Source organism: Myotis myotis, unplaced genomic scaffold (genome assembly GCF_014108235.1).
Source record: "Myotis myotis isolate mMyoMyo1 unplaced genomic scaffold, mMyoMyo1.p scaffold_m19_p_9, whole genome shotgun sequence".
Lineage (NCBI taxonomy): Eukaryota > Metazoa > Chordata > Mammalia > Chiroptera > Vespertilionidae > Myotis > Myotis myotis.
In genome coordinates, this window is record NW_023416401.1 from 64426602 (window position 1) to 64570780 (window position 144179).

At 41.8% G+C, this 144179-nt stretch overlaps 3 protein-coding genes across 6 annotated transcripts; 2 read left to right on the plus strand and 1 right to left on the minus strand.

Moving 5' to 3' along the window:
* The first annotated feature begins 10732 nt into the window (after positions 1 to 10732).
* Positions 10733 to 47390, plus strand: PANK2 (pantothenate kinase 2). Of its 4 annotated transcripts, XM_036321475.1 has the most exons (7): positions 16752 to 16794; positions 30326 to 30678; positions 36768 to 37021; positions 38300 to 38476; positions 42273 to 42396; positions 43929 to 44054; positions 46317 to 47390. In XM_036321475.1, exons 1-7 carry the CDS (start codon positions 16767 to 16769, stop codon positions 46365 to 46367), a joined length of 1113 nt encoding a protein of 370 aa, XP_036177368.1. In that variant the 5' UTR covers positions 16752 to 16766; the 3' UTR covers positions 46368 to 47390. The 4 variants fall into 4 exon arrangements, with proteins under 4 accessions (XP_036177367.1, XP_036177366.1, XP_036177369.1 ...); XM_036321474.1 differs by lacking the exons at positions 16752 to 16794; positions 43929 to 44054; positions 46317 to 47390 and adding exons at positions 10733 to 11085; positions 42982 to 43005; XM_036321473.1 differs by lacking the exons at positions 16752 to 16794; positions 43929 to 44054 and adding an exon at positions 10785 to 11085 and having other exon boundaries at positions 46317 to 47387.
* Positions 47391 to 54572: 7182 nt separating this feature from the next.
* RNF24 (ring finger protein 24) lies at positions 54573 to 116032 on the minus strand. Its single transcript, XM_036321478.1, has 6 exons — positions 115885 to 116032; positions 83269 to 83418; positions 70296 to 70338; positions 67800 to 67841; positions 56001 to 56080; positions 54573 to 55291 (listed from the first exon to the last, which is right to left on the minus strand). Exons 2-6 carry the CDS (start codon positions 83409 to 83411, stop codon positions 55153 to 55155), a joined length of 447 nt encoding a protein of 148 aa, XP_036177371.1. The 5' UTR covers positions 83412 to 83418; positions 115885 to 116032; the 3' UTR covers positions 54573 to 55152.
* A 25229-nt stretch (positions 116033 to 141261) lies between these two features.
* LOC118662463 (F-box only protein 31-like) lies at positions 141262 to 143190 on the plus strand. Its single transcript, XM_036320964.1, has 3 exons — positions 141262 to 142457; positions 142581 to 142706; positions 143163 to 143190. The coding sequence occupies exons 1-3, from the start codon at positions 141262 to 141264 to the stop codon at positions 143188 to 143190; spliced, it is 1350 nt and encodes a 449-aa protein (XP_036176857.1).
* Positions 143191 to 144179: the final 989 nt, after the last annotated feature.

Sequence of the window (144179 nt, forward strand, 5' to 3'; positions counted from 1 at the left end):
TCAATGGGAAAACATCCTTGGGGGAGGCTTAACAATAACAACAAAAAAGAACCCAAGGACCACCACCAAGAAAGCAGTTTATGCCCCCAAAATCCAAGATAGCAGCTAAAACCCCTCTAAGCAACCTTTTGATGAAATTTTCTTAATTAGCATACTAAAATTCACACTCAGGGGTGGAGATTTAACATTAAAATGAGACATGCAGTGTATGGCTAGGCATGTTCCAAGCATGTTTGAGGACTGTGCATACTCCCTTAGAAATTGAGAACCCTCCACCCTTCCTCAAAAATCCCCACCCTTAGACCCACCTATCTCCCCCCAGACTCTATTACTTTCCTAATTCCCCAGAATTAGGAACAAGAAATCACTAGAGCATTCAATATCCTTCTCTATTCCTTGGCCAAGGAATAGTTTCTGACTTGCCTTACCGAATACTGTCTCATCCTATTGATGAGACACAGTACAGAGCAACCACAATTTGGGACCCCTGACCAGCAGGGGTCAGTGACACTACACCTCCCAAAGGTGACCATTCTGACTTTCAATGCCATGGATCAGTTTTCCTTCTGTGTTTTTTATATGAATTGAATCATACAGTGAGCATTTGTTTGTGTATATTGACTTCTTTTGCTCAATGTCATTTCTGTGAGATGTGTCCATATGGTTGTGTATCATATGTTCATTCATACTCATGGCTGTATACTAGCAATCTATTGTGTGACTTTACTACAATTTACATGTCCATTCTACTATGAATAGACACTTGAGTTGATGCCAGTTTAAAGCTATCATGAACAGTGCCATTAGAAACATCCTTGCACAGGAAGACAAACAATCCCATTTAAAAATGGGCAAAGGACCTAAATAGATACTTTTCCAAAGTGGACATACAGATGTTCAAGAGACATACGAAAAAATGCTCAAAGTTACTGATCATCAGAAAGATGCAAATTAAAACGACACCTGTCAGAATGGCTACCATCTACAAATTAACAAATGACAAGCGCTAGTGAGAATGTGGAGAAAAGGGAACCCTAGTACAACACGGGTGGGAATGCAGACTGGTGCAGCCATTATGGAAAACAGTATGGAGTTTCCTCAAAAAATTAAATATGGGCCCTAGCCGGTTTGGCTCAGTGGATGAAGTGTCAGCCTGGGGAATGAAGGGTCCCGGGTTTGATTCCAGTCAAGGGCATATGCCAGGTTGTGGACTCGATCCCTAGTGGGGGACGTAGAGGAGGCAGCCGATCAGTGATTCTCTCTCATCATTGGTGTTCCTATCTTTCTCTCTCTTCCTTTCCCTTCCTCTCTGAAATCAATAAAAATATTTTTTTAAAAATTAAATATGGAACTGCCATTTGACCCAGTAATACCACTTCTAGGAATATATGCTAAGAAACCCAAAGCACCAATCAGAAAGAATATATGCACCCCTATGTTCATAGCAGCATTATTTACAATAGCTAAGATCTGGAAACAGCCCAAGTGCCCATCAGTAGATGAGCACTTTTATACCATGAAATACTATGCAGCAGTAAAAAGAAGAATCTCTTGCCCTTTGAGATAGCATGGAGGGACCTGGAGAATATATGTTAGTGAAATAAGTCAATCAGTATCACATGATCTCACTCATATGTGGAATCTAATTAACAAAATAAACTGATGAACAGAGTGGGTCCAGAGACATGGAAGCATGGAACAGAGTGTGGAATCTCGGAGAGAAGGAGGGTAGGAGGGAGGTAATCAACCAAAGACCTTTATGTATATATGCATAACCCATGGACACAGATAATAGGCCTGGGGCGGGGGACAGGCTAGAGGGGGGTCAATGGGGGGGGGGACATATGTAATACTTTCAACAGTAAAGATTTAAATTTAAAAAAAAAATACTTGCACATATTTTGGTAGACGTAAACCCTTGTTTCTGTTGTGTACAGACCCAGAAGTGGAATTGCTGGGTCATAGGTTACACATGTGTTCAGCTTTAGTAAGTACTGCCAGTTTTCCAAGAGGTTATATACCAACTTACATGCCCCCAGAAGTTCATGAGAGTTTGTTACTCTATAGTATTTTCATCAACAGTTGATCTTGTCAGACATTCTTGTTTTAGCCTTTCTGGTAGTGTCTTTGCAAATTTATACTTAATATATTTCTTATTCCCTATCAGCTCCAAGTGTTACTGTTTTCTTGGATTTCGGTATTACAATAATTTTTAAGAAGATTTTTAAATGATTTTTACAGAGAGAGAAAGAAACATTGATGTGAGAGGGACATATCAATCGGCCACCTTCCACACGCCCCTGCATGGGGGGGATTGAAACAAACAATACAAGCATGTGCCCCCACCAGGAATTGAATGGAGGTCACCATTGATATTTCTATCTCTCTCCCTTCTTCTCTGAAATCAATAAAAGTATACATAAAAAAGAGAAAGACTATGAACTCAATACAGTGGGGCCTTGACTTACGAGTGTCCCGACTAATGAGTTTTTTGAGATACCAGCTGTCTCTCCACCGATTTTTTGCATTGAGTTGACAGAGTAATTTGAGTTAATGAGCTCCTTAACGAGCTCGGTCTCTGAATGAATTAAACTCGTAAATCAAGGCCCCACTGTATTGTTGAAGTAGAGTGATCAGAATGTGAGGGTTCACGATATTTGACTTTTGTATGTTTTTTGTTAAAGAATTTTCTTTTAGCCCTGACCAGTTTGGCTCAGTGGATAGAACGTCGGCCTGCGGAGTGAAGGGTCCCGGGTTCGATTCCGGTCTGGGGCATGTGCCTTGGTTTCGGGCACATCCCCAGTGGGGGGTGCGGGAGGCAGCTGATCGATGTTTCTCTCTCATCGATGTTTCTAACTCTCTATCCCTCTCCCTTCCTCTCTGTAAAAAATCAATAAAATATATTTAAAAAAAATTTTCTTTTGCCCTAACCAGTTTGGCTCAGTGGATGGAGCGTCGGCCTGCGGGCTCAAGGGTCCCAGGTTCGATTCCGGTCAAGGGCATGTGCCTTGGTTGCGGGCACATCCCCAGTGGAGAGTGTGCAGGAGGCAGCTGATCGATGTTCCTCTCTTATCGCTGTTTCTAACTCTCTATCCCTCTCCCTTCCTCTCTGTAAAAAATCAATAAAATATATTTAAAAAAAAATTTTTTTCTTTTAAGTCCAGTTGCTCTTTTATTGATTTATTTTTTTACAGAGAGGAAGGGAGAGGGATAGAGAGTTAGAAACATTGATCAGCTGCCTCCTGCACACTCCCCACTGGGGATGTGCCCGCAACCAAGGTACACGCCCTTGATCGGAATCGAACCTGGGACCTTTCAGTCCACAGGCCAACACTCTATCCACTGAGCCAAACCAGTTAGGGCAACTTTTGTATGTTTTTGAAGTTTTCCATAATAAAAGGTTAAGAAGCCTACATTTTTCTTTTGTGTCCTGATGGCATGAGACTTCCCTAAGTACCTCATTAAAACCACAGAACCATAGCACCCACATCATTTCTCTGAGCTACCAGCTAGTAACTGCACCAACAGAGAAATAACAATAACAGATATTTGTTAAGCACTTACTATGTACAGAAACAATGCTAATTACTCTTTATATATTCTTTAATTTTCCCCCAAAGCCCATTTAAAATTTTTTCTATTAAAACAATTTATTTCTATATTTGTATCAGTTAAAATACTGCGTAAATAACTCCATAGTATCTAAAGATATTAAAATTCCTTTTGATGGCTGCATAGTGTTCCGTTGTGTGAATCTGTCATAGTTTATTCAACTGAGGTTTAGCTTGCCCACTATCACTGAGCTGGTGTAGCCACGATTAGAACCAAGATCCAGCTGACTGCAAAGCTGTATTCTACACTAGTACTTCCCAAACTTCAAGACAATATGGGTCATTTTTAGCTCTTGCTAAAAATACAGAAAGTGTGGGTGTGGGGTGGAGCCTGAAATTCTGTATTTCTTACAAACTACTAATTATGCTGAAGAAAGGCCAGCCTGGAACATTGGATCGTAACCCTAACTTCACATTGGAATCACCTGGGGGTTATTAAACACTACTGATGCCTGGTCCCAACTGCAGAAATGCCAACTTCATTTGTCTGGGTTGCATGCGGCCTGGCTATCTTTCCCCCCCACCCAAAGCTCCCCAAGTGATTACCATATGCAACCTGGGATACAAACTGTCCCAGAAGTCTGCTTGTTTTGAGGAATTCTTCCACCATCACTAACCTACTGATTACCCAGCTGGCTCCTAGGCAGGAGTTGATTGCCATCAAGTGACAGCTAATTTAGAGCAACCCGGTGCCACCTTACACCCTGCTCCAATTACCTACTGGAGTTAGTTCAACTTTCACAGATGATGGCCCACTGTGTGCTGTCACGTATCTATTAGGCTGGGGAAGAATATACAAAAAATAGCCGAAACTGGTTTGGCTCAGTGGATAGAGCGTCGGCCTGCGGACTGAAGGGTCCCGGGTTCGATTCCGGTCAAGGGCATGTACCTGGGTTGCGGGCACTTCCCCATTGGGGGATGTGCAGGAGGCAGCTGATCGATGTTTCTCGCTCATTGATGTTTCTGACTCTCTATCCCTCTCCCTTCCTCTCTGTAAAAAATCAATAAAATATATATATATAAAAAAAGAATATACAAAAAATAAAACAGCTTCTTCTTTCAAGGTGTTTATTACCCATAAGCCCCAGAAACAGTAAGAAGAATAGAGAGTGCTGGTTTATGGGCTGAAAGCACCCTTTTATTTTTCTGAGAGACAGAGTTAGGAATCAGATAGTAATCAAAATACCATCTTTTTAAACTTCTGAATATGGTTTTAGGCAGATGGCTGCGTGCTCAAGTCTTGAATTTGACAGTCTTCTCAGTGGTTCCGGATACTTCAGGCCTCCCCTGATTCCCACAGGGGGTGCCTCTTACCAGGTGACAGCTAGCAGACCAGACAACACACACTCCACAAGCCCCTCCCCGACAACCACAGGGAAGGGAGTTAGGGCCCAGCAAAACATGCCCAGTTCCTTCTCAAATTTATCAACCGTATAATTCATTCCTCCTCCTATGGTGAGGGAAGTTTCCTTACTCTGCACCACACAGGCAGCTGCCTCCTTTGGCACACACAGCGTCAGTCCCACTGCCTTGTGATAGCTGTGCACGTAACAGGAACTCAGTGCCTCTTTAGGTTTGTCAGGTTGATTTGTTAGCTTTCCAGAACCCTAGCTGCTCTAACTTTTGCAGTGTCCAGGACAGTTAGGCCACTATGCATACCTTATCCTTCAGTATTGGTAGGTGTTTTGGAGAGATTTTAATTTTTTTAAAAAATAATTTATTTTTATTGATTTTAGAGACGGAGGGAGGGAGAGAAAAACATCAATGTGAGAAATACATTATCAGTTGCCAACATATTTACTAGTAACCCAACCTGGACGGAACTGCAACCTAGGTATGTGCCCTCACCAGGAATTAAACCGGTGATCTTCCAGTGCATGGGATGATGCTCCAACTGAGCAACACCGGCCAGGACCCATGTATTTATTTTTACAAATTATTAGATTTGTTCGGAGTTTATGGTTAAGATCTCACTTATTTGAGCCTTTTTATTTTTTTAAATATATATTTTATTGTTTTTTTACAGAGAGGAAGGGAGAGGGATAGAGTTAGAAACATTGATGAGAGAGAAACATCAATCAGCTGCCTCCTGCACACTCCCCACTGGGGATGTGCCCGCAACCAAGGTACATGCCCTTGACCGGAATCAAACCTGGGACCCTTGAGTCCGTAGGCTGACGCTCTATCCACTCAGCCACACCGGTTAGGGCTATTTGAGCCTTTTAAAAGAAAGTTATTGATTTTAGAGAGAGAAAGGAAGGGGAGAGAAACATCGATTTGTTGTTTCATTTACTTATGCATTCATTGGTTGATTCTTATATGTGCCTTGACTGGGATGGGACCCACAACTTTGGCATATCAGGATGATACTCTAACCAACTGAACTACCAAGCCAGGGCCATTTGAACTTTTTAATTTCAAATTTAAGGTATTTCAGACAGGGACAATTTGACTTTTCTTTGATTCAGACACATAGCCAAAAATACTCATTAAACCCCTAGCCGGTTTGGCTCAGTGGAAAGAGAGTTGGCCTGCAGACCAAAGGGTCCTGGGTTTGATTCCGGTCAAGGGTATGTACCTCGGTTGCAGGATCCTCCCCAGCCTGGATCCTGGTCAAGGTAACCAGTCAATGTATTTCTCTCACATCAATATTTCTCCCTGTCTTTTCCTCTCTTTTCCACTCTAAGAAATCGATGGAAAAATATCCTTGGGTGAGGATTAAAATAAGTAAATACATTAAGAACCTGTGCGAGGCCTTCTGGGCACAGTGACAAACCAGTGATACAGGGTCCTTGCCTCATGGAATTGCAGTCTAGAGGAGAGATGGGCAAATGAGAAGGAAGAATCAAGTTACACAGGGCAATAGCAACGGTAATACTATTAAGAGAACTAAGGAAAGAGGAACTGTTTAAAGGAAAAGAGGACAAACCTGTTTTCAGAAAGCCGGTGCTTTTACAAAATGTTTATAGGGGAGTGAAATATTAGCTATCAAGCTTTCAAAATGGAAAGAATTATCATCTTCATTGCTGTTAATATAACAGAGATGCAAGTGATTTTTATACTGAGATGAATTTTGCGCAGTGTCTGAGGAACAAATTCTGTGAAAAAAGGGTTCCATGGTCAATTACATTTGGAGGATAGCTACATACCTGTTTCCTCTTGGAGATTCAGCATATTAAAAGCTTTAAAACACTGCTCTAGCCCTAGCTGGTTTGGCTTAGTGGATAGAGCATTGACCTACAGCCTGAAGGGTCCCGGGTTTGATTCTGATCAAGGGCACATGCCCTGATTGCTGGCTTGATCCCCAGTGGGGAACGTGCAGGAGGCAGCCAATCAATGATTCTCATCATTGATGTTTCTCTCTCTCCCTTCCTCTCTGAAATCAATAAAAATATACTAAAAAAAAATTTGCTCTAAACTTTATCTCATATCTCCCAAGCTTATTTGAGCACACATTGCTTTTCTAACAATTATTAAAGTGCAAAACTATTAGTGGTTACCTAGTAATAGTATTCAAGTCTGGGATATTTAGTCAAAGATAGGCTTTGTTCTTGAAAACTAAGAGGAAATTTCAGTCCTTTCAATACTTGGGAAGGAATAGCATTTTCCATATCTAGGAAACTCTGCGGTCTAAACTCATTGTTTTTTCATCTTGAATTTTCTTTCTTTGTTCTTCTGAGAAAAGTTGAGCCTTATTTGTGAAAGCAGGCAATAGTACTTTTATATTGCCTGTGAGCTCTGGTGAGGCCATCAGAAAGCCACATGCTAGTTACACACACACACACACCACCATCTCTACCCTTCTTCAGAAGTGAACTCTGGGTCAGGGGCCAGGTATTGGAAGAATGTTTAGAGGCTTGAGAACTTCATATTCTTCATTTCTTTGCCCTTTGGGAGACACAGTAGGCAAGGTTTTCCAAAATTCCCACCAATACACTCAGGAAAAAAAGGCCTTGTGTTTGAAAGGGGCCTGAGCTTCACCCTTCATTTTCCTGGCACCAATGGAACCCAATGAAAGAATTTGGTTAGTTCCTTTGAAGCACAACGCTTACCATAACTCTAGTGCTTCTTATTTTGGTTGTAGACCAGAAAATTAGCTTCTCCCCAAGGTTAAATAATTGAGAGAAGTAGTAAAGAACTTAATAATAATGCTCTCTTTGAAAAATAAAATATTATGCTTGGCCGGTGTGCTCAGTGGTCGAACATTGACCCATACACCAAGAGGATTCCTGGTCAGGGCACATGCCCAGGTTTTGGGCTTGATTCAGTATGTGGAGGAGGCAGCCGATCAATGTTTCTCATTGATGCTTCTATCTCTCTCTCCTCCTCCCTTCCTCTCTTTAAAAATCAATGAAAACATATTTTAAAAAACCTATTATAATAACCACAGAAAAGGAAAACTCTTAATTGCTACTTTCATTTAGAGGCTATGAAAACACACACACACACACACACACACACACAAAACACCTAAACTTAGTCATGGGTTTACTTTGCTCCAAGGCAAATCTTCAATTTCTCTTGTAAAAAAGTTTTATTTAAGCATAATACACATACAAGAAAACTGTACAAGTGAACATCTTAATGAAATACTACAAAGCGAACATACCCACGTAACTACCCCCATACCAAAGAAACTGAACATTACCAACGTCTATAAACCTACCTGCTATCCTCTCACCAGTTCTCTCTCCCCTTTCCCCAAGAGCAACCATTATCCTGACTTCTAATATCATTTATTTTTATTTTTTAAATATATTTTTATTGACTTCAGAGAGGGATAGAAACATTAATGATGAGAATCACTGCAATATCATTTATGAATATTGACCTTCATGTAGATGGAATCACATAGGATACATTCTTTTGTGTCTGGCTTCTTTTGCTCAATTTATTTGCCTTGAGAAAAAAACTTTATTGTTTATTAAAAAAATTTTTTTAAAATTGATTTCAGAGAGGAAGGAAGAGGGAGAGAGAGATAGAAACATCAATGATGAGAGAGAATCATTGATTGGGTGCCTTTTGCATGCTCCACACTGGGGATTGTACCTGAAACCTGGGCATGTGCCCTGACCAGGAATCGAACCATGACCTCCTAGTTCATAGGTCAATGCTCAACCACTAAGCAAAACTGGCCAGGCTTAAAAAACTAAAACACACACACACAAAACAATTGATTTGAGAGAAAGAAATGATCAATTTCACTTATTCATGCATTCATTGGTTGCTTCCTGTATGTGCTCTAAACCAGGGATCAATTTGCATTTTTGATTTAGGATTATATACATCTTGCCTAACTGCAAGTAGTATATGCTTCATTTGTTATTTTGGATAAACTTTAATGATAGCCACAGATTGTCAGCAAGTTTACAGACACATTAGAGAGTGAAGACACACATATGTATTTAAGAGGAGCAAAAGCCTTCCAGGAATGTATTGGACTTTCACTGAATCCATGCCTTCTTTTGATTATCATAAGGCAGAGTAGCTAACTTCTCAGAAGTCTGTCTAGGGTCTGTCATTTTTAAAAACTGTGTACCTCTGGGTAAACTGCCTCATCATCCAAATGTTGCTGGGAGGAATAAATGAGATGTAAAGGCACTCTGTAAACGGTAATAAACGTATTTCAGGTGTGGTTTTGAAATTCATCTTGACAGCCTCAGATGATGATGATTCTTTGATTCCTCAGGATGATCTATGGGAGCTCACAGACTTGGATAGGAGCTTCCTCAGGTCAGGAGGCTCATACATGTACTTTTTGTAGTGGTGGTGGTGGTGGTGGTGGGGGAGGAGGCAGAAAGATAGGCACTGCTGGGCACTGAGACTTGGAAGAGTAGTTACAGTTGTTCTTGGTTCCTGCGGATGAGAGAGAGTCATTGATTGGGTGCCTCTTGCATGCTCCACACTGGGGATTGAACCCCAAACCCGCGCTTCCTGCAGGAACTGGAATTTCCAGAGTTAGGAGACTGGGGTTCCAGAGTTATTCCTACAGTGAGGGGAGCAAGTTTGCAGTGAACATGGTAATTCTACTCAACCAGCAAGAGAAAAGCTCATCTTTCTGGTTCAGTCGGCTACTAGCAGTCATTACGGGGAAATAAGGGCTATCAACCAAGGGCCATTAAAATCCCCCAGGGGAGGTACTTAGGAAATAATTAGCAAACGAGATAACCCCATGGTCCTGTAACTGACGGAGTGAGGGAATGCCTTCAAAGTTGGGGGTGGGGGGCAGGATCCTAACGGGCTTGTGTAACCTCTGGGAGAGGGGGTGCTTGGCAGGGCCTTTGGTAGACGTGAGAGGTCGGGATCTCAGGACTGGAGGTGACCATGTTCTCGCCCCCAAAAGAGAAGGCAATTAAGATGTTAAAAAAGCACCCTCTTCCCCCCAGGCTCCAAGGCGGCCCCCAAATCTTTCTATGCCCCCTAGGGCACTACACAGAAAGGGGGGACCAGACTCTCCTTAAAAAAAGACAGCCATACTTCCCGGGTCCCACGCTCTCTCCACTACAGGAGAATGGCGAAGGATCTATAAACCCACCTCTTCCTTCCAGTTGTCATAGAGACCAACCCCAGTCCTAGCATTCCTTCTGGTCCCGGGAACATTTCTCCATCGCAGGCGGAATGAAGGGGGTTTAGCCCGAACAGTGGCGGTGCCGGGGGAGGAGGGTGGTAGTGAGAAACGGCGCAGAGGGGCTGGGGTCCTCCCTACACGGCAGCGGAGGGACCAGGCGAGGGACAAAGGCTCAAGCCAGCCGCAGCTGCAGCCCTTCCGTCCGCCAACAGACGCTGCGGGGCACGGCCTGGCGTGGGAGCGCGCGGCGGCATCCCGGGAGAATTCTGGGTTCCCGGGGCGCCGACCGCTCCGCCCAGGGTGGGGGCCACTCCACCCACGCGTCCATAGGGCGGCGCCGCCATCGCTTCCCCTGTCAGCCCACCGCCTTTTCCTCCTCCGCAGATCCCGGAGCCCCTCCCCCGCTCCCTGCACCGCCCCCCCCCGTCCTGAGAGTCTTTTATTGGACGAACTTGCAGTCACTCCACCTCGAGTCAGGGAGCCGATTGGACAGGAGGCCTGCGGGCTGCCCCCAGCCGGCTGGGATTGGCTTGCTGCGCGTTGTCGCAACGGAAGAGGCGGCCGGCCGAGGGTGCGCCTCTGCTCCGGCTGGACTCGCCGCGGAGGCAGCGAGGGGCTGGCTTGGGCGGCAGCAGCGGCTGCTGCGGATGGGAGCGGGCCGGCTGCGTGCGCCCATGGAGCGCCACGGCAGGGCCGCCGCTACCTCCGCCTCGTCGACCCGGGAACCGGCGCCCGAGGAGCCAGATGGGCGGGGGCAGGAGCCGCTGCGGCGCCGGGCGAACAGCACGTCGGTCCCCGCGGCCGGGACCTCGGCGGAGGGAGCCAGGCGGGACCGGCACGGCTCCTGCAGCGGCGGGACCTCGGTCTCCCGCCAGCGCGTGGAAAGCCTGCGGAAGAAGCGGCCGCGTAAGTGCCCGGCGGGGCGCCCTCGCGGCTCGCCCTGCCCCCTTCCGGCACGGCCGCCGTTTTTCCCGCGCGGTCGCGGGGGGACAGTGCCCCCGCACGGTGGTCCCGGGTTGGTGCGTGGGCTGGGCGGGTTGGAGGCCTGGGGCCCCCCGACACGCCGGGGCTTTGGGGTTCGGACCTCGGGCGCGGTACCTGCTGGTCGGCGTGGAGAGCTCCTTCCCAGACCCCTCCTCCCTCTTAGCTCCCTGCGCGTTCTTGCACCGCGAGTCGCAGGATTTCATCTTGGAGAAGGCTTCTTCTGACTCGTCTCCACTCCCCCCTCCCCCCAAATCCTTTGCATCCCCAATGTCTGTCTGCCGTGGATTTTCAAAGAGCTGCTCTCCAAGACGTTACATCTCTTTTTTTGTCTGGAAATTTCGGGCTTAATGGAACATGCTTAATTGACCCTTGAGTTGCTGCAAGGCTAAGACTGGATTCCGTGTTCTGTGCACCAAGCTTTGGCTGCCCCCCCCCCCGTGAGAATTCGGGTCATCTTTCACCCAGCTACCTCCTCTATATTCTTTACATCTATTTGCCAGAATTCACAGTTCAGGACTGGAGCATGCTGGGCATTAAGGCCTTTTATGTTGTTTGTTTGTTTGGAGGGATTCTCATCTTCCTGAAGCTCGCCCTGGGAGTTGGCACACGCTCTTCCCAGAGAATCGTTTTCTCCATTTTGTTATTAGTTTCTTTTCCCCGTGTTCAGATCTAGCCCAAATATTTCCTCCCCATTATACATCTTCAGTTCAGGCCGTCTGTCTAGCACCATTGATGCAGTTGAAAGTATCCGCTGCCCTGATACTCTAATCTGAGCATTACAGTATAGTAGCATTTTACTTACGGTTAGACTTTTTTCTTCCTGTTGTAGCCAAATTCCTATGTCAGGAAATCAGCTTGTTTTAAATGCAGATTATGAGAGTGAAAGTGGCAGGATGAGTGAGTTTTTTTTTTGTTTGTTTGTTTGTTTGTTTTTGGGATGATCTTGTACCTTTGTCTGGCCACCCAGTTGCTTTACTTTCAACTTACAGGATTTGGATGATTAAATAAATGCAGCCCTATTTTGCTATGAAGAGTTTGGGGAGTTTTCAGTTATATTGTCTTTTCCTGTCCTCTTAGAGAGCTGTGGAAAGCATCTGCTCTCAACCTATACCATTTTTAGGGCCAATTTACCTGGTTTGTGTTTTACTTGAGGAGCACCTGATTTTTAAGCAGTGCAAAACATTCGATCCTTGATGGTTTTGTGAATCATTGGATATGGATGCAAATTCCAGAGATTCAGCAAATAAGAATCACAGCCCTATAGCTAGTTGTCTGTGGCCATTGGCCACAAGGATTCTAAATAAGTATTTTTTGAGTGTTGCTAGGGCCAGGCTCTCTAAAAACTTTATTTATTAATTTAAAAATTTTCAGACACGTCTGAGAGATTTAATAACTCAGTAGTCCTTACAACTCTGAGGTAGGTGGTAGTATTCCATTTTACAGATGAGAAAACGGGGGCCCATTTACCTGGTGTCAAATGGCTAGTGAACAGAACTCTAAACTCAGGTGTTTTAGCTTCATAGCATCTTCTCTTGACCTCCATCATCTACAGTTTGTTCATGTTCTAGTAGATATTTCTTCATTACTCTAAGAGCAAGCATAATCATGATCTTTTGTGTTCAAGGTTTTCTTACTTGAGGTGAAAATTTCTAGTTATAGTGTACTTCCAAATTTTGAGCATAAAAAATGACCACGGGAATTAAAAATGCAGATTCCTTGGGTTCAGTTTTCTTTTTTTGTATCAAAATCTGGAGAGGGTTCTAAGAAGCTCCTCCTATCATTCAGAAACAGGTGACACCAAAGACCACTCTGAAAAACTGTGGTTTCGTGGGCAGTATAGGGGGTGGGGTAGCATTATATAAGGTGGTTTTGAAACTTCTTTTAGGAACTAAGACAAATATGTCGTAGGATTTATTTTGTTGTCGTCTGCTGTTTGGTGCCATCAGGTAGAGACCTGCTGAAGAAATAAGTAAAGTACTGTTCTTCCTCCCATTTGCTCTTTCTGTACTGTGCCAGGATGCACCTGTTGGAGGGAGAGGCAGCGTGTCACACTGCTGAATCCTCCAAGAATATACAGTTGATTCTGGAACAACACGGGCTTGAACTGCATGGGTCCGCTTACATGAGGATTTTTTTCAATAAATACTTGTACTGTTTTCCATCTGCAGATGCAGAGGGCTGAGTGTGTGCATTGATCTGTGCCATTTTATACTTGAGCATTCTCACATTTTGGTATCTGGAGCGGGAGGTCTTGGAACCACTCCCCCTTAGATATTGTGGGACAACTAAGTTTTTGGGGAGTCAAGTTATATGGATTTTTGACTGCATGGAGTTCAGCACCCCCCCCTCCCCCAGCTCCCCCATGTTGTTCAAGAGGCAACCTCGGCCTGGCTGGTGTGGCTCAGTTGGTTGAGTGTTGTCCTGTGCACCAAAAGGTCACCAGTTTGATTCCCGGTCAGGGCACATTTGGGATGTGGGTTTAATCCCCGGTTGGGGCGCATGTGGGAGGCAACTGGTCGATGTTTCTCATATCAGTGTCTTCTGTCTCTCACTTGTTTTTAGGTCTTTCTAAAATTAATAAAAACATTTTTTAAAAAGAGGCAACCTTACTTTGTTCTTAACTTTTGATAAAATAAAGACTAAATCTCTATTTACTATTGGGAGAGTTGGGTATGAGGGGATGCCACTTTTCTTTGGAGGTTAGCAAACATTGTTCTGACATTATTACAATAGTCTAAAGGTAGAATACTACTTGCCATTTGAAACTAGAATGAGCTATTCAGTTTATCTTAGGAGTTCTTGTGGGCTCTGGTTATAGTCATGTTCTGCCACACATGTTCCCTACAGGAGTGTGGTTCCCAAAACTGTCCTCATCCCAGACTTAACACATCACAGTCATTAGGGTGAGGCTAGGCATGTGTATGTCTAAGAAGTTCTTTATTTTATTTTTGAATAGTTGATTGTTGTTTTTTTTTGAGAGAGAGGAAGGGAGAGGGAGTGAGAAATACCAATGTGAGAGTGAAACATCCATTGGCTGCCTCCTGAACACCCCCTACCTGAGATTGAGCCTGAAACCTGGGCATGTGTCCTGACTAGGAATTGAACCAGCAACCTTTTGGCACAGGACGATGTCCAACTAACTGAGCCACACTGGCCAGGGCTCTAAGAAGTTCTTTAAAAGTTTTAGATTAGGTGGAATATGTATTTTAGGATTGAGAGAAATACCAAATAAAGATTGGTTTAAAATGATGGAAACAAAGATTCTAATGATGGTAACATAGTGCTTACTTGTTGATGTTAGAAACTATGCCAAATATTTTATAAACATCTCATTTAGGTCTCACAATTATCCTGTGAAGTAGATATTTTTTCTTTTCTTTTCTTTTTTTAAAAATATATTTCTTTATTGATTTCAGAGAGGAAGGGAGAAGGAGAGATAGAAACATCAATGATGAGAGAGAATCACTGATTGGCTGCCTCCTGCACACCCCCCAACCAGGGATTGAGCCCACAACCCAGGCATGTGCCCTTGGCCGGAATCGAACCCGGGACCCCTCAGTCCACAGGCCGACTCTCTATCCACTGAGCCAAGCCAACTAGGGCGATATTTTTTATTTCTAATGTCCAGATAAGGAAGTAGGCTCCGTAAAATTGTCCCTTTGTCCAAGGGCATGCAGTGAGTTAGTAAGGGAGATGTATTTTGGTTCTAGGTGTCTGAATTCAAACCCAGTATTCTTGACTTACCCCGTTTTGGAATGTGATTTAATCCAGAGCAGTGGTCTGATAGGAAATCACTCAGAAGTTTAAAGAAACTCTCAACATGCACCTTTTAATTTTTCAAATTTTAATGAGGTATGGTTACATACAGTAAAGTGCAATTTTGACAAATGTATATACTCATGTAATAGGAGAACATTTTAGTCAAAGGCCCCAGATATGCAGGAGATGTGAGACCCAGGATCAGAGTGTTGCATAGCAGTTGTGGGGATGAGCTGGCTCTTTCAAGGTGACTCCCAAGCAGGTTGTAGTTGCCTGGGAGATCTTTTGGACTTAACTGATTTTGGGCTCATCCCAATTATAGAATATCCTTAACCTCCATTAGTTTAGAAAATAAAGCTTTTGTTTGTAGCTTGATAATTTTAAACTAGAAAATGGATTGCTTTTCCTTGGCTTTGGGAGAGCATCAATGTTAGCAGAATGGAATTGGTGCTGGGTCCTGGGGAGACTGCCCTTTATCAGATGCAGTGTTCTGTTTTCAGTTGGGGAATTAGGAAGGGCTGCCCAATAGAAGCTAGGGAAAAGGTTAAATATGTTGCTTTGTAGCCCATTTTTGAGAGACAAATGGGAGAGGATGCCTCTTGGCTTACTAACTTTAAATGAAATCGAAGTAAACATGACCCCTCTTTTGGATATATAACATATAAAACATTAACTAGGTTCTAAAAATAGTCCCATTATGCAACTGTATAAAATAAAATGATACATTTTGTTATTTAAAGGGACCTTATGTATGAATCATGTATTTAGAAAATACGATAATACAGTTATTCAGTGTTGGCATCCCAAACTTCTGTTTATCTGGGGGAACCATAAGCAAGAAGAGATGTATGTTATTAAAAGTAATTGCTTACACCAATCAGAAAGGATATATGCACCCATATGTTCATAGCAGCACAATTCATAGCTAAGATCTGGAAACACCCTAAGTGCCCATCCGTAGATGAATGGATTAGAAAACTGTGGTACATCTACACGATGGAATACTATGCTGCTGTAAAAAAGAAGGAACTCTTACCATTTGCAACGGCATGGATGGAACTTTAGAGCATTATGCTAATTGAAATAAGCCAGTCAATGAAGGAAAAATACCACATGATCTCACTCATTCATAGATAATAGAGACCATTATAAACTTTTGAACAATAATAGATACAGAGGCAGAGCTGCCTCAAACAGATTGTCAAACTACAGCGGGAAGGCCGGGGAGGGTTAGGGGGCAGGAGGGAGGGGGATAAGAGATCAACCGAAGGACTTATATGCATGCATATAAGCATAACCAATGGACATAAGACACTGGGGGGTAGGGGAGGCCAGGGGATTGTTAAGGGCGGGGGGGGGGGGGGAAGGACACATATGTAATACCCTTTGTAATACTTTAAGCGATTAAAAAAAAAAAAAAAGAGTGAGGAATCTAGAACCACCAAACGTGGGTTCAAATCCTAACTCTATCATTTGCTAAAAAAAAAAAAAAAAAAAAAAAAGTAATTGCTTAGACCTGGCTGGTTTTTCTCAGTGGTTAGATCATGGGCTCTCGGACTGAAGGGTCTTTGGTTCGATTCTGGTCAAGGGCACGTACCTGGGTTGTTGGCTCAATCCCTGCTCCAGTGGGGCACCTGCAACCAATTGATGTGTCTGTCTCACACCCATGTTTCTCTCTGTCTCTCCTCCTCCCTTCCAGTCTCTCAAAATCAATGGAGAAAATATCCTTGGAAGAGGATTAACAACAACAAAAAGTACTTGCTTAAAAACATTGAAAGGAAAGACAAGGAAGAAGATAGTAGACTGTAGACTGTTGGAGAAGACCTTATCAAGTAGTAGAAAGAATGACTATCTTAACTTGTCATTTAAAAGGTCAATGATGTTCCTTGGGCTTAAGTTTATTTATAACTTAGCATTTTTTAGGTTCATAACTTGGGAAATCTTTTTGTTCAGGTACTTTTCTTTCTCAATTTATGTGAGTGAAAATGACTAGGAAGTGAAAATCCCCTGTTTAAAACAATGGCCTGAGTTTTGCTGTCTAAAAGGAAAAGTAATTGCCCTGGCTGGTGTGGTGTGGCACAGTTGGTTGAGCGTCCTCCCCTGTAACAGAAGGTCTCTGGTTAGATTCCTGGTTGGGGCACATGCCTGGGTTTCTGGCTCAATCCCCAGTTGGGGGCATATAGGAGGCAGCCAATTGATGTTTTTCTTTCTTTCTCTCCCTCTCTCACTAAAAAAAAAAAAATCAATTAAAAAACATTTAAAAATGAAAGTCATCTTGCAGTTTTTAGTTGTCTATATTAAGTTTTGTGTGTCTATATTTTCTGAATGTAAAGTTTATTATTGAGCCTGCTGATTTTATAGCATTGTATTTTCTTAAGTATCTAGCCCCTGAGTTAAAACTATTTTGTGAATAAGAATAATTGTTATATCTTTTTTATTAATTAATTTTATTGACTTAGAAAGGGAGAAAGAGAGAGACAGACAGACATCAGTGTGAGAGAGATACATCAATCGGTTGTCTCCTGTACGTGCCCTGACCGGGGATTGAACCTAGTTATGTGTCCTGACTGGGAATCGAACCTGTGACCTTCTGGTGTACGGGATGACCCTCCAAACAACTGAGCCATACCGGCCAGGACAAAATACAGTTGTTGTTTTTTTTAATTTATTGATTTTAGAGAGAAAATAGATTTGTTGTTTCGCCTATTTATGCATTCATTCATTGGTTGATTCTTTTTTTTTTAATATATTTTATTGATTTTTTACAGAGAGGGATAGAGTGTTAGAAACATCGATGGGAGAGAAACATCGATCAGCTGCCTCCTGCGCACCTCCTATTGGAGATGTGCCCGCAACCAAGGTACATGCACTTGACCGGAATCGAACCTGGGACCTTCTAGTCTGCAGGCCGATGCTCTATCCACTGAGCCAAACCAGTTAGGGCAATTGGTTGATTCTTGTACATGCCCTGACTAGGGATCGAACCTGCAAACAATGCTATAACCAACTGAGCTACCTGGCCAAGGGCCTAAGATAATACCTTTCAATGTGAGGACGAGGATTGCTGTGTAGACCAGCCTAGGGTTTGCGTTTACAATATCTTAACCACATGTTGGAGAATTAAGAACATTTTTATAGATCATATATTTCCCATTGGAAAGCATAGCAGTTGTTGGGACCTATTATGAGAGACATTGTACTAAAGATGGTTTTACATAATCTGTGAGGGATAGTTTAAATTCTTTCTAGAAATGTGTCCTGTGTCAAGTATAGATTGTCTAGACTGAGTATTTTGGAGGTCTTAATATCAAGAGGTCTTAATATGCAAAGGGCTGCAAACATACTAAAATATCAGTGAAAATTAATGGAAGGACTCACTAATTATATATAATAGGTGTTCTCTTGATGAGATATGAGGAATGTGATGGTATAGCAAGAATTGCTTTGATTTTTCCATTCAGGAGCGCACATTATTTTGAATAAGTACTCATTATATATAGTATATAGTATATAGTATATAGTATATAGTATATAGTATATAGTATATAGTATATAGTATACAGTATATAGTATATAGTATATGTGGTAGTCTCACAGTGAATGATAGGAATCTAAGCCCCTTTAGATAGGCTAGATGCCTATAAATAACAGAATTGTATGGCCTGAGACAACTCCCTTAGCCATTATCAGAGAGTATATGTCTAGTTGACCTCCCATGCCTCTCAGTGCCTTAGTTCTTGGATTAGAAAAAGGCTTTGATCAGTAGTTCAGAGAAAAATCCAGAAACCATTAAAGGCTATATACCAAGGAGATGAACTGAGTACTCTCGTTGCTTCTATTTTTTCCTTATATGTTGTTAATTTTTATTTAAAGTATGTGAGTTTTATTAAACTGCTTTTTAATTTTATTTTCTTATTAACCCAAGAATATGTATTCTGTGCTCTTAAGTTGGTACAGTTACCTTTGAGAAGATACTTGTTAAAGGATTTAGGAAATCTTGGTTTTTTGAGTCCCACCTCTATCTTTCCTTGACTGTGACCTTGGGCTCTTTTGCACTGTATTTATTTATTTATTAAAATATATTTTTATTGATTTCAGAGCCTAAGGGAGAGGGAGGGAGAGATAGAAACATCAATGATGAGACAATCATTGTTGGCTGCCTCCTGCACGCGCCCTGCTGGGGATAGAGCCCGCAACCCAGGCATGTGCCCTGACTGGGAATTCAACTGTGACCTCCTTGTTCAGAGGTCAGTGCTCAAATCACTGAACAACGCTGTCTGGGCTTGCACTTTAGGTCTTAAGCTATAAAGTGGGATGATTATAGTACTTAACTTGATAGTCATTGTAAACATTAAATGAGTTTATGTAATAAAGTCCTAATAGTGTTTGGCTGTTAATAGATGATTACTTAATGGCTATGTATTAATGTTTCATTAATCTAAGGAAACAGGCAGGAATAAGGCTTCATTTGCTTTAGGCATTACAAAATCTTCCATTGGTTTTAGATACATGTCCAAATCTTCAGATTCCATTCCTATTGATGTGAATGTTTGTTGGTGGAGTGCTGTGCCTCTTTACTATCCATTAGGTTGGCATTATCCTAAAGTTGTTGGTCAAAGAATAGCACTGCTAGTAGGAAAATGGGAATTTGAAACTTCTTGCTTCAGTTACAGTCAAACTTCAGTTCTGGAAGTCTCCTATCTCTCGATCAGTTCGGTTCTCGAGCAAGTTTCACTGAAAAAATATTTGTTGTGGAACAAAACTTCAGTTTTAGACCTGACAACCCTTTCATGCCGATACCTCACCAGGACAAAAAGCATCTCAGGCAACAAAGGAGAGAATGCGTTTGTTGCTGGTGAAACCATTAGCACAATTTAAAAACATACAGAGACCATCAAGAGTGCTAATGTTGCTAAGGGTGTGAAAGTACTCACAAGACAACAATCACAGGCAATTGAACAGGTAGAAAAATTGTTGATTTGGATAAACAAAAAGCAGCCTGTGACAGCATTTCGGAGGCAGTGATATATGAAAAATTCTTTAAGGCTAGTAGGGGGTGGTTTGATCAATTTTAAAAAAAGTATTTGTTTATAGATTACTAGAGACCTGCTGCACGAAGATTCATGCAAGAATGGGCCTTCCTTCCCCTGGCTGCTGGCCCCGCCTTCATTCTGGCCCAAAGCCGCCTTTCTGCCTTTGTTCTGGCCTGGAGCTGCCTTTCCGCCTTCCTACGCTGCCACTGGCCCGGAGAGGCTGGGGTGGTGTGGAAAGCCTGCGTTGTCGCCATGGCGACGCAAGCATCCCGCCCCACCCCCGGCCGCTCGCTGCCTGTGTATGCAAATCAACCCGCCATCTTTGTTGGGTTAATTTGCCTACTCACCCCTGATTGGCTGTTGGGTGTCACAAAGGTATGGTCATTTTGCATCTTTCTCTTTTATTAGTGTAGATAAACAGTACATTCGAGTTGTACTGTATATAAAAACAGTTAAAATGGAATCATTTGGGGGTCTGGAATGGATTAATTAAATTTACATTATTTTTAATGGGAAAAAAATGATTTGGTTTTCTAACAAACAACTTCTCAAACAGCCTTCTGGAATAAATTAAGTTCAAGAACTGAGGTTCCTTTTTTTTTTTAAATTCATTTTTATTGATGTCAGAGAGGAAGGGAGAGGGAGAGAGAAAGAGAGAGAGAGAGAAAAAAATCAATGATGAGAGATAATCATTGATAGACTGCTTCCTTCATGTCCCACACTGGGGATCAAGCCTGCAACCCAGGCATGTGCTCCGACCGGGAATTGAACCGTGACCTCCTGGTTCATAGGGTGACGGTCAACCACGCCGGCTGGGCACTGTTGCTTTTTTAAGAGTGAGAAAACTTTTTGTTCTGCTAGGTGCCAGGGATAGATAGACTTTGTGTGGTTCTTGCCAGGTTGAGTTAGTCTTGTTACTGGGAATAGAATTTCTGTTGGTATAAAAAAATTCAGGACTCCCCCTAGGATTGAGTTAGAATGGTTGCTGAGGAGTCAACCACAGTGTTCTCTTTAGAATTTCATTGACACAATTATTAGATTAATTTGGGGAAAATTGAATGATTAATAATGTTTAATTTTCCTTCCTGGAACAGGATACATCTTTTCACTACTGTGTCTTACAGCACACCATTTTAATAGCTATCATATATATTTAGTATTAAATTTATTTCTAAACATTTTATGACTTTGTTGTGCATGACATTTTTATGTCATTTTCTTGTGGTTTTTCTTATAGGGGAAAAGCTATTGGTATTTGTTTTTTGGTAACATACTAAAATTTTTTTTATTCTGTTGGTTTGATTTTCTTAATTTTTTTCTTTTGGAATATATTGAGAAATCAATGCTTTTTCTCCTTTAATTTATTAATGTAAGCAAGCCTCATTAATTGAATCTCTAATGTGAAAACTGTCCTTGCATTCCTGAGAAGAATCTCTTTTGGCTGTGGTTGTGTTACTCCTATTGCGTAACTCGATTCTATCCTATAGAATAAAAGCCTAATATGCTAAGTGTCTGGTCGTCCAGTCAGCCATTCAACCAGTCAAAGCGTAATATGCTAATGATGTGCTAAGGCTGCTCAACCACTCGCTATGATGTGCACTGAACACCATGGGGCAGACCCTCTGGCCGCTAGGTTAGCTTACTGCTAGGGTCCGGCTGATTGGGACTGAGTGAGATGGGCGGGACACGCTTTGGAGCCCTCCCTTCCATGGCCCCTCTCTGGCTGGCATCCTCCCTCCCCAGCCCTGATCGTGCACGGGTGGGGTCCCTTGGCCTGGCCTGTGCCCTCTTGCAATCCGGGCTGAGGGGACCCCTCCCCCCCAATGCATGAATTTCATGCACCAGGCCTCTATTTGTTTAATAATTTCATGCTTTTGCATTTGTGTTGTGTGTGTGATACTTTTACAGTTTCAATATGAGGTATGACTTAGGAATTTTTCTAGGTTTTTGTATGTGTGTGCATGCGCATGTGCGTGTGCCCCAGAAGCTCCTAAAGTTTTTCATGGAAACCACTAGGGCCTGGTGAGTTTTTATTGTTTTGTTTGGGTGTTATATCTTAGCAGTTCTTTTCTGTGTTTTCCACTTTATTTTAAGCCACATTTTGTACTCTGTTTTTTCTAGCTAATCCCCTGTTTCAGTTTACATTTTAAACTTATTGTTCTAAGGTTGTATATAAACTTATTTGGATAATCTGTTATGTATTCTTTCTTCTTTTTTTAAAAAATATTTTGTATTGATTTCAGAGATGAAGGGAGAGGGAAACATAGAAACATCAATGATGAGAATCATTGATCGGCTGCCTCCTGCATGCCCCCCTACTGGGGATCAAGCCTGCAACCTGGGCATGTGCCTTGACCGGAATCGAACCCGGGAACCTTCAGTCCTCAGGCTGATGTTCTATCCACTGAGCCAAACCAACTAGGGCTCATCTTTTTTTAAATTTTAAAAGGAAAAGCTATATCTTCTCTTTTTTCCTTGGTATATTTATCATAAAGTTGTCTGTTTTGATGGCTGTTTGAAAGCTTGATTTTATTGATCAATCCTTGGGTGGCTTTGTTCATGTTGAAGATATTTTTTCTAATCTCATTTACACCTTGCTTTTATCTTTACTACTGTTTATTTTGGCTCTGTTTAGTCTGTTTATTCTTTTTCTAGCATTTCAAATTTCATGTGACATTTCCTTTTCAAATTGTATGCGACATTTCCTTTTATTCAGGCTTTTCTTGTTTTTGAATACATTTGATACACATTTAAGGCTAGAAGTTTCCCTTTGAGTATCACCTTGGGTACATCATATTGTTTTTTATATAGAGTGATCTCATTGTTATTCATTTTAAAATGTCATGTGTTTTGATTTTCACTTTAATCTCAGAGTTAATAATAGTGGATTTTAAAATTTGTAGGTGGATACATTTCTTTGTTGGATTAATTTCTAATTTTGAGGTATTGTGGAAAGTAAGTGTGGTTTGTTTTTGTTCTTTAGAATTGAGGTTCTTAGTGCAGTTAACTTTTGTCAATGGTTTATGGGTATTTGAAAGGAAAGTATCTTTGGTTTTTTGATACAGAGTTATATTTGTGTTTAATAAATCATATCACCATATTAGCTGTGATAGTCAAATCCTCTGTACAGCTTTATTTGTATATGTGTGCAAATTTCTGAGACTTGTGTCATTTTCACACTGATTTTTAGATTTGTCTATTTCTTCTTGTTTTTAATAGATATACTTTTAAAATTTTATTTTTATTAATTTTCAGAGAGCAAGGGAGAGGGAGAGAGAGACAGAAACATCAATGATGAGAGAGAATCATTGATCGGCTGCCTTCTGCACACCCCACACTGGGGATCAAGCCCACAACCAGGGAATGTGCCCTTGACTGGAATCGAACCCGGACCCTTCAGTCTGCAGGCCAACGCTTTATCCATTGAGCCAAACCAGCTAGGGCACCCTTGTTTTTTTGAAGTATGGTAGGATAATTAGTTTTTTATACAATGACATAATTCCTTGTTGTCCCCTTTCAGTGCTTTTTGTTTGAATTCTGTTTAGTCTTCTAGTATTGTATTTGTTTTCTGTTAACATTTGCTTGATACAGTGGAGTAGCATTGTCCAAGCATTTATTTTGCTTATCCAAATTCAACTATATAAATGCGGCAGACCAATTAAATAAATGGTGCCAGTGATTTCTACCCACTGATTTAATTAATGAATATGTATCCTCCTATATAATAAAGAGGTAATATGCAAATTAACCCTCACACCCTCACAAGATGGCTGTCTACAACCAGGCTGGCAGGGGGTTAGTGAGGGATGACCAAACGACTGAACAAGCAGGCTGCGTGGGGCAACCAGGACGGCAGTGGGGTTAGTGAGGGACGACCAAACAACTGAACAAGCAGGCTGTGTGAGGCAACCAGGCTGGCAGGGGTGCAGTTGGGGGCGATTAGGCTGGCAGGGGGGACAGTTAGGGGCGATCAGGCCAGCGGGGGGGGGGGGGGGGCAGTTAGAGGCGACCAGTCAGGCAGGCAGGTGAGCGATTATGAGCCAGCGGTCCAGGATTGTGAGAGGGATGTCGCATTGGAGAGGGTGCAGGCTGGGCTGAGGGTACCCCTACTCCCCGTGCACAAATTTTGTGCACCGGGCCTCTAGTGTGTGTGTATATATATATATATATATATATATATATATATATATAATTCCTAGTGAACATAGGGATGAAAGTTGTGAATCTTTTTTTTTTTTTTTTTAAATATATTTTATTGATTTTTTACAGAGAGGAAGGGAGAGAGACAGAGAGTCAGAAACATCGATGAGAGAGAAACATTGACCAGCTGCCTCCTGCACACCTCCCACTGGAGATGTGCCCGCAACCCAGGCACATGCCCCTGACCGGAATCGAACCCGGGACCCTCCAGTCCGCAGGCCGACGCTCCATCCACTGAGCCAAACCGGCCTCGGCGAGAGTTGTGAATCTTATTCTCTTGGTAGGTCACCTTTCATCTTGGAGGTGTACCTTTCATCTTGTGAGCGTAGCCCCTGTTAAATGCAGTGCTGGTCTTGAAACATAGGTTTGACTTTGACAGTACCATGGTTTCTATATGTACTAGTAAGTCAAGTACTCTGTCAGTCTTCAGTGAGGTGCTTAAGATTTTTTCTATTTAACTTATTATTTTTTTTTAATTAAATCTTTATTGTTCAGATTATTACAGTTGTTCCTCTTTTTTCCCCCCATAGCTACCCTCCACCTGGTTCCCAACCCACCCTCTGCCCTTACCTGCCCATCCACTGTCCTCATCCATAGGTGTACGATTTTTTTCCAGTCTCTTCCCGCACCCCTACACCGCTTTCCCCCTGAGAATAGTCAGTCCACTCCCTTTCTATGCCCCTGATTCTATTATATTCACCAGTTTATTCTGTTCATCAGATTTTTTATTCACTTGATTTTTAGATTCATTTGTTGATAGATATGTATTTGTTGTTCATAATTTTTATCTTTACCTTTTTCTTCTTGTTCCTCTTCTTAAAGGATACCTTTCAGCATTTCATATAATAATGGTTTGGTGGTGATGAACTCCTTTAGCTTTTTCTTGTCTGTGAAGCTCTTTATCTGGCTTTCACTTCTGAATGATAGCTTTGCTGGATAAAGTAGTCTTGGTTGTAGGTTCTTGATATTCATCACTTTGAATATTTCTTGCCACTCCCTTCTGGCCTGCATAGTTTCTGTTGAGAAATCAGCTGACAATCATATGGGTACTCCGTTGTAGGTAACTGACTGTCTTTCTCTTGCTGCTTTTAAGATTCTCTCTTTGTCTTTCGCTCTTGGCATTTTAATTATGATGTGTCTTGGTGTGGTCCTCTTTGGATTCCTTTTGTTTGGGATTCTCTGCGCTTCCTGGAGTTGTAAGTCTATTTCTTTCACCAGGTAGGGGAAGTTTTCTGTCATTATTTCTTCAAATAGGTTTTCAATATCTTGCTCTCTCTCTTCTTCTGGCACCCCCATAATTTGGGTGTTGGTACGCTTGAAGTTGTCCCAGAGGCTCCTTACACTATCTTCATATTTTTGGATTCTTTTTTCTTTTTGTTTTTCTGTTTGTGTGTTTTTTACTTCTTCGTATTTCAAATCTTTGACTTGATTCTTGGGATCCTCTAGTCTGCTGTTGGACCTCTGTATAATATTCTTTATTTCAGTCAGTGTATGCTTAATTTCTAGTTGGTCCTTTTTCATATCCTCGAGGGTATCACTAGATTTAACGAGGGTCTCACTAAATTTATTGGCGGTTTCTAGAAAATTCTTGAAAAACCTGATAACCGTGGTTTTGAACTCTATATCCAGTAGTTTGCCTTCCTCCATTTCTGTCATTTGTGACCTGCTTCTTTGTCTCCGCATTTTGGCTGCTTCCATGTGTTGATAGAGTGGCTTTCTGTGCTAGGTGTCCTATAGGGCCAGTGTCTCAGCCTCCCCAATTACCTGAGGTGGACACTCTTGGTGCACCCCTTTGTGGGCGTTGCGCCCAGTCTTGTTGTAGTTAAGCCTTGATAGTTGTAGTTATCACTGGGAGGAATTGACCTCCAGGCCAATTGGCTGTGAGAATCAGCTGCAGTGGGAGAACTTCTGTGCTGGAGCCACCCTTATGGGGCAAGACTTGCTTCAGTGGGGCTTTGGTGCTCCCTGAGTCTGCCCCCTGAGTGTGTCCCTTATGGATCTGAGGAGTTGTAATCTGGATGGTCCCACTCTGACCACTGGGTACACTGGCTCTTGGATCGCTAAGGAGATGCTAATTTAGCCTCTGCCTGAGGCTACCCAGCAGGAGCTATGGAGAGATCTGCAGATTACTCTTCTTTGTTTGGGGTTTGGAGGTGCCCAGATGAGGCCCAGCTGTGAAGCATTGCAAGCTGATGTGGGGCCTTGGGCCTTCTCTTGGAAGTTCTGGGTCTCTCTGACCCAGCTGCAGTTTGTTAGGTAATTTTAGATTGCAAAGGGCCAGGCCATTCATATGCAAAAGCCTCTGCGCACAGCTTGGGTGGGGCGGGGTCTCAAGGAATCAACAGGGCAGAGCAAACAGCTATGGCTGATCCTCAGTCCCACCCTAAGAGGCCCTGCGTCTCAGTGTCCTGGTAATCGCTGCCAGCACCTCTGAGAGAAAGCCGCCCTCGAGGTCCACCCGATGCCAGACAGTCCAGTTTCTCCCTGTATGAGTCTGGGTCCCCAGAGACTCGCCCAGAACTGCAGTTCAGTTCAGTCGGGAGCTTGTGACTCCCTCCCAATTGAAAAAGACAACTGTGTCCTCAGTTTCCAGCCCTTTCCGCGTGCGCCTCTGTACCTCTGCACTTTACTTCCGCACCTCCTCTGAGTCTCAGTGTGCTTTTCTCTTTCCTTCTGGTTGTAGAATTTCCACTCAGCCAGCCTTCCTGTGGTTCTGGGTGATGTCCGTTTTGTCTTTTAGTTGTATTTTTGAAGTGGTTGTGCGAGGCAGCAATTTCAGGTGTTTACCTATGTCACCATCTTGGTTTCTCCCCTAAGATTTTGATATGACTACTTTTATGCTTTAAGATAAAAACAGCTTAAAGCATCCATCCAACTCTTCCTTATTATAGGACTCCAGTGTGGGTATTTTACCATTTATTCATCTTCACTCTACTTGTATAATCTTGTTTTAGATGTATCTTTTAAAGTAAGCATATAATTGAATTCCCTTTTCAATCTGAAAGAGAAATGTGACTTATTTGTGATTACTGACATGTTTACATTCATTCTCATCATTCAAATTTTTGTGTTTATTATATTTTTATTATTTCTTTATTTTTGAACTGATTTTTTCCTACGTATTTGAAGATCATTTGTTCATTTTTCTTCTTCTGGATGGTTTAATGCATTTAAGCCATCACTTCTTCATTGTTTAAAATTAATGAGAATCTATATCTTCCTTTCCCTAAAAAGATAGAACTGCTGCTTGCTTTCACTTCACTCTATTTCTCTTCCCTCTTCTACTTCCTGTGTTGAAATCATGTAAGTATTTTAGTTCCAGATTACTTATTTTTCTAAAAGTTAGCATGTATTGCTTCTTATTTTATTTTATTGATTTCAGAGAGGAAAGGAGAGGGAGAGAGAAACATCAACGATGAGAGAGAATCATTGATCAGCTGCCTCCTGAATGCCTCCTACTGGGGTTGGAGCCTGCAACCTGGGCATGTGCCCTGACCAGGAATCGAACTGTGATCAGTGTTCACCCATTGAGCCAAGCTGGCTGGGCTTTATTACTTCTTTTGCTTATCATTGCACTTTATAGATCGTAGATGCTTTTAAGATTATATTGGAGTGTATTTTCCTAATTATTTCAGAAAAGGTCTTAGGGTAGCAAATGTTGAGCTCCTTTATGTGTGAAAGTGTGTTTTGCACTGCCACTTGAAAGCTGATTTGTCTGGATATGAGTTCCAAAAATCTTTTTCCTTATCATTTTGAAGCTATTGCTCCGTTGTTTTCTAGCATCTGTGTTGCTGATGAAATCTGATTTCATCCTTATGTGATTTATGTATCTTTGTAGGAATTCACTTTCTTTCCTTTGGAAAATTTTAGGATTTTCTGAAATTTCAGTACGTGTCTAAGTCTTTCCTTTCTCCACTAATTGATTCTGTTTAACACTTAGTGGATCTTTCAACCTCATGATTAGTGTCCTTCCTCCCCTATCTTCCCCTGAAAATTTCTAGAACTCATATAAAATAGGTGTTGGACTCTGGTTCTATATTCTGTATATCTGTCTTACCTTCATACGTAAGAGGCATTTTGGAAGAATTTCTGTTTTCCTATGCCTATTTTGTTGCTGAATGTACTTGTTCAGCTTTATTTTGGAAATCAATTTTTCTCCTTTTTTGTAAACATGTCTTTATTGAGGTATTATAATCTACTTAAAGTAAACTACATTCATTACAAGTGTACAGTTCCATGCATTTTGACAGATATATACACCCATGAAGCTGCCTCCTGCACACCCCATGCTGGGGATCGAGCCTGCAACCTGGGCATGTGCTCTGATCGGGAATGGAACTGTGACCTGGTTCATAGGTCAGTGCTTAACCACTGAACACGCTGGCCAAGCAATTTGTCATTTTTTTAAATGGTGTCTTATTCAGTTTTCATGGATGAGATCTCATTTACCACGGTGATATTTATGATTCTTTTTTTTTTTTAAATATATTTTATTGATTGTTTTACAGAAAGGGAGGGAGAGAGATAGAGAGTTAGAAACATCGATGAGAGAGAAACATCGATCAGCTGCCTCCTGCACATCTCCCACTGGGGATATGCCCGCAACCCAGGTACATGCCCTTGACTGGAACCGAACCTGGGACTCTTCAGTCCGCAGGCCGATGCTCTATCCACTGAGCCAAACCAGTTTCGGCGATATTTATGATTCTTAAGTCTCCTGTTTATTCTTGCAACTCTTTCTTCAGCTGTTTAGCTTCTTGTTATTTGTGGTGTTGATTTCCCTTTTGGTGATTCTAGTTTGTAAAGTGTTTTCTCTGGGGTGAGGATTGCTGTTTTCCTGTCAGAGGATGCAGTGTCTGTTTACCACTCTGTCAGATTGGACTGTAGGGGAGAGATGGGTCATATGGCCAGAACTGGACACCTATTTTTTCTGGGTAATAGCAGCTACTTGGATGCTGTCCTAAATCTTGGGTTCAAGTGCCTGTGCTCATCGCCTCTGTTGGCTAGAAGAAGGGGGAGAAGGGGAGTGGTTCTCAGTAGACGGAAGTAGAGAGCCTGTCCACATTTCCCCACCAGGTCACGCATGACTGCACCAGAGCTCCTGTTTTCCCATGACAGTCACCCCATCTATAGCTTGGGGTAACTGTCATGGGGTAACACCACATGTTCTCCCACCTTCATAGCTGCTGCCAATTATTGTAGCATTCCTCTGTTTTTAAAAATATATATATTTCAGTTGATTTTAGAGAGAAAGGAAGGGGGAGGGAGAGAGAGATAGAAATATCAATATCAACATCGATTGGCTGCCTCCTGCATGTCTCCTGCTGGGGATTGAGTTTGCAGCCTGGGCATGAGCCCTGTCAGGGAATCGAACCTGGATCTTCTGGTACATGGGTTGACGCTCATCCACTGAGCCACACAGCCTTCCTCTTTTGAGGTTTCTGGACAGTTATTGCCGTTATCAACCTTGTTCTAATGATAGTATCTCTTCTTGTTTCCAGAGTTACTTTAGAAAAATATATCAATAAGTCTATATCTTCAGTTACTTCTGGGGTTTAAGGTGGGAGGGGAAGTCATGTATATCTGCAGTCCATCTTGATCCAATCAATCTCTTGAGGCCATTATTTTTGGACAGTTTTTTTGGTAACAGATACTAATTTTGAAACATCTGTTTCACTGAAGTCCATTGAAACCTCTTAAGGACATTAGGTTTTGAGAGAAATTGAACAATGGAGCTTATTAGTTTGAGTACTAACAGAGCTCCGAAAACTTCCAACTTTTCTTCTCTGAGCCAAGGGCAAGGGTGAAGATTTTTATTCTCAATCTTTTAAAAAAATATGTTTTTTATTGATTTCAGAGAAGGGAGAGGGAGAGAGAAATAGAAACATCAATGATGAGAGAGAATCATTGATCAACTGCCTCCTGCACACCCCCACCAGGGAATGAGTCTGCAACCCGGGCATGTGCCCCGACCAGGAATTGAACCGTGACCTCCTGGTTCATAGGTCAACGCTCAACCACTGAGCCACACCAGCCGGGCTCCCCCAAAGCTTTTTTGTTTATATATTCCTGGGAAACCTCAGGATATGAAATAAGTTTTGAATCTAGTAAGTGTAAATTTAGTTTTCATGAAAAAGCTGTTCTGACTTTTTTTTTTCTTTCCCACTTAGTTTTTCCATGGTTTGGCTTGGATATTGGTGGAACCCTAGTCAAGCTGGTTTATTTTGAACCCAAAGATATCACTGCCGAAGAAGAAGAGGAAGAAGTGGAAAGTCTTAAAAGCATTCGGAAGTACCTGACCTCCAATGTGGCTTATGGGTCCACGGGTATTCGGGATGTGCACCTGGAGCTGAAGGACCTGACTCTGTGTGGACGCAAAGGCAATCTGCACTTTATACGCTTTCCCACTCATGACATGCCTGCTTTTATTCAAATGGGCAGAGATAAAAACTTCTCAAGTCTCCACACTGTCTTTTGTGCCACTGGAGGTGGAGCGTACAAATTTGAGCAGGATTTTCTCACAGTATGCATTTTTTTAGCTTATATACAATTTATGGGAATCTGATTGTTTAAAATAATACCAGTAGCAAGGGGTGGAATCATTTCCATCCCTAATGGAATGTGAATATTCTTTTCAAATTAAGATTAAATACAAATTAGCGATAGGAGTTAGCCATCTAGAGATTTTGTTGTATAATTTACTTTTTGCACAATTCAGATGAAATGATGAGAACCAGACTACTAAAAACATAGTATTTTTTAATTCTTTTAGTATGAAAAAAATAGTGACACTGTGATAAGCAGAGTAGGCGATTAAATAGAAACAACATCATAAAATATTTTCTCTTTTTTTTAAAGATCTTTTTGATTTTTGGAGAGAGAGAAACATCGGCTGCCTCCTGCATACCCCCTTCTGGGAATCGAGCCCGCAACCCAGGCATGTGCCCTAACCAGGCATTGAACTGGCAACCTTTCAGTGCGTGGAATGACACCAACTAACTGAGCCACACCAGCCAAGACAAGGCCATTAAATCTTGAACATTGAGCCTCGCTGGTGTGGCCCAGTGGTTGAGCATCAGCCTATGAACCTGGAGATTGTAGTCTGGATCCCCAGTAGGGGGTGTGCAGGAGGCAGCTGTTTTTCTTCCTCCCTCCCTCCCTCCCTCCCTCCCTCCCTCCCTCCCTCCCTCCCTCCCTTTCTCTCTCTCTTTTATTTCTTTTCTTTTTTCTCTCCCTCTCCCTCTCTCCGCCTCCCTCCCTCCCTTCCTCTCTCTCTCTTTTTCTTTTATTTCTTTTCTCTCTCTTTCCCTCTCCCTCTCCCTCTCTCCGCCTCCCTTCCTCCCTCCCTCCCTCCCTCCCTCCCTCCCTCCCTCTCTCTCCTTCTCTCTCTCCCCCTCTGAAATAAAAAATATTTTTTTACAAAGAAAATCTTGGACACTGAGATGGGAAGAATAATTTAAAAAAAGTAATGTCATTTCATGTCATAAAATTGTTTCCAATCTTTTTCCCCTCTAGTTTTTCTTGTCCTCTTAATTGTTTCTTGGCAAGTTTACTTAAAAAAAACCCCAAACACCCAGGAATTTACAAATAAGAACAGAAAAAGAAAAAAGCCAAGGAACTCTGTTTCAAAGTGGTGGTTTTCAGGTCTCAAAACTCATTGGAGATGGTTCACAGCATAGCCTTCTCTCTCCTCAAATGCCTTCTGTTGGGTTCTGTGCAGCACCCTTGTTAACAGGAACCTCTGGACACTAGGGGCGTGGAATTGGGCACTTGATTTTGTTTTCATTCAGTGAACATTGTGTGCAAAACTTTGGGGCTAGGTCCTTTGAAAGTGGGTGTGGTTGTAGGTAAGAGAATTGATAAGTGAACTGACTAAGACTCTGATCTTTAGCTTTAACATATCTTCAGTGACCATGTTTTTAATGCCACTGATGAGAATATTATTCTGGAGATTCTGCCTTTACTTATGTCAGTGTACATTTCTTTTTCCCTCTGTGTGTCACTGTATGATTTATGACCTTGTTTTCTTTCTTTGTCCTCTATCTCCTGACTTTCTCCCATAACTGATCATAATCATATAGAATTGAATTTAAAAAATGAATTTTTAAACAAGGTTTTATATTCTTTGTTTGAATTTCCCTTGGTTGTTGGTTTTCAGTGGTTTTCGTTTTCACCTGTGAGTAGGGGAAAGTAGCAGGAGGAGAGAAGGTTCCCCTTCTTTGTGGAAGGATCATAACTGATGGGTAAAGGAGAAAACTTCTCTATTTCCGGACCCTGCAGAGATGCCCTTTGGAACATATTTAAATAGCATTCAGGCTGTTAACCAGAGGTTCAGTGTTGTATGGTAACTCCAAGGAGAGCGTGCACAGTAGACTTTATTGTTGTTTGTTTGTTAATCCTCACCTGAGTATATTTTTTCCATTATTCTTTAGAGAGAGTGGAAGGGAGGGAGGGAGGGAGGGAGAGGGAGAGGGAGAAAAAGAAACCTTGATGTGAAAGAGACACATCGATTGGTTGCCTCAAACATGTGTCCCAACCAATGCTGGGGATAGAACCTGCAACCCAAGGTATGTGCCCTTGATGGGGAATTGAACCTCTGACCCTTCAGTGCATGGGCTGATGCTCTAAAACCACTGAGCAATACTGGCCAGGGCAAAGTAGATATTAGATCTTAGGAATTCTTAGGCTGTTGGGGTTTCTCATTTGTATGTACCAGCACTGTCCTTGAAAAGTATGAAAATGAAATGCTTATACAATTCTTTTGTTAGGACTGACTAATTATTAGGATTGACTAATACTAGTATTTCATAAGCCACAGTAAAATAGTTTAAAAAAATTTTAGATAGTTTTTTAATTTTTCAATTACAGTTGACATACATTATATTAGTTTCAGGTGTACACCTGAAATGATTAGACATTGCATAACTTACTAAGTGACCATCCTGATAAATCTCATGCCCATCTGACACTGCACACAGTTATTAGAATATTAATGACTGTGTTCCCTATGCTGTATGTCACAGCCCACAGCTGCTAGTATTCTAGAACTACCAATCTGTACTTCTTAATCCTTTCACTCTTTTCACCCAGCCCCCACCCATCCGGCACCCATCCAGATGTTCTCTGTATCTAAGTGTGAGTCTGTTTCTGTTCTGCTTGTTCATTTGTTTTGTCTTTCAGATTCAGTTGTTGATTGTTATGTATTTATTGCCATTCTGTTGTTCATATTTTTAATCTTTTTCTTTTTCTTCTTATTCTTAAAGAATACCCTTTAACATTTCATGTAATACTGGTTTGGTGGTGATGAACTCCTTTGGCCTTTTTTTGTCAGGGAAGCTCTTTGTCCTTCAATTCTAAATGATAGCTTTGCTGAGTAGAGTAATCTTGGTTGTAGGTCCTTGCTTTTTATCACTTTGAATATTTCTTGCTAATCCCTCTGGCCTGCGAAGTTTTTGTTGAGAAATCAGCTGCCAGTATTACGGGAGCTCCTTTGTAGACAGTGTAGGCAACTAATTGCTTTTCTCTTGCTGCTTTTTTTTGAAAATATATTTTTATTGATTTCAGAGAAGAAGGGATGGGGAGAGGAAGAGAAACATCAGTGATGAGACAGAATCATTGATTGGCTGCCTCCTGTGTGACCCACACTGGGGATCGAGCCTGCAACCCAGGCATGTGCCCTGACCTGGTTCATAGTCTGACACCCAACTGCTGAGCCATACTGGGTGGGCTCTTGCTGCTTTTAAGAGTCTGTCTCTATTTGTCTTCAATCCCCGCTGGTTTTTACAGCCTGAAGTTATGGGGACTTACCTTCCTTGTAATGAAACTTTGGGCAGGGGGAATGGTGTGGGGCTGGGATCCCTTGCGCCATGGGGGTGGGGGTGGGGGTGAGGGTGGGAGGGAACTTCTGCCGTGGAGATAGCTGTCCCAGTTTTTATCTGTTACACATGGGTGTGGGACCAGCCAATTCTGAGTCTCTGCCTTTCCATCCAGTCTCTCTGTGGCTTCTTCTTTAATTCCCTAGTTGTATGACTTCCATTCAGCCTGATTTCAGGTAGTTCTGAATGATGGTTGCTCTGTAGTTTAATTGTAATTTTGATATGCTTGTGGGAGGAGGCGAGTACTGCATTTACCTACACCACTATCTTGACAGGTTGTCAAAGCTTAATCTCTGAAATAGTTTTAAAATATTGAGTTTACCCTTTAAAAAAAAAAAGTGAATCAGATTTCCTCACATTGAGTTTGCATGTTGGTGCAAAACTTACAATTAGTAACTTTAGTTAATGAAATGACTTATTCATTGTCATCTATCAGGGTGGGATTCATTGGGAATAATAGCACAGTGGGTACTTCAGGATTCTAATAGGTCACCAGTGTAAAATGGCAGTGTAAGCCCAGCTGGTGTGGTTTAGTTGGTTGAATGCCCTCCCATGCACCAGGGGGTCACTGGTTTGATTCTCGGGCAGGGCTCATGCCTGGGATTCGGGCTCGATCCCCAGTATGGATTGTGTATGAGGCAGCGGATGGATGTTTCTTTCTCCCTCTCTCCCTCTCTCCCTTTCCCTCTCTCCCTCTCTCCCTCTCTCCCTTTCTCCTTCTCTCCCTCTCCCCCTCTCCTTTCATCTGTCTGAAATCAATAAAAACAGTAAAAAAATTGACTTACCTAAGAAATGAAGATGCTAGCGCTTGAGATTCAGTTGTTAGGAAGTCGATATTTAAATTTGTCTTGGCAGGGAGGGCTTGAGCAGATGAAATAAGGATAGTGATGAACAATTCAAGGGCCTGGGTTTGGTTAGAGGAGTACCTTAATATATATTTTTTCCTTTTAATCTTCACCTGGGTATATGCTTATTGGTTATATTTATTTTTTTAAAATGTGTCTTTATTGAGTTTATTTTAAATATATATATATTTGTATTGATTTCAGCGAGGAAGGGAGAGGGAGAGATAGAAATATCAGTGATGAGAGAGAATCATTGATTGGCTGCCTCCTGTATGCCCCACACTGGGAATTGAGCACACAACCTGGGTATGTTCCCCGACCGGTAATCAAACTGTGACCTGGTTCATAGGTTGATGCTCAACCACTGAGCCATGCAGGTTGGGCGTCTTTATGGATTTTAGAGAGAGAGAGAGAGAGAGAGAGAGAGAGAGGAAGTGGGGGAGAGAGAGAGAAATAACATTGAGCCCTAGCTGGTTTGGCTCAGTGGATAGAACCTTGGCCTGTGGACTGAAGGCTCCTGGCCCTGGTTGGGGGCATGTGGAAGGCAACCAATCAATGTGTCTCTCACATCGGTGTTTCTCTCTGTCTCTCCCTCTCCCTTTCCACTCTTTCTAAAAAATTAATGGAAAAAATATCCTTGAGTGAGGATTAAAAAAAGAAAAAGAAAAAGAAAAAGAAAAGAAATAACATTGATCGGCTGCCTCCTGTATACACTCCAACTGGGAACCAAACTGCAACCTGGGCCTGTGCCCGGATTGGGAATCCAACCAGTGATCTTCTGGTGCGTGGGATGACACTCAACCAATGAGCTACACTGGCTAGGGCTGCTAGTGATTATAGAGAGAGAGGAAGGGAGGGAGAGAGAAAAAACATTGATGTGAGAGAGAAACATCCATTGGCTGCCTCCCATAAGTGCCCAACCAAGTAATCAAACCACAAACTAGGTATCATGCCCTGACCAGGAATTGAACCCATAACCTTTTTTTTAAACATATATATTTTAATTGATTTTAGAGAGGAAGGGAGGGAAGGAGGGAGGGAGGGAGGGAGAGAGAGAGAGAGAGGGAGAGAGAGAGAGAGAGAGAGAGAGAGAGAGAGAGAGAGAGAGAGAAAGAGAGAAAAAGAGAAAGAAAGAAACATCAGTGATGAAAGAGAATCATTGATTGGCTGCCCCCTGCAAGCCCCACAATCCGGGCATGTGCCCTGACTGGGTATCGAACTGTGACCTCCTGGTTCATAGGTCGACGCTCAACCACTGAGCCATGCCTGCTGGGCTTAATCATTTATTTATTAATTATTTAAGTGAAATGAAGTTGTTAATAAAGTTTTAAATTCTGATTCTGCTAAAATTTCCATATCCTCCAGAGTCTAACTCATTTAGTGAAAAATCTTAACCTTCTAATTGGCCACTTGCAGCCTTTTGGCTTTAGGTTATTGATAATAAAGTGTGGCCTACTTTGTTACTGCTCCATAGCTTTGAAGATGGCCTTTTGGAAGGCAGATGTCAGTCTTTGTGTCTCCCGCCAAGTGTCACCAGGTGCTTGCATCACTTAGATTTTGGGAGCCTGCTTTCCGATAGGGCTGTGACCTTGGCTATGCTGCTTCATGCCTGTGAGCAGACATCTTGTTTTCTGCTTGGGTGTGGGCACCTTGCTCCAGCTGCCGCAGTGGTTTGTAGGTAGAGTGTATTTGGGTCTGTGGGAGCAGGAGTCTGTCTTATCAGTCCATTCCTATTTGTTGTCTCCAGATACGTTCTGTAAAGCATGCACAGATACTACACATCCTTGAGTGCTTTTATGATTTGTTTAATATGGATGGGATGCCTTATTAAATGGAGTTTTTATTTCTGTTTGGCTTGTTAAAAAGTCTGAAAACATTTTATTTTATTACAGATAGGTGAGCTTCAGCTTTGCAAACTTGATGAACTAGATTGCTTAATAAAAGGAATTTTATACATTGATTCAGTTGGATTCAATGGACGGTCACAGTGCTATTACTTTGAAAACCCTGCTGATTCTGAAAAATGTCAGAAGTTACCGTTTGATTTGAAAAATCCATACCCTCTGCTTCTGGTGAACATTGGCTCTGGGGTTAGCATCTTAGCAGTATATTCCAAAGATAATTACAAGCGCGTCACTGGTACCAGGTAGGTCTTTTATATTCTTGATATCATATGGTTTAACACTGAGTTTTTAGGTATTGCATGTAAGTATACCTTTAAGAATCTGTTTAAAATTATGTAAAAAATAAAACTTTCTCTGGGATTATGCAAACAAATGTTATTTCTGTTTGAAATTTCTGATTTCATGACCTACTTTTCTTTAATCTGTATTGCTCCACGTTTCTTAGAATGTCTCATCAGCAGACTCATTAAGCCCATAGTCCCTGCCCTCAGACAGTGTACGATGTGCATATACCATAAAGCAAGCAAAGCTCAGTGGAGTGTATAAGGAGAAGGCAAGGCAAGGTCCTAGATTTTGTACAAGCGTATAAACACATGTGCCCAGGTGCGCGGCCCGAGGATGATGTGAAATTTAGAAGTTGAGATATTGAGCAATAGAAAAATGATTGGGGGAGGGTGGTCTGAAAGGGAGAATTAGGTGGCAGATGAGAAAGGAATGCACTTTAAGGATCAGAGATCATTGAAGAAAAACTAGGAGGTGGGAATGGGGTAAACAAGTTTTTTAACTGTTGTGAGTTAAGGAGTGAAAGAAATAATTTTTGGGGGGAAAACAAATTCATGGAAGAGTTCTTGTTGGGTAGGGGGCTGATGAGCCAGGTGACAAGATGCTTGAATGAGAAGGGAAAAAAAAGATGCTTGAATGAGGATGGCTTAGGGTAGGGGTGGGCAAACTTTTTGACTCGAGGGCCACAATGGGTTCTTAAACTGGACCGGAGGGCCGGAACAAAAGCATGGATGGAGTGTTTGTGTGAACTAATAATACATGTTAACACTGCTGCTGGTGAAGGAGTGGAGGGGAGAGCAAGAGAACCCTCCGCTCTTTCGGCTCCGCCGAACGGGCCGGCTAGAACAGCCGAACGGGCCGTAGTTTGCCCACGGCTGGCTTAGGGCATGCACTTGGAGAGAGAAAGGGAGGAGGCCCCAACGTGGTCTTAGGTGTGAGGGGCTGGTACTACATACTTGAGGTTTCTCGAACTCAGCAGATGCCCAGACTGAACTGGAGACATGGGTGGAGAGGTGGGCCCTGTATTTTGCCATGTTGCTTGTTGGTGCACATGAATGCATACCTTCAAGGTGTCTATTAGGGACCTGTTTTTATCTTTTTACAGACTTCTCACTGGTGGCTTCTGCACGATTGGGTTGAGGCAAGAGTAGATTGACATGTGAATATGGTTTTATGGTTCATAAATATTACCTTCCTATTGTAAAAAATGTTATAACCATATTTGTTTTCAATCACAGTCTTGGAGGAGGAACTTTTTTTGGTCTCTGCTGTCTGCTTACTGGCTGTACCACTTTTGAAGAAGCTCTTGAAATGGCATCTCGTGGAGATAGCACCAAAGTGGATAAACTAGTCCGGGACATTTATGGAGGGGACTATGAGAGGTTTGGACTGCCAGGCTGGGCTGTGGCTTCAAGGTAAGGGGACATGTGTTCTCTAAGAGATGCAGAAATAAAATACTAAATATTGGGTTGCCCTTGCCAGTGTGGCTCAGTTGGTTGGAGCGTCATCTGTACACCAAAAGGCAGGTTTGATCCTTGCTAGGGCACATATCCAGATTGCAGGTTCCATCCCTGGTCAGGGCACACGCGGGAGTCAACCCATTGATGTTTCTCACATTGATGTTTTTTTCTCTCTCTCTCTCTCAAAATTTTAAAAAAATTGGGTATATCTTTTTCCTTTTAAGCAGCTTTACATATTATAAAGTCAACTGTTAAATGTGCCCAATTTATTGGTTTCTGGTATATTTACAGAATTGCGCAGTAATCACCACAATCCAATTTCAGAACATTTTTATCATCCCAGAAAAAAACCTGTATTCATTAGCTGTCACTCCACATTCCCTACCCTACAGTCCCTCGTAAACACTAATCTATTTTCTGTCTCTATAGATTTGCCTGTTCTGGACACTTCATATAAATGATATCATACAATATGTGATTTTTGTGACTGACTTATTTAGTTTAATGTTTTCAAGATTCATCCATGTTGTAGCATGAATCAGTATTTTGTTTTTATTGATGGATAATATTTCATTGTATGGATATATAACACTTTATTTATCCATATATCAGTTGATAAACATTTGGGTTATTTAAACTTTTTGGTTATGAATAATGCTGCTAGGAACATTCATGTACAAGTCTATGTGGACATATTGTTTTGCATTCTCTTGGGAATATACCTAGGACTGGAATTGCTGGATCATGTGGTAACTCTTATGTTTAATCTTTTGAGGAACTGCCAGACAGTTTTCCACAGTGGCTGCACCATTTTACAACCCCACCTGTAATATATAAGGATTTAAATTTATCCACATCCTTGCTGACACTTCTTAGTGTCTTTTTGGCTTAAACTGCCTTAAAGATGTCAAGTGATCTCTCCTGGTTTTGATTTGTATTTCCCTAAGGGTGACTAAGGATGTTGAACATCTATCTATGTACTTATTGACTATTTGTCTACCTTTGGAGAAATGTCTGTTCAAGTCTTTAGCTCATTTTGTAGTTGAATTATTTGTCTTTTATTATTGAGTTGTAAGAATTCTTAATATGTTCTAGAAACAAGTACTTTATCAAATACAATTTTGTATTTGCACATTTGTCATTTGCAAATATATTTTCCCATTCTGTTAGTTGTCTTCACTTCCTTGATGGTGTCCTTTACAGCATAGATGTTTTAAATTTAAATAGATAAAAAGAAGTACATCTTATCTATGTTCTCTTTCCTTGCTTTTATTTATTTATTTATTTATTTATTTAATATATTTTTATTGATTTCAGAGAGGAAGGGAGAGGGAGATAGAGATAGAAACATCAATGATGAGAGAGGATCATGGATCAGCTGCCTCCTGCACACCCCCTACTGGGGATTGAACCTGCAACCCAGGCATGTGCCCTTGTCAGAATCGAACCTGGGACCCTTTGGTCCCAGGCCAACGCTCTATCCACTGATCCAAACCAGCCAGGGCTCCTTGCTTTTATTTTTGGTGTTACATATAATAAATTATTGCCTAACCTTAGAATATGAAGATTTATTACTTTTGTATTTTCTTTTAAAAGTTTTATAGGGTTTAAAAATATATATATATATATATATATTTTAAAAATATATTTTTTATTGATTTCAGAGAGGAAGGGAGAGAGAAACATCAATGATGAGAGAGAATCATTGATTGGCTGTCTCCTGCATGTCCCCGCTGCGGGGGATCAAGCCCGCAACCCGGGCATGCGCCCCTGGCTGGAATCGAACCCGGGACCCTTCAGTCCGCAGGCTATCACTCTATCCACTGAGCCAAACCGGCCAGGGCTAAAAAAAATACATTTTTATTGATTTCATAGAGGAAGGGAGAGGGAGAGAGAGATAGAAATATCAATGATGAGAGAGAGTCATGAATCAGCTGCCTCCTGCACGCCTCACACTGGGGATCGAGCCCTCAACCTGGGCATGTGCTCTGACCAGGATTCAAACTGTGACCTCCTGGTTCATAGGTCAACACTCAACCACTGAGTCACGCTGGCTGGATGAGTTTTATAGTTTTAACCCTTATATTAGGTCTATGATCCATTTTGAGTTACTTTTTGTGTATGGTGTGAGGTAGTGGTCCAAATTCATTCCTTTGTGTATGGATGTACAGTTGTCCCAGCACTATTTGTTGAATAGATCATTCTTTCCCTATTGACTTCTCTTGGTCCCTTTGTTGAAAATAGTTGTTCATAAATGTATAATTTATTTCTGAACTCAGTTCTGTTCCATTGATGTTTATCATTATGCCTTGATTACTGCAGCTTTGTATTACATTTTAAAATTGGGAAGTGTGAGTCCTGCAATTTTTTTTTCCAAGATTGTTTTGGCTCGTCTGGGTCCCTTAACTTTCTGTCTAAATTTTAGGATCAGCTTGTCAATATCTGCAAAAAAGGGCAGCTAGGATTTTGATAGGGATTGTGTTGAATCTGTAGATCAATTTGGAGACTATTGCAGCTTGACTATAGTCTTCTGATTCAAGAAGATGGCATGTCTTTCTGCTTAGTTAGGTCTTTTCTTTCACCATTGTTTTTGTAGTTTTCAGTGTAGAAGTGTTATACTTTTGTTAAATATATCTCTAAGTATTTTGTTCTCTTTGATGCTATTGTAAGTTGAATTGTTTTCTTAATTTTATATTTTGATTGTTTGGAAATAAAATTTTTGTGTGCGCATTGGGGCACATGGTTTTTAATAATAGAAAAGGCAGTCATACACATGCTTGTTTACTAATTTTAGGTACTTTGTAAATGCTGTAGATTTCATTTTCTGTGTTTGCAGCATTTGCTTATTGGTAATTACTTCATTTTCTGTTTGGTTGGGTTTGTTTTCTGGTCACAGTTATTAATGTAGCAGTTCTGCAGGTCGGGTGCTTTGAAGCTCTTAATCTTCTAAAGCAGTGGTTCTCAACCTTCCTAATGCCGCGACCCTTTAATGCAGTTCCTCATGTTGTGGTGACCCCCAACCATAAAGTTATTTTCGTTGCTACTTCATAACTGTAATTTTGCTACTGTTATGAATCATAATGTAAATATCTGATATGCAGGATGTATTTTCATTGTTACAAATTGAACATAATTAAAGCATAGTGATTAATCACAAAAACAATATGTAATTATATATGTGTTTTCCGATGGTCTTAGGCGACCCCTGTGAAAGGGTCGCTCAGCCCCCAAAGAGGTCACGACCCACAGGTTGAGAACCGCTGTTCTAGAGAAATCTGAAACTGTTCGATTACTCTGGGACTGGTTGGCTATAGTTTGCTTTGTTAAGATAAAGCAGTTTACCAGATTTGAATGTGACCCTTTAACTGAATGGAACAGCTGGGCAGTTGGGAGGAATTGATTGCTAATAGAGGTATCTTTCTGGAACTTTCCCTGGTTGCAGAAGGAGCAATGGTGCATTACAGTGCATCTGATGAGATCTAACAGTATGTGCATATCTGGTATCAAAGCTCAATATATTTCAGTGGAAACCACAAGGAAAGCCATTTGCTCATTCAGAATGCTTGAGGGTTCTCTTTGAAGTGGTATTTCTCTTTGAGCAGATGCTCCTTTTTTTTTTTTTAATGAAAAGTTTGAAGTTTTGAGTAACATTGCTCTAAAAGTCACTTTTATCTTAGTAAAGTAACATTCGAGTTCTGTTGGGCTGTGTTGCCTTTGGTTTATCAAAGGGATTTTTTTCTCCCCATCACAGCTTTGGAAACATGATGAGCAAGGAGAAGCGAGAGGCTGTCAGTAAAGAGGACCTCGCCAGAGCAACTTTGATCACCATCACCAACAACATTGGCTCGATAGCAAGAATGTGTGCCCTTAATGAAGTAAGGGGACGTGCATTTCTGTAGTTGCTCTGACAACATCCTAAGTGGGCCCCACCATGTATACAACATCTGTTTTGCCCAAATGGGTCTAATTGTAGTCATATGTAGTGGAGTTAGTTTCATTGGAGAAGTTAAAACTCTTCACATGTAGATTAATCTTAATTGACTTTTTCCCCCCCTTACTGAAAATAAACACTGCTACTATCTAGAAGGCAGGAAGGTGGCCAGTATGCCAGATGGTGGGGGGACTACTATTGGGTGGTGATGATGGCTAGTGATGCTGAATCTAGTCTCCATGCTCATTGTGGAGCTCTAGAATTCTGGAAGGAATCCAGAGGAAGTCATTGAAGCTGGGAGAAGATTGAGCAGGCCAAGCGCTGCCCACCCTGCTCCCCCTCCACCGCAGCAGAGCTGTCTTTGTGCTTTCAGCTTCTTTACAGTGCTGCCTTGTAGCATTCAGGTCAAGCAGCATTGTACAGGGCTATGAAAGAACCAAGAATGGCCTTCCCTTGGGGATCCAGTTGGTGCAGTTTCATAGCTTGTCCCTATTTATATATTTTTGTTTAAAATTATTCTTTTAAACAGATAAGATAGACATGTGGCTTTAAAAAGGAAATCTTAAAAGGTACAAAAGAATTGTTTCATTTTAAATTAAAAGTCTGTATCAGCAAGTAATTAAAAAAAATTCTTCATTTGACTATGTTAACACTATTTTCTTTATTGCATGTTCCCTTTCCTGTGCTTATGTATTTAAGATTTTAGTTGGTGTACATTTTCTATTTTTTACATAAATATAAATTTCATGGCTGTATAATTTGATTCCTTTTTATAACCATTGGCATTTGGTTGCTTGCCAATGACAGCTCTGTGGTAAAGCATTGTAAACGTGAAACTTTTCCTTGGTGAATTTTATTCTTGATAAGGGACTTAATCAGGAGTGAGGTTTTTCATCTAAAGACTATGACCGTGTTATGAATCTTGATAGGTATTGCCAAGGTGTTTTATTTGCGCTAGGGCTATACCAATTTAGATCATTTTCGGCAATAAATAAAAGGGTCAGTTTTACCACAACTTGACTAATACTGGGGGTAGAATTTCAGTTAGTTGTTTTGCTAATTTATAGGTCTAAATTTTTTACTTTTTATCACTGGTGAGGTTGAATTTCTTTTCCGTTATATTTATTGTATAATTTTGCCTATTTGGGTCATTTCCCTTCTTTGAATTGGGTCTTTTTCTTTTACTTATCTGTATAAAACCTTAATAGTAGTTATTGTTTGTCATATTTAATACACACGTTTTTCCTATCTGTTTTCTCCTGTGATATTTTCTGTCATGCTTTCAAGTGGGTCCAGAGTTGTGTGGGCATCAAATTAAGTAGTCCTGGATCAATTGGATTAAATATAAATACTTTTTTAAAATCAGAAGTCAATTTGCTTCTAAAAACTATATGCACATGGTCTCTGTTTGGAGTAGATTTTATGAGAGAACTGAAATTAAGATGAAAACTAATTGCCTTCTTTTGATGTGCTCAGAATATTAACCAGGTGGTATTTGTTGGAAATTTCTTGAGAATTAATACGATCGCCATGCGGCTTTTGGCATATGCTTTGGATTACTGGTCCAAGGGACAGTTGAAAGCACTTTTTTCGGAACACGAGGTAAGCAGACTTATTTCCTGCAGTATGTTACAGGGCATGCGGTTCACATTGTGCTGGAATTTGAAGTAGAGGTGAAATAGTACTTACATATTTTTGTAATTATATGATATTGGGTTTAACTTTGATTGTAATGTTTAAAAGCTCTTTCTTACCCAATTCAGTGCAAGGTAGAGTTTTGGTTAATCTCATTGTGAGCTTCAGCAATATTAAAGAAGTCTTCAAAACAACAACAACATATATTATTGATTTCAGAGACAAAGGGAGAGGGAGAAAGAGATAGAAACATCAATGATGAGAGAATCATTGGTCGGCTGCCTCCTGCATGCCCCCCACCGGCGATCGAGCTGGCAAACCGGGCGTGTCCCTTGACTGGAATTGAATGTTGGGACCCTTCGGTTTGCAGGCTGATGCTCTATCCACTGAGCCAAACCAGCTAGGGCAAGAAAGAAGTCTTAACATTCAACCATATTCTGAGCCATCATATTTTTCCCATTGTACTTTATAAATGCACTTACTCTGGGTTCTGCTCTTTTCCATTTTTTGATGTCAGTTTTTATGTATTGATATTTTCACATGCCATTTATTTAAGATGTCTGTTCTGAAAAATCAGTAAAAAACATTCCAGGACTAGAACCACAATATCATAAAAACTTAATATGTAGACAGGCTAGAAATGACACAATAGAAAAGAATCATTGAGTTGCTCAACCTGATGTCTTCTTTTGGAAAATGCCTTTTTGTTTCTTCAGTTTTGGGAAAAAATAGAACCAGAACTATGGAAGGGGCTCCCTCTTTCCTCCCCTTGGTTGTGGGGCAGTTGAACGATTTTAAGTGTTGTTGGATTTTAGATAGTGGTGTTATCATGAACATCTTTCAAAATTATATGTGCACTTTTAACAGTTTATATGAATCAACAGAAATCAAAGTAGGATGTAAAGTGCTATAGATTGCTTTTCCTTTAAACTAGCTTTAAATTTGTCATATATATATATATATATATATATATATATTTTATTGATTTTATACAGAGAAGAAGGGAGATAGTTAGAAACATCGATGAGAGAGAAACATCGATCAGCTGCCTCCTCCACATCTCCTACTGGGGATGTGCCCGCAAACCAAGGTACATGCCCTTGACCGGAATCGAACCTGGGACCTTTCAGTCTGCAGGCCAACACTCTATCCACTGAGCCAAACCACTCAGGACTAAATTTGTCTTTTAAGTTGATTAAGTTCATAGTTAAAACCCAAAGTGCCCAACTTCCCCATATCAAAAGCTTAAAGTTCAAGACATCTAACTTATTACTTCTAATGTTATATTAGTAAATCAGTACTGAGTTATTGTTTTTTTATACCTTTACATCTGCTTTTTGTGAACTTTTACTTGTTTTGTTTTGCTTCATATTAGAATAAAAAAGTCATGTGTAATAGAACTTTTCTCCTGAATTTCTACCTCTTTTTGAACCTTTTCCTAGGTAGATCCTGGAGATTAATTTCTTATTTATTTTTTATGTTTTTAATCCTCACCCAAGGGTACGTTTATTATTGATTTTAGAGAGAGAGGAAAAGAGAGAGAAAAAGAGTATCAATGTGAGAGAAACATCTGTTGGTCGCTTCCTGTATGTGCCCTGACTGGGGATTGAACTTGTAACCTTTTTGGTGTATGGGATGATGCTCCAACCAACTGAGCCACCTGGCCAAGGAGATTAATTTCTTAGAGTAACTTTGTAAAATTTTTTAAACTTATATCTTCATATCACAGTTATAATATGAACCCTTTATGAAATTTTGATTTTTATATTGTCATTTTTATTGCCTGCTGATTTAATTTTCCTCTCTGGTTAGTATTGCTGGTCCATTCGTCTCTGTTTTCTATTTGCATTCAGGCTTCTGACTCTCATGTTGATTTCTGTACATATGGAACTTAGATTATTTTAGGCTCTCTGAAGTCTTGAAATACAATTGACCCTTGAACAATATGAGTTTAAACTGTGCAGGTCCATGCATGCGTGCATCTTTTTTCAGTAAATACAGTGGCCCTTTGTACCCATCAGTTTCGTATTCGTGGATTTAACGAATTGTGAATCAAAAACAGTATTTTTAAATTCCCAAACATGGATCAAAAATATTGGGCTCCGCAAAATGGGTGCTCAGAACAGGGTGTCAGGAATTAAGGGCAGTGTTGGCTTTAACATAATCATATTTATGGCAATTTAAATAATTCTAAGGAGAGTTGTTCTTTTTTGTGTATTTTTCTTTCAGGGTTATTTTGGAGCCGTTGGAGCACTCCTTGAGCTGTTGAAGATCCCCTGATCATTACCTGGGGAAGGGGTTCCTGGAACCTTCCACAATGGGATCTGTGAACTTCTTTTTTAAGAGACTGACTTAATTTTATGATTGTGTATTACCTGAATCAAAGCAAGAAAGGACAAATGGATTTTTCTAAGTCATCAAGACAAACCCTTAAAAATTCAGCCTAAACTAGTAACCAGTAAGGAATGACATATATGTATATGTGTATATATATAAAGTGGACCATGTCCATGGCAGTGAGGATTGGCTATAATACCTGCTATATATTTTTGAAACTCAGTGTCACTCACTGGAGCCACTTCAGGGGAGATATTCTGTGTTCAGCATACTGTGTTTTGGGATCCTGTTGAACTTGCTAAATGTAAGGAAAGCTACTATGTGTTATATAATCTAATCACAGTTTTGACAGTATGGCCTTGGAGATCATCTCCTGTGCATTAACTCCGGTGAGCATTTAGCCTTTGTGTGAACATATTGAAAATGTTTTATTTCAAGGTTCTGCAAACTTAATTGGGCAGGTTAGTTCAATACCTGTAACTTGGACAATTCAGCAACTTTTAGAAGGACAATTGCAGGTTACTTTATACCATAAATCCTAGGGAGGTCTCTCTGGAAAGACAGGATTTCCTCCGTGAACGGAATTACCTTGAGTATTGGGCTGACGGAAGTAAGCTACTACAAAAGACATAATCTGGAAAACTAAAACCAGATAAAAGGGACTGCTTTTTTTTTCTTTCCCAGGGAACTGGGGAGAGAATCTGGTTACACTTTTAGGCAAGTAGAAATCAAGGAATTGAGGTGTCCATTAACTTATGGGGAGCAGGGCGGGGTTCTTCCCACCTTTCTCACCCACTCCTGGTCTTGGCACTTAGCAGCCCCCAGGCGCAGCCCTGATTTCTCTGGTAGGCTGGCCCAAAAGGCAGCTTGAGAGACAGGTTTTGAGCTGAGTATTAATATAGATTGACTTTGGACCTTTTCTTTCTGCTGTGCAGAATAATTTTTAAAAACCTTTCCTTTAGAGATTGAGCTATGTTTGTGTCTTATTTTGTGTCTTATTTGGTGCCTGCATCGCTGTTGAAGGCAATGAAGGTTTGTAGAAAGTGGTTTTTGAACTAGAAAGAAGCTCCAAGGCTCTGGGGCCGCCTTGCGCTTTCGCCCCTGTGGTCTCAGGCCAGGAGGCTGGCCTGGGAGGGTTCTGGGAAAAAGGAGGGGTGCAGAGGGCGGGGCTGGGTCGTTCAGGTAGGAAGTGCTTGGGCTGGTGCTCCTCCCTGGTCGGCTGGGATCCTTAGGCCGCCTGTATTGGCCGCGTGGGGGCAGCAGAGGCCCGTGCCCATGTTTGTGAGGGCATGGTCATTTCTCCGATGGTGGCCACTTTTGCGCACGGTTCTGGCACCCTTGGGTTGAGGGTGCTGCTCCCTGATGCAGGCCGCAGAGCTGGAGGGACACTGCGGGAGGTGGAAATTGTAGCCCTTGGGTGGCATTTGGGTCTCCCTGCTGCTGCCCCTTCCTGGCCTCAGCCTGAGCCCCCACCCCTCACCCCCTATCCTGTCCTTTGTTCTCTGTCACCTGCAGATATTCACTTGGTGGCCCCACCTTTCCCTCACAGCCACCACCGACAGAGCTAGTACTCTTTCGCTGGAACATAGTCGTGTTTCTCAAGCCCCTCTTGTCCGAGCCCGGCTCTGCTTACTTGGGCGGAGAAGGTAGAGAAGGGGAGGGAGCATGAGCCATTTCTAGTGGAGACCCAGGCCCCACCCCACCTCCTGTGTTGTGGGTTCCGCCTGTTTTAGAGGCTGTGCCAGTGCTTTACATGGGTTGTTTCATGCAGCTGTTGTGATCTCCACGACTCAGCAAACCCGCCTGAGCGCACACAGGCAGAGTCCCCTCTCCTTTCTGCATTTGCCTTCTACCTCCGAGGGCCCAGTTGCCACTCACTTTGTGGGTGGTTCTTAGCTCACACTGTCACTCCATGAGAGGGTCTTGATAGGTCCACTGAGTCTCCTTACTAAATCTAACAGACATTTATGTCCTCGCTTTCCTCAGTTCTAACACAGTGGATCTCTTGCTTTTCCTTCTGCCTTCCAGACCCCTTTGTCTCTGCCAGCTCCAGGCACAGTCCTGATTCCCCTAAGCAGTCATCAGCACTCACCTTGACTCTGACTTCCAAGGTACTATGCCCAGCACCTCCTCTGAGCTCCAGTCCTAAGGCACTGACTGCCTTCCCTTATTTCTACTTGTGTATCTCCAAGGCCATCCCTACACAGAAGTATCCACATCCTTTCCCCTGCACTCCCCCTCATCTTCTTCACTCCCTCCAGCTTGAGATGCACGTAAACTCAATCTCCACTCACCATTGCCACACCCTAGTTTAAACCACTGCCATCTTATCTCAGCAGTTGTCCTTTGCAATCTGCCCTCCAGATGGTAGCCTGAGGGCCCTACCCCACGCTCCCCACTAGAGGCCCACACGAAAATGGGAGCAGTAGATGGCCCAGTGGGGACAGGTGGATGGTTAGAAGGTTGAGTATTGGGATGTGATGATAGGATATGGGGGAGGAAGTTTCTATAAGGGCATAAGCTTATTGGGGAGGCTTGGTTTTGAGCTGTAATTGATACCAAATAGCAACTGGATATTTGGGTTGTAGATAACATACTTAAGAATGATGGTGTATGTAGATGGGCAGAGAAGGGAAAGGCTGCGAAGAAAACTGAAGCGAGGTCAGAGGGGGCTGCTAGGGGTCTATTGCTCAGGAGACTGGAGAAGAGCCCTCCAGACACCTGCATTGAGGTTTAAGAGGAGGCCCAGAGATGGCCTCGAGGGGAACAGTTTCCCCAAAGCTATGGGGCAGAAGCCGATCGATCTGCGGAAGTCCTAGCGAGGGTTGGTGAGGAGAAATAGCAGCTACCACAGGGTGACTTTGGACCAAGAGATGTTTTTTTCCTTCCTAATAGAAGTTTATTTGCAGGTCTGGGGTGTAGTGAGAGGTGTGAGGAATGGCCTCGTTCTGACACTTTACTCCCCTGAGACTAGTGCCTGTATTTTGGAAACTGCCTGTGTCCAGTCGCATCTGCAGAGCTGAGGCCAGTGGCAGGTCAGGCCTTGGCTCCTTTGCTTTCTCCCTCCCTGTGGCCTAGTGCTTTACTCGTCACCTCTGACCTGCACTCCACACGTGGGGGGACAGGCCAGGAGCTCCTTCATCACAGTCACCTGTTGCTGTGTCCTACTCACCTTGACTTTCCCACTCTTGCTACACAAGCTTACGTGGGGCGTGAGTGTCCACCAGTGGGTACATGATTAACATTAAGTAGTTTTCAAAATCTGCTCTTTATTTACATTTAAGTCAATTACATGCATGTTTTATTTTTTTAAACAAGAGTAATTAGCAAAAAATGCATTAAAACTTTAAAATAGCAATTAAATATACAAAAATATAGCTTACAAAAAACTGCGAATGTTTAAAAATATTCTGCTGCAGAATTCTTAGTGTACAAACACGTCTATGAAACCTGAGGCTCAGCATTTCATAAACCTTTTATTGAGGGAGTTACATTATGTCTAGTGAACGAACCCCAGTGGGCTAGACTACATGGCTGAACTACCTTCCTTCCTGGCAGTGATCTGTTACCAGAGACAATGATCAGGAACACTATCTGGGAAGACGGTGTCACCAGGAGGGACTTCAACACTGGTCCCATCTGCCTCCTTTTTCTCTCGGAACCTGGGAGGGAAGGAGCAGACAGGGACGGTGTGCAGCTGGCCCAAGGTGCTGATCCACCAGGCTTGTACTGGCACAGGAGCTACATCAAAGTACAGACAAGTCCCTTAATATTGGCAGGCTCCCTTTCTGAGTACATGCCCCTAGAGCAGGCAGGATGTTCTCCTTGTCCCTGTAGCCACAGAAGTGAGCCCTGGATTGGTAAGCAAAGAATGCTGTTTGGTCTAAAACGGAGAAAACAATTAGCATCTTGGAACAAGTGGGCTCTAAAACAACTGGAAAACTGACCAACCCTTTCTATGTTCCTCTTGATACTCTCAAATGGAAGCACATTAATCTTATCTACTAAAGAACCATGACCCAGCATATTCTAGTTATCAACTGCAAATTTCACCTAAATTTATACACTGTTAATTTAGACATGTCCTTTACTCAAGTTCTTAACAGCTAACGTGAAAGACTAACCCAGGGCCAGAGATTCATCACATGACAGAAGGGTGGAGGTTCCCTGCAATTCCTTTTCAAGTTTCGGGTCAGGGGCGCAAAAGCGCTGTGAATCCTGAGGAAACAGGGTGGCAGGACACTGGGAGGTGGGTGAGGACCAAGAGGCACCAGTCCATGACCCCATGGCTACCTAAAGGAAGCTTTAATTTCCATATCCTCTAGGGGCAAAAATGAACTTAAAAATATTTCTTAAAAGGTGGGGAATGTCATTGAGTGAAAAGTGTTGGGCTAGGAAGAAACTAGGGGAAGCATTTTTTAGAGCGGGGAGGGAAAAGGAGCCTGACCCATGTACCCGAACATCTATGACTGACCACCTACTTGTTCAGCAACATCTGAGACAACTGCCTCACAAGAGAAAGGTGCCTCAGCCTTCAGTTGCTGCTGCTGCTTGAACTCCTGCCTCAAAAATGGGTGCTCGCCTAAGAAAGCAAGAGAGTTGTTAAGAGACATCACTGCTGCACTCAGGCTTCCCGTGCAACTAGCCAAGATGGTGTGGGGCAGCTTGTCCAGGTGGCTGCAAAATTGCTGGGCCTGCACTGCTGCTCTTGGCTACAGAGCCTGCTCTTGTGTGTCCTGTCACAGATCAGCAAGTCTGGAAACTGGTTGTGCTCCCGTCATCTGGACGTGTGATAGGAGTCAGGGAGGAACTGCAGTTTCTGATTTGTTTAGAAAACTAGAATTCCAGTGTGCTGCAATCAATAATAAAAAAGCCACTTTCAAAAGGAATGTGATTGTAAAAGGATCATCCCCCATTCTGGGCTCACCTTTTACAGATATTCTGACTTCCGGTACAGCTCTTCCCATATGAATAGGAATGCTCCTGAATGTACTTCAGTATCACATGAGCAAAAGAGAACACCCCCCCCCCCTTCCACCCACACATATATACATACACGTGTGTGCACTTGTATATACATAAATGACCTCTGGGAGGATACATAAGGAGCAAAACTAGATGCTCAAGGGGTGAGAAGCTGGGCTTGCTGGGTCAGGGATACAAGGAAGACTGATTGATGAACCATGGGAAGGGATTACCTATTCAGAGTTAAATTTAAAAAGATATCCACAGTGAGCAACCAATTAGTGAGCACTGTGCAAAGGCAGATGGAGGTGAGGGAAAGAGGAAGGGAGCCAGCAGACCTAGGACAACAGGAGCCCCACATGACCTGCGTGACAAACGTTGCCCATTATCAGCTCCCATGACTCAGATCTGTCACCTGCCAGGCTCTGGACACAGCTAATCCTTGCAAGGGCCAGTAGATAGATACCAGTATAGTCCCTGGGTGATGGATAAGATAACTGACAGAAAGGCACCTGGCTGGTGAGTGACAAAGATGGTTCAAATCAGTCTGATCACTTTCTCTGTCCAGAGCTCTGGGGATGCCTCCCAGTAATTTCTACAGTCATTAAGAATAGCTTAACAGAGTGGGATGAGGCTGTGGAGATGACAGACTTTGGAGTTGGTCTGTGGAAAGGGCCTGAGGTTAGGATCCAAGGGGCTTGGCATTGGGGAAAAGACTCATTTGTCAAGACATGTGAAGAACTGGCTATATGACAATGGTGGGAGGTCCCTGGTATCCCTCAGCCCAGATGCCCTCACCCATGGGCCACCTGTTCCAATCTGGTCATTTCTGTCTTGTCCTGCTCCCTTCCAGGAATAGGCCTAACCAACTCACAGTCTCAAAGTAAATATAACCAAGAACCAAGTCCGGCTGGTTTCGTTTCATTTCTAAAACTAGGTGAACTCCGGGCTGAGTTCTATTCCACTAACCCATGGCACACAAGTAACGTCTAATCTTGGAGCTGCTTAAGATGTGTTAAGTAAAAAAAAAAAAAAATGTTATTAGCCAGTGGCCCAAAAGCAGATCAGAGTCTCCACGTGTCTACAGATTATCAAAAGGTCACCTACTCAGACAAATGTGGACAGCAGCCTCACTGTGAGGTGTGAGCCTGAGCCGAATGTATTGAGGGATCCTTGCCTCATTCTTTAAAGTCCAGATGGAAATTTACCTTTGTCACACAGTGCTGTGGCTAACCGCTGCTAGCCACGTGCAGTACAGGGAAGTGCTGGAGGAGGGCCCAAATGTGGGTGGCAAATGCATTCAGGTTGTGTTGCTAACTGCCAGGTGACAATGGCTGTGCTGCAAAAGGACACCACACCAAGAAAGGGGAGACGACTGAGCAGAGCGGGCACTCAGCACTTCAATGTCCAGCCCCATCGGAGTGGAAATGCTGCATTTTTAAAAGCCTCCCCACATTCACAAGTGTTGAGGTCATATTAGTGGCACCTCCTGGGACAAAGCAGACCCACTATGGTGCCAAGTGGAGAGGGCACAGCCTTCTCAAGCTTTCCTCTAAACTGGCTTTGCACCTCTGGTCCAGTGCATACCAATGACCTCTGCTTTTAGCTGTGACACAGTGGAATGAATTAATGAGCCTCCCTATAAACACAGGGACTTGGTGAAGCTGCCTCCTTGTTATTGTCACAGGGACAGAAAAAGGCTGCAACTGGAAGGCTATAATCCTACAGAACTGAGTGGAAGAAATCTGCAGTATAGAGCACAAGCATTCCTCTGAGGGGAAAAAATTCTCTTCCTTATTCGAAGCCCATAATGACAAGATGACATTTGTCTCAACGCCATTCCAGGGAAAATGATGGGTTGGTGGTCATTAACTAGGCTAGTCCAGAAGCAAGCCTACTTGGTCACTAACAATATTTCACTGTAAACTGGGTGCTTTGCAGCATTCAACTCTATTATGCTACAGAGAACGCAGAAACGGGGTGAAAGTCCAAGTGTACAAATAGTTCTTTTCATGGGTGCCAAACAGGCTAAGGCTTTCATATAAAAATATTCCACACTTTACTTGCCCTGTTTAAGAAACAGTCCAGTTGGCATACCATAGGAATACCATACACTAGGTCACACGGAAACAGCCAATTCTGACCAAGTGGACTTGTAATTTTCCAAACTGGATTCTGCCCAGCACTTTCCTAGGCTAATAGGAATTTTCCTTATCCTTTGACTGTAGCTACCTGAGCCACGGACAGGTTCCCTTTCCCATTCTAAGACGGTAGAGGCTGGATTCCAGAAGAAGTTCTTGGATAAGTGCCATCATCAGAATTGCAAAGCTTCCTCCATTTCTCCATACCATGCAGACAGCATTTCCAGTGAGAAACCGTCCCCCTCACACCTGAGGGAGCAGAGGCAAAGCTGATGACAAGGAACCCATCCCTAGAATGGAAGGAGATTGAGAACGGCTGTGGAAAAGAACTACAAAGTTCTTAGCTAATTTATACAATATTCATGAATCTAAAGGACTCTGAGTCACTTCTAGAAAAGTTGGACAGAAAGAGCCAAAGAGTAACATGCATTTCTCTCCTATAAAGATACTTGCAATAGCAATTAGTTTTCGCAAGTCTGAATACTGAGGCACACACCAGTGAGTGAACAGCCCTGCAGGAGCTTCCTGAAACTATTTACAATTTCAAGTGGGTCCCTGGCTAAAGAATTACAGAGGGATCTTATTTGGGATGTTTTAAGTCGTTAAAAAGTCAATGCCAGCATTTTCTCTGAAGTAGGAAGAGAGAGGGCAAGAAGGGGAAAGAGGGCCAGCATCCTCCTGTCTCAGCAGGGCCAGGAGGACTAGCCATTCTCAGCTGTCTGAGGGCTCCCAGGTGCTCCCTCCCAAGACAGTGAGCCAAGACCAGCAGCTATGCTGGAACCACACTGAATGGGGGAATGTGGACAGCTCTCCGAGGCCCCTGGGGCACACAGGGACAGCAAGGGCTCAGAGGCCCAGGCCCACTGGGGCCCCTGATGGGCAGCTTGGCTGTGCCTCACTGGTGAGGTGGGTGTGGAATAAGAGGAAATGGCTTCTGACCAGGCCTTTCCAAGCGCATCTAATGTTTTTAGCTTAGGTAACTTGATAAGCAGATGTAAAACTGAGGGAGAAGTGATGGTGAGGGGCACTGTAACCAAAGTCCTTGGGTTCCAAGATGATTTTATCAAAGGAATATAAGGTGAAAAGCCTTTGTTGGCACTGTCTCACCAACCAGGCAACCGGTCGTGCTTCGGCTGAGGTAACCACTGGTTTTGCTTGGCTCAGGGGCTGCCGGGAAGGTTTGCTGCTGCTCAGACATGCAGTCTGCATAGAAGCTCATCTGTCCACGGGGCGGGGTGTGGGTGGCTTTAAAGACCTGCCCTCAGTTCCTTTCTCTAGCACTTGTGTTTATCTTCCCTTCTGCTTGACAAAAGTCACCTGACATGGAGAGAAGTGTCTGGATGACAGCATATAATTGAGTTGGCAAGAGACTCTCATGAAGCTCCTTGAACCAAACCTGCAGGCTCATTTAACTTCTCTTCTCTTGGCGTGGGACGTGGGTACTGTCAGCTTTGGTTGTCACATGACCCAGAAGTCTGGGTCTTAGCTTAGCTGGCCCAGGAGTTTTTCATGAGGCAAAGGAAGTGGCAGCTGGTGCCTGGGTAGAACAGCCAACACAGAGCATGTGTGTTCCGCCTGCCTCTGTGAGCGTGGGTCCTGCAACAGTTTGATCCTGTGGTGAGCTATACAATGTTCTCTGCCCCTGGCAGGGGCCCCTGTGGGGGTCCACGGTCCTGCTTACTGTGCAGCTGGGCCAGCTGCAGAACTGGCATGTTGCACAGTGGACACACTTTCCGAACCTCCAGCCACTTAATAAGGCACCTGCAGAACGAGACACCACAGGAGGGAAGACATCAGTCCCCTGCCCACGGCACACCAGCCCGCCCACCCGCCCACACATTCTGCATGTTGAACACATCTGTTGCCCAGGACAGCCAGGTCCTAACGAGCTCCACCCTCCACGGAGAACCCACTTTATCCTCTGGAGGAGCCAGAGCTCCAAGCATGCTACCCCCTCAGTCATCATGGTTTCTTAAAGGAGGAAGTACAGTGAGGGTGGTGCAAAGTAGGAGAAATGACACTTTCTAATAGACATGCAAAATGCATAAAATTGCAAGAGAAGAGGAATATGAATATGTTTGCAAGAAGAGGGAGGAGAGAGCCCGACACTACCATTTACATTCAGACTCATCTATCTTGATTTAAAATAATTACAGTTTTGATTAACGTAAGTTTTTTGGAGTGGAATTTCTCATTAGAGCATTCCATTAAATAATGGTTTTATAACCTGGGCTCCCAGGAGGTGTGGGCTTTCTGGCATTCTGCCCAAAGTCCTGCCGCGGTGCTCATGTTCCACAACCCCAATTCCTCCAGTGCCATGTACACATACCCCGCCCTGTAGGGTGCTTTCTGCACTGTAGACCAATCGTGAAGCCTTCAAGCTTGTCTGGCACTGTTCCAAGCCCACAAGTAGGTTGGTTGATGTGCCTCAAACTCAGGTTCCCTTAAACAGTTCCATGCCAATACTTACTTTCTGTGGAAGGCATGCTTACACGGACAAATCCCCAACTCATCTCGAGGCTTGAAGTCTTCTAGACACACTGCACAGAGCTGAAAGATAAATTCACAGATGAGGAAAAGTGTCTTGCTAAGCACTCTCCCAGGTCACAAAGTAAAGTGCAGGCCCCTGAGGCCCAGCCATTTGAAGGGGTTTACAATGTCCCACAGTTTAAGTGAAAGAAAGGCTGACTGGGCAAGGTCTTCTGAAGAAGAGCCTCCTTGCTCTTCCTGTCACATGTCTTCAAAGATGAAGGGCAGGTGGCAGAAGAAAGAAAGCAAAAGGCAGTTTCCTTTGCTTTAGTGAATCAGAAGGGTCTGACTTAGGTTAGTCCTCACTAGCTAGGCTGGACATGATGGAATCTGCCTGTGGTGTGCCCAGGGGCTGACTTTCTGCAGGGGTGCTCTGCCTGCTCAGCCGCATAGCTTCTGACAGGGACTGCTCATGCCCCGGGGCAGGCCCTGGGGCTCTCCTTTCTCTGGTAACATGCCCTCACTCTGGCACTGTCCTTCTGTCAGTATCTGTCTTTGTCATATAAAATGTTATGCAAGCCTGGCTGGTGTGGCTCAGTGTTTGAGCACTGACCATAAACCAGGAGGTCTCAGTTTGATTCCTGATCAGGGCACATGCCTGGGTTGCAGCCTCAATCCTCAGTAGGGGGAGTGCAGGAGGCAGCTGATAGATGATTCTCATCATTGATGTTTCTATCTCTTTCTCCCTCTCTCTGAAATCAATAAAAACGTATTTTAAAAAACGTATTCAAGAGTCTCTGAATTAAACTGGAGAAAATGTGCAAATGGGGCCAGGACAGCTGACAGGTGGCCAGGCTCCACAGCTTGAACAGGCTTCTCCTTCACACCCAGAAGCTGGGGTTCAGCCACCACTTCTTGAGCACTTACCAGTGCGCAGGGACACCAACTATCACCACTTTTACCCATTTTACAGATGAAACAGAAGCTCAGAGCAAACACCATGTTTCCTGAGGCCAGGCAGTTGGTGAGTGTGGCTGGGCTGGGTCCCAGGTCTCCTGCACTGATGTGCTGTATTCCTTCTCTCTTGCTTCCCTGTCCTGGTTCAACCATGAACACTTCTTGCCCAGACCGATGACATGGCCTCTCTTTCACTTGTTTATAACCTATGACATGTAACCCAGTCTTCTTAGGTTACGTGACAGGACATGTGGCTCTTGGTGCCCCATGGCTGGTGCCATGAATGTTGGCCTTCCAACATTCTTCCCTCAGGGCCTTGTGTATATAGCAGACAGGATCTTCAGGAAGGGGAGAAAGAATAACTATCTTATCAGACTTGGCATTACTGCCAAGACAGTAGGAGAGCAGGGAGGAAGGCAGGACCACTAGCCTTGGCTTGGACACCCACTAGGCTGCGTCATCTCTGCCATTCTGATGCCTCTCCAGCTCTGTTCCTTCATCTATGTAACGTGAGGACACTACCTGTCCACCTCCTTCTTAGGACTGTTACCAACTCAGGCTGGTGGGACCAGAGCTGAGGAGGCAGTACGGCAGTCTACCAATATCAGTGGCTTTTATCCCAAAGCTGCAATGGGAGCACTATTTTCAAGCCCATTTTATTCTGGAGGAAGTCTGAGAACACGCTGTTGGTAAAGATGAGACTCTAGCAGCTCTAGCTTTGGGGTGACCTTTTGGGACCTCAGCTTCCCACCTGTAAAGGGGGAATGATGTTCCCATCTCCTAGGTGTGGAATAGGCCTTACGGCCCTAAACACCCAGCTTCCCTCCCGGCACAGCCTCCGAAACATGGCCGGGACTGCTGACTCCGATCCAGCACGGATCCTACCAAAGGACAAGAACTTGACAAGTCACTCATTTTTATTTGCTTATTTTTCCAGGATCCCTCATTCTAAAACCACAGTCACCTGAAAAAAAAGATCCCACAAGATAAATTCTGACATGTTAAGTGCTAAAGGGACCAAAAGTCAAGGACAATCACAAAGAGAAAAGCCTCGTGTCTGACTTCTTAGGAGCTCCCTGAAGGGTCAAACTAATTTTATAACTAAAAAATATTTTTTTAAATTGAGTTTTTACCGAGAGAAGAAGTAAGAGGGAGAGAGAGAAAGAGAGCGAAACATCAATGTGAGAGAGAGAATCCAGTTGCCTCCTGTATGCACTCTGACTGGACAGGTGCCCTGACTGGGAATCAAAATGATGACCTTTGGGTGTAAGTGATAATGCTCAATCAACTGAGCCACACCGGCCGGGGCCTAATTTTACAACTTTAAAGATCACATTTTGCAAATGAGCTTTACTTTCCAATATGGTGTCAGAGCAACTAGACATCCATAGGCACAGAAGCATGACATGATCCCTAAAGCACAGGCAATCAAAGGGGAAAAAAAACTGACAAATTGGACTTCATCAAATCAAAACTTATTTTGCAAAAGACCCTTTTAGGGTAAAAGATTGGGATAAATATTTGCAGATATTTTATTTTGTAGGCTTTTTATTACTGAGCTGTAAGAGTTATTATATATTCTGAATACTAGACTCTTATCAGACATAAGATTTGCAAATATTTTTTCCCTGTGGGTTTTCTTATCAGAAAACCATAAAAAAAAACAAAAAAAACAGAAGTGGCACATTTTAAAAGTGGTAAGAGAAAAGAACTGTCAACCCAGAGTTCTATATCCAACAAAAACAACCTTCAGGAATGAAGGTAAAATAAAGATATTCTCAGATAAAGGCAAACTAATAGAATTCATAGCCAGCAGATCTGCTCTATGAGAATTGTTAAAGGAAGGTCACTGGACAGAAGAAATATGACAAAAGTAGTAAACTTGGAACACTGGGAATAAAGAGCAACGGAAATGATAATTATCTAGATAAATATAACAGACTATTCTTCCTGTCTTAAATTCTCTAAAATATATCTAGTGGTTAAAAGTAAAAATATTTAACAATGTCTGATGGGATTTTCAATGTATATAGATATGCTATAACAGCTATTGCATAAAGGGGAAAGCATAAAAGGATCTATATGGATATAAGATTTCTACATTCCAATTGAAGTGTGAAAATATTGATTCTTTTTATAATCTCTAAGAAATCACTAAAAAATTATACAAAAAATAGTCAAAATCACAATAAATAAAGAATACTAAAAATGTTCAAGTAACTGAAAAGAAGGTAGGAAAAGGAAAACAAAGGAATAAAGAGAGGAAAAAGTGGAAGACGAATAATAAAATGGTAGACCTAATTCTAAATATATCAACAATTGCATTGAAGGAGAAACCAAGATGGTGGCATAGGTAAACACCGGAGTTTGCTGCCTCGAACAACCACGTCAAAAATACAACTAAAAGACGGAACGGACATCATCCAGAACCACAGGAAGGCTGGCTAAGTGGAAGTTCTACAACTAGGAGGAAAGAGAAAAGCATACCTAGACTCAGAGGAGGCACAGTGCTGAAGTAAAATACTAAGGTGCGGAGGTGCATGCGGAGCGGGCTGGCAGCTGAGGGCGTGGTGGTTGTTTTCAATCGGGAGGGAGTCTCAGGCTCTGAGCTCCAGTTCCGGGCGAGTCTCTAGGGACCCAGACTCATATGGGAGAAGCGGGACTGTCTGGTATCGCTCAGAGCCCTAGGGCAGCTTTCTCTCCAAGGGGCTTGCAGCGATTACTGGGACACTGAGAAGCAGAGCCTCTGAGGGCAAGACTGAAAAGCAGCCATAATTGCTAACCCCGCCCCTGTTGATCCCGTGGGACCCGCCCCGCCCAAGCCCTGAAGGGAGACTTTTACTGGATAGCCTCAGGCAAAGGCTAGATCAGCACCTCCCTAGAGATCCAGGAGCCAGGAAGCCCAGAGGTCAGAGTGGAACCATAATAGACACACTCAGGGGGCAGACTCAGTGAGCACCAAAGCCCCATCGAAGCAAGTCTAGCCCCAGAGGGGTGTCTCCAGCACAGTTCTCCCACTGCAGACACAGCTGATTCTCACAGCCAATTGGCCTGGAGGGCAATTCCTCACAGTGATAACTACAACAATCAAGGCTTAATTACAACAAGTCTGTGCACAAAGCCCACAAGGGGGTGCACCAAGAGTGTCTACCTCAGGTAACTGGGACACTTAGCACAGAAAGGCACTCTTTCGACACAGCGAAGCATAAAAAATGCTGAGATAAAGAAACAGGACACAAATGACAGAAATGGAGGAAAGCAAACTGCTGGATATAGAATTCAAAACCACACTTTTAAGGTCTTTAAAGAACTGTCTAGAAGCCGCCGATAAATTTAATAAGGCCCTCGAAAAGACTGGTGAGACCGCCGATAAATGTAGTGAGATCCTCAAGAAGACTGGTGAAACCCTCGATGTTGTGATAAAGAACCAACTAGAAATTAAGGATACACTGACTGAAATAAAGAATATTATAGAGACACCCAACAGCAGACCAGAGGATCGCAAGAATCAAGTCAAAGATTTGAAATACGAAGAAGTAAAAAACACCCAACCGGAAAAGCAAAATGAAAAAAGAATCCAAAAATACGAAGATAGTGTAAGGAGCCTCTGGGACAGCTTCAAGCGTACCAACATCCGAATTATAGGGGTGCCAGAAGATGAGAGAGAGCAAGATATTGAAAACCTATTTGAAGAAATAATGACAGAAAACTTCCCCTACCTGGTGAAAGAAATAGACTTACAACTCCAGGAAGTGCAGAGAAACCCAAACAAAAGGAATCCAAAGAGGACCACACCAAGACACATCATAATTAAAATGCCAAGAGCAAAAGACAAAGAGAGAATCCTAAAAGCAGCAAGAGAAAGAAACTCAGTTACCTACAAGGCAATACCCATACGACTGTCAGCTGATTTCTCAACAGAAACTTTGCAGGCCAGAAGGGAGTGGCAAGAAATATTCAAAGTGATGAATACCAAGAACCTACAACCAAGACTACTTTATCCAGCAAAGCTATCATTCAGAAGTGAAAGCCAGATAAAGAGCTTCACAGATCAGAAAAAGCTAAAGGAGTTCATCACCACCAAACCAGCATTATATGAAATGCTGAAAGGTATCCTTTAAGAAGAGGAAGAAAAAGAAAAAGGTAAAGATACAAATTATGAACAACAAATACACATCTATCAACAAGTGAATCTAAAAATCAAGTGAATAAATAATCTGATGAACTGTATGAACTGGTGATTATAATAGAATCAGGGACATAGAAAGGGAATGGACTGACTATTCTTGGGCGGGGGAAGGGGTGTGGGGGTGAGGGAAGAGATTGGACAATAATCGTGCACCTATGGATGAGGACAGTGGGTGGGGAGTGAGGGCGGAGGGTCGGGTGGGAACTGGGTGGAGGGGAGTTATGGTGGAAAAAAGAGTAACTAATGTAATAATCTGAACAATAAAGATTTAATTTAAAAAAAACCAAAACAATTGCATTGAATGTAAATGCTCTACACACACCGATTAAAAGATAGATTTGCAGAGTAGATCAAAAAACATTTCTCAACTATGTGCTGCATATAAGAAAACTCAGTTCAAATATAATTATACTAGAGGCCTGGTGCATGAAATTTGTGCATTGGAGAGGGGGTGTCCCTCAGCCCAGCCTGCGCCCTCTTGCAGTCCGGGAACTTTTGGGGGATGTGAAATAAGCCAGTCAGAGAAAGACAAGTATCACATGATCTCACTCATATATGGAATCTAGTGAACAAAATAAACGGGTGAACAAAATAAATATAGAGAGATAGAAGCATGGAACAGACTATCAAATCTCAGAGGGAAGGAGGAGGTGGGTGGGTGGGTGGGAAGAGATCAACCAAAGAACTTGTATGTATATATGCATAACCCATGGACACAGATAATAGAGGGGTGAAGGCTTGGGGTGGGGGGCAGGTGTGGACTAGAAGGGGACAATGAGGGAAAAAAGGGAATATCTGTAATACTTTCAACAATAAAGATTAAAAAAAGAAATAAATGAGAAGACATAATATGTTAATAAATTAGAAGACTTGACATGGTTAAAGATGCCAATTTCTCCCCAAGTGATTTATAGATTTAAAGCAATACTAACCAAAATCCCAGCAGGATTTATTTTTAAGATATAGGCAAGCTGATGCTAAAATTTACTTGGAAGAGCAAAGGAACTAGTTAAAACAGTATTGGAAAAGAAGAATAAAGTTAAAGGAATTACACTACTTGATTTTAAGACTTACTATAAAGCTATAGTAATTACGGCTAAAGAGACAGACAATAAATCAATGGAACAGAATAGAGAATCCAGAAACAGACTCACAGAAATATAGCCATCTGATTTTTGACAAAGGTGCAAAAGAAATTTAATGGAGAAAACAACTACTCATCATAACCAGAGCTGGGGACATTGTGGTGAACAAATTAAAGAATAAATGCAAACAGCAAGTAGATGATAGACTAATGCCAAGACTCTCAGGCTTCACCTGAACAGCCCCAGATCTGACAACTGTTGTCCCCATTGGCAACAATTAGCTAGAATTGAGTGCTAGCAACTCCCCTCACAGTACGTGCATGTCCCAGTGTGTCACAGCTTCCATGGCACCTGTTTCTCTTGACCCCAAGATCCATCAGATGCCATTTATTATCTCACTTGCATGGTTAGAACTAGAAACATGTTTTTGTTTTTTTTTAGAAATGTGTTCCTCTATATTTATGTTTCTGTTAAAAGGTGGAGGAAGAAAAAAAAAGGGTAAACTATGAGTTTTAAGAGAGGATATTTTTCTTTATAGAAAGACAATATATTATCACTAGAGGCCCAGAGCACAAATGGGTCCCTGGGTGTGGCCTGCGGGAATAAGGCTGAAATCAGCATCCAACGTCCCCCAGAGATGTGGTAGTGCGTGAAGTAGCAGGCGGCTGGGAAGGAGCTGCTCCTGCTCATCCCGGCCCCACTCAACCCGGTCAGCTGAGCATCTGGCCCCCCGTCTTCCACTGCAGCCCCTCGCATCTCCTGGTCTGCCACACCCAGCTATGGAGAAGTGTGTTCCTAGGGTGGAGCTCCCGTGGCCTCGCTGGGGGTGCAGACTGAGGCTCAGAGAAGTGGGGTGAGTGCCAAAGGGTAGCCCAGGGCAGACTGGGGAGTCGCGGTAGCTGCATGGCCAGGCTGCCCACTTTGTGTGCCTTCCTGCAAGTCCTGGGGTGGCTCCAGTCTGATAGGAGGAGGTGGGTGCTAGGGATGGAGTTCGCAGTCTCTATATTTAAAAAAAAAAAAAAAAGAGACCATGAACTCCATGTTTTATTGATTTTTTAGAGAGAGAGAGGGATAGAGAGTTAGAAACATCGATGAGAAGCATCGACCAGCTGCCTCATGCACACCTCCTATTGGGGATGTGCCCACAACCATGCCCTTGACCGGAATCGAACCTGGGACCCTTCATTCCGCAGGCCGATGCTCTATCCCAGGGGTGGGCAAACTTTTTGACTCGAGGGCCACAATGGGTTCTTAAACTGGACCGGAGGGCCGGAACAAAAGCATGGATGGAGTGTTTGTGTGAACTAATATAAATTCAAAGTAAACATCATTACATAAAAGGGTACGGTCTTTTTGTTTTTTTAGTTTTATTCATTTCAAATGGGCCGGATCCGGCCTGCGGGCCGTAGTTTGCCCACGGCTGCTCTATCCACTGAGCCAAATCAGTTTGGCAATTTGCGGTCTCTTTTTTCCCTCCCTCCATCCCATGGTCCCAGCTACCTGGGGAGGACGCGGCTGGAGGGGTTGATGGGGTCAGGGTGCCGCGCCTCCCTGGGGAGCAGTGAAATTTGGGCAGATAGCCTGCCCTCTCAATGAGAACTGCAGCTTAGCCCCACCTCCTTGCAATCTTTCATAGACTAATCGCCTGTTTCTCTTTTCGTCTGTCCAAGTTGACTGCCCCCTGGTGGTCAATGCACATTACAGCGACCAGCTGACCAGTCGCTTAAGCTTTTATATATATATACTAAAGGCCTGGTGCATGAAATTCATGCACGGGAGTGGGGGGATCTCTCAGCCTGGCCTGCACCCTCTCGCAATCCGGGACCCCTCGGGGTATGTCCAACTGCCGGTTTAGGCCTGATCCCTGCAGGAATGGGCCTAAACCGGCAGTTGGACATCCCTCTGGCAATCCGGGACTGCTGACTCCTAACTGCTTGCCTGCCTGCCTGATCGCCCCTAACCACTTGCCTGCCTGCCTGATCGCCCCTAACTGCTCACCTGCCTCCCTGATCACTCCTAACCACCTCTGCCTTGGCCCCCGCCGCAGCGGCTTTGTCTGGAAGTACGTCTGGAATGACATCTGGAAGGTCGTTCGGCTGTCCGGTCTAATTAGCATATTATGCTTTTATTATTATAGATAGACTAGAGGCCCGGTGCACAAAATTTGTGAAGGGGGGGTCCCCTCAGCCCAGCCTGCACCCTCTCATAATCTGGGACCACTGGCTCCTAACTGCTCACCTGCCTGCCTGCCTGATGCCCCTAACTGCCCCCCCTGCCAGCCTGATCACCCCTAACCGCCTCTGCCTGCTGGCCTGATTGCCCCAAACTGTCCCCCCTGCTGGCCTGGTCGCCCCCAACTGCCCCCCCACCAGCCTGGTCGCCCCCAACTGCCCCCCCTTCTGGCCTGGTTGCCCCACGCAGCCTGCTGTTCAGTCATTACTGTTACTGTGACGGCGCCCCAGACAATTTGCATGTTCCTCTATTATTAGTATAGATGCTCAAATATGTATATATCACCCTTTAGCTTCACTTACAAGTGTTGCCTAACTCCTAGACTGGTAGGAAAAACATAAACAAAAAATGACATAAATAGTCACAGATATAGAGCTAACTGTCTAGGACACTGTGGGAGGTAGGCTGGAGTGGGGTGGTGCCTGGGCATCTGAGTCTGAAAGGTCCCAGGAAGGTTCCCTTATGGGAGCAAAAGCCAAAAAGATCATGGATCATGTGATACCAGACCTCTCAGTGTATATACCAGGTAATAGCACCCTCTGAACATTCCATGACTTTCTCATTTACACGCTCTTCTGTGAGACTTCTTGAGAGCATAAATTAGTATGTATTTTATGCTTCTTTGTGTCTCTATGATTTAGTACAATGCCTGACATGTTTTATGTATTCAATAATTTAAAAATTATTTTTAAAATTTAATGTTAACTTATTTTCCTTCTTTAAAATCAAGATCATTGCATATAAAACTGACTTCCATTCGACCAATTTCCCCTAGTCTTTTTCTTCTTTTCTCCTCCTCTGTGTGATCATTATGTGTCCTTCTCAAACAGTAAAACACTTTGCAGTTTGCATACAAAACCCATGAAAAACCTAGTGTTTATTTCATTTTACATATACGATATAAACATTTATATCATCTTGCAACTTGCTTTTATCAAGATCCCATTAGAGATTTTTCCAGGTTGATTGCTATACTTCTAGATAGAACTTGTTCCTTAATTTTGCCTGCTTTATAGTACCTCATTGTATGAGTCACTGTATCAGGTTTCCTTTCTTTCCTCTCTCCCTCTCTTAGTGGGTGATCTTCCAGTGTATCATGCTTTATTTATTCATTATGCTACTGATGGACACTTAGCTTGTCTCTGATTTTTCACTATTGTAATTATTCAATAACAGTATTCATACTGAAATCACTGTATAATTAGGCTACCCACACACAAAAGTTTGACAAAAAATAGTTTCATTACCAAAAAATGCAGCTGGAAAGAACCAAATGAATTGTGAAAAATGCATAATGCCTCTAAACACAAGCTGTAGAGCAAGGTTAGGTTTTCCAAGCCATAGTTTTAAATAGCAGGGGAAGGGTAAATCAGTAGCTTGGTCAGACCCAACAGAATTGAAATTGGTGGGTACAGCTGGGGTACTAACTCTGATAGACAATGCTGCCACACAGTGCACTTAGGATAAAGACTCTAAACCAATGGGTCAGACCAATAAGGAAGACTTCTATTCCTGACAAACCTGGTTATTCAATATTGCTAATGTATGTCAGAAGAGACCCTAAACAGAAAAGGGATCACCCTCTATTACTTCATGTTAATTTTGGCCATGTGCCAAAGTTAACTTCTGGGAAATTTAAAAAATCAAACAGTAATTGATGCTTGAGTTTAATTCAAGGTTAGGCCTAAAGTGCTGTAACATATCAATTCTGATTAAAAATATGCAGAAAGAGCAAAGGATTTCAAGGTGTTCAACAATATAAATCATTTTTATTATTATTCAAATAATTTCACAATCTATCTTTAAAGAAGAGATGGGCAATGTAGCTTCACCACAGTTCATCTAAGAAAACAGATATTACACGTGCAACTTTCCAAGTCCTTGTTTTAAACACCAACTCAAAAACTCAGAAAGAGAGAAAGAGAAAGGGCCCTAAAATTAAAAATAAATTCTGAACATTTGTAATTAGAGGCAACACAAGGAATAAAATTAGAATTCTTATAGACTATGTGTCTTAAGGTATACATCAGGACACACACACACACACAAACACACACACTTTTGTATTTAAGTTACAAAGCATAATTACATAGGGAACCCCTATGGACCACACCATGCAACCTCAACACGAGATAATCCCAAGGATATACCTCTCCCTGTGTGTTCTTCCCTATTCCACTACTCTGCCTCATCTCCCCAAACTCCTACCTCCAAGAAATAATCACTGCCATTTTTGTGACATTGGTAAGAAGGAACTACTGGGAACATTTTTAAGAGTGAAATTACTGCAAATTCACCTTGAGTAGAAAAACCAACATATCTATCTCCTAGTCATAGAGCACTGACAGACAGCAGCATCCCTGCTGCTATGCGATCTTACATGGGCACCATCCCTATTAAAAATATGAGTTATGTTATTCTCTTAAAGTCTTCACACAATTGATTTTTATGACCTCATCCTCAAGTATTCTATTAAGCTGATCAAAATAAACCAAATTTTATTTATTTAGATAGTAATCCTCACCTGAGGATATTTTTCCATTGACTTTGAGAGAGAGTGGAAGAGAGAGGAGAAGACAGAGAGAGAAATATCGATGTGAGAGAAACACATCGATTGGTTGCCTTTGCATACACCTCGACCAGGACCAGGGCCCGGGAGAAGCCTGCAATCAAAGTGTGTGACCTTGACCAGAATCGAACCCGGGACCCTTTGGTCTGCAGTCTGATACTCTATCCACTGAGCCAAACTGGCTAGGGCTTTCCACTGATTTCTAGAGAGAGTGGAAGGGAGGTGGAGGGAAACAGAGAGAGAGAAACATGGATGTGAGAGAGACCGACATAAATTGATTGCCTCCTGCATGCACCCTGGGCTCCAACCTGGGCTGGGGATTGAGCCTGCAACTGAAGTATGTGCCCTTGACTGGAATTGAACCCATGACCCTTCAGTCCAAGGGCCGATGCTTTATCCATCGAGCCAAACCATATACGACAAAATAAACCTAATTTTAAAAAATCCTCACCTGAGGACATGCTTAGAGAGAGGACAGGAGAGAGAGAGAGAGACATCAATGTGAGAGAGAAACATCGATTGGCTGCCTTCTGTAAATGCCCCAACCGCGGATGGAACCCACAACCTGGGAACGTGCCCTGTCCAGGAATGGAATCTGCAACATTTTGGTGCACAGGGCAATGCTCAACCAACTGAGCTACTCTGACCAGGCTAAATAAACTTAATATTTTTCAACTTCTGAAATAAAGATGTTTAAGCATACCACAGCATACCACTTTATTAGAAAACAGTTCAAGAAAAGATTAAAATACTTATTAGGCAACTTACTTCATGTAAATTCAGTTCTTTTACTTTCTCTTTTAATATAACCTGTAAGACAAAAAGTATGTTTTTATGCCCATTTAAGTCTGTAATTTAAAAAATTTCTCATACTTACAGTTTTCTTTGTATATATAGCTAATTTCCCCTCTTATTCAGTATTGAAGAGAATTTCTTTTACAGTTTTAGAACATTTTATCAACATTCTTTGAAATTGAACAATGATGCAATATTCTTCTGGAAAGCAATTTTATAGTCTCTTTGACAATAGATTAAATTTTGGGAAAAGACATTAACACATGCCCATATAGACTAAGTACAAACACAGGGTAGGAAATTTACTGCCTTATGGTTCAGTAAAGCATAGCACTGACTGATGGGATTAATTAGTAATTATTGAAGATTAAAAAGTAAAATCAATCTTAATTTTAAAAGTTTTGCTCATTATTATACATCACTATCCTCAGAAAACTTTATCTCTAGAGTTATGTAAAGAGGCTTAAAACTTATCCAGGTGCTGTTTCTAATCTGACTTTGCAGTGACTGGATATCAGTTAAAAGGAATGCTAAATGACAAGAGGGCAAATGACTACTTAAATTGAAAAGTTCTGAGAATAAACTTAGCTTATTAGAATTATATGTCATCTTCAAGTGAAAAAACAGACAAGTGAAATTTGGGAAAAATCTCTATTTTGAGTATCTTATATACCTGAATCAAAAATAGTTTTGAGGGCAAATCACATTTTCAGAAATCACAACCAAAAGCTACCATCTAGCTATGCAGGAATGCATTACATTTCAAAGTCAGTATTTTTTAAGGATAATTTTTACCACATCTTGTGACTTTAATAGTTCTATCAGTCAATTTCACCTTTTAAATGACCAGCAAGGCCAATTTTACTTTTTTAAAAAATATATTTTATTGATTTTTTTTTTTACAGAGAGGAAGGGAGAGGGATAGAGAGTTAGAAACATCGATGAGAGAGAAACATTGATCAGCTGTCTCCTGCACACCCCCTACTGGGGATGTGCCCGCAACCAAGGTACATTCCTTGACTGGAATCAAACCTGGAACCCTTCAGTCCACAGGTTGATGCTCTATCCACTGAGCCAAACCGGTTAGGGCCAATTTTACTTTCTAGTTAGCTTTTTTTACATACAAATATCTTGTAGGTTGTCAAGATCGTGAAAGAACTGAGACAAAAAGATTCAATTATTTAGAAAACTAAAACATTCCAGTCTGGGTATGAATCCCACATGAGACCTATAGGGAAGAGTGTGGGGTTACCTATGACATCAATGTCAACATCTAAGAAACTCGCCCATGAGCTCATATTTCAGAGACACAGACAAAAGATGGACAAAATGATATATAATCCTAAACTGGTGAGATGGTTCTATAACATCATGTCATAAAGGTTAAAGACTAAAATAAGCTGCAGCTTGCCCCACAAAAGCTGAAGCTTTTCCCCCAAAAAGCTAAGAACAACAAAATAATTTCACGCTTTGGTTCAAAAGAAAGGAACAACTAGGCCCACTGTTTGGTATCAGTGGTAAAATGTTAATGGATGACACATGTAAGAAAAAAAAAATTTTTACTTTGCTTTCAAGTAAAGCTAAGTTTATTACTTTAAAGAACAAATCAGTAAAGGGACAGTACAAAGGGGCAAGGGTTACTAGTGATGATCCAAGTAGACTTCTAGTGGTATGACATTAGCTAACATTTAAAGTACAAAAGGGGAGGAGATGAGATCACTAGAACAGAGCTGGTCATCTCTGAGGAAGTTGTATGTTTTTAATGAGGGAGGTAAAAAAAATTAATGTAATCTTATCTATATATATAAAAGGCTAAGTGACTGATCATACGTCCATCTGACCAACTGGCCAGTACACATGATGCACTGGCAATTTAAAAATAAATGTTGACTAGCACATATGTGATACATATAAAGCTCTTGCTAGCGCCAATCACACACGTGTGTTTCTGTCATCGTCGATCGTGAATTTGGTTTGTTTTTGTGGACATTCTGAAGCTAAAGGAAAGTGGCTATTATGTCTTTGTTGTTATTATATCATGTTGTTATTTATTAATTTATATATTATTTTCATATACACTTTACTAATTTCTTTCATCTCTGATAGTTCTATTATAAAGGGAGAATAGCGATATTAAAATATTTCTTCTAATTAATTTCCTTTCAATGTGCATGAATCCATGCACTGAGCCACTAGTTTAATATAACCTTTAAGAATTATAAGCTACATTTCTCTTTAGCAAAATGTTAGCTTAAGTTTCCTGTTAAACTATATTATTGTATCATGTGAACTTTCTATAACTTCAAATAATTAGAAAGAAGAGTACTTAAAGTTGATCTATTTTTACTGTAAACTGGCAAATAAAATGCTAAAATGAACACAAGTCCTAGTTTAAAATGAGTGCAAATCTGAGTTCTCATTTTTTGGGTACAAAACACTATCAAAGTCAATCTGAAGTAAATTTCTCACCTGTTTATAGGCATAAAATTCTTTGTGTGCTTGATGTCTTAGCCTAAAAGACAAATGAACAATGTGATATTGAGATTTCCAAGACAACAATTTGAAAAAAATACGGAAACTGCTAATTTCAGTATCAGTTTATATCATTTATAGTTTAAAATCCAGAGTCTTTATCCTGGAATACACCCAAATGACACATCTGTTACATGTCATGAGTAAGTGAACAGTGAACCATAGAATGATATCTAAATGTAAATTCAAGTAAAATCTCATTAAAACCAAATCTCATTAACACAACAAATATTTTAATGAAGGCTCAATTTTTTTTATGTTGATGATAGTCCACTTGTTTCAGTATTTAATATACATTTTTTATTTAAAATTTTAAGTAAATATACATCTAATAATTACAAAAACCTTAAGAATTCAGTGAATTAAAAAATACACATACACATTTATATACACCAGTGTAACTATCACCTAGTCAAGATACACAACATTTACAGCACCCCTTCAATGACTTCTCCCAATCAATATCCACCCAGAGGTCGCCACTATCCTGATTTCTCTCATAGATTAACTAGGGGCCCAGTGCATGAATACGTGCACCTTGAAAGGAACTGTGGGCTGCGAGGCTGCAGTAGGCACAGGGTTGGGTCTCAGCCCATCCTCTGCGACCCCGCCCAACCCCTCCCCCTGTCCCGTCTGCAGGCAGCCCTACTTCTGCCGCCACTGCTCCCACATGCTGACAGTGCAGAGCAATTGGGGCCAGCACTGTCAGTGGGTGCGAGTGGTGGCTGCTGCCCCGATTGCCCCTCAGGAGCAGCAGGAGCAGGGGGAGGTGGAGAAGCCCTCGGGCAATCAGGGCCAGCAGCTGCTGCTCACACCCACTGATGGAGCCGAATGATCGGGACTGGCGCCGGGCACCAGCAGCGGGTGCGAGTGGTGGTCTGGCACTAGCTGTGGGTGTGAGCAGGCCCAGCGCTGGCAGCAGGTGTGAGTGCCGGGCAGGACTGCAGCACACAGGAGCAAAGTATTTTCAGTAACCACCAGAGGCTCATCCCAATGACAGCAACCGGCGCCCCGCCTTGGTCTGGTTCCCCCACTCACCCGCTCCACCATCCCGTCGCAGCCAACACCTGCCATGTTCCGCACATGCCCCCTGGTGGTCAGCGCATGTCATAGTGACCAATTGTTCGGTTGTTCCGCCGTTTGGTCTATTTGCATATTAGCCTTTTATCATATAGGATGATGCTTGTTTTTGAACTCCACATAAATGGATCATTTGGTATACACTCTTTTGCATTGGCTTCTTTCAGCCAACAGTTACTTTTGAAATTTATCTATGTTGTTGCAGTAATTCTCTTTTTGACTGACATATAGTGTTCCATTGTATGAACACTATAAATATAATTTATTTATCCATTCTACTGTGGATACTTAGATTACTTCCAATTTAGGCTACTATGAATAAAGCTGCTACACAAATTCTTCTACGTGTCATTTAGTGGACATATAGACTTATTTCTGTGGAGTATACACCTAAGAGTAGAACTGTTGGTCCAAAGTGCTTGCACCAATTTCTACTCCTGTGGGTAAAACATGAGAGTTATAGTTGTTCCACATCTTTGCCACTGCTTTGTAAGGTCGGTTCAAAAATTTTAAGCCAATCTAGTGGGTATTTAGTGGTATCTCATTTTGGTTTAAATTTGCATTTCCCAAATGGTGTGCAGAACCCTTCCATATGCTTATTCCCAATTGGATATCTTCTTTTATGAAATGCCTGTTTGATTTTTTTGCCCATTAAGAAAAATGAGTTGTTTGCCTTTTTCTTATTGATTTATAGGAATTCCTTATATACATTAGATGTGAGTCCTCTGTCTGGTCTATGTGCTGGAATTATCCACTCCTACGCTGGGGCTTTTGCCTTTTCATTCTCCTAATGGTCTCTTCTGATGAACAGAAGCTTTCATTTTAAATTAAGTCCAATTTATCAACTAGTCCCAATCATGTCAGTTCTTTTTGTGTCCAATTAAAAAAACCTTTGCCTACCCCCAGATCATGAAGATATTCTCTTGAAAACAATTTATTTTACCTATTACATTTAGATACATATATGATCTGAAATTAGTCTTTATGTATGATTTGAGGTAGAAGTCAAGATTCTTTTCATCCACATGCAGATTTTTGTTTGACTCATTTATTACAAAGATCCTCCTCCCCCACTGCATTGCAGTGGCACATCTGTTGTAAGTCAGACACAATATGTGAGTCTGTTTCAAGAGTTTTTATTCTGTTCCATTGGTCTATTTGCCCATATTTGTATACTAGGTTGAACAGTGTCCCCTTAAAAATTATATCTAACTGGAACCTTAGGATATAACCTTATTTGGAAATAGTATTTGCAGATTATTTAATTAAAATAAGGTTATAGTGGATGTAGGGTGCATATTGGATTTAGGGTGGAAATACAGACACAGGGAAGAAAGCCAGGTGAAGACAGACAGAAGTGATGCAGCTATAAGAGGCAAGGAAGGATCCTACCCTAGAGTCTTCAGAGGGAGCATAGCCCTGCTGATGACACCTTGATTTTGAAATTCTAGCCTCCAGAATGTGAGATTAAGTTTCTGTTGTTTCAGGCCACCCAGTTTGTAGTATGTGGTTACAGCAGCCCTGGGAAACCGATGCACCTTGTTTTCAATACCATGCTAGTTTTTTTTAAAAAACTTGTATTTTGAAATAATTTTAGATTTACAGAAAAGTTGCAAAAAATGAGTTCACATATACCTTAGTCCCAGTTTTGCCAATGTTCATATCTCACACAACCATAGTACAAAAATCAAAGCAAGTAAATTAACATTGATATGTTGATTTAATGTTGATATATCAACAAAGTAAGAGACTTTATTTGAATTTCACCAGTTTTTTCACCAATATCCTTTTCCTGTTCTATGACCCAATCCATGTCTCCTTAGCCTCTTCCAATCTGTGGCAGGAGCCTTAGTTTTTCTTTTCTTTCAAGATTTTGACATATTAACCATGATCACTTGTTCATGGAGTGTCTACTGGGCCTCTCCACTGTAGTTACTATTTTCCTTTTTGAAACTGACCAACATCTTGGGGGAGAGATGTTGAAAATATGTAAAATCCTATTTATTCTCAAGCTTTTGCCCAGTGATTTAGCACTCATCTTGCTTGCAACAATTACTGTAGTGTTTGCCTGGTGGTGGCTTTGTAGTTTCCTAATTCCTTGCATAATTATTAACTGGAATTCTTCTGTAAGGAACATAAGTCCCTTCTCCCTCATTTGCTTATATCACTATGACTCATGGATATTTGTTTTACTCTATGGGTAAGAATTCAATATGATCATTATTTATTTTATTGCTCACATTGATTTAGGTTTGGCCTTTAGGAGCTTCATCGGGCTGACTTCTGTGCCCTTTTAATGTGCCCTCATCTTTTTCCATGAATTTCCTTGCTTATTAGCACTGAAAGATGTTTCTGGCTCATCTTGTATTTTCCATGCCCCATTTGTGGAATTAGCCACTTCTTCCAAAGAACCTTGGTTCCTTTTACTGGAGAATAGTATTTAGAAAGCAGGATCTGGGTGCTAGGTAAATAGCACTCTTAAGTACTGGAGCTCTGTAACAAGTCTTGGGATCTGGTATTAGAAGTCCTCAAGCTTTGTTCCTAATGATTGTCTTGGCTACTCTCGGTCCTCTGCATTTCCATACCAATTTCATGAGCTTGTCAGTTTCCACAAAAAATCTATTGGGATTTTGACTGAGATTGTATGGAAGTTATAGATCAATTGGGGAAGAACTGACATCTTCACAAGATTGAGTTTTCAATCTATGATCCTACTTATTATATCTTAATTTCTCTTTATACATTTCTTGGTAGAACGCTTATATATCTTTCATTAGATTTATTCCTAGATTTTAGTAAGTTTTGATCTACTATAAATTATAATTTTTTTTTCATTTTTTAATTCATTATTGCTACTACATAGAAAAAACAATTTTTGTACATTGGTCCTGTATCTAATGACTTGCTAAGTTCACTTATTATTTTTAAATAGCTTATCTGTAGAATATTTTGGATTTTTTAATATATACAATCTTCCTGTCTACAAATAATGACAGTTTAAACTCTGCCTTTATAATCTTTAGATATTTTACTTCTTTATTTTTTATTTCATTTCTTTTATTACTCCTTTTTTTCTGCATTGGCTAAGATCTCTAATACAATGGCAAATAAAAGTGGTGACATCACTACTGGAGGTCAATGGAGGGGAACAGGGGACATATGAGATAAAGATAAAGATTTAAAAAAAATTTAAATGCATAAAATTATATAACTAAAAATAAAAACCCATCGCTATTGAGTATGTTTTCTCTAGATTTTTTGTGCATAACTTTGATTCAAATAAACAAAGTTCCCTTGTATCCTAGTTTTTGATTTTTAAAAATCATGAATAGGTATTAGTTTTTGGCTTTTAAAAAATATGTTACTGATTTGAGAAAGGGAGAGAGAAACATCAACGAGAAACTTCAACCCATAGCCTCCTGTATACCCCCTACTGGGTATTGAGCCTGGAACCCATGTATGTGCTCCGACCAGGAATTGAACTGGTGACCTTCTGGTACATGGGTTGATGCTAACCACTGAGCCCACCAGTGGGACTTTATAAATTTTTTCCCCCCGTCACTCTCCCTACCATTTTTTTTTTTTACTGTTAATGTGGTATATTGTGTTGATACCTTCATTCCTTGAATAATGTCCACTTGAATATAATGTACTACCATTTTTGCATATCCCTGAATTTGATTTACTAATATTTTGTTCATGAGAGACATAAGTCTATAAGTTGCTTTTTTGTAATGTCCTTGTGAGGCTTTGTATAATTTTAATCAAAATTATGCTGTCCCCATTATATGAGTTGAGTATTTCTTCTATTCTTTGGAAGTCATTTAAGAAGTATTGTTTTCTTTACTGTTTGAAGGAATTCACTGGTGCAATTACCTGGCTTGTAGTCTCTTTGTAGGAATGTTTAATAACACATTCAATTTACTAGGTATATAGTTATTAATATTTTCTATTTCTTGAGTCAGTTTTCTTATTCCTTTAATAAAAATTTTTAATATTCCTTTATTTGTATTCACATAAAATTAACCATTTTAAATTGTATAATTCAGTGGTGTTTAGTGTGGTCACAATGTTGTGCAACCACTAGTTCTCTCTAGTTTCAAAATTTTTCATCACCCTCCAAAAAACATGAGATCTCACTAAGTGGTCTCATTAGGTCAGTGATGGTGAACCTTTTGAGCTCGGCATGTCAGCATTTTGAAAAACCCTAACTTAACTCTGGTGCCCTGTCACATATAGAAATTTTTTGATCTTTGCAACCACAGTAAAACAAAGATTTATATTTTTTATATTTATTTTATATATTTAAATGTCATTTAACAAAGAAAAACCAAAAAAATGAGTTTGCGTGTCACCTCTGACATGCGTGTCATAGGTTCGCCATCACTGCATTAGGTAGTCCCCCTTCTCCTATCTCCTGGTAACCTCTAATCTGCATTCTGTCTTTATGGATTTGCCTATTATGGATAGAAATATGTATGTCTATATAACAAATCATACAATACGTGATCTTTTGTGCTTGGCTTTTCACTTAGCAAAATGTTTTCAAGGCTCATTCTAATTGTAGTATGCATCAGTTCTTCACTCTTTTTTATGGCTGAATATATGCTACAATTTGTTTATCCATTCATCTGTTGATGGACATTTGGGTTTTATACATGTTTGGACTATTATGAATAATGCTGTTATAAGTATTCCCGTATAAGTTTCTGTGTAGGCATAGCTCTTCATTTGTCCTGGGTATTCACCTAGAAGTGAAATGTCTGGGTCATATAGTAATTCTATGCTTAACTTTTTGAGAAGCTGCTGAGCTCTTTTCCACAGTGGCTGCACCATTTTACACTCCCACAGGCAACATGTGTGGGTTTCTATTTCTTCGCATCCTCACCAACACTTGTAATTTTCCATATTTTTGAGTATAGCATCTTAGGTGTGAAGTGGTATCTCACTGTGGTTTTAATTTCCATTTCCTTAATGACCAATAATGTTGAACATCTTTTCATGTGTTTATTGGCCATTTGTACAGGGTAGGGCAGCCGTGGGCAAACTACAGCCTGCGGGCCGGATCCGGCCCGTTTGAAATGAATAAAACTAAAAAAAAAAAAGACCGTACCCTTTTATGTAATGATGTTTACTTTGAATTTATATTAGTTCACACAAACACTCCATCCATGCTTTTGTTCCGGCCCTCCGGTCCAGTTTAAGAACCCATTATGGCTCTCGAGTCAAAAAGTTTGCCCACCCCTGGGGTAGGGCAAAACTGGGTTAATAGTTGTGAGTATGCAAAAGTTTATTCTTTTATTAATTATTGTATTATCTTCCATATGAATAACTGTACACCTACTTTTGCCCCACCCTGTATATCTTCTTTGGAAAAGTGACTATTTAAGTCATTTGCCTATTTTCAATTCAGTTGTCTTTTTATTTTATTTTTTTAAAATATATTTTATTGATATTTTACAGAGAGGAAGGGAGAGGGATAGAGAGTTAGAAACATCGATGAGAGAGAAGCATCGATCAGCTGCCTCCTGCACACCCCGCACTGGGTATGTGCCTGCAACCAAGGTACATGCCCTTGACTGGAATTGAACCTGGGACTCTTCAGTCCCCAGGCCGACGCTCTATCCAGTGAGCCAAACTGGCCTAGGCTCAGTTGTCTTTTTAAAAAAATATATATTTTTATTGATTTCAGGGAGGAAGGGAGAGGGATAGAAACATCAATGATGAGAGAATCACTGATTAGCTCCCTCCTGCACACCCCCTACTGGGGATCAAGCCCGCAAGCTGGGTATGTGCCCTGACTGGGAATAGAATCGTGACCTCCTGGTTCATAGATTGACACTCAACCACTGACCCACTGGGTGAGTATGCAAAAGTTTACCAGCTGGGCAATTCAGTTGTCTTTTTGTTGTTGAGCTGTAAGAGTTTTTAAAGCATATATTAATATCTTATCAGATATGATTGGCAAGTATTTTTCTCCCATTCTAAAGGTTGTCTTTAGACATTTCACTTTCTTGATAATGTTCTTTAATGCAAAAATATTTTTAATTTTTTTAAGTCCAATTTATCTATTTTTTTTTTGTTGCTTGGGCTTCAGGGGGTGTGCAGGAGGCAGCTGATCAATGATTCTCATTATTGATGTTTCTATCACTCTCCCTCTCCTTTTCTCTCTGAAGTCAATAAAATATATTTTTTTAAAAAGGAAAACAGGTACAGTCTTCATTTAAAAATTTCAGGTTCAAAATTAAAATAATGGTTTTAGAATAGCCTCAATATGCAAATCTGTCTTTTGAAAATGATTATGAAAACCTGAAATGGTTATTTTTGAATGAAGCCTGAAAAATACAATTTATTATTATTTTTTAAGTGATTATGAGGACATGCTCTGGGGTCAGATACAACTGAATTTCAGTCTCAACTCTAACCAACTTCTGTGTATGTGTGGCTGTTGGAAAATTATTTAACTTCTGTAAAATAAAGATATTAAAATTACCTATTTAACTGCAGTGCACAGCACAGAGTCTGACATATATTAAGTGTTTAATAAATATTAATTCCTAAAAAATATCTAAGAGAGTATGATTAGCAATGCTGAACAGTGCTAAAAATGATAAAACCATGTAGCTTACAGCTGCTACAAATCTGTGGTCTCCATTCTCAATGAAACCCTCCACATTGTTCTCTAATTCTACATATTCAAGCTCAGTATTCTAAGCTTCTATTTTAAAAGCTTGCCACTGTTCTCAAATTTTATCCGATCACCTCCCTCCCCAACATTTTCAACTACTTCATAAAGAGGTTGCCATGTATGCAGTTCTTTCACTCCCAGCCCCACATTCCTACATATGTATTGTTTTCTGAAGTTACCTTCATCCCTGTCTTAAGAAGGTATTCTCCTGCTTACGAATAATAGTGCTATAACTTTTAGGTATGTCTCTTTTCATCTCCACGATTCATTATTTCTCACAAATCTTCCGTAACTAGCTCATTCTCCTTAATACCTATAAATATAATATCTATCTATATAAAACCTTAATATGCACATTGACCGAACAGCGGAACGACCTGTGGAACAACTGTTTGGTGGGGGGCGGGGCCTGTGAGTCGGCAGCACCAGGCCAGCCAAGGCGGGTGCCAACAGGCAGAGGGAGGTGACCAAGTGGCAAGGGGTGGGGCCAGCGACTGGGTGGCGCCAGGCCGGCCAAGGTGGGTGCCAGCAGGGCCCCCCCCCATCACCCTGCCGGTCTCCCCACAGATCAGCCCTGATTGCTGGCCAAGCCTAGGGACCCTACCCATGCATGAATTTCATGCACTGGGCCTCTAGTTTATATTATAAATCTCTAGCTTAAAAACATAATCAAGCACCAAAATACTTCCTTGATTTCTAGAGCAACCCCCCCCCATCTTTTCTCAGCCAAGATTCTTCAAAAACGTTATATTTATTACCTGCTGCTGAAGCTTTGTCCCATTATAGCTTACCTTTTGTCACCCCTGTACCCATGCTACTGAAACTTTTACAAGATTTTGGATGCAAACCTAATTGTCAAATGTAAAGCTGACCCTTGAACAATGCAGGGGTTAGGGATGCTGATTTCCTGCACAATTAAAAAGCCACAGAAAACTTTTGACTCCCCCAAAACTTAATTACTAATAACCTACTGTTGACCAGAAGCCTTACTGATAATGTAAACAATCGATTAACAAATATTTTGTTTATTAGACCTTCCTGGGAGCAGCTGACACAACTGACTCAATCCACTGAAACCCTACTTGTGGAGCACCTCTCTCATGATTTTCTTCTTTCTCCTATCCCTTCCCAGTCTCTTTTATGGGATCTTCTTCTTTTTTTAAAAATTGATGAGCCCTAACCGGTTTGGCTCAGTGGATAAAGCATCAGCCTGCAGACTGAAGGGTCCCAGGTTCGATTCCAGACAAGGGCATGTACCTTGGTTGTGGGCACATCCCCAGTAGGGGTGTGCAGGAAGCAGCTGATCAATGTTTCTAACTCTCTATCTCTCTCCCTTCTTCTCTGTAAAAAAATCAATAGTATATATATATATTTTTAAAAATTGACTTGAGAGAAAAAAAACACATTGATTTGTTGTTCTACACATTTATACATTCATTGGTTGCTTCTTGTATGTGGGGATCAAACCCACAACCTTAGCGTATTGGGATGATGTTCCAACCTACTGAGCTACCCGGCCAGGTCAAGGGCTCTTCTTAAATATTAATGTTTCCCTAGGATTTTGTCCTGCATCCATTTTATTTCACTATACACATTATTTCTAGGGGACATTCTTGGCTTCAACTTCCACCTATTATTACATGACCCTCTATTTTTAGACCAGACTTCTCACAAGCTTTAGACCTATATATCCAACTATATACTAAACATCTTGACTGTTACACAGGGAATACAGTTCTCCCATGTGTGAAACAGAAACTTTATCCTTTCACTCAATTTGGCCATCCATTTTCTATCTCTGTGAAGGGATTGCTATCCAACCAATAGCTAAGCTAAAATTCCAGGAAAAATTCTAAGCTCATAATTTTCTTGTCCTTAATGCCCAGTCACCAAATTTTGTTCATTTTTACCTCCCCAGTATTTTTCACAACCATCCATAACACACTCACACTCTCTAGCTCTACTGTCATTGTCTTGGTTCAAGACTTTATAGTATCTATTAGGTAACTTGATATTTTCCTTCCATTTTTAGTTTTTAATTTTACCCTTGTTTTTCAGTGTGTAACTAATGACTTCCTACTAGAAACACCATACTTTCATTTACTCAACAAAATTTATTGAGTACCAATACTGTGCCAGGTATTGTTCAGTTTTGGGTGTTTGGGATACAGCAAACAGAACAGACAAGACTCTATCCAGGGAGAGAGATAAATAACAAACATAAATTAGAATATTATATGATTCATTATAATATAGGATAACTCCTAGCAAGGTAAGAGTCCTTTTGTGTTCCAGTAGTGATCTATTCATAGCCCTGTCATGGGCAACAGACTCTATACTAAAATGTTGTGTAAGACTGTGGTTGGTAGAGGGTGTCTAGTTTAGATCTAAGCTGTGTTCCTCCAATGGTTCTGATGAGTCTAGCTATGACTGGAGGGATCTCTCTGCATGAGAACAAAAGAGCTCCCTAGGAAGGTGCTGAAGAACTTAAGTTATATTTAAAAACTAGAGGCTCAGTGCACAAAATTTGTGCACGGGTAGGGTCCCTAGGCCTGGCTGGCAATCAGGGCCTATAGGTGGGGCGACCGGCAGCGTGATCCGGGGGGGGGGGGGGGGGGGGGGGAGGGGCCACTGCCACCTGCCTTGGCCAGCCTGGCACTGCCCACTTGCCAGCCCCACCCCCTGCTGCCGCCAGTTGCTTCCCTCTGCGGAGCGACCAGCAGGGTGATCATAGTATGAAATCATAGCATAAAAACAACTGCTATGATTTTTTTTCTTTATCCCTTTGCTTGCTTGATTACTGAAAGAAATACAATGAGGTAAAATAGGGTTTCATAAATTATTTCTCAAAAAATTTACCCAGAATCACAATTGGTATATGAGTATTTTTCCTAAAGCAAACAAAAATCTAAGGCTTAATTAATTCTTTGACATAGTAATAAAAACTGTACTATGAGCTATCTACATTTCAGAATATTTTATATAAGCTCTTCCCTTAATGAATCTTTTAAAATATTTTTATCTTCTTTTAAAAAATAATTTGGTTTCAAATATTAAATTCACAAATTTGAATTAAGCCAGTATTTGTAGAGAAATTTCCAAAAAAAATGTACTAGGTTTGGAAAAAAGGAATATTTTAATGCTATGAGGTCCTGTTTAATTATGGCTAGTTCCCTAATTTTTTAAAAAAGCTGAATATTTACATAACATTTATCAAACAATTATTAAAGAAACGTTAGGAAAAGTAAATTTCTAGTAATAAACAGATTTTTTAAAGTGTTTCCTAAATCCTATAATTATATTAGCTAAGTATTTATTTCTCTAAGCAAGACCAAAAAGTCATAGGCAGCCAGCATATCTATAAGATACAAGGAGTGATTACATTTTGTGAGAACTTCAGAGGAGATTCACCTTCTGTGAAGAATATAAATTCACTTGTCAGAAAATTAGAAACTACACACTAAATTCACTCAGATTTGACTTTCAGTAAATAAGTACCATGGAACACTGGGGCAATAATGAACTATTGCTGAAAGATATCTGATGATTGTATTTATCTTAACCTGAATAATATACTGTACAAACACTAAAAACTATCAGATGTACTAGTATAGCTGTATAATAACATTTAATTTTCTATTATTTTATTTCATAAAGCTCTTTGAACAATACACTAAAAAATTTTTTATAGTCTGAGGTTTGGCTTTGAAAATTAGGCCCTATTTTAAATACTTAAAAAGAGAAAAATGCTTGCTTAAACAATTATGAATTAGTCAACTGTGAATCTTTACTGGCCAAATCCATTAATCCGTTAAGTGACCCTTCATTACTTGTCAGTAGATGTGCTGCAGAGCTTGTGGAATACTTTGTGATTTATGCAGATAATCAATCACCTGAACACCTGATCAGTTCAACACAAACGGGAGCTTAAAATACTCTTCTTTTTTTTTTAATTTTTAAAAAAATATATTTTATTTATTTTTTACAGAGAAGAAGGGAGAGGAATAGAGAGTTAGAAACATCGATCAGCTGCCTCCTGCACACTCCCTACTGGGGATGTGCCTGCAACCAAGGTATATGCCCTTTGACCGGAATCAAACCTGGGACCCTTGAGTCCACAGGCCGATACTCTATCCACTGAGCCAAACCAGCCAGGGCTTAAAATACTCTTGAGAGACAACAAGAATTTGTTTAAAGGTTTGGATCTTATTTGGAGATTGCTTTCTAATTCTTAACGACTTTAGCTAACAATGATGTAGCACTCTTCTGAAAAGCAATCTTGAAATCTTTGTGAAAGTAGATTAAATCTTGGAGACAGACAATGACAGAAGTGTATCCAGTTCAGATGCTAATATGTTGGAAAAACAAATGAGAACAATTTTCTCCTACAATAAAACACCCTATCAGCAAATAGGATTGAAGACTGTATAAAGGTGTTTTATTGGCCAGTAACTCATAGAATGTTAAAGTGTTAAGCCACTTTAAGTTTTAAAAATTTGCTAATTAAAAGAAAAAGAAAGAAAAAAATAAAAATTTGCTAATTATCATTTTGAAGTGGTTCAGAACAGGCCTCCCTAAGATGTGCTACTTTGACTTGTAGATTATTTTGAGCTGAAGGCAACTGAGGCTCTGTGGGTCAAGAGAAATCTTTATCTCTTCCTTAAAGAATCTAACTTAGGTGCTTTGTCTATAATAACAGTTATTACCATAAATAACGTTTTATGACCTACAGGGCAGGACAAACATGTAATTATGTACTGAACATCTGCTCATCTTATCTTCCTTCAAATGACCTTCCTCCCCTCTGAAGCTCCAAGGCATTTTATCTCATCCTTAGCTCAGAAGGCCACATATACCTCATTTTAACTTTCTGTCTCTGAATCTTCTCATGTATGTGGGGTCTCTGACTCTCCCATGTATGTGGGGTTTCCATATGTATGTATGTAATTAAATTTGGTTATTTTTCTCTTATTAATCTATCTTGTGGCAGTTTGATTATTAGACCAGCTGAAAGAGCCTAGAAGAGGAAATTTTCTTCCTCCCCTACAATACTTATAACATTTTTTAACCTAAGGGGAGAAAGTTAATTTATTAGTGATTGTTTAACATATTCTAAAGTAACACAGAATGAAAATTGATTACCTAATCAAGTAGCAACAGAAGAGTAAACTAAGGATGAAGACAAATATAGCAGTGCCAAAAACCACAATATATATGTTGAGAGGCAGATTCTGGAATCCAATATTAGGCATCCTGAAGTTGTAATGTGGGAAATCCGAGCTCATGGATGAACTGTGGGGGGAAAAAGAATTTTAAAAATTAGGTTATAAAGACTAAGAACCAAGACAGCATCATCTTTGTACATGCACAGTAGTACCTCTTTATCCTTGGGGAATACTATTCATTCCAAGACCCTCAGTTGGATTCCTGAAGAGTACCAAACCCTATATATTTATATAAACTCTGGTTTTTTTGGATACATACATACCCATGATAAAGTTACCAAAACTGGCTCAAGAAAAAATCCGGAAATATAAAACTCTTGTCTTCACAAAAAGGTCCCTGACCCTGAGGGCAATGGATGTGGAAGTCAAACTAAACTTCTATAGATAATTCCTCTGTTATCCAGAGAATTACAGATCTAGAGAGGGAGGTGTGGGGAGGAGGAGGAAGGAAGTGTCTCAACTCATTTAAAGTGGTAAGCATAATCTGGAAACCAAAAGCAAAACTATACAGCCAGAGTTCATTAACTTTGAGGCCTTATGAATATGTTTTGTTTTGCCTACACAATTTTTTTTTAAAAAAATATGTTTTTTGGGGGAAGGAGGGAGGTCAATTGGGGGAAAATATTTTAAACAATTAAAAAAAAAAAAGGAAACACAGCTGAGGGGGGAAAATATATATATATATACACACACACACACACACACACACACACACACACATATATATGTATATAAATGTTTTTATTGATTTTAGAGAGAGAGGAAGGGAGAGAGAGATAGAAACATCCATGAGGGACATCGATCAGCTAGCTCCTACTGGGGATAGAGCCTGGGCATGTGCCTGACTGGGAATTGAAACGGTGAACTCTTTTACTTTATTTTTTTGTTAATCTTCACCCGAGGATATTTTTCCATTAATTTTTAGAGAGTGAAAGGGAGGGAAGAAGGGAGGCAGAGAGAGAAACATCGGACGGACCAGAGCTAGGGATTGAGCCTGCAACTGAGGTATGTGCCCTTTACCTGAATTAAACCCGGGACCCTTCAGTCTGCGGGCTGACACGCTATCCACTGAACCAAACTGGTTAGGGCTGAACCAGCGAACTCTTGGTTCATGGCTGGATGCTCAACCACTTAGCCACACTGGCCCGGCACCTATACAAATTTTAACAACTGAGAACAGTGTAAATTTGGGAGGTTTAACATAAAATTTGCAATTTTCAGCTTTACATGAGAAAAGGTCATATGATCTGATAATTCTGAGGCTGCATTCTTGCATGGCAACAATTGCTTAGAACTGAGTGGCTTTGGGGCCTCTAAACTGCCATGTTGTTGCACAATTGGGAGGGGAGGAGGGGCATGTCTGGGATGAGATCAGTATGCTCTCATTTGTCACAATTTCCACTACCCCCTATTACTCCCTAACCAAATATTGGGGGTCACTTATTGTTGTGCTTATGCTGTTATTTTTCTTAAATGAGACAAATATTTCTAACTCTATTAAAAAAACAATTTTATACACCAATAATGAACTACCAGAAAACAATCCCATTCACAACTGCTTCAAAAAGAATAAAATACTGAGGAATAAATTTAACCAAGGATGTAAAAGACCCGTGTTCACGAAATTATAAGACACTATAGAAAGAAATTGAAGAAGATACAAAGTGGAAGCCTATACAGTGTTCATGGATAGGAAGAATTAACATCATTAAAATGTCCATACTACCCAAAGCAATCTATAGATTTAATGCAATTCCTATTACGATACCAATGGTGTATTTCATTGAACTAGAATAAATATTCCAAAAATATGTATGAAATCATGGAAGACCATGAATGGCAACAGTGATCTTGAGAAAGAAGAACAAAGTTGGAGGACTCACACTACCTTATATCAAATGATACTTTAAGCCAGCGGTTCTCAATCTGTGGGTCGCGACCCCTTTGGCGGTCGAACGACCCTTTCACAGGGCTCGCCTAAGACCATCCTGCATATCAGATATTTACATTACAATTCATAACAGTAGCAACATTACAGTTATGAAGTAGCAACGAAAATAATTTTATGGTTGGGTCACAACATGAGGAACTGTATTTAAAGGGCCAGAGGTTGAGAACCACTGCTTTAAGCCATAGTAATCAAAACAGCATGGTACTGACATAAAAACAGACATATGGATCAATGGAACAGAATAGAGAGCCCAGAAGTAAACCCAGGCCTTTGTAGTCAGTTAATGTTTGACGAAAAGGAGGCAAAAAACATAGAGTGGGGTAAAGATACAGTCTCTTCAATAAACAGTGTTGGAAATATTGGGCAGATACATGCAAAAAAAAAAAAAAAAAAAAAAAGAAAGTAGACCACCTTCTTACAGCATACACAAGAATAAACTCAAAATGGATTAAATGTTAGCCTGGCCAGTGTGCTCAGTGGTTGAGCGTCGACCTCTGAACCAGGAGGTCATGGTTCCATTCCTGGTCAGGGCACATGGTCAGGTTGCAGGCTTGATCCCCAGTAGAGGGCGTGCAAGAGGCAGCTGATAGATGATTCTCTCTCATCATTGATGTTTCTCTCTTTCCCTCTCCCTTCCTCTCTAAAATCAATAAAAAAATTTTAAAAGGCCACGATTAAAAAAAAAAAAGACATGTGTTAGACATAAAAACCATAAAAATCCTAGAAGAAAACAGGCAGTAAAGTCTCTGACATTTCTCTTAGTAATATTTTTCTGATATACCTTTCTCGGGCAAAGGAAACAAACAAAAAAATAAACAAATGGAACTACATGAAACTAAACAGTTTTTGCACAGCAAAGGAAAACCATCAATAAAATGAAAAGATAATCCACTGAATGGAATAACATATTCACCAATGATACATCTGATAAGGGGTTAATATCCAAATTTTATAAAGAACTTAGAAAACTCAACACCAAAAAACCCCAAAAACCAACAACACCAATCTAATTTAAAAATGGGCAAAAGATGTGAATATACACTTCTCCAAGGAAGACATACAGATGACCAAAAGACATACGAAAAGATGTTCAAGTCACTAATCATCAGAGAAATGCAAATTAAAACCACAATGAGATATCACCTCACACCTGTCAGAATGGCTATCATCAATAAATCAACAAACAAGTGTTGCTGAGGATGTGGAGCAAAGGGAACCCTCCCTGCACTGTTGGTGTGAATGCAGATTGTGCTGCAGCCATTGTGGAAAGCAGTGGGCCTGGCTAGCATGGCTCAGCAGTTGAGCGTTGATCTATGAACCAGGTCACGATTCGATTGCCAGTCAGGGCATATGCCTGGGTTGTGGGCTTGATCCCTAGTGTGGGGTGTACAGGAGGCAGCCGATCAATGATTCTCTCTCATCTTGATGTTTTTCTCTCTCTCCCTTCCTCCCTGAAATCAATAAAAATATATATTTTTAAGAATAAAAAATGAAACTGCCTTATGACCCACATATTCCACTTCTGGGAATTTATCCAAAGAAATCCGAAACACTAATTTGAAAGAATATACACACTCCTATGTTCACTGAAGCATTATTTACAATAGCCAAGATCTGGAAGCAGCCAAGTGTCCATCAGTATACTAGTGGATAAAAAAGCTGTGGTACATTTACACAGTGGAATACTACTCAGCAGTGAAAAAGGAAATCTTAGCCTTTGAGACAGCATGGATGGACCTGGAGAGCATTGTGCTAAGTGAAATAAGCCACAGAGAAGTAACATATGATTTCACTCATATGTGAAATCCAATGAACAAAATGAACTAACAAGCAAAATAGTGACAGATTCATAGATAGAGAGCAGGTTGACAGCTGTGGGGATTGGGGGATGGTGAGTGCGGGCCAGGTGGGTCAGATGACAGGGTTAAGCAAAAAAGAAGAAAAAAAAGAGCGAAAACTCATTGACGCGGACACAGTGTGGTAACTGTCGGGGAGTGGTGGGGAGAAAGGAGTGGAGGGAGGTGGAGGATATAGGGGCGATAAATGGTGATGGATGGAGACTTGACTTGGGGTGGTAAACATATAATACAGCGTATAGATGATGTGTTATAGAACTGTGAACCTGGTTTCTATCTTTGATTTCCTCATACCAGATTATAGAAATATGCACTTGTATTCTCTTTTAATACTTACATGGTTTTCCATGTTAAATTAAAATATTTAAATGTAACTGGTTCTATGGCATGGAAAAAAGACCTAAAATTGTTTTCTAAATGGTCATTTCTTTTTATAGCATTTATAAAATTCTTTCTCCACTGCCTTAAACTGTACCTTTTTCAGAATCACATTTTACACATGCCTGATCTGTTACTGGATTTTGTAGTCTGTTCCCTTTTTTCTGTCTATGATGTCCTGCTTCAGCACTCAATGTTTTGTTTTAATATAACTTTAGCATAACAACAATTCATACACAAAATAGGTCAATATTTTCATCATTACTCTTCCTTTTTAATATTTTCAAGGTGATTTCTTTTTTGAGATAAACAAATTTTTAAAAATCCTGTTGGGAAGTTAACCAACAGTATGTTACATTTATAGCTTTCTTTAGGGAGAATGGGTCTTTATATCCAAACACATGATATGTCTTTTCATTTATTCTAGATTTTATGCTTCTCAGATTTGCATAGCTTTATTCACATAGGTTTTACACTTTTTTTTTTAGTTTATTCCCAATTATTATATATATTATTTTGTTCCTATTATGAATGGGATTTTTTTCCCTTACATTTTCTAAGTTGGTTATTCCCAGCATAGAGAAAATCAACTTCTTTTTGTATATAGATGGTCCCCAATTTATGATGGTTCCACTTTACAATGTTGCAAAAGTGATATGCATTCAGTAGAAACTGTACTTTTCAATTTTTATCTTTTCCCAGGCTAGCGATATTCGGTATGATACTTGTGACGCTGGGCAGTGGCAGCAAGCTGCAGCTCCCAGTCAGCCACGATCACTGGGGTAAAAACTGATACTCCACAGTGTGCTGTGTTGCCAGTGTTTTTTGGATGTGCTTTGTGTTTGTTTTTTTAAAATATATTTTTATTGATTTCAGAGAGGAAGGGAGGAGAGAAATAGAAACATCAATGATGAGAGAGAATCATTGATCAGCTACCTCCTGCACACCCCACACTGGGGATCAAGCCTACCACCCAGGCCTGTACCCTGATCGGAATCGAACCATGCATGACCTCTGGTTCTTAGCTCGATGCTCAACCACTGAGCCATGCTGACTGGGCATGTTTTGTGTTTTTACACCCCATGATGTCTACAAAATGCCTATCTGTGTCTCTGCTTCTGGTAAAAGGAAGACAATTACTCTTGAGATGAAACTCAAGATAATTACCCAACTGAAGGTTAATGTAAATGTTATGAGCAGGTTTGAGGTAGGGTAGGCTTAGCTATGATGTTCAGTGAGTTAGGTGTATTAAATTCATTTTTTACTTATGATATTTTCAACTTATGAAGGGTTTATTGGGATGTAAGTCCATTATAAGTCAAGGGGCATCTGTATTTATTTTGGATCTGAACCTAGAAAATTTTTTTAGGGAAGATACAACAAGCTGCCTGCATGCAAATAAATCTTAATAAAGACCTCACAGAACACTCAGCTCTGAGCAGTGAGAACTCTGAGAAAAACTAGCTGTAAAATATACACTAAGGCAACTAAACATAGTAACTTTCTTTTTTTAAAATTCTCACCTGAGGATATGTTTTTATTGATTTTTAGAGAGAGAGGAATGGAGAAACATAGATGTGAGAGAGAAACCTTGATTGGTTGCCTTCTGTATGTGCCCCGACTGGGATCAAACCCAAAACCTAGGTATGTGCCCTGACCAGGAATTGAACTCACAACCTTTTGTACGGAATGGTGCTCCAAGTGACTGGCCCACCCAGCCAGGACTACAGTGACTTTCTACATGGGTTTTTAACTTATACAGAGCCTAAAATAATTATAAAGAATACAAATCACCAAATATAACTTTTGTTTTGGACCTCTAGCTCATCTTTCTGACAACAAAATAGCAAACTGGTAAGTTGACTCTCAAGACCCTGCCCAAATGGGTCAGTGCCCAAACACTGCACTTCAGAAAGTGCAATCTTTTTGTTTTCTAACATAATCTAAGGTGATCTCAGGAACGAATTATAAATACAAGTAACCAGGATACATCCCTGTTCTATTCAGCTAGAGTATAGGAACCAATGGCAGAAGAGATTATTCTCTCAGGCCTGTGACTAAAGTTCAGCTGATGAGCCAGTGTGGTCTCACTGCACTGGCCAGTGCCTGGCCCTACTGCTATAACCTGAGCCTGAGAGAATTAGATAGAAGGTTATATGTTATATGTTGGTATTAACAATCAGGGGTAGCCCTAACCGGTTTGGCTCAGTGGATGGAGTGTCAGCCTGCGGACTGAAGGGTCTCGGGTTCGGTTCCAGTCAGGGGCATGTACCTTGGTTTCGGGCGCATCCCCAGTGGGGGGTGTGCAGGAAGTGGCTGGTCGATGTTTTTCTCATTGATGTTTCTAGCTTTCTATCTCCCTCCCTTACTCTCTATGGAAGGTCAATAAAATATATTTAAAAAACAAAACAAACAAAAAAACACAATCAGGGGTAGACGTGAAGGCTCTGCAGCTCAGTCCACAGCACCATGTCACTGATAAAACTACAAACATCTATTACTAGTTGGATTTGATAGATGTCACTACTAAAGAATACAGAAAGTTGATTGAATATGCTAAACTATCCCTGAAAGAATATCCAAGAATTGATAATGCAAACTGCTTTTGGTGAGAGAACAAGCACCCTAGGGAGGGCAGTCATATCTATAGATATATCCTTTTGTATGTTTTGAATTTAAAATAAATTTAAAGTGATGTACCTGACCAATATTTGCCTACATCTTTACATAAAAGCTATAGAGACAATGGTATTAAATGATTTAAAAGGAGTTGGTGTTAGTACATATTTGTCTGTAGAGAAGCAGAGATTATATGTATAGAATTAAGTATACATTTCCTGCCATATCCAGCGTGAGTGTCAAACGACTTAGACATTACAGGCCCACCAGAAAGCACTACACCACGGAAGAATACTTAAACGTTAGCAGAGAAACACTTCTTAAACACTTAAACACTTATGTTTCTTTTCTTTTTCTTTTTTTGTTAATCCTCACGCCAGGACATTTTTCCATTGATTTTTAGGGGGAGTGGAAGAGAGAGGGAAAGACAGAGAGAAATATCGATGCGAGAGAAACACATCGATTGGTTGCCTCCTGCACCAGCTCTGACCAGGGCCCGGGCCAGGGAGGAGCCTGCAACCACGGTACGTGCCCTTGACCAGAATCAAACCTGGGACCCTTTGGTCCCCAGGCTGACGCTCTATCCACTAAACCAAACTGGCTAGGGCTTATAACACTTATGTTTCTTTATTCTAACTCTAAATTCACCAAAGAAATACAATGATTTTAATCTGTTTTCCCCATGTGACAAAGAGTGCAAAAATTTTACTCATGCTTAATCAAGGTTCAAGCTCACCTGAAAATTTCATTTCTCATGACAAACCTATAAATTGGCAGTCTTGACAGCTTTGGTTAGCAAGGTTTTCCTAGGCCTTGGTTATATCCCTGAGTTAAGGGAAGGTTTCATTTCTGTACTTTTAGAGGTCCAGATCCTGAAATATACCTGGAGTGCAGGTACAAATCCTGCATTGAGAAGTTCTTTGCCCAAATACCTAACTAAGCTGCCAGTCATGGATGATTTCACTACCTCACTTCTTTCCAAGTACTCCAGTCTCTGCCACTTGTATTTCAGAAGTTTCCTCTCCTTCCTTTTGTAATCTTCTCTGGTACTTGGCTATTGGTAATTCTTCTAAGATATCAGGGTTCAAAATCTTTTATCTTCAAAAGGCAGACAGCTAGGCACGATAAATTGACTGGTATCTCGTAGATGTTTCCCTAAATGCATCTTCTCTCTCTATAACCCAAATTGCAAAGTCTGGTCATTCTTATCTTTTATTCTCCAGTGGATAGTTTTTCCTTATTTCCAGTTTTAAGAAACTGATAAGTAGGTATAATATCATTAAGTGCCAAATCTGGAAAATTCCACAAACTCTCAATCTGTAGGCAAAAGTCCATTTTTCTCTATAATAATATCCTCAAGCTTTCCTTTTCTGAGGTATCCTCCTAATTGCAACACTCCTCACCACCTTTATTTAGAGGGAAGCTGTAGGAGCAAAAATCGAGATCCATAGGATTTGTTATAACCTATTTGTCTGTTCCATCTGTATTTTTTAAAAAATATATATATTTTTATTGATTTTTTACAGAGAGGAAGGGAGAGGGATAGAGAGTTAGAAACATCGATGAGAGAGACATCGATCAGCTGCCTCCTGCACACTCCCTACTGGGTATGTGCCCGCAACCAAGGTACATGCCCTTGACTGGAATCGAACCTGCGACCCTTCAGTCCGCAGGCCGACACTCTATCCACTGAGCCAAACCGGTTAGGGCTCCATCTGTATTTTAATCTGGATCTCTCCATCTAGCCTCAATTTTACTGACCACTCCATTATTTTGATACCATTTTTTTCCCCCATAAGGCATGTTGTAAATTTCTTTATACTTTTTATCACAGTCTTCAGGGTTTCTTTTTCTTAAATTCTAGCCAGTTTCTTTTAATAGTATTTGTATCTCTTATCATTTTCCATCCTATTACTGGCAATTCCATTTTCTGCAGTTTTTTTTTTTCCCCCTTCCTATTTCTATTCCCATTTTTTTCTCTGGATCTGTGCACAGTTTTTCTCTTTCTTGGTGTTACCAAAGTTTCTAAATCAAGTCTGAGGTGCTATCTTTGCTATCACACTTGAAGTTTATCTTCTAAAACACTATTTTATTTCAGATGTTTGTTATTTTGGTGGGTCTATTGTTACTCTGCCAGATTCCCAGTAATTATTTTGTATTGGCTCCATAAAGATTTTTTGTCTAATTTTTTGTGTGATGATAAAGTCTCTATTTTCAATTTAAATAATTCCATCAGGCCTTTATGAGAACTTGATGATGGAGAAGGATTCAAATTTGATGTCTTATATTCCCCTCTGATTCCTATTGCAGACAACCATACATGCACTGTAATTTCACAAATAATCTGCTTATTAACATTTAACTATTAATTTCTATTTACTTTACAGTCTTTTAATTAACTAAGGATGGGACTCAATTAAGAGTATGTAGGAAAAAGAGCACAAAATAATGCTGAAATAGAAGAAAGAAATAAAAGGCAAGCTTTAAGGGCAGGGGGGTGGCGGGGGGAGAGAAACTCTCAGGAGAGCCAGCCTAAGCCTAATGTATAATCTCCAAAACTAGGGAATCTTCCCCGTCCCTCAAACCATTCCTTAGGATATTAATCAAATGAACATTTTACACAGTGTTTTAGAGTTTCTGACTAACATTCTAATACATAAATCCCACTTAATCCTTATAATCTCCATGGGCTGGGAATTATTTCCTCCATATTCAGATGAAGAAACTGAGACTCAGAAAGGTCAAGTTGGCTGGCCAAACTGAAACCACTAGTCAGTGGTAAAGAGGGACTGAAACTCAGGACTGAATCCAAATCCTTATGCTTCCCATGAGATCCTGCTGCCTTCCATGGGCCTTACTAAGCTTGCACCAGACTGGCAGTATTTGAATAACACACAAATGAAACAATTTCTGTCACTGGTTCCTATGGGCAGTGAGTGTGCTAGTATACTGATGCATTTAGGTCATCTTTGCCTTAGAGAACCTCAAGAAAGGCCAATATCATAATTCACAAACACGTTGGATCAGTATATATATATATATATATTTACTTAAAGTTTTAATTTTGAAATAGTTTTAGATTTACAGAAAAGTTGTATGAATTTCTACATAACTTTCATCTTGCTTTCCCTAATGTTAAAATCTTATACAACCATAGTACAATAATAGGAAATCAACACTGATATAACACTATTAACTGAACTGTAGACTTTATTAAAATTTTACCAGTTTTTCCACTAATGTTCTTTTTCTTTTCTAGGATCCAATCCAAAATCCCACATCGTATTTAGTTATGTTTCTTTAGTCTTTCCCAATCTGTGACACAGACTGTGTCTTTAAAACTAATAAAGGTTTATTTGATTTTGAAAATGTCATGGTATTTCTGGAATCAGTTTTGAATACTGAAAACCCACCCTGGGGAACTGATGGATCTATGTGATAACCAAGAAACACCCTAAAATAAAGAGCCAGAGTGGTTCAAAAAACTAAAAAAAGAGCCACTCTTTAAATAAAGCTAAGAGTTGTCCTGGCCAATGTGGTTCAGTTGGTTGGAGTGTCATCCCATACACCAAAAGGTGATGGGTTCGATTCCTGGTCACAGCACACACCCAGGTTGTAGGTTTGATCCCCAGTCAGGGCACATGCGGGAGGCAACCTATCGATGTTTCTCTCTCACATCAATGTTCTTCTTTCCCGTTCTCTCTCTAAAATCAATTACAAAATAAATAAAGGGAAGAGTTGGCTGTGATAATCTAGATAGTCAATTGTATTTAAGACACATGTTCATAGAAAATAAATCAACAATCAGTTATAATTCCCTGGAAAAGCACAGGGTACCAGGTAGAAATCAATACAACTCTGTTTAATGGAGCAGTCATGAAAGATTAATTTGCTTTTAAATTAAAGGACTTAAGTTTGTTCAGTCTACAGACTGGGTAATTTAATAACTAAATCCAAGTATACAAAAAAGTTATTAGTGCTGAATTTGCTCTACGTATGGACCTCCTTTTTTTTCCTTTTTCTTTTTAAATTTATCTTTATTGTTTAAAGTATTACAGATGTCCCCTTTTGTTCTTTCATCTCCTTTTCTAAACTATAGCATAAAAAAGTTACTGAGCTGTGGGTGACTCTATTTCAAACCTTGAACCCTTGGGAAGGTACATTCTCTAGACTCTGTTCAAGTTACTGTGAGAGAAGTGGCAAGAGGGTCCTTTATAAACCTTGATAGGTTACCTCCCATTCTCTAGGGTTCTGGATTGAGCACATTAATTCCAATACTTTACTGTTGAATTCTCAGATTCTAGAAAAGGTACCAGTTTTTCAGAATTCATACAGGAGCTTAGGATCCCTGAAGAGGAAAGATTTAGATGTATAAGTTATATGTATTGAAACTGAAACAAGGAAGTTTAGTAAAACCACAAGCAATTCTAGAGTGGTAAAACGAGAACTAGCTAACAAATGAAAAACACATCCCTGGAAATAAGAGAAAACAATGTCTCTGTGGCTTAGAAATTCATTAATCAGGAAATGAGGGTACATCAGAGGGCTTCATGGAAGATGCCATAGCTGAGGCATTACTGCAGACTTGAGCTTAGCTACTCCCCACTCTGGAACCATAGGCAAGTCTCAATTTCCTCATGTGTAAAATAAGGCAAATTACAACATCTGTCTCTGGGGGATGTGCCTGGCATACAGGAGTGCTCATCATCATGATCAAGGTCTTTTGGTTTTTTGTTGCAAGGTTGGCACTGAGGTTAGTGTTTGAATATTCCTGAGTCAGGGATAATTTGAGCCTGGGCCTCATCTCCCTGGGCCATGCTGGTTCAGATCCAAATCTCTGAGCCTGGGCCACAAGTGGACTCCTTTCTGAAGTGACTCAGATTGAGAAGGGAATTTTGGGAAACAGTCATTAGTCTAGCTGCATTTCTTCAACACAATTTCCAGATGGCTAATCTGTGTAAATCAAAAGCCTATTGGTTTTGAGATCTTACTTTTATAAGATAATTCTACAGCCATAAAGCAGCATCTGAATGCTCATGACTCACTGAGAAAACCTCAAATAGTTATGAATCCAGGAAAGTGTACAGGCTGCCTGGTATTTTGACACTGGTGAAAATGAACTGAAGTTTCTAGATATTATAGTCCTAAGCATGGTCTCCTCTGTTTACTGGGATCACTTTGTTCTCTTAAGAGAGAGATGGGAAGACTTCATCCTTAAGATGATTTCAGGCAGGTAATGGAGCAGCTGAAAGAATGATGCATGTGAAATACATTATTTCAATATTCTGGAGGGTAGTCTGGTTCTGCTGATTATTTTATTCTCAAAAATTCTGAAAAGGCCACAACATTCTAGAACCATGAATAAGTCTCTAAATGGGGTTTTAAGAGTCAAGACTTGCCATATCATTAACCCTGGAAGTTCTTTCCTACTTTAAAACATTTTATAAGACCACTGGTGTTAAGGGCCGTTAGAATACACTTGGCTTAATTTACGTCAGCTGGGACTCAGGGGGACGGCAGAGCCACTCCCTAAGGGCAGGACCAGTCAAAGACTGGACGTCACCCAGTCTGACTCTCCTGCCCAGTGTCCAGGGGATGGATCTCATGATGTCAAAGGCCCACCCAGATGTGATGTAACTTCCTGTAATTCGAGTATATAATAAATCAGCTTTCGGAGCTGGCTCTCTCTGAGTGCTCTGTCCCTCCAGAGGGCAGGCACCACACCCAGCCCAAGCTTTTAATCTATTTTATATCTGTCTTTCATTATTCTTTAATCCCGAAAGCGCTCCTACTTGCACAAACCGGTTCAAGTCTCCCCCTCCGTCCGGGACGCGGAGAGGAGACCACAGCCCCAGCACACCCGTCATATTCATCATGCTAAACACTATTATTTTGATTTTATAGATGGATATAGTAAAACTATACAAGTTTGTGATTTCCCTCCCTTCAAGATCAGGAATGAGAGAGGGGTGGTTCAGGTCACATGAAGCCTTGCAGTTATATGTTCCCAGTATGTTCATTGTACAGCTGAGTCTATTCTCTGCTTGATTAGTTTCCCCAGGGGTTACTGAACTCACAAGAGGCTGGCTCATAAATCATAATATAAACTCATGAATTAAAATTAGGAAATATATCTAGCAATTCTCTCTTAGAAGATCCTTGTGCGTTAACCCAATTACAGAAAAGAGGATGACATTTAACAATATTTTAAATTTTTTATTATTTATTTTCTTTTAAGTTGATTTTAGAGAGAGAGAAACATCAATTGGTTACCTCCCACAACCACCCGGACTGGGGATTGAATCCTCAACCATTCAATGCATGGGGCGACACTCCAACCAACCGAGCTAGGGCAAAAATAACATTCTTAAGAGATGTTTCCAAGATGGTGTCAGCTCTTCTCCTTTAAAAGGACATTTCCGCCGAAACCGGTTTGGCTCAGTGGATAGAGCGTCGGCCTGCGGACTGAGAGGTCCCGGGTTCGATTCCGGTCAGGGGCATGTACCTGGGTTGCGGGCACTTCCCCAGTGGGGGATGTGCAGGAGGCAGCTGATCGATGTTTCTCTCTCATCGATGTTTCTGGCTCTCTGTCTCTCTCCCTTCTCTCTGTAAAAAATCAATAAAATATATTTTTTAAAAGGACATTTCCATTTAGAGAACCAATATCACCTACTAGAAACAGCTACTAAAGAAGGAAGAGATGTAATTGCAAGTGCTCCTTAGTTTTCTCTTTTGTTTATCATTAACCAGATTATAGTAGAGACTCCCCAAACCCAAAAATCTTTTCTCCTTTTCTTCCACTCTAATTAGAATTTTTAGCTGGGCACATGGCTACACTTTCCAGTTTTCCTTGCAGCTGTGAATGGCCACATATCTCAAATCTAGCCAATGCGATGGATGCACATAGAAATGTCTGGGAATCATGCTTAACAGAGCACTGAAGGTGCCTTCTACCTTCTACTTCATCCCTTTCTCCATCCTGCTCCCTGTGTATGTCACCATCTTGCTCAATAAGAATATGGCTTACTCCTAAGAGGAGGGTAGAGTGCTAAGAGGGAAAAAGGGATAATCTGTAAAAGATCCATGATGCCATGAAGCTCCATACCACATCTGTGCCAACTATTACATGAGTGAGAAATAAATTTTAATCTCATTTTAAGGCACTTATTCTGGGTTTTCTGTCACAGATGAATCCATCTATTTAACATACTGATGTTCTAGGTGAGTATTATTTTAAATTATTTTGTATTAATAGACAATTTGGAATATCAGACCATGGATCCTAATTCTACTTTAGAAAACTATGATTTTTGCTAAGACTATACATACCATTAGCCTTCTGTCACGATATATTAGATAGCTAATTAGAACACAGGAAAACAGACATTAGAATGCAATTTTCCTTTTTTGGGTTAATCTTCACCCAAGAATATTTTCCCATTGATTTTTAGAGAGAGTGGAAGGGAGGGGGAGAGACACAGAGAGAGAAACATTGATGTGAGAGAGCTACACTGATTGGTTGCCTCCCGCATGGTCCCTGACGGGGGTCGGGGATTAAGCCTGCAACCGAGATATGTACCCTTGACTGAAATAGAACCCAAACCCCTTCAGTCCGTGCCGACACTGTATCTACTGAGCCAAACTGGCTAGGGCTACAATTCAAGCTTCTTTATGTGATGTAGAAAGTAGTCTGGAATGATACGTAACACATTTACCAATTATTTTCACAGAACCATGAGTTAAAGAACGTCAGCACTAATTATTAGCCCAGTGGTTCTCAACCTTTTGGCCCTTTAAATACAGTTCCTCATGTTGTGACCTAACCATAAAATTATTTTCGTTGCTACTTCATAACTGTAATGTTGCTACTGTTATGAATCGTAATGTAAATATCTGATATGCAGGATGGTCTTAGGCGAGCCCTGTGAAAGGGTCGTTCGACCGCCAAAGGGGTCGCGACCCACAGGTTGAGAACCGCTGTATTGATCCAAATGCCCCACTTATTTTGTTGTTGTTGTTAATCCTCACCCAAGGATATTTTTCTTTTTTCTTTTTTTTTTAAATATATTTTATTGATTTTTTACAGAGAGGAAGGGAGAGAGATAGAGTTAGAAACATCGATGAGAGAGAAACATCGATCAGCTGCCTCCTGCACACCCCCCACTGGGGATGTGCCCACAACCAAGGTACATGCCCTTGACCGGAATCGAACCTGGGACTCTTCAGTCTGCAGGCCGACGCTCTATCCACTGAGCCAAACCGGTCACGGCGCAAGGATATTTTTCCATTGATTTTTAGAGAGAGTGGAAGGGAGGGGAGGAGACAGAGAGAGAGAAACACTGATGTGAGAAAGACACATCAATTGGATGCCTCACGCCGTGGGGATTGAGCCTGCAACCTACATGCCTTGACCAGAATTGAATCCGGGACCCTTCAGTCCACAGGCCTACACTCTATCCATTGGGCCAAACTGGTTAGGGCCCAATTGCCCCACTTTTACAGAGGAAGAATCTGAGCCACAGAGAGGTTGAGTTTTTCAAAATCAAATGGCTGGCTTTTTTTTTTTTTTTTTTACTACAGCCACAATTTTTTTTTTTTAATATATTTTATTGATTTTTTACAGAGAGGAAGGGAGAGAGATAGAGAGCTAGAAACATCGATGAGAGAGAAACATCGATCAGCTGCCTCCTGCACATCTCCTACTGAGGATGTGCCCGCAACCCAGGTACATGCCCTTGACCGGAATCGAACCTGGGACCTTTCATTCCGCAGGCCGACTCTCTATCCACTGAGCCAAACCAGTTTCGACAGCAGCCACAAATTTGAGGGGGACATATGCTCTGAGGATTGTACTTACATATATCCTGTTTCCAACAACTCATTTATACTAATACATAATCACTGTTTATCCCTAAATAAAATACCTAGCATTTAGCTCATCAGGCTCACATAAAGATAAAATATGTAGCATATAACTAAAGGTATTATACATAATTTGTCTGAGTTATGCAGAACACTCAGCAGGAAAATTAGCTACAAGAGGAAAATAGCTTTGGGTGGTGGGCACATGGTGCAATATACAGATCTTATAACATAGAAACCCACACCAGGAACCTATATGCTCATGTTGACCAATGTCACCCCAATAAATTTAATAAAAAAGAAGAAACACCAATTTAATGTAATTCCTGCTTTTAAAAGATGGGGAAACAGAGTCCCAGAGAGATTGGACAATACCGTAATAAAGCATAGTGCCTTATATTTGTATGGTGCTTTACAGTTTAAAAAAAAAAGAGAGAAGAAAATAGCAAATAAAAATGACAGTGGTGCAACAGTTTTAGTTAAAATACACCTATAGAGTTACACATTATTATCCACAGTGAAAGATGTACAAACAATCATGACATTATTCATGTACACAAATGGCATAAATCTTTTCCACATTCTACACTAGAACACCGTTCTTTGGTTTGCAGCTACAGTAAATGTTTATAGGGCTTTTCTCATCTTTGCGACTGGGACACCAGTTATGGAACACCAGTCAACTTTCTTTATTAGAAAAAGAGTCACTTCATCACTTCTTCCTACAGGATAGGTCAGTGTCCCTCTGAGCACCTTAATATGACAAAAAGAGAACATGGGTAGTCCTTGAAAATATCATGCTAGGTAAAAGAAGCAAGTCATAAAGGACCACATATTATATGACAGAAAGAGTAGATTAGTGATTGCTTAGGCCAGGAAAGGAGTGGCAAGATTGGGGAGTGATGGCTAGGGAAGTAGGATTTCTTTTTGGGATGATGATAAAGAGAATGTTCTAAAATTTAATTTTTAATTTTTTGTTAATCCTTACCCAAGGATATTTTCCATTGATTTTTAGAGGGAGTGAAAGGGTTGGGGGGAGAGACAGAGAGAAACATAGATTAGTTGCCTTCAGCACTTGCCCAGACCAGTGTGGGAGGAAGTGGGGGATGGGGCGGGGGTGGGGGGGAGGTTGGGGGGAAATAGAGCCTGCAACCAAGGTACATGCCCTTGACTGAAATCAAATCTGGGACCCTCCAGTCTGCAGGCTGACACTTTATCCACTGAGCCAAACTGGCTAGGGCAAAAATGTTCTAAAATTGATTGTGGTAATGAATACACAACTCTATGAATATACATTGTACAGTATACTTTAAATGGGTGAACTATATGGAATATAAACTAAGTCTCAATAAAGCTGTTTAAAAAGGGGAGGAGGGGAGAGAATTGACTTAAGACAACCATCAAAAATGATATATCCAGCCCGGCTGGCATGGCTCAGTGGTTGAGTGTTGACCTGTGAACCAGGAGGTCACAGTTCGATTTCCAGTCAGGGCACATGCCAGGTTGAGGGTTCAATCCACAGTGTGGGACGTGCAGGAGGGAGCCAATCAATGATTCTCTCTCATCACTGATGTCTCTCTCTCTCTCTCTCCCTTCAACTCTGAAATCAATAAAACTATACTTTAAAAAAATTATATATCCACTATTTCCTAAAAAGAAAGTATGTAGGGCAGTTAAGTAGTCACAACTTTTTACATCATCTGACCATTAGTGCAATAGAACCTCTAACCAGCCACAGCTCAGCATCCAGACTAAGCTGGCAAAATAACTATCTCATATTTGTGAAAAGGAGAGAACTGAGATGTAGCAGAGATTATTTTCACGTACCCATTGTCCCATCCCTTGCCTAACAACAACAATCATTACGAGGGCACTTTATTAAAGGAGATAAATTACACTCACAATAACCCTGAAGTTATTCTATTACAATAAATTCAGTAACGATGAAGCATTCCATTATAAATATGTCTATTTGAAGCTGAGAGGTAGTGACTCACCAAGGTCACACTATTAACAAATAGTAGGGCCAGAACTTATTCAAATCCCAGAACTTATTAAGAGCTGGAGGTTAGTCTGAATAAAATCTAAATGCAGGCTCCATCAATTTCATTGCATTTGTGGTGAGTTATCTTAGCCTGAAGGAAGTTCTTCATGAGGAGCCAGTTCTGTTCAGCTTTACAGGATCTTTTAAGTGAGATCATATGTAAAATTTCCAGAACAATATTAAAATTACAACCTCAGATCTAATAAAGCCACAAGTGAACTATATACCTTAACTTTATTAACTGTAATGGTTTTAACTTCATTAAGCTTCATTAATAATAAAGTTTCTTACCACAAGATGTGGAATTTCTATAAATTCAGACTGAATAATACCTGGCACTTAAAAGATATTCAATAAATTGGTATTAGTATGAATAAAGGTAAGATGGTAAATCCAAGCAGCATACTGGATGAAATAATTGAAATATCCCTAAACAGACAAAAACCACCCTTTACAGAAAGGGTGGTTTCTGGCAGAGGACAGAAAAGGAGAATATATATGTATATATATATATTGCTGGGGTCCAACCCCAGCAGGTCCAGGGGTCCCCAAAAGTGTGGACGGAGTCGGCGAAGAAGGAATGACACAGAAACAGCGTTCAGTTAATCAGCAGCCTAGCCAGGATCTCTAGCCAAGTTCTGGTCAGGATCTCCAGCGAAGTTCTGGTTAGGATCTCCAGCCAGGTTCTGTGTCCATGTTCCCTTGCTAGGTTCTCCAGCCAGGTTCTCCAGGTTCTCCAGCCAGGTTCTGTAGCCATGTTCTATCCAGGTTCTGTAGCCAGGTTCTGTCTCTAGGTTCTGTGGCCAGTTTCTGTCCAGGATCTTTTGCCATGTTCTCTCCAGCGAAGTTCTTCTGTCTCTAGGCTCTGTGTAGGTTCTGTGTCTAGGTTCTGTGTCCTGTTGTCTTGTTACATCTGTATTTATACCAGTTGATTCCAATCCTATCAATGTCTATTCCAAAGGTTAGGGCGTTTCTTATCTCCATTCCAGGGAGTAAAGATTATGTAGCTTAAGCATGATTGTTCGTAGTTAAAGTGATTAATTACCCACCTGGCACTTAGTTAAGGGGTTTTATTCCCTCCCTAACTTCAGGGGAAAATCCCTACCTGGGGTAACAACCTTTCTCAGAGAGGTGACCTTGGTTAAAACACATAGTGCCAAGAAGGTGAGCAAACATATTAAGAACAGTATGCCATATATGCCAGGTCCCTTGAAACAGCAAGGATGGACCGGCTCCCGGCAATATATATATATAAAATATATATTTTGGGGCCTCCAAAGGGCAGAGCTTCAACCCCACTAATCCCTGTGCTCACCACTCTCTAGCCCACACAGCACTTAACAAACAAGAAAATAGGACAAAGACTGCATGATGAGGCCTAAGCCCAGAAACTATTGGTTACATTAAGTTAGGATGAAATAACATAGTTGAAACACCACTTTTAGAGGGCTCTTTCTATCTTCTGTCAAATATTGAAATCAACTCTACTACTGAACACCTAGCCTAGTGGTCGGCAAACTCATTAGTCAACAGAGCCAAAGATCAACAGTACAACGATTGAAATTTCTTTTGAGAGCCACATTTTTTAAATTTAAACTATATAGCTAGGTACATTGTTATTAACTTAATTAGGGTACTCCTAACCTGGCCTTTGCTAAAAATGTCCTCAATCTGATTGAGGTATGTTCACTGAGGTCGACCCCTTCCAACTCTCCCATCCACACTCGTCTATCTGAAACAAGTATACAAGATGAGTGTGGATGGGAGAGTTGGAAGGGGTCGACCTCAGTGAACGTACCTCAAAACAATGTACCTCTCCCTCGCTGCACCACGTCTCCTGTCGACCAACCGACACCCCCCCACTTCTTCTAACACCACTTCTTCAAAATAGACTCGCCCAGGCCGAAAACCGACTTCTGTGCATGGGCCAGGAAGTTTCAATTGCACTGTACGTGCGCGCCCGCACGTAGTATTTTGTGGTATTTTGTGGAAGAGCCACACTCAAGGGGCCAAAGAGCCGCATGTGGCTCGTGAGCCGCGGTTTGCCAACCACTGCCCTAGCCTAATGACTTGCACACAGTAAGTATTCTACAAGCATCTGTTTAATTCAACAGGAAAATGTAATTTTCAGCACTAAAACCATTTTAGTGTCCCAATGAGGAATAATCAGCTTTTATGCTTAGCTCAACAGACTAAAATAAGTATACTGTTCTTATCTATGATCTTTTGAGGTATTCCTTTATAATGACATTTTTTTTTTTGTTGTGTATTCACCTGAATAGTCAGGGAACTTCACCTATTTTATTTTGGTTTTCATTTTTTCAAATTCCAACCCAAAGCTAAATACAATTGGAAACCAGTAAGCACTGTTTGTTCCAAAGGAGTAGGATCATTCAGATTTACTCCAGTAAAGTATTCAACCCTTAAGCAAAGCTTTTCTTCATATAATGACATTCTTTATCATGCCAAAAAGACCCATGGTATTATCATTTTTAAATAAACAATATAATCATAGCAAAAGTTTACCTAAGGAGAAATCACACTAGCATATACTTTTAATGGCCTTCTCAAATGATGTTTAGAGGCTGTCTAGAAATTGTAACTAACCTAAGAACACTGACCTGTTTAATTTTCATTTGATATCAAGTTTACTTTTCCCAGAATACACATATTCAGATGACGACTAAAAACAAACTTGTCTAAGGTACAGTGGAGGGCAAATAAATAAGGCTTTTTTTAGCATAACTTTGAGTAATTGTGCTGAATAAATATGTGAAGCCATGAAGTTAAACAAGAGGTATGTATTATGAGAAACTATGATCATTAGAACTTTTTCCCGTGAAGTGTAATTTAAGTTAAAAGAATAATATTCAGTGGAGAATTCTCCCTGCCTTTAAACATTTTTAAGCATTAATTCGATAACACAATCTTGTTTTCTTTAATCTATAAACAATTTCATGAAAATGCTGACAATATTTTATACACCCCCCCCCCCTCCCCCCCACACACACCCCAGTCTATGCAGAATGAATGGATTATACATTTAGGGGTTGAGCCAAATTAACTACAGAGATCTCTCAGTTTTTTAATCCAAATCTAGTATTCTTTCCACTGCTTGATTCCAGTATAAAAAGGCTTTTCTATATCTCCACCTTTAACTTTCAGAGCAATGGGTAAACACATCTCACTTGTAAAGAAAAGCAATCATCCACATTTTGCTGTAGTACTCAGAATTTTATTGTAACACTCATTAAATCAAAAGATAAATTCAATTCCTTTTATTCTTATTCAAACTCATTATCTTTTATCAAGAATACAATAGTATAAAATTACTTGGCAGTCCCTCATACAGAATATATTTCAGGGTAACCCCAAACAGCCCTAGTTGATGAAGTAAAGGTCTTCTTTATAGAACTGTTAATAAATGTGGAAGAAATGTCAAAATAAGAATATCACCATTTTGCCACATAGGAGGAAACAAATGATACTGACATGATTATCACTAGGGTCTTTTAACTTCAAAAGAAGTGGCATAGCCAGACACAACAGACCTAAGCATTCTTGCCAAAAAACTTAAACCTGATTTTAATCAAGCCTCTAGAGTTAACTTCCATTTGTAAGAAACAAAGGGAACAGACCAACAAACTGACATCATGATGAAGCAAACAGACAAATCCTAAATGTGAGAAGTTCCACAGGACTACTGACCCGGTTCCTGCAACTAGTTAATGGCACACACAAAAAGGTGGGGAGAGAGGGAGGGAGGAGAAACTGCCCTAGATCAAAATAGACATGAGGGACAAAATGACCAGTTATGTATGTATGATCTGTGGACTATGAATCCCACTATGAACAAACCATCTCTAAAAAGATATTCTTGAGACAACTGGGCAAGCCTGAATAGGATTTACTATTAGATGATACCAAGGTATAATTGTTACTTTTATTAGGTGTGAGAATGGTATTTTAGTTCTATAAGGCAATATCCTTATTTTTTAGAGATGCATATAGAAGTATGTCAGGGTATATATACAGAAATGCCCAGGATTTGCTTAAAATACCTCAGCAAAGGAAGACAAAAGAAAAATAAGCAAATGAAACAAATATGGCAAAATCTTGATAACAGTTGAAACTGAGTGATGGGCATATAGGGGTGTGTTGTACTATCTACTTTTGAGTGTATCTACAGTGTTGTTGTTTTTTAAAAAATATATATATTATTGATTTTTTACAGAGGGGAAGGGAGAGCGATAGTTAGAAACATCGATGAGAGAGAAACATCGACCAGCTGCCTTCTGCACCCCCCCCACTGGGGATGTGCCCGCAACCAAGGTATGTGCCCTTGACCGGAATCGAACCTGGGACCCTTCAGTCCGCAGGCCGACGCTCTATCCACTGAGCCAAACTGGTCAGGGCTCTACAGTGTTTTGTAATAAAATTTTAAAAAAAATTTAGCAGAGAAGCCTGAAAAAAAGTACAGGTAAATCAATTAAGTAATATTAATCTCAGGTAGAATATAAATAGATCAGTGAAAAAATTAACAAAGCATTTGATTATTTAGAAATTGAGTCAGTAATATGGAAAACATCAATTTTCTCCTTGTATCACATGGTCAGTGCTATACTCTAAATGTTTGTGTTCCCCCCCACCCGCTCAAATTCATATACTGAAACCTAAATCCCAGTGTGATGATATCTGGAGGTGATTAGGTCATGAGGGTGGAGCCCTCATGAATGGGATTAGTGCCCTATAAAGTGGCCCCAGATAGCTTCCCTATTCCTTTCACCGCTTGAGGACAAACAAAAAGTACCGTCTATGCACCAGAAAGTGGGTTCTCACCAGACACAGAATCTGCCAGGGCCTTGATCTTGGACTTCCCAGCCTCTAGAACTGTGAGAAATTTTTGTTGCTTGTAAGGCACCCAGACTATGTGATATTTTGTTATAGCAGCCTGATCGGACTAAAACAGTTGGACAGTGGTATAATATATAGTTTTAGTTCTGAAGTATATTCCACTGAAAACCCAGAGTAGAGAACAAACAGTTTAACAAAATATATTTTTAAAAAACCACAACTTTTAGAAATGCAGCTGTCTGTTTTCTCCCCTCAGAACTGTGCCATGATTTTATATAATTCTGGAGTTCTAAATGGATGGTGGTAGTGAATTGAAATAGAGAAAATTGAAACAAAGAAGTCATAGCTGCATTTTGAAATGAATGCTGTTCTTCTTTTTGTGTAATTGATCAGTTTTCTATGAACGCAGGACCTACTTCACATCCCTGAGAGTATTTTAACTTTTAGTATGCAAAATTTATAACGTATTCTTCAGTTAGTGTTGACTAAGACTCTTTGAAGCTCCATTTTCAAATTATCTTCCAAGTAGAGTAAACCAAACAGAAAATCAATAATCTTCCAGAGAAATCTTTCAAAGCATAAAGCAACATTTTATTTCTAATGGAGCTGTGGTTCTTAACCTGAAAATCTTTCTATAGAAAAAAAACACTACATTATTTTTCAAAGGGTTTATAATAGCTATGAAGGCTTGTTAGAAACCCTTGTAATACAGTGCTCTGGATAAGCAACTCTAAACAAAATACAAATTTATCTACTAATATTAAAGGCCTCCTAGGAATTGGCTTAGGCTATTCAACTCTATTCTCCACTATTTCTCGAAGTACCACACTTCAGTCAAATGAAGAAGGATCCTTATCTTTGCAACTACTACTATCTGCATATTCCAGGCTACCCCAACGATCTGAAAAAAGTCTATTGATCCTTCAAGACCTGTCACAAGCAATACAACTTCTATAAAGCCATCCTTGAGTCCCCTAACCTTCCTCTGAACTTCAGTCCTTCTATACTTCCAATACCTTTCCCCATCTTATATCCCGATCTACCGAATACCTGTCTAATATGGGATTCTGTGTGATGCAGTAGTCAAAATGAAAATCACTACGGAAGTGCTTACCACTGCGGTGGGTTGAATGATAACCCCCGCCTCCCACCTCAAAAAAAAATATGTTCATGTCATAGCCCCAGAAACCTGTGAATGTAACCTTATTTGGAAAAAGGGTCTTTGAAGATGTAATTAAGTGAAGGATCTGGAGATGAAATCATTTTTGAGTTATCCAGTGGTCCCTAAATCCAAGGACAGTGTCTTTATTAGAGAGAGAAAGAGGAGAAGGCTATGTGAAGACAGAAGCAGAGATTGGCGTTATATAGCTACATCCAAGGAACATGTGGAACCACCAAAAGCTGGAAGAATCACTCTCTCCTAGTTTTTGGAGGAAGTATAGCAGCACTGCTAATACCCAGAAAGTCATCAGACTTCTGGCCTCCAGAACTGTGAGAGAATAAATTTCTGTTGTTTTAGGCCATCAATTTTGTGGCAATTTGTTATGGCAACCTTATGAAACTATATAGCTCTTTTGTCCCATTCTAAGTCTAACAAGTCATTTTTATTTTCTTCATCTTTACTTATTGCAGTAGTTTTGCAATGATTACTTCAAGAGCATCAGAATATAGATGCTCCCCAAATGTCTCATTATTCTCCAGCTATTTTCTGCAAAGGTTTCTGAATTTCCTTTATCAATGGTCTTCCAAAAGTGCCAGTGCAGGATAGTATCTAAATAATAAAGAGATATATATTATTGTGAAAACTGATAACATCAACTGTGCTATCTGGTGGGCTAAAGGATGAAGGCTTGGTTTTTAAAAAATGTATTTTTATTTATTTCAGAGAGGACGGGAGAGGGAGAGAGAGATGAAAACAACAATGATGAGAGAGAATCACTGACTGGCTACCTCCTGCACACGCCCTACTATGGATCAAGCCCACAACCCGGGCATGTGCCCTGACAGGAATCAACCCGGGATCCTTCAGCCCACAGGCAGATGCTCTATCTACTAAGCCAAACCAGCTAGGACTGAAGGCTTGGGTTTTAACCCTGGCCTCTGACCTTGTAACCTGAAAAGGTTACTTCTCTGATCTTTTGTTTTATCACCCATAAACAACTCTTTGAGGGTTGATGCTGTAAGGAGGAAATAAGCAATGCATGTAAAGTATTAGCATAAAAGATTTTTTGGCATAGATTAGCTGAGGTGAAAGATGACTTTCTGGGTATAATATTGCCCCTGGCTATTGATATACTATGATTTTTAAAATATCTCTTACTACCACAAAAATGCCTTAACGCTTGTTTTCAGGGACAGTAAGTTTAAGCAAAAACTTTCACTTAATTACCGCCAAGCATGAGATGTTCAACATATTTTGAAAAAGTTTTGCAATTTCTTTTCCGCTAAAGGAAAAGAATGGAAGCCTACACCTTTGACTTCCCTTCCCACCCATTTCCCATAAACTAAATTAGCTCATACTCTGGTGTTTCATTATTTGCCAAACTCTTCTAGTCCAAGGTGAAGAGCCTATTTGGAGATGATACCTAAATTCTATTTCAAATTTAGAGTACTGAGCATAATTTTTCATGCTTAGAGTTGGGTAAGAACAATAGGAGATACAGGTAGTTCATAAATTTTTTGGTTTGCCTATCAGTGGTCGGCAAACTACAGCTGGCGAGCCACATGCAGCTCTTTGGCCCCTTGAGTGTGGCTCTTCCACAAAATACCATGTGCGGGCGCGCACGTACAGTGCGATTGAAACTTCCTGGCCCATGCGCAGAAGTCGGTATTTTGTGGAAGAGCCACACTCAAGGGGCCAAAAAGCCGCATGTGGCTCGCGAGCCGCAGTTTGCCGACCACTGCCCTAGAGCATCATGGAAGCACAGAGCAACTTTCTGATTTCAGACGATCCTTAGGGCAGCTGGAGGGCCCCAGGCTGGCTTTCCCAGGAATGGCCAACCAAAATAAGGCCACTGGCCAGCTACTCCTGGGCCAGCTGGCATGGAACAAAGTGTCTGGTTCCTACCTCCAGAGCAGATGAGGCTCAGCCAGCTGGCTTTCAATGGACTGCACTAGTTGGAGTTCTCACAATTCCTTTAAACCATCTGGCATTCTTTTTGAACCCTAAATTTACCCAACACCACACTCTGATGTCAAAAATGCTCAGGTAATTGGAGTCCCCACTGCTTACCTAGATAAGAGAAGAGGCAGAGTAACTGCTAAGTTAATTATGTCAAGAAACAATTTCTAAAATTAAAAACTGCTCTAGGATTTAGCTTGTATATTATCAGCTTAAAATCTAAACTATTCCCATGATTATTAAGCAAGCTTTCAAAATAAAAACAAATAATATGGGAATAGGTTAAAACAAACCTTTTAACATGCAAAAAAGTTGTAAGAATTCCTTAAGGTTGGCAGGACATGACTTTTTCTACTTTGAACTTCTACAGAGCCTGTCTTTATCCCTCATTTGGCCCTCATAGTGGATTTTGTGTTGCTACACATATTTATCTTCCCAGCTAACTAGTAAGTGAAAACAACAGTGTCTTATAGCTACTTAAAAAAATCTATTGATGATGTATTGCATTTCCAGAAATAAGAAAACTTAATGTGGAATAACATGAAGAAGGAATCTCATTCCTAGGCAAGCCAAATAAAGAACAGGGCTTGGCTTGAAATAATATTTTATCAAGTGATCAAAATGATTAATCAAGTGATCAAACTACTGGGAAGTGCTATGGGGTGCTCATGTGTCAACCGTAGATCATTTTACCCATCTATCACCTGGGATAATCTGGGTAATAGAGAGGCAAGGAATCAGAAAAAACAAACGAACATAAAACTAAAAACAGCTGATTCACATTTAAAGCCAACATACTCTAGGGCAGTGGTTCTCAACCTTGGCTGCACATTAGAATCACCTGGGACTCTTTTTAAGATTTTTTAAAAGATTCCCAGCTGATTTTAATGTGCAGCCAAGGTTGAGAACCACTGCTCTAGGAGACGTAAGTACTCAGGACAAAAATATTACAGTGACTAAGTCAGATCAAATATTAGAAATTGAAGAAGGCTATACAAATAACTAGATTTTTCATTAGATTTACACCCACATCAAGTACTGAGTTTAGCATTTTACATGTTATTTGATCCACATAACAAACATATCAGCTGGGTACTATACTCTTGCTTCCATCTTGCAGATGAGGAAACAGAGAGGTTAGGAAACCTACCCAAGGTCACATGGCAAAAAGTGAAAGAGCTAAAATTCAACTCTAACCAGTCTGATTCCAGAATCCAGGTGCAAGACTGCCAATGAAATCACGTTTATGAAAGAATTTAATGTAATGTAATGTAGGGGAAAATTCAATCATTAATATAATCTTCATAATTTGTCACTCTAAGTGTAGCAAAAAGTGGTGAATAATTAAAAATAAAACTTGCCCTAGCCAGTTTGGCTCAGTGGATAGAGCATCAGCCAAAGGGTCCCAGGTTCAGTTCTGGTCAAGGGCACATGCCTGGGTTGCGGGCTCGACCCAACGTGCAGGAGGCAATCAGTCAATGATTCCCTCTCATCATTGATGTTTCTATCTCTCTCTTCCTCTCCCTTCCCCTCTGAAATCAATAAAAATATCTTTTAAAAAAACTTGACTTTGTTAGAAAAACTTAAAAGGAAAGAACTATTCATTCTACCAGATTAAAAATGTCAGTTGTGCTTGCCCCCCACCAATATAATTGAGTAGGTACTTGTGCCAGTTGCTGTTCTAGGGGACATAGTGGGAACAGATAAAATCCTTGCCTTCCTGAAGCTGACCTTCCAATGGGGGCAAGAGACAAAAATATCAGCCAACAACAGATTTTCAGAGAGTACTATGTATTATACAGGAGGTAGGGAGGAAATACAGAGTTCTCTTTTGAGACATATAACCATGAAAGTAAACAGGAGATGAATGCGAGGTCATAGAAAAGTGGTTTGTTGTAATTTTTTCTTCAGTTTTCAAAGATGGGCAATATCAGAGCATGTGTGTATGTTGATATGAATGGTACCCTGGGGAGTTGCTAATGCTAGAGAGGGCACAAATGCAGGAGTCGAGTCCTTGAGTAGGTATGAGGGAATACAGTTGGAGGGGAGTTAACCTCTGATAGAAACAGAAAACATGAGTCTTAAGGAAGGTAAATTTCTAGATTTAGTGATGGAAAGATGAAGGGTATCTGAATACTTCTAAACCCTCAATGAAGTATGAGGCCTGCTTATCAGTATGGAAAGGGGAATCTCGTAGCTTTTTCCTGGGCGGTGCTGAGAGCCCACTTCAGATTTTTTTTTTTTAATATATTTTATTGATTTTCTTACAGAGAGGAAGGGAGAGGGATAGAGAGCTAGAAACATCGATGAGAGAGAAACATTGATCAGCTGCCTCCTGCACACTCCCTACTGGGGATGTGCCCGCAACCAAGGTACATGCTCTTGACCAGAATCGAACCTGGGACCCTTTTGTCTGCAGGCTAACGCTCTATCCAGTGAGCCAAACCAGCCAGGGCTAGAGCCCACTTCAGATTTTTAATCATGACTCTGAAGTTTTCCAGTAATATTCAGCCACTCATGGAAAAGCTAGATGAGGGAGAAGGAGCTGTAAATAGGGGGAAAAAAAATTGATGGGTTAAAAAAAAATCTATGAGATAAACAAAGTCACTGACAATGTCCAATCAAGCTGTGGTCTACATAGCTCCACTGTCTATCTTCTCATCACAGAAATTGTTGCAAATAATACATGTCATATTTAGTCATGACATATTTAATCGTGAAGCTTAAAGAGTGTTTCTTTTTCGGTCATTAATGGTTTTGCCACGCCCTACAGTGGATTTTTAAAAATGTACCTGGTAGTCTCTGTGTTGATTTCAAAGGTGACTGCATTTCACTGCTTGAAGAAATTTTCTCTGATGCTGACATTTTCAGTGATGATTCCATTTAAAAGTAAAAAATAAAAAGATACCCCCTACCTCCCCCTCCCATACACACACAAGGTGCATGCTCTTCATCATTTTGCTGTGCTCTTAAATCATGATTTTGTCTTAAGACCCAACATTCTGGAGAGCATTTATGTCTGCACAGGTTCAAGGAGAGGAAACAAAGACCCCCACCTCTTGATGGAGGCATGTCAACACCACAAAGAATAGCATATTGGATGAGATGGGACGTGTGTATAGTGTTTGCATGGACATATATATACCATATAGTCATTTGGGAAAAATGTTATCTGTCCCATGGCAAAAAAAAAAAAAAAGATGTTTTAAGAAACATCATGAAATATCAGAAACACCAGGAATAAACAAAAGATTTTAAAATCTTTCAGAGTGAGAGGAAAAAGGAAAATGGGGGTTAGAATGGCATTGGACTTCTCAAGAACAATACTAGCTAGCCCTAGCCGGTTTGGCTCAGTGGACAGAGGTAGGCACCTAAGGGTCCCAGGTTCGATTCTGGTCAAGGGCATGTACCTTGGTTGTGGGCACATCCCCAGTAGGAGGTGTGTAGGAGGCAGCTGATTGATGTTTCTCTCCCATCGATGTTTCTAACTCTCTATCCCTCTCCCTTCCTCTCTGTAAAAAATCAATAAAAAAAATATATTTAAAAAAGAAAGGGAAACACAGGATTCAGGAAATAAAGGATCTAACACAGGAAGAAGGCAAAGGGAATTCCCAAAATGATAAAGGAAAGTCTTAGATGACAGCTAGAAAAAAGAATGAAACAGATTATTTGAAAATACTGAAAGACTATTAGTTTTGCCATAGAATTTGAGGATGAATTAGTAACTGGTACATAGAAAAAAAGTAAATGAAAAACAAATAAGAGAGGTAACTATTTAATTCAAGAGAAACAAAAGTTGTATAAGAAAGAAAATGTAATATTAGACCCTACCTGGCTCATCTGTGAATAACAGGTACATTGTCACAATCATATAAATACTGAAAACTGACTTAACTGGGAACTATAAAATTTAAGTATGAGTAGGGGGTGGAAAGACTTCTAAAATAGATAATACCCAAATATCCAAAGGTGAAAAATAAAGAAATAGCAGTTTAAACATTAAAAATGAAATAGAAATAAAGGTAAATACCAGAAGGAACTGCTGAGAGTTGAAAGTGGCTGAACCATATAAAACTGCTGATTTTTTACTACTCCCCAATCTAAAAAAAATGGCAATTTTCATATAGTTTAAGTCAATACATTATAATGTTACTTTGCTACTGATTTTAGACTAAATTGTCACTTGAAACAGAAAACAAATATTGATAGAAAATGCTCAGCAGAAAAAACATTCTACTTTTTATTATCAGACATTGTTGGGGGGATAATGTATCCCTGTTTTGGGTAACTGTCACCATACCTGCTATTACCATCACTGACATAACAATATTGAGATTTCTAATGAATATAAAGAATATATTTACTACAAAAACAGCATTTAACATAATTTAATCTATTTCGATGATACAGACATTACTTTAGAATTCTTTTTAAAATCATCTTACATAGGAAATGCTAAACTATGGGTTGGTAAAGATTTAGTTAACAGAATCCTGAACAAGACCAGGATGTTTTTAGGTTCCTTTGTTGATTCAAACAATAGCTAAGTCACTCTTGCAAAATTAAAGTTCCACAATATTGTGGTACTATGCAAGCCTATTTCAGCGACAATTCCGGTTTTACTACTTTGTTTATCTAAGACTTCCCCTTATAGTTTGTTTTAAGGGGATTCCTAAAAAATAAAAATAAAAAATTGAATGTGGGCAGTTTATCAGTTATTGGAGTTGCTTCAATATTAGTGATACCAGTTAAGGAAATCAATGAAGCCCTTGTTTTTAAGTTAACTTAATCTGAGTAAAATTCATTGATATTAAACTTTTATTAAAATTTTATTTCATAAAACCAAAACTTCTCCAAATTGAAAAGTCAACTTTTACTAATTTTAACATTTACAAAAAAAAAAAAAAAAAAGAATTTGACCATGCTAACATCAGGTAAGAATTTTACGAAGAATAATGGATCCCAATACAACGGACGGAAAGCTTCCCCTTCAAATTAAAAGCAGATGTTTTTAATAGAGGGAATAAACAATGCTGTGGAAGACTGCTTAGTTTACATTTTATTTTGTGCTGAAAACTACCACAAATTAAAATACACGTGATTAAAAAAGAATCTTCATGAGAATCTTAAAACTGAACCAATTCAATTATTTAAATCATCCAGTAAGCCCTTCTACTTATTTTTACCGCCACTATTTTGAATCAAAGATCACCACAAAAATATATGTTGGAGGTGTGTTCCTTATAACCAATTTTACTTTCCCATCACTTTACAAAACTATAAGGGTAAAACTGAATAATAAAAAATATTGTAAAAGCTAATGCAATCAACTATCTTCTAAAGCTTATAAAATCTGGTTTAAAAAGAGAAAGAAAGAAAAAAAAGTCCAAAGGAAATAGCAAGGAATAGCTCGGGTGCTATGAGAATGGCTCCTTTTTAAATTGTCTCCATCAGCTTGAAACTCGGGGTCTCCTAACTTTAGGAAGACGACAAAGTCAGGCAGCTAGTCTTGCTGCTGACCAAGTGCAAGCCTGTGGGAACCTGCAGTTTCCTTCTCTCTCTGGGGATGAGGACAGCGACAAAAGGTGTTCTGTTTTCCAGCGGTCCGGTAAGAGGAGCCACTGAGCTGGGCTGCACAGCCAGACCACAGAAGACAAGAAAACTCAGATCAAAGCAAGGGCACATGCCAGGGTAATAATATGCAATAAAACCCGGTGCCAAAGCATTAACAACAAGAGCAAGGTGGACAGAACCTGCCGGACCGCCTTCTCCTTCACACGGGGCAGGGAGGAACAAAACCTTCCCGGACCGAGGAGCTGAGAAAACGGGGCCCTAGATGTCCCGGAGCACTTCTCTATACACGTGTATGAGCATAGGGGTGGACGGTAAACGAACGACACCCGAAAGCAGTGTCCTGCGTGTGCCGGAGTGTTCCCAGGCACACACACATAGAGCACTGTCATTAACTGAGCCCTCCAAACAATGTGCTCTAAACATAGCGATCCACGGGAATACAGACATGCATTTTCCATGACCGAAACCCACTGGTTTTACAGTAAGAAACAAACAAAATACTGTTTGAAAGAACAGCAGGGATCGAATTGGGTAAAAGTCTGATGAAGTAGTAAGTCCTTTCTTCCTCAGACCCTTTTGCATGATCTCGGATTCATTGCACAGGAGACACGCACGCACACACCCCATTAGGCTTCTGCAAACAAAGAAGGGTCCTTCATTCCCCGGCGTGTGCAAGCACTCGCGCTCCCCACCCACAGACGGGAGGCCGCCGCCTGACTCGCCCCGAGGGAGCCGAGGCGGGAGCTCGCACCCTAGACCACAGCGATACACACAGTGACAAACGACCACGAGACCAACGCCACAAAGAAAGGGGAGGAGCGGACGGGGACCAGGAAAACACTGCCACGCCGCGCTCCCCGAGGCGCGCTCCCCCCGCCAACACGGAGGAGGCAGCCGTGCTCGCCAGCCTCTCCTTCCTGCACATCCCAGCCGCCTCCCACTCCCCGGGGCCCGACGCCGGGCACCGGCATGCGGGGCGTGCGGGGCGCCACGAACCGTCCCCCGTGACCTCCCGGTGACAGCCCGCGCAGCCCTTTGTGCGGACTCCCCCTCCGACCTCGGCGGACCCTCCTCCGCGTCCCGCCCCGCCCCGCCCCGCCGGGGCCGCGGTCCCGCTCCTCCCCGCCCCCCTCCGGAGCGGCCGGAGTGAGTGTGTGGGAGGCTGGCGCGGGCCCGCGGTCTCCTCAGCATCCCGAACCCGGACCCGCCCGGCCCCCTCAGCCCCAGCCCGGGGGCGACGGGCCTCGGCGCGCGGCCCTCGCCCGTTCACTCACTCGGGAGCGCCGGCGGAGGCAGCGGCGGGCGTGCGGGACCGTCAGCGCCGAGCGGCAGGCTGTGGGTGGAGAGCGTCTGTCCGGACCTAGTGCGGCTGAGGTGGCGGCGGCAGACTGCGCGGGGCGGCCCGAGGGAGGGGCGGGCCCGGCGGGGGAGGGGCGGGCGCCGCGCCTCTCATTCAAGCCGCGGGGCGGGGTGAGGGACCCGGATGCCCCGGCCTCCCCCGCCCACCTCGCTGAGGACGCTCGGGCTTCAGGGTCTGCAGTGCGCAGGCGCCGTGCTGCTGGGCTGGTCCAGGTCGCGTCTCGCCTGCTGGGGAAATCCCACGGGCGGAGCTGCTGCGAATCGGTCCCCTCGCTTAATCTTTGGTACTTTTGCATGTCCTATCAGCATGTTTAAAAGCGAAACCTTGGAACGCCATCTGCTTCCTAGCATCCAGTCTGCCAGCCCCCAGGGCACAGGTGTTCCCATTAGTTTGATGGAAATAACGTGCTCACCGCCCCCTTCCTCCATCTGTCTCGCCTGCTGCAGGTCCTCGCGGCTGAGTGCTGGCACCTCAGTGATGAATGAGATCCAGGATCTGCCCAGTGGGTGGAAAGTATGCAGGAAAGAGCGCATCCCTTTGTTATTTGCATTGACCTAGTCCCCTCAGCCCCAGCTCCCATTCCACGGGGCAGTCAAGAAACTGACCTTGGCTCAGCCCTTGTCTAATTCTTTTTTTTCTTCCTTTCTTCCTTTCATTTTTTTATATAAGATCAGCAACTGTTTGTTTTTCTTCTTCTATATGCTCAGGTGTTGTTTTTGTTTTTTTATTGTCTAAAGTTTTACATGTCTCCTTTTCCCCCAATTGACCCCCTCCCCCAGCCCTTGTCTAATTCTAAGGCCTAGGTTCTATCCAACGCAGCTCTGAGGGTCTGGGGAAGTATCTCTGGGAGACAGTGTATTCTGCGGAGGCACCCTCCTGCTTCCAAACGTTTGGCTCTGTCAGTCTTGGGCTAAAAGAAAGTCTTTGGTGATTCTGGGAGCCTCCTGCAGGCTTACAGCTATTCCCTCTGAGGCTCCTCAGCTGAGAGTGTAGGCACGGCAGCTCAGGGCTTACAGAAACGACTGTCTCTCTTTTCCTTAGTCTCCTTGTGCCCCTTGAGGTTCTCCTTCCTTCTCCTACCTTCCAGGCCTCTCACATAAACCATAAACAGCTCAGTGACTTAATGTTGGGAAGCAAAAGTCATCGTGGAAAGGGCCTGCAGGCAAGTTCCTTCTGCTTTGGCAAACCATAAACCTCCAAAGCAAGGGGGAAGTAAAGACAAATATCAAGAAGTTACCCACTTGCCACAGTCCCCAAAGTGAGAGATGGAGGCAGGCATGTGCTAGGTAGAGTATGGCAAAAGGAAAGATGTGGGAGATGCATTCTTCCTCCAACGTTGCTGTCAACACCTCTCCCCCCTGCCACGGAAGCCAAGAACCTCAGGATCCTTTTCCCTTCTCCCCCTTCGTCCTAGCTCTCATTTGGAGCAGGAGGGCCTTCTCAACTCTGATTTACTGACACTTCTCACTCTGTCTAAACCATGCCTCCTCTTCTCTCTCCAGGGCTATTGCTGAAGTCAAATCAACTTACATGACATGCACATGTTTCTGTCCTTTTCCCTTTTCCTGACCCACTTGGCACTTTGATTTTCCAGCCATTTCCAGAGCAGCACCATATGATGTTCACCCTTAGTGCCTGTGTTCTTGCTGTTCTCTTTATTATGAAAGCATCGTTTATCTTGGAACACTCAAAACTCACTTTTTAAATGAAGTCTTCCTTCCTGTTCCCACCTTGCTGACAGACTTTCTTTTGGAATACTCACCTGTACCCTATACCAACTTTTCTCTCAGCACCATGCACTCTTAGGGCTCCTACTCATTTGAATGTTTTCCTTCCCAGCCAGAATGTGACCCCTTCAGTAGTAGGAACAATGTTTCCTCCAGACCTCGCAGGTGACTAATGCACAGTGGTAATGCAATGGTCACTGGGAGAGGTGATGTTCACTGGTGGGTGAAGGAGGCTCCACAGAGGAGAGAAAGGCCGAGCTTCCTTTTCTTTTTTCTTTTTAAAATATATTTTATTGATTTTTCACAGAGAGGAAGGGAGAGAGACAGAGAGTTAGAAACATCGATGAGAGAGAAACATCGATGAGAGAGAAACATCGATCAGCTGCCTCTTGCACATCTCCTACTGGGGATGTGCCCGCAACCCAGGTACACGCCCTTGACCGGAATTGAACCCAGGACCCTTCAGTCCGCAGGCCGACGCTCCATCCACTGAGCCAAACCGGTTTCGGCAGAGCTTCCTTTTCTTTCTCCTCCCTTCTTGTGGCTTCCTTCCCCTGACCAGTGTTTGGAAACCTGTTTTGTTTGCTTAGGAAGCTTGGCTAGAAATTCACTAGTCCAAACAGGCTGTAGATTAGCGGGTGGAGTGGCTCCAGCTTCAAGTCCTTTGTCCTTGTGAAAATCAGGGCAGAGAGAGAAAAAAAGAGAGGGAGAGAGAATGTAAGGATGTAAGGAGTAGGTCTGTGTTCCGTTGCTATTTTCAGGACAGCCCATCTTATGAAAATTTTGTTGGGGCATCGGCTAGCCCAGCCGTGGGCAAACTACGGCCTGCAGGCCAGATCTGGCCAGTTTGAAATGAATAAAACTAAAAAAAAAAAAAGACCGTACCCTTTTATGTAATGATGTTTACTTTGAATTTATATTAGTTCACACAAACACTCCATCCATGCTTTTGTTCCGGCCCTCCGGTCCAGTTTAAGAACCCACTGTGGCCCTCGAGTCAAAAAGTTTGCCCACCCCTGGGCTAGCCCAATTGCCCACTGAGTCAGAGAGAAACTCTCCCCTTGGGACTGGACACGTGAAACCTGGCCTCACTGTTTCCACAATACATATGACAGGATCCTGCCTTTCTGTCCTCAACAGTGGATTGTTCCTTCTCCCCCTTGGGATAGAAGTCAGAGCTTTCGGTCTCCTGGTATCTCCAGCTGGAGGTTCACTTGCTAGTCCATCATCCTATTTGCCTAGTGATACAGAAGGTTTTACTCTCCCCTCATCACTCCCAAACCCCCGCTCTTTAGGCAAAATGCATAGGGGATGTGGGGTGTGGGTTTATTAATGGCAGTTTAGGTGGGTACCCCAAAACAGCAGGCATCCAGGAACTTAAAGTAGTTGCTTTCTCAGCTAACATGTTCCCTTGTTCCACATAAGGGGGTGGGAGGAGGAGGGAAAGACTTCACTGTTTAGGCCTTCAGAGGGTGTCCCTCTTTCTCTCTATCTTCCCTCCCCCAATTTTCTCTCATCTTCTCCCTTCCTTTAAAGCATTTTCGTTATCCCCAATCCACTTCTCAGAAAACTCTGCCCCTACCCACATGATCAGAAGTCCTTTAAGACTCCTCTACCTTCTGGGAAAGAAATTATATCTAATTTTAAATGAAATGTCTATGACTAATTTTGGAATAGCAGCTTTCTGATGGTAGCTGTAGTGGGAGCAGAGGCTGAGTTTATTCATCTTGGATGTGGTGCTCAATACAGGTTTTTGTTTTGTTTTTATTGATGAGAGAGAGAGAGAAAGAGAGAGAGAGAGAGATATGAGAGAAACGTAGCATAAATCAGTTGCCTCCCACATGCACCCCAACTGGGCATCAAACCCACAACTTGGCTATGTGACCTGACCTGGAATCAAACCTGCCACCTTTTGGTGTATAGGATGATGCACCAACCAACTGAATCATACCAGCCAGGGCTCAATACAAGGTTTTTGAATGACTGTTTGACTGATAAAGGCAAAAATCAGTCTTTCATACAAAAGCTAGAAATCAAAGGTTGTCTGTAGCCAACTCCTCTACCTGTCCTCCCTACCTAGTGGGGCCTATCCATATGTTGAGTGGTGGGCACTATCTCAGAAAAACATCCTTTGTATTGGCCATTAGACTGCTTAATTATCTAGAGATCTGAATAACCCTTCAAGGGCTGGCCATTCAATGCTTTGACCCCTTGAACTGGGTCAGCAGAAGAGTCTCACGTTTCTGTAAGAGACTGAGGTGTGGTCCTATGTTCCCTGAACCCTTTCATAGGAGATTTCCAAAGAGTCTCCTGCTGGGTCTCCTCCTACTAGAATCCTCCCAATAGTCATCCCCTCCTCATCATAGCCCATATGGACTTCTAGCTGGGGTGTGACCCTGCCCTTAGAGTGATGGAATTGCCTCGAAGGATGTGTGGGCATGACTATGAAACAGTATGAGTGGGGCAGAAGTGTAGGTTCTTATGTGTACAGTAGCTTTGAACTGAGCTGTGTTTCCTATCTGAGGCAGAAGCCAAGCATTCTGTTTCTCCAGCCACCAACAATCCATGTTACCTTTTTTGGCACATATAGGCCCAATGGCCCAAACAGAACTCAGAGCTCCTAAAAATATAAATGTGCTTAGGATCCCGTGTGGTGAGCTCCTTCTATCTGAGGCCAGATGCAGACAGGAAGTGGAAAGCATAATTTCCCAGGGGGTGCAGCCTGCTCTTACTCGCGTTTGGATTGCAGGACACCTGTCTTAGAGGTTCACTTGCTAGTCCATCATCCTATTTGCCTAGTGATACAGAAGGTTTTACTCTCCCCTCATCACTCCCAAACCCCCGCTCTTTAGGCAAAATGCATAGGGGGTTTGGGGTGTGGGTTTATTAATGGCAGTTTAGGTGGGTATCCCAAAACAGCAGGCATCCAGGAACTTAAAGTAGTTGCTTTCTCAGCTAACATGTTCCCTTATTCCACATAAGGGGGTGGGAGGAGGAGGGAAAGACTTCACTGTTTAGGCCTTCAGAGGATGTCCCTCTTTCTCTCTATCTTCCCTCAGAGCAGCCCTTGAGACAAGGACTGGGATGCAGGTAATTTACTTGGGAGGTGATCCCAAGAAATAGGAATAAATAGGAGGAGAAACTAAGATGGCGGCATAGGTAAACACCGGGAAATTGCCGCCTCTCACAACAATTGAAAATTACCGCAAAGGACAGAGCAAACATCATCCAGAACAACAGGAAGGCTGGCTGAGTGTAAATTCTACAACTAGAAGGAAAGAAAAGCACGCTGAGAGCCAGAGGCGCTGCGGAGGTGAAGTGCAGAGGTATGGCGGCTCGCGCGTGCGGAAAGGGGGTGGCACCTGAGGACGCGGCTGTCTTTTTGAATCACAAGCTCCCGACTGCTCTGAACTCCGGTTCTGGGAAGTCTCTGGGGACCCAGGACTCATACGGGGAGAAGCTGGTCTGTCCGGCAGCGGGCGAACTTGAAGGCAGCTTTCCCTCAGAGGTGCCTGCAGCAATTAGCAGGTCACTGAGACCCCCGACTCCGGGCGGAGAATCAGCCATAGCTCCTTGATCCGCCCTATGATTCCCTGAGACCCCGCCCCACCCAGGCTGCGGCAGAGGCTTTTTCATGTGAATGTACCTATCCGCAGCCAAGCCAGGCAGACCCGGAACTTCCAAGAGAAGGCCCAAGGCCCCGCAGCAGCTTGCATTGCTTCACAGCTGAGCCTCTTCGTGGCTCCTGCTGTGTGGCCTCAGGCAGAGGCTGAATTAGCACCTCCTTAGATCCAGGAACCACTGTACCCAGTGGTCAGAGGGGAACCATCCAGATTGCAACTCCTCAGATCCATAAGGGACACACTCAGGGAGCAGACTCAGTGAGCACCAAAGCCCCACTGAAGCAAGTCTTGCCCCAGAGGGGTATCTTCAGCACAGAAGTTCTCCCACTTTAGACACAGCTGATTCTCACAGCCAATTGGCCTGGAGTTCAATTCCTCCCAGTGATCCTACAACAACCAAGGCACCAAGAGTGCACCAAGAGTGTCCACCCCAGGTAACTGGGGAGGCTGAGCTACTGGGCCCTACAGGACACCTGGCGTGCAGGGCCACTCTATCAACACAGGGAAGCTGCCAAAATGCGGAGACAAAGAAACAGGTCACAAATGGCAGAAATGGAGGAAAGCAAACGACTGGATATAGAGTTCAAGGCCACATTTATAAGGTTTTTCAAGAATTTTATGGAAACCGCCAATAAATTTAATGAATCCCTCAATAAGTATAGTGAGACCATGGAGGACATGAAAAAGGACCAATTAGAAATTAAGCATACACTGACTGAAATAAAGAATAATTTACAGAGATCCAACAGCAGACGAGAGGATCCCAAGAATCAAGTCAAAGATTTGAAATACAAAGAAACAAAAAATACCCAACCGAAAAAGAAAAAAGAAAAGAGATTCCAAAAATATGAAGATAGTGTAAGGAACCTCTGGGACAACTTCAAGCGTACCAACATCAGAATTATAGGGGTACCAGAAGGAGAGAGAGGGCAAGATATTGAAAACCTTTTTGAAGAAATAATGACAGAAAACTTCCCCTACCTGGTGAAAGAAATGGACTTACAAGTCCAGGAAGCGCAGAGAACCCCAAACAAAAGGAATCCAAAGAGGACCACACCAAGACACATCATCATTAAAATGCCAAGAGCAAAAGATAAAGAGAGAATCTTAAAAGCAGCAAGAGAAAGACAGTCAGTTACCTACAAGGGAGTACCCATACGACTGTCAGCTGATTTCTCAACAGAAACCATGCAGGCCAGAAGAGAGTGGCAAGAAATATTCAAAGTGATGAATAGCAAGAACCTGCAACCAAGATTACTTTATCCAGCAAAGCTATCATTCAGAATAGGAGGTCAGAGAAAGAGCTTCACGGATAAGAAAAAGCTAAAGGAGTTCATCACCACCAAACCAGCATTATATGAAATGCTGAAAGGTATTCTTTAAGAAGAGGAAGAAGAAAAAGGAACTCTTACCATTTGCCACAGCATGGATGGAACTGGAGAGCGGATAAATACCACAGGATCTCACTCATTTGTGGAATATAATGAACAACATAAACTGATGAACAAGGACTGATCCAGAGACGGAGAGGCATTGATTGGACTGTCGGGCCTTGGAGGGAAGGTAGGGGAGGGTGGGGGTAAGGGGGAAAGATCAACCAAAGGACTTGTATGCAAGCATATAGGCCTAATCAATGGACATGGACAACGGGGGGGTGAGGGCATGAGTGGGGGGGGGCGTAGAGGGTAACGTGGGGACAAGGACACATATGTAATATCTTAATCAATAAAAAATATATTAAAAAAAAAGAAATAGGAATAAATAAATGAAAAAGCAAGATATGGAAAAAAAAAAAGTAGAAAAAAAGAAAAAGAAAAAGCAAGATATGGAACCGAGAGAAGCCAATACTAGGGTGTGTTGATGGGCCAGTTACTGTCATGGGCAACTGGGCTCCATCTTGAGAAACTTTGTGGTAACATCCTCAGACTGTCCTCCCAGCGGATGATGAAGGAGGCTGGAGTATGTATCCATTGACTTCCCATTGCTTATAGATGACCACCAGGGAACTTCCTATTTTTTTTCTTTTTTTTATTCTCACCCAAGGATATTTTTCCATTGACTTTTAGAGAGATTGGAAGAGAGAGGGAACGACAGAGAGAAATATTGATGTGAGAGAAACACATTGATTGGTTGCTTCCTGCATGCGCCCCGGCCAGGGCCCAGGCCAGGAAGGAGCCTGCAACTGAGGTACAGTGCCCTTGACAGGAATTGAACCAGGGACTCTTTGTTCTTCAGTCTGATGCTCTATCCACTGAGCCAAACCAGCTAGGGCTGAACTTCCTTTTTTAAAAAAATCTTTATTGTTAAGAGTATTACAGATGTCCCCATTTTTGCCCCCATTGCCCTCCTCCACCCAGTTCCCACGCTGCCCCAGGCCTTCACCACCCTATTGTCTGTGTCCTTAGGTAATGCATATATGCATATAAGATTTTTGGTTAATCTCTTCCCGCCCCCACCCCACTTCCCTCTGAGATTCGTCAGTCTGTTCCATGTTTCCATGCCTCTGGTTCTGTTATTCATCAGTTTATTTTGTTCATTAGATTCCTTGTTTGTTTATTTTTTTTAGATTCAATTGTTGATATGTGTTTATTGCCATTTTATTGTTCATATTTCTTCTTCTTCTTCTTCTTCTTCTTCTTCTTCTTCTTCTTCTTCTTCTTTCTTCTTTTTCATCTCCTCCTCCTCCTTCTTCTTCTTTGTCTTTGTTTTCTTAAAGAATACCCTTCAATATTTCCTGTAATTCTGGCTTGGTGGTGATAAACTCCTTTAGCTTTTTCTTGTCTGGAAAGCTCTTTATCTGACCTTCAATTCTAAATGATAGCTTTGCTGGGTAGAGTAATCTTGGTTGTAGGTCCTTGCTTTTCAACACTTTGCATATTTCTTGCCACTCCCTTCTGGCCTCAAAGTTTCTGTTGAGAAACCAACTGAAAGACGTATGGGTGCTCCCTTGTAGGTAACCAACTGCTTTTCTCTTGCTGCTTTAAGATTCTCTCTTTGTCTTTAACCCTTTGCATTTTAATTATGTGTCTTGGTGTGGGCCTCTTTGGGTTTCTCTTATTTGGGATTCTCTGCGCTTCCTGGACTTGTAAGTCTATTTCTTTCACCAGGTGGGGGGAGCTTTCTGTCATTATTTCTTCAAATAGGTTTTCACTATCTTGTTCTGTATATTAGTTGTAATTTTGATGTGGTTGTGGGAGGCAGTGAGTACCGGGGTTTACCTGCCATCTTGGTTCTCCCGATCTTTTTTCCATTGGGGAACTTTCCAGGTACATCTGTGCAGCAAGGAGAGCTGCCCAATTCAGATCCTCCTGCTATCGGGTACCCAGCCGCTACCACTATCATCACCACAATTCCTGCCCCTCCTAAGTTCTTCCACCCAATTGTGTCACTGCCTTTTTCTTTTTTTGGGTTCTTAGGTCTGAGATTGAAGGAGGAAGTGAAGTGGGATGATAACTTTGCCCACAACCATTCCAGGAAATAAGAATTATAGTGGTTTATTTCTTTCCTCTTTTCAACCTATCCAATCTACCCAAATAGCTCTGAGCCACTATCACCTCATCCTAAAGCAGTGGTTCTCAATGTTGGCTGCACATCAGAATCACCTGGGAATCTTTTTAAAATCCTGATTTCTGGGCCCCATCCTCCGGAAATTCTGTTTCTTTGTTATGGGGTGGGGCCACAACATTAGTAACAAAGAAACAGAATTTCCGGAGGATGAGGCCCAGTAATCAGGATTTTAAAAAGATTCCCAGGTGATTCTGATGTGCAGCCAACGTTGAGAACCACTGCTTTATGCCCTCAGAAGCTGGTGAAGGCCATGATCGGGGGAAGGAGCTTGAACTCCGTAGGGGAGAGTCTCCTCCATCGAGAGAAACAGGTGTCTTCACAGGCTTCTGGCTCCTTTACCTGGAGTTCTCACTGGCCTGTCATACAAAGTGGCTCACAAGAGGGGGAGCTGCCAGGAGGGGAAAATCTTCTTAATACGACCAGAGGTCCCTCCCAGCCCAAGTTAAGATCGTGTATTGAACCCGCACACGGGTTCAATACTTTTTCTCCCTTCTGAAACCCACTAAAACTACTATAAGGAGATATTTTTAAAAAGACACAAACTTATGAGGACAGAGGGAACAAAAGAGACAATAGCGAAAAGAATTTTGGGAGCTGGAAAACAGATGGGTGAATGGTAATTGAATTAGCAGTCACAAGAAAATTGAAACCCAGGGAAAGCTAAGAACAGGCCTACTTTCATGGTAAATACTAAAATTGAAAAAAAAAAAAAAGGAATTGGCAGTCTTAGATACCTCTGGAATGGAGCAAGCCAAAAATCAGGAAAACTGGGTGAAAGGTGATTGGAAAGCAGTTAAAGTCCTAGTTCCTCTCTCACACCCTCATGCTGCCGGGGCCCTCTCCCACCAGGCAGAGGGCTGGAGACTTAGTCTGGAGGGGGTAAAACAGAGGGTCTCTGGGCTGGGGACACCAGGCACAGCTGAGAACAAAGTTCCAGGTGAAGAACAGGGCCATTAAGTGAGTGTTTGTTTACTGCAGGCTGAGATCCTCAGCTTTTCTGCTCACTTCCCAAATCACTGGCAGCCACACTCTACCCCTCTTCTCTGGTACTCTGACCAGCCCTAAAGGAAAGAACTATGGAACTGGCATGGGCGTTTCCAACAAATGACCACCAATATCTACCTACAGTGAATCTCTGACTTGACAAGTCTGACTCCCACATTCAGGACGTTCAATAAACTTTACTCTTAATTAAGAGCAGGCAGCTAATGATGATGTCTTAGGTTGCCTATAAACCAGTGGTTCTCACCTTGGTTGCACATTAGAATCACCTGGGAATCTTTTAAAAATCCTGATTTCTGGGCCTCATCCTCCGGAAATTCTGTTTCTTTGTTATGGGGTGGGGCCACAACATTAATAACAAAGAAACAGAATATCTGGAGGATGAGGCCCAGAAATCAGGATTTTAAAAAGATTCCCAGGTGATTCTAATGTGCAGCCAAGGTTGAGAACCACTGCTATAAACAGAGGCTGAGGTGGAGATTCAGGTGCAGGTGATTGATTGAGAGTGGTTTCTCAGGAGAAGCCCTCCTTCCCACCCCACCACGCGTCTCACTTCTCTAAAAGCAGCAGTGGAAGGAGCTAAGAGCAAGGCTGTGGTCTCAGCTGGAGTCTAGCCTCAGTCTGATCCCACAGAGAACCCTGGAGTGTGAACTGTGTCACAAAACTGATCTCACCTTAATGCAAGAGGGTTGTTTTTTTTTCTTTTTTTTTTTTTCTGAAATAAAGTAGGTCATATTTTGAGATGTGTAATTTGACATGTATAACACCAGAGAATTCTATTTACTAGGTGTACCAATTAATAATGGCAGATTTAGTAATCAAAGAAAACATGATAATTTCAAGAGAAACATCAAAAGTGCTTTATTCAAAGTAATGTCCATCGCTAGATACACATCTCCCCCATCTTTCAGGTAATTTGTGGATACCACCCCAATAGAACTTTTGTTTTGAGGCAAACCATTCAGAGACCCAATTTTCCATTTCTTCGTATGTTTTGAAGTGCTGCTCAGAAAGTGCGTGTGCCATCTATCAAAACAAGTGGTAATCTGAAGGAGCAAGGTCTGGTGAATACAGCGGGTGGGTTAATACTTCCCAGGCAAGATCTTTTAACATGTCTTTAACTGGTTTTGAAGTGTGTGATGGTGCGTTATCATGAAGCAAAATTATTTTGCCATGTCTTCTGGCCCATTCTGGTCGTTTTACGATCAAAGTGTGGTTCAAATTGATTATTTGTTGTCGGTAGCAATCAGTATTAATGGTTTTACCTGGTTTTAGAAGCTCATAATACACCACACCTTCCTGATCCCACCAAACGCAGAGCATTGTCTTCTTTCCGAAGCAATTTGGCCTTGCAGTCGATGTTGATGGTTGACCTGGATCAACCCATGATTTTGTGCATTTGGGATTCTCAAAATAAATCCATTTTTCATCGCCAGTCACAATTCGATACAAAAAAGACTTTCTTTCATGCCGCTGAAGCAACATTTTACTCATGACTTTTCGGTTTTCCATTTGTCTTTCGTTCAGTTGAAGTGGCACCCATTTTCCTTCCTTTAAAATCTTTCCCATTGCTTGTAAATGATCGGAAATTGTTTGCTGAGCAATGTTTAATCTTTCTGCAAGTTGTTTTTGAGTTTGACACACATCTTCATCAATAATGCTTGTAATTATTGGTCTTCAAACTTTTTCGGTTGACCTGGACGTTCTTTGTCTTTCACATTGAAATCATCACTTTTAAAGCATTTAAACCAGCGTTCACAAGTATCTTGAGATGGAGCATGTTCACCATAACTTCCCAAAATGTATAACTTTTTCTTCAAAATAATGAATTATAACTTCCTGCAAATGCTTTTTTTGGGCACGAAATTCGACATTTCTAAGTGTAAAAATATCTATGATGTTAACACCTTCAGCAAATTTGACATATTAAGTTTTGAAGCCTGCTGTCAATACAACAAAACAGCATATATATCAAATTGCATATATATCAACATATGTGTAACTCCATCTATTGAAAAAAATCTGAGTGGAGATGCGGTGAGCGCAGCCGCATGTAGAGGGCTGGGGAGCAGCATGGGCCTCTGGGCTGCCCAGTGGCGCCGCCGAGCAGGCAGCATGCTCTCTCTTGGCCAGCCTCGCAGACCAGCTCCTGCACGAACCCACGGGGTGCCCAGCTCACCCAGAAGAGGCCATGCGGGTGCAGGGTGGGCTCCTTGCGGGTGCCCAGCACCTGAGCACGGGGCCTTCCCCAGCGCACGAGCCCTGGCATCCTGGGGGAGGGTAGCAGGGGAAGTGAGAGCGAGCTCGGAGGACACCCCGCATTCTCACTGCACCTCTGTCCCCGTCACCGCCCCCCCCCCCAAGAGGGGTTTTTTTTTGTGTCCATATATTAATCATTGGCTCTGGGCTGCCAGGGAAGTGGCCATAACCTCCCAGACTAGGCAACTCCTGGCTGAAGTCAATTCTCTAGAGCAGTGATTTTCAACCAGTGTGCTGCGCACTGGTGTGCCACAAGAATTTTTAAAACATGCAGCACCTGACCAGTCAGGGGCACTGACTTTTTTCCCCTTAGAGTGTCAAATTTAAAAAATGACAACAGCCAACACAACAATAGCTCTCTGGTGTGAATGCCCTGTCTCTGAACCATAAATATATAGGTCATATGATAGAGCTGCATCTTATGGTCACGTCACATAATAAGGTTGCATCTGATGGGTTAATTCTTGGTACCCGAAGTCCAAGGATAGGTACCTGATTTTTAAAAAAGTCACTTTGGAGTAAAAGGGGTAGGCAATTACTATTACTATTATTACTATTATTATTATTATTTTGTAAATCAATACAAATTATACCTATTTTTTTTTGTCAGATTGGCCATTGTGCTGCAGAATTTTAGTAATTTATGTGTGCCATGAGATTTAAAAAGGTTGGAAATTGCTGTTTTAGAGAAAGGGGCAACTCTATTAACAACCAACATCCACAGCAGCTGGGGGTAGCCACAGGATACCAATAACATCTACCACAGATTACTAGACATCTGAGGAAAATTGATAACATGGGAGACAGAGAACAAATAAAAAAAATAAACACACAAACTAAGAATCAAAATAAACAGAAAAAAGCAACTTGGAAAAAAGTCAAGACATTCTCAAGGATAAGAGATAATATTACACCTATGAAAAAAGAATAAGATCCTACCTTGGAAGAAAGAAAACAAAAATAAACTTTTAAAATATAAGAAACAAACATGATAGCATAAATGAAAAACTCAGATGGTTTGGGAAATAAAGTCTGGGTGATTTCCCAAAAAATAGACCCAAAAGCCAAAGCAATGAAAAAAAAAAATAAGAAAGAAAAGAGGGATGAAGGAGGAATAGTATAGAGGATTTAAGATCTGATAACAGGCATTCCAGAATGAGGGGATCACATCATCCATGAGATAATTCAAGACAAATTTCTCAAACTAAAAAAACAAATTTCCAGGTTGAAAGGACCCATCATGTATACCTAGTGCAATGGGTTAAAAATAGGCCCAACTGAGGTATGCATCTGTGAAATTTTAGAAGCATAGGGACAAGAAGAACCCACAAGTTGAATTAAAAGAACAACAGCTATTACCTAGTCCCAAGAATCAGAATGGCTTCACACTTCTCTGGAACTGCTCCAGAAACAGTGGAAGGTAGAATACTAGAGTAATATCTTAAAAAAATTAAAGGAAAATTGTTTCCAATCTAGAATTCTATACCCACCCACACTATCAATCAAGAGATAAGTAGAATAAAGACAATTTTAGATGCGCACAATCTTAAGCTTCCTTTTCTAGGAAGTAACTGAAGTGTGTACTTTACCAAACTGAGGGAGTAAAGCAAAGAGAAAGATACAGGATACAGGAAGCAGGGGATCCAACACAGGCAGAAGTATGGGAATCCCCACAAGGTTGATATAAGGTAAACTGAGGAGACTTGGAGCAGAGAGACTCAAGACACAGATATAATAAGGATTGTCATCACCAAGATGATCACTGCCATTGTGCCATCTTCATAACAAATTTTTCTTACAGGCACAGATTTTTGAGGTACATTGGCTAAATGACATTGACCCCACTTATTGTTAGAAAGAGCACTAGCCTAATACTGTTGAGGTTTGGTATCCACTCCTGGCTTTGTCTTGAAGTAGCTGTGGGACCTGGGAAAGTATCTTTGCCTTCCTGGACCTAAGGATCATCCTCTGTACATGTGAAGGATAGACAAAATGAATTCCATGTGTTTCTAAAGTGATCTGTACTTATATGAAATTTATTCTTCATGATACACAGTTCTATGGGTTTTGAAAATTGTAGAGTCATGTAACCACCTCCACTATCATGCTACAGAATAGTTCCATTACGCTAAAAAAATGCTCTCATGCTACTCCTTTGTAGTCAACCCCCAAGCCCCTGGCAACCACTGATTTATTTTTTATCCTAATAGTTTTACCTTTTCTACAATGTTATATAAATGGAATCATACAGTATGAAGCATTTTGAGTCTGGCTTCTTTCATTTAACACAGTGCATTTAGTTTGAGACACTGGTCAGCAATTAACACCTTATTTTTAGTTATTGCCCAAAACAGATTCTGATACAATTCAAATGCAAGTGGTTGATGTGAGAGGTGATCCCAGGAAGCACCAATTAGGGGAATTAAGAGATGAGACAGGGAAAGGAAGGAAACCAATACAATTCCTATTGTGTATTTCATTCTGTGTTGATGTTAATCAGCTGTCAGCTGAGTTTCTAGGAGGCTTTCAGGAATCCAAAGCACTGGCAGATGACGTCCTGTCTGCATCATCACTGTCCACCCCAGCATCATAGGAGATGTGCTCTTTTGACCTTGTTTTTGGTGATCAGTTCACAAGAGTCCTTTCTAGCACAACTCTCATCCTTGACTGCATGATTCCTTGGGGGCTGGATATCTCAGCCCACTCCAGTGCTGCTCTTGACTCATAAGGTATTCTAAGGTTCTGTGATGGGTCAAGGGGACATGGTGGATTATCCAGGACACTTCATATTTTTCTGGGCTATTCACAGATATACACAACTCATTCTATTACTTCCACACTTTGCTGGATTTGGGGAACCCTGACAGGGTTGGCTCAACTTCCCATGTGCACACAGCCATCTTTGTTGAGCAGTCTTTTTGTTGTTGTTGTTGTTGGGTGTCTTCTTGCAACCTTGAACCCTACCAAGGGTTCTTTCTGCCCTTGTAGTTCCCACACTGTTATCGGGAAGAAGGCAAGATGTAGAGCTTCTTTTCTCAGACAACCACCATCATGTAACTCTCCTCATTACCTAGTTTATGAATTTATTCTAGTGTAGGTGGCGGTGACTGCTTGCTCTCAAATCAAACGCGTTCTCTCAGTCATATTGTATTTTCTGCGCATACATTCCTCTAGGTTTTATTTCTTAGTGGACTTTCTTTAAAATTAACTTTTAATTTTGAAATAATTGGAGATTCAGATGAAGTTGTGACAATACAGAAAAATTTTTGTATCCTTCACCCAGTTTCCCCCACTGATTACATCTTACATAACTATAGCACAATATCAGAGCCAGGAAATTGACATTGATCCAATATACCAATCTTACTCAGTTTTCTCCAGTTTTACAGGTATGTTTTGTATTTAGTTTTATGTAATTTGTCACATAAGTAGATTCATGTAACCACCACCATAGTTGATATATAGAACAGTTAGATCACCACAAGGATCCCTTGTGTTGCTTTTTTATTTTATTTTTTATTTTTATAAATATATTTTTATTGATTTCAGAGAGGAATGGAGGAGGAGAGAGAGATAGAAACATCAATAATGCGTGAGAATCATTGATTGGCTGCCTCCTGCACAACCTCTACTGGGTATTAAGCCCGCAACCCTGGCATGTGCCCTTGACAGGAATCAAACTCGGGACCCTTCAGTCCGCAGGCCAATGCTCTATCCACTGAGCCAAACCGGCTAGGGCTGTATGTATGAACTTTTAAAGTCTACTCTCTTAGCAACTTCCAAATATTCAATATATTATTCTTTAACTATAATATAGTATTGTTAATTTATAATAACCACAAATCACCATATTGTACATTACATCTCCAAACTTATTCATCATTTATGTATCTTTCTTTCTTCTTCTTCTTTTTTTGGTATAGTCTTTGTCTGGTTTTGGTATCAGGGTAATATTGACCTCATAAAATGAGTTGGAAAATGTTCCCACTTCTATTTTCTGGAAGAGATTGTGTAACATTTGGTGTTAATTCTTCTTTGTTTGTTAGAATTCCCATCTGGACTTGGAGAATTTTTTCAGGAGCTTTTAAATTATAGATTCAATATCTTTAATGGTTATAGGATTACTCAAATTATCTATTTCATCTTGGTTGAAATTTGGTAGTTTAAAATTGGTCCATTTCTTTTAGGTTGTCAAATTTCTGAGCATAAAGTTTTTCATAGTATTCTCTTATCCTTCTAATGGCTTTAGAAATGAAGTGATATCCTGTTTTATTCCTGATATTGGTTATATTTGTCTTCTCCGTTCTTATCTTCATCGATCTTGCTAAAAGTTTATAAACTTTATTAAAATTTTCAAAGAACTAGCTTCTTGTTTCAATAATTTTCTCTATTGTCCTCTCATTTTCAATTGCACTGATTTTTGCTCTTTATTATTTCATTTCTTCAGCTTGACTTGGGTTTATTTTGCTTTACTTTTTCTAGTTTTTTGAAGTAGGAGCTTAGATTATTGATTTGAGACCTTTTCTCTTTCCTAAGTTAAGCACTTAGCACTTTAAATTTTCCTTTGAGCACTGTTGTATTTATATCCCACCAATTTAGATATGTTGCATTTTAATTTAGGTCAGCATGTTTTATTTATTTATTTATTTATTTATTTATTTATTTAAAAAAATATATTTTATTGATGTTTAACGGAGAGGAAGGGAGAGGAATACAGAGTTAGAAACATCGATGAGAGAGAAACATCAATCAGCTGCCTCCTGCACACCCCCTACTGTGGATGTGCCCGCAACCAGGGTACATGCCCTTGACCGGAATCGAACCCAGGACCCTTCAGTCCACAGTCCGACGCTCTATCCACTGAGCCAACCCGGTTCGGGCTAGGTCAGCATATTTTAAAAATTTCTCTTGAGACCTCTTTGATGATGGATTATTGAGATGTGTGTTTAGTTTTTAAAATTGAGAGGTTTTTATGTTGTCTTTCCATTATTGATTTCAAGTGTACAATTATATAATACATCGTCTATATATTGTATTGTGTGTTCACCATCCAAAGTCAAGTCTCTTTCTGTCACAATTTATCCTCCATTTATCCTCTTCTGTCTCTCCCCATCCTCATTTCCCTCCTGTTATCATCATACTGTTGTCTATGTTGATTATTTTAAATTAGTTGAGGTTTGTTTTATGGTCCAGGGTTTGGTTTATCTTGGTGAGCATTCTATGAGTTCTTGAAAAGAATGTGTGTTCTGCTATAGGTAGGTGCAGTTTTTTAAAAAAATACATTTTTATTGATTTCAGAGAGGAAGGGAGAGGAAGAGAGAGATAGAAACATCAATGGTGAGAGAGAATCATTGATCAGCTGCCTCCTGCACACCCCACACTGGGGATGGAGCCTGCAACCTGGGCATGTGCCCTGACTGAGAATCGAACCGTGACCTCCTGGTTCATAGGTGGCTCAACCACTGAGCCACACCAGCAGGGCAGCAGTATTTTTTATATGCCAATTATATCCTGTTGGATGATGGTGTTGTTCAGTTCTACATCTTGTTGATTCTCTAATAGTTTTATTATTTTCTGTGAATAGGAAGTCTCCACTTATAATTGTGGATTTGTCTATTTTTCCTTTCAACTCTTAGTTTTGAGATATACTTTGAAGCTCTTTTTGACGTATACACATTTAGGATTCTCATGCTTTCCTGGTTGATGGATATTTTGATCCATATGTAATGTAGCTCTTTGTCTCTAGCAGAAAAAATTATTATCCCTTTTACAGATGAGGAACCTGAGGTGCAAAAGAACTTAAAACTAGGTCTAAAAAGAAGGGAAGTAGAAAATCACCATTAAGCAAACCTTATGGTAATAACAATTACAGGCAAGATCCACTCATGGTTGCTAAAATTAGTGGGAGAAAATTTGATGAGAAACAAAATCTCAAAGTATCTCCCCAGCATATTTATTAAGTATAAAGGAAAAATATAAAAGTGGAGAAACCTGGCACACACCACTTTAACCAAGGGTTCAAGGTTAAGATCACTAGTAGTAACCCTATTGACATTATGCACCTCCTGATGTGATGCACTGAGAAGGGTACAATATTGCTTCTCATATCAATCTAATCATGATAAAACCCCAGACAAACCCAAATAGAGAGGCAGCCTACAAAATCCCACAGAGCTGTATGAATTAGAACCCAGAGCCCATATTCTTTCCAGTCTAGTCAGGAAAGGTATGAAGACCACAGGTATAGGGGTGCTACCTTTCTGAGGTGGGGGACACACTGCTGACTGGTTAGGCACACACCTCACTGCTTGAGTAGTCTTCAGTGTGCTCTGTGACTAGAATGCATATTTCTTTGCCTGAGGGCTTTCTCCAAAGCATGTAAGGGGTTTTGTTTGTGCTGTTCAGAGACCAGAATACTCTCTCACCACCTCCAGGCAGCCCTCTACCTATGACTGATGGCAGTAGGCATAGAAACACCCCAGCTCCCTTTCCCGTGGGGGCTCGGGGGAGGGTGAGGATAATACTGAGGCATGCTCGACATTGGCTCTGAGTTCCTCTGTGGATTGGTAACTTGGTAATAATGCACTTTTATTGGCTGCCTTCCTTTCTTTGTCTCACTCCCCTACCAGTGTTGCCTGGCATCACCTTTCAATTAAACAACTCGCATCAAATTTCTTGTTTCAGAGTCCGCTTCTGTGGGAACCTAAACTATGGCAACTGTTAAAGGGCACCATGATCCTTCAGTTACAGACAGACTGCAACCAGCAAAGGCATGCGTGGGCAGCACCAGATAGGGCTGCCATGAACAGCTACTGGAGTTGTATAAATTGATGCCTATATTATTTTCCTATCGCTGCTGTAACAAATGAGCTTAATACCACACAAATGTGTTACCTTACAGTTTTGGAGGTCAGAAGTACAAAATGGGATTTACTGTGCTAAAATCTAGGGCAGTGGTTCTCAACCTGTGGGTTGCGACCCCTTTGGCTGTCGAACAACCCTTTCACAGGGGTCGCCTAAGACCACCCTGCATATCAGATATTTACATTATGATTCATAACAGTAGCAACAGTACAGTTATGAATTAGCAATGAAAATAATTTTATGGTTGGGTCACAACATGAGGAACTGTATTTAAAGGGCCAGAAGGTTGAGAACCACTGATCTAGGTAGGGGTTGGCAGCTCCGTGCTCCTTCTGGAGGCTTTGTTGAGGAGACCTGGTTCCTTGCCTTTTCAACTTCTAGAGGCTTCTTGCATTCCTTGGCTTGTGGTCCCTTTCTCCATCTTCAAAGTCAGCAGTGTAACACCTTGACATTTCCCTCTCACTCCTCTGTTGCTATCATTACATCTTCTCTGACCTCCCTGCCTCCCTCTTTTCTTTATAAGGAACCTTGAGACTATATCAAACCAACCTGGATAACCCAGGATAAGCTCAACTCAAAATCCTCAATTTTAAAAAAAGATTTAAAAAATTGGTTTTGAGAAAGAGAGAGGAAGGGATAGGGAGAGAGAGAGAGAGAGAGAAAGAGATCTATGGGCTGTCTCCTGACACCCCCTAACAGGGATCTAGCCTGAAACCTGGGCATGTGCCCTGACCAGGAACTGAACCGGCAACCCCTTGGCTCATGGGACCACACCCATCCAGTTGAGTCACAATGGCCAGGGCTCAAAATCCTTAATTTAATCGCATCACGGAGACCCTTATGCCATATAAGGTAACATATTCACAGGTCCTAAGGATTAGGACATGGACTGGGGCCATTATTGTGCTTACCACAGTGCCCACAGTTTAAGGTCCAGAATAAAGGGGCTCGATGTGAGGATGATCTGGCTGCGACATCTATCACCCCATTGATTGCCAGGGTTGACCGGTTAGGTGGGTGGTTAGGTGGGTGAGAGGGATCGGGGTGAAGGAGGAGGGGGGTGTCCCCCCTCCTCCTTCACCCCGATCCCTCCCAAAGCTGCGTGCTGGAAGAGGAGAGGATGGGTCAAGGGTGTACGAGTAGCTCCTGGTAGAACCTCCAAACAAGCTCTCAGAATAAAGGGGATGTGAGTTGGCAACACCTGTCTAGAGTAAGCCAGTACTTTGTGGTAAAGGGAAGGTGACAAAAGGGGCTATCATATAGAATGAAGAAATGGACAGAGGAAACCCTATTTCAGTGAAAAATAAAATAATGTTATACATATAATGTGTGCATGTATAGTGTATATGTTTGTATGTGTATATGTGTATGTGTTTATATGTGCCTGTATATGTGTGTGTGTGCCTGTGCCTGTCTGTGTGTGCCTGTGTGTGTGCACACATGTATGTTTGTGTGTGTGTATATGTGTGTTTATATGTGCCTGTATATGCATGTGTGTGCCTGTATATGCGTGTGTGTGTGTGTGTGTGTGTGTGTGTGTGTGTGTGTCTCTCTGAGGGAGGGAGGTGAAGGAAGTGAGATGAGGGTAATAATGACCAGGCCTGGAAGGAACAGGAGGAACAGTGAGCAGACGGGTAGGGTGGGCCCACCTCTGAGGAAGTGGCCCTGTCTGAGGTGGGGCTGCAGAGAAGCAGGGTGAGGGTGGAGCCCATGGATTTTCCAGAGGGAATTATAAAGGCCGCCAAGAATGCACAAGAGATAAAAATAGAGGAAGGGAGTGTGGCCTGGAGGGTGGGTGGAGCCTTCTCACAGTGTCTAGAATTGCAGGGAGAGGGGAGGAGGCAGGGCTCTGAGACCAGGGAGGAGAAAAAGAAAGAGAAACTAGGTCTGTTATGGGAAATGGGGCCATGGTTTCCTACTTGGAAGTGCCTGCATGTGATCAGTATAAGCATAGGGCTGGTAGCAGGCTGGGGAAGAATTCTATATTTGCAACTTCTATAAAGCCTTTCATGAATTCATGTAATATACACTGAGCTGCTGCCAGGTACTGGGCAAATTTCTCTGCACTGGAGATGCAAACAGTGGGCAAACGAGGGGGAGTGAATGGAGTCAGCGAATCAGGTGTGACAGAAAACAAAGACAGGGATATAAAGGAGCAAGTGGGTGAGTAGATGAGGCAGAAAAGGCTTTTCTTGGCAGAGGATAATGGGGTGTTGCAGGACCTTTGTCACCTGCTGAGAGCAGCTTGCCAGGCTATTACCTTACAGCCCTCCTGGGCAGGGGAGCAGCTTTGAAGCCTATATCCCCACTCTCCTCCTCCTTGGAGCTTCTCTTTTCTTCATTCCTCCTCCTCTGTTCCCCTTCTCCTTGCCGATAAACCCTCTCCCATGTCTCCCTTTGTTACCAGAAAGTGGACCTGGCCTTGAGTGGGCCTGCCTGGGACTGGCCGCTAGTGTGTGAGTTCTTGACTTCGTGCAGGAAAAATTTCACAACATGAGTCCAGGTGAATTTTAGAGGATGTTTGCTAAAGCTGGGGACAGTGAAACAAGGAAGGGCTGGGGAAATGAGCCTAGGCTGGTTTGCTTTGGCTCACCGAAAAGTCAGAGAAAAGGGGGTCTTGGGGACAGGCTCAAGGGGTTTGCCCGGGATGAACTGCCACTGCCCATTGCTGCCCTGATTGCAAGCCTTATAGGGTCCCGTGGAGTTAGGAGATGTATGCCTATGGGGGAAGAGGAGAGGGGAGAGAAAGACCTGGATGTGCTCCTGGGAGGGAGAGCATGAGCTGGATCCTTTGTCTTGAGGCTTTTATCTCTCTCTTGCAGGCAGGAATCTTAGGGAAGATCTCAGGGGAGGGTCTCAGCAGAATATTCATCAGTTTTCTAGGTGTGCTCCTTCAGGGTCATGATCTCCACTGATTGGTCAGTGTCAAGGCAGAGGGTCGTTAGTCATTGCAGCTGGTCCCGGTGTTGCCCACTTGGTTTTGATGCTTTTCTGGGTCTGGAGCTGAAACACAATAGATGTTATCTTTAGGGAGGTGACCTTCTGCATCTGCTGTAAATTGCTCTGTCAGTTTGTCCAGCTATCTGTCTGTTTCCCCAGTCCACTGTCCTGGCTACTGGCCTGTCTCACCTTTGACCTGAAACTTGGGAGGGCCAAGGCTGGAGGAGACAGTGACTGTGGCTTCCTTCTACTACTTCCTTCTTATCTTTCTACCCTTTGGGTCCTCCCATAGTCATCATGACCGACAAATAGTACATTACTATGCTCTGTCCCCAGCCTCTACAGAAAAGTTAGCATCGTAGACAGGGAACAGTGGTCACACCCACAGAAAGACACACCTTTGGAGAGAGCATGTCTCTGCTGACAGCTTGATCTCGGACTTCTAATTTCCAGAGCTAAGGTGCATGGGGAAGGAAGGAAAAAGCAGTGAAGGAGACATGTCGGTCAGAAAGAATCAGAGAAAACTGTGGGTCTTATGAAGGGCAGGCAGCCAAAGGCCCTGGGAGAAGGTAGACTTATTTCCTTATAAATTATGTGGTTATGAAGGCGGGAGTTTCTCATGTGGCTTTTTGCATAACTAGGTTGTCAGGTAGTTAGCCCATTAGAGGGCTCATAAAGTCTTCAGCTGCGCTGACTCACAGCATGAGACATCAGGAGGTGAGCCAGCAGGGATGCAGCTCTGAGGAGGAACCTGTCTATGTGGTGTCAGCCAGGATACTCTTTGGGGCCCAAGTGTCACAACCTGGGCTTTAGAGTCTGAGTTCAAGTCTTGACCCCACGCCCTTGCCAGCTGTGTGAGCTTGGGCAAGTCACTAACCCTCCCTGAGCTTTTGTTTCCACATTAGGGCAATGGTGATGGTTTCAAGGTGGAGGATTGGCCTGGGGAAGTGCAGCTGACTTCTCTGACAGATCCTTGAGGAGGGCAGTCCATGGGTGTGGCCACCAATTTCCAGAAGCTAATCCTTGGATTTCCCTCAGAAATTTAGTGGTTGGCACTTTGGCAAACTGTTGAACAATATCTAGTGAACTCCCTATATTGGTTTCTTTAAAAATATATATTTTATTGATTTCAGAGAGAAAGGGGGGGGGGGGAGAGAGAGAGAGAGAGAGAGAGAGAGAGAGAGAGAGAGACAGACATCAATGATGAGAGAATCATTGATCGCCTGTCTCCTGCACACCCCATATTGGGGATTGAGCCCACAACCTGGGCATGTGCCCTGACCAGGAATCGAACCGTAATCTCCTGGTTCATATGTCGACATTCAACCACTGAATCATGACGGCCAGGCTGTATCGGTTTCCTAGGACTGTCATAACAAAGTACCACAAACTAGGTGGCTTAAAGCAACAGAAATTATTTCACAGTCCTGGAAGCCAGAAGTCTGAAATCAAGGAGTCAACTGGTCCATGCTCTCTCTAAGGGTGTGTCTTTCTATTGGGAGCTGCCACTGCCCCATGCCAAAGTGCTAACTTTTCTGTAGAGGCCAGAGGCAGTGTGTGACAATGCGTTTGTCAGTTTTCATTGCAGGAAGAAAGGAGGGAACATTATGGAGCCTAGGCTAATTGGAGGGGATATTTGGGGATCCTCATATCTCCTCCTGATCCCTTGAGATAGCCCAGGGTCCTCAGCATCCTGGTGAGATTACCAGGAGTAGGTGGGAACAATGAATTCTGGTAAGTGCTGCTCCCTTTAGATCTCCCTCTCCCTTTTATGAGGACTCATGCCTCCCCCATGTCTCTGAGGGGTGAGGTGGGGAGAAGCTGGAGGCAGGGATGGTGGAGATGCCTGGGGAGTGGTGTGCCTGCCTGAAGAGGTTGCAGTGGATGCCAAAGAGGGCAGAGATAGCCCAGGGTCCTCAGCATCCTGGTGAGATCACCAGGAGTAGGTGGGAACAATGAATTCTGGAAAGTGTGGCTCCCTTTAGAGCTCCCTCTCCCTTTTCTGAGGACTCATGAATGCCTCTATCTTGATTTCCAAAAATTCAGGAGTGTCTTGAAATTCCAACAAATATGATTGCATGGCAATAGGGACATGCCCTTAGGATAGTGTCATTGAGCCCTGGACTGCCTACCTCCTGCTCTCCTTTCTATTTGTATCTCTCTGTGTGTGTGTGTGTGTGTGTGTGTGTGTGTGTGTGTGTGTGTGTGTGTGAGAGAGAGAGAGAGAGAGAGAGAGTGTTAGAGAGAGAGAGAGAGAGATTGAGATTGATTTTAAAGAATTGACTCACAATTATAGAAGCTGATAAGTACAAAATCTACAGAGTGAGCTACCACCAGGCTGGAGACTCAAAGAATTAATGTTACAGTTCAAGTCTAAAAGCCATTTGTTTGCAGAATTTCCTTTTGCTTCGGGGAGGTCAGGCTCTTTCTCTAGTCAGGCCTTCAACTGATTAAATGAGACCTACTCACAGAAAAGAGAACAATCTGCTTTACACAAAGTCCACTGATTTGAATGTATGGTCATCCAAAAACACCCTCACAGCAATACCCAGAATAATGTTTGATCAAATGTCTGGGCATCCATGGCCCAGCCAAGTTGACACACAGAATTAACCTCCTAGCTAAAATGACTTCAACAAGCAGTAGGAATGGTAGCTTCCCATCACTGAGGACTTACCTTATCTTATGTTGGGGGCCTTAGGCTCACTTCCCAACACATCTGTGTGGTAAGTTTTATGCTCGTTTTATAACAGCATAGTAAGAAGCCAGAAAAATTCCTGGGCAAGTGGAATAGGGAAACCAAGACAAGAAAGTTAAATAATTCATGGATAATAAAGACCATCATAAACTTATGAACAATAATAGATACAGAGGCAGAGCTGCCTCAAACAGATTGTCAAACTGCAGCGGGAAGGCCGGGGAGGGTTGGGGGGCAGGAGGGAGGGGGGTAAGAGATCAACCGAAGGACTTGTATGCATGCATATAAGCATAACCAATGGACATAGACACTGGGGGGTAGGGGAGGCCAGGGGATTGTCAAGGGCGGGGGAAAAAAAGGACACATATGTAATACTCTTTGTAATACTTTAAGCAATAAAACAATAACAAAAAAAAGAAAGGGATCAAAGGACAGCATCTAAATAAATGGTTCTCAGCATAGCTGGCCAAAAAAAAGTCCTACAATTGGCTCCTCTCCGAGAGGGCGTGGCTAGGCCTGGGGGCGTGGCTAGGCCTGGGGGCGTGGCTGGACTCTAGGGCGGATTGAGCCAGTTTAAAGCCCCGGCTGTAGTGGCGGTTACACGTGGAGGCATGGAGGAGTGCGCTGGCCTCTGCGGCGTGGGCTCTTCGCGGGGACATCGGTGTCGTCAGAAGCGCCAGCGCCCAGCTGAGACGGCAGCAGCCGACGCCAAGCAGTGTCGCCAGGAGTGCCAGCGCCCAGCTGAGATGGCAGCGGCCCACAGCAAGCCGTCCCCGGCAGAAAAGCTCGTCGAGGTGGACGAGGCAGCGCGGTGCTGTGCGGGGAGGGGAGGAATCGCGAGCCCCATGCCGCCCCCGCCCCCGCCGCCCCCACGCTGCTCGCTGCCCGACCTGCCGGTGGAGATCCTGGTGGAGATCTTCGCCTCGCTCCCCGGCACCGATCTGCGCAGCCTGGCCCAGGCCTGCACCAAATTCCACCGCATCCTGCACACCGACAGCATCTGGAGACGGCGCTGCCGCGAGGAGTTTGGCGTTCGTGAAAACCTGCAGAACCCGGAGATGATGGGTATGTCTTACCGAGAATTCTATGCGAAGCTGTTCCCATACAGACACACTTTGGGGCTGTGGCAGCTAAATTATAGCTGCAGAACACTGCTGAACGTCGCGGTGGACGGCTTAGGCATTACTGGCGGGAGGTACAGGCCTCCCCTTAACACCCATGTGCGTGGCCCAATACGTTTCAAGCCCTCGTTCAGAATTCGCCTGACGGAGAGGAAATCCGCCGCGGTGGAGTGCCTGGAAGGCCTCCTCGGCCGGCCCCACAGCGGCCACATGCAGATCCTGGAGGACAGGCTCACCATCCAGTGCAAGAGGACCGACCACCGAACGGATTCACCAACGCGGCTCAGGGGAGAACGGGGGCGCGGGCGGGGGCGGGTGCAGGAGGACGGACAGCGGTATGACTGCCTGACCTACCGCCGCCTCTACCTCCCGCCGCGCCACCCGGACGACCTCATCAGGCCAGGCCTCTTCTACGTCAAATACAACGCCTTCGGCCCAACGACCGTCATGCTCAGCTTCCACGGGAAGTACGCCAGGGTCACGAGGCTCATGGGGATCGGCACGAAGGCGTTAGAGATCCACCTCCTGCGCCGCATCCAGCTGCGAGATGGCGAGATCTTCCGCAACTTCAACGAGCTCTCCCGCGTGGTCCAGGAGATTGACGAGCAGGTGACCCGGGAGCAGCAGCAGCAGCAGCAGCAGCAGCAGCAAGAAGACGCGACTGAGGAAAGCCAGGGCCATGGCTGGCAGAGCCCTGCCCAGCCCAGCGTCGGGGAGTCCGGGGCTGCAGCTTCGGAGGAGCAGCCTGTCCCGTTTGTTCTGCCTGTGGGCGTGCGCTCAAGTGACCAGAACTACCCCCGAACCTGCAGGATGTGTTTCTACGGCGTGGACATTGAGTCCTTCGGCTACCCCAGGCACTGCTGCCCCGGAGTCTTCATCCTGTTCGATGAGGACCACTTCGGGTTCATCTGGCTGGAGGAGAAATACTTCTTCTGGTACGACAGAGTCCAGGACACCTTCCAGAATGTGGAGGCGCCATCCCCGCAGGCCTTCCTGGAGATGCTCAAGGACATTCAGTCTAGTTTCATATTTTAATCTGAATAATTCTTTTTTGTTTTTGTTTTTGAATAATTCTTTACTGGCAATTTTTTCAATAGTTTTTCTTCATTTATAAATCTTAAGTGGTTTCCCATTGCTTATAAAATTAAAACAAAATCTTTTCAAACAGCTGTATTGAAGTATAATTAACTTATTATATAAATAAACTACTATTGATTTATCGGTTAAAAAAAAAAAAAAGAAAGAAAGAAAAAAGAAAGTTAAATAAGGCCAAACAGTTTGGGCAGCTTGCAGCCAGTTTGTATCTTTCCCAAACAATTTACAGAGGAGTCAACGGAATCTTGCCGAGTGTAAAAGCTGATGTTAGTGCCCTACCTGGTCTCTTTTCCCAGGTGTTGCCGTGTGGTGGCTAAGAGCTGATGCCCTTGTCCAGCACCTTCTGGGAACTTATTTACCCCCTTCTTACCCCTCACCCCCTGTTCTCCACGGCTGGACATTGACGGATTGAAACAGGGGGGTGAGAGCCTGGGCTGCTTACCTCAAGGGAGAGCAACTCTGGAGACTATTCACCCCCCAGAGCTCCGTAAGGGATCAGGCTGCGGTCAGACTTCACTGAGGTCAGCCTTGACATCCTTGGAGAGCATCTTCCCCTGCCCTGTCCTGCTTCCTTCCCTCCCTTCTCTTAAGACAATTTCCTCAGGAAATCGTGTGAATCCCCATCTCTGATTCTAGAGAGAATGTGATCTAAGACATTGGTTAGTGAGGAATTTAAAGTCAGGTCTTGCTGACTTCAAGGTCAGCCTGATGACCCCAGGCATTGTCCATAGCCTGGTGGCTTTGTCACCCTCTTCCTCACTTGTGCACCCCTTGCTGCTGCCTAATTTCACAAAGCCAGGCACCAGCAACAAGCTGCCCTGTTAGGTATCTCCACAGGGGCAGGGAGGGGCAAGTTAAAGTGTGTGCTTGTGGGTAGAGAGGCCGTAGGTCTGAGAGTCTCATCCCCCAGGCTCCTCAGAGCACAGTTGCTGGCTTTCAGGAGCCGGAGGCCAGATGTGCTGCAACAGGGATGTATTCAAAGTCCTGAGCTGCAGCTTGGGAGAGAGCGTGAGCCAAACCCCACAGGCAGGCCGCCTGGTCAGCAGGCTCCAGGCCTAGGCTGTGGTCCGAAGCCCCCACCCATTCACAGCCCCCTGCCTGTGGGACTGCTGAGTCATCACCCTGGTAGGGCCGCTGCTGGATATTTCCATAACTTGGAGGTTTGGATGTGTCCCCGTCATGCCTGCTCCAGTTAGAATTTCTCCTCTGCTTTCCCAGGCAGCCTCCAGCCTTCTCTGAGAGATAGCAGCTGAAGGACATTAAATGTGTGAGAACTAGTGTCCCCCTCCACCACTCCCCCTCCCACTCCCCCG

Coding starts and splice junctions, on each gene's coding strand:
- RNF24 (XM_036321478.1), bottom strand. CDS start 83,411: ATGAGCTCGGATTTCCCACATTACAACTTCAGGATGCCTAATATTGGA. Junction 56,081..67,799: donor AAGAACTGAATTTACATGAA/GTAAGTTGCCTA, acceptor TTTATCTTTCAG/CTCTGTGCAGTGTGTCTAGA. Junction 55,292..56,000: donor AAGCATGCCTTCCACAGAAA/GTAAGTATTGGC, acceptor CTCGTTCTGCAG/GTGCCTTATTAAGTGGCTGG.
- PANK2 (XM_036321473.1), top strand. CDS start 10,827: ATGGGAGCGGGCCGGCTGCGTGCGCCCATGGAGCGCCACGGCAGGGCC. Junction 30,679..36,767: donor TTGAGCAGGATTTTCTCACA/GTATGCATTTTT, acceptor ATTTTATTACAG/ATAGGTGAGCTTCAGCTTTG. Junction 38,477..42,272: donor GGCTGGGCTGTGGCTTCAAG/GTAAGGGGACAT, acceptor TCCCCATCACAG/CTTTGGAAACATGATGAGCA.
- LOC118662463 (XM_036320964.1), top strand. CDS start 141,262: ATGGAGGAGTGCGCTGGCCTCTGCGGCGTGGGCTCTTCGCGGGGACAT. Junction 142,458..142,580: donor GAAAGCCAGGGCCATGGCTG/GCAGAGCCCTGC, acceptor CCGAACCTGCAG/GATGTGTTTCTACGGCGTGG. Junction 142,707..143,162: donor GAGGAGAAATACTTCTTCTG/GTACGACAGAGT, acceptor CTCTTTTCCCAG/GTGTTGCCGTGTGGTGGCTA.